At 43.9% G+C, this 143,232-nt stretch overlaps 3 protein-coding genes across 4 annotated transcripts in view; 1 reads left to right on the forward strand and 2 right to left on the reverse strand.

The window, feature by feature from the left end:
* Positions 1–2,486: 2,486 nt before the first annotated feature.
* Positions 2,487–91,875, reverse strand: HECTD4 (HECT domain E3 ubiquitin protein ligase 4). Of its 2 annotated transcripts, none has more exons than XM_054392495.1 (76): positions 91,705–91,875; positions 78,042–78,559; positions 74,921–75,010; positions 74,424–74,554; positions 72,062–72,170; positions 70,666–70,804; positions 69,144–69,314; positions 67,151–67,343; positions 65,313–65,471; positions 65,106–65,219; positions 63,481–63,621; positions 62,872–63,104; positions 62,359–62,504; positions 60,250–60,320; positions 59,466–59,571; positions 58,740–58,860; positions 57,721–57,849; positions 56,474–56,598; positions 55,276–55,429; positions 54,899–54,999; positions 53,002–53,200; positions 51,212–51,331; positions 49,894–49,998; positions 48,999–49,162; positions 47,822–48,055; positions 46,889–47,081; positions 46,607–46,711; positions 46,436–46,524; positions 45,554–45,729; positions 44,954–45,089; positions 44,652–44,793; positions 44,376–44,542; positions 43,372–43,518; positions 42,873–43,057; positions 41,925–42,078; positions 41,352–41,632; positions 40,844–41,033; positions 39,187–39,268; positions 38,326–38,528; positions 38,018–38,153; positions 37,166–37,348; positions 35,414–35,584; positions 34,819–34,988; positions 34,289–34,404; positions 32,656–32,759; positions 32,222–32,383; positions 31,686–31,834; positions 31,363–31,442; positions 31,073–31,236; positions 30,331–30,568; positions 29,187–29,323; positions 28,910–29,036; positions 27,617–27,754; positions 27,346–27,482; positions 27,015–27,175; positions 25,915–26,096; positions 24,101–24,306; positions 23,690–23,820; positions 23,235–23,440; positions 20,855–21,034; positions 19,229–20,532; positions 16,640–16,847; positions 14,951–15,174; positions 14,714–14,865; positions 14,124–14,230; positions 13,130–13,253; positions 11,599–11,789; positions 10,852–10,998; positions 8,988–9,107; positions 8,690–8,845; positions 7,294–7,397; positions 6,698–6,919; positions 5,651–5,817; positions 4,835–5,030; positions 3,845–4,067; positions 2,487–3,112 (listed from the first exon to the last, which is right to left on the reverse strand). In XM_054392495.1, the coding sequence occupies exons 1-76, from the start codon at positions 91,873–91,875 to the stop codon at positions 2,976–2,978; spliced, it is 13,254 nt and encodes a 4,417-aa protein (XP_054248470.1). In that variant the 3' UTR covers positions 2,487–2,975. The 2 variants fall into 2 exon arrangements, with proteins under 2 accessions (XP_054248470.1, XP_054248469.1); XM_054392494.1 differs by having other exon boundaries at positions 49,894–50,030; positions 51,211–51,331.
* Positions 91,876–115,850: 23,975 nt separating this feature from the next.
* Positions 115,851–120,502, reverse strand: RPL6 (ribosomal protein L6). The gene is made up of 7 exons (XM_054392724.1): positions 120,488–120,502; positions 119,515–119,751; positions 119,334–119,432; positions 118,949–119,092; positions 117,760–117,808; positions 117,185–117,369; positions 115,851–116,064 (listed from the first exon to the last, which is right to left on the reverse strand). The coding sequence occupies exons 2-7, from the start codon at positions 119,749–119,751 to the stop codon at positions 115,912–115,914; spliced, it is 867 nt and encodes a 288-aa protein (XP_054248699.1). The 5' UTR covers positions 120,488–120,502; the 3' UTR covers positions 115,851–115,911.
* Positions 120,503–121,386: 884 nt separating this feature from the next.
* PTPN11 (protein tyrosine phosphatase non-receptor type 11) overlaps positions 121,387–143,232 on the forward strand; it is a 29,045-nt gene continuing 7,199 nt past the window's right edge. The window contains exons 1-11 of the mRNA XM_054392922.1: positions 121,387–121,638; positions 126,087–126,217; positions 127,359–127,553; positions 128,716–128,908; positions 130,212–130,328; positions 130,801–130,914; positions 135,748–135,844; positions 136,439–136,518; positions 136,637–136,795; positions 141,457–141,588; positions 142,472–142,626. Coding sequence (XP_054248897.1) covers positions 121,387–121,638; positions 126,087–126,217; positions 127,359–127,553; positions 128,716–128,908; positions 130,212–130,328; positions 130,801–130,914; positions 135,748–135,844; positions 136,439–136,518; positions 136,637–136,795; positions 141,457–141,588; positions 142,472–142,626 — 1,625 coding nt within the window. The remainder of the gene's footprint in view (positions 121,639–126,086; positions 126,218–127,358; positions 127,554–128,715; positions 128,909–130,211; positions 130,329–130,800; positions 130,915–135,747; positions 135,845–136,438; positions 136,519–136,636; positions 136,796–141,456; positions 141,589–142,471; positions 142,627–143,232) is intronic.

Consider the following 143,232-nt stretch of genomic DNA (forward strand, 5'->3'; position numbering starts at 1 on the left):
TCCTTTCCTCCACACTGAACAACCCCAGCTCCATTTTGCTGCTTCTCCCCCGCCCTGCTCTCCAGCCCCTTCACCAGCTTCGTTGCCCTCCTCTGGCCCCGCTCTAGCCTCTTACAGAAAGTAGGATTTGACAGGAGGCCTGCAGCACCGTTTGTAGCAGTTCCAATCCCCTACCCTGATGCAGCTTCACCAGCTGAGGGTTTCTCCCATTGCTTGCAGCCCCCAAATAAGGACACAAAACGCCTGGAGGGGTGTTGAGAATCTGCTTTATACAGGTGTACACTCCATGGCCAAGAGCACTTAACAGGTTAATGCTGTGTACAGACCCGAGATGGACACAGACCGCGCTAGAACGAACACCCAGCTCCAGAGTTTGGCTGTTGTTTAGTTTATAACTTTACATTCTGAATTGAATATATATTAAAAAATAATAATAATAATAATCACAAACCAATCTTTGCTTTGACAAACAAGCCTATTACAGACAATGTCAAATCTCATTTAAAGCACAAGGAAGTAATGATGATTAGAAAAGCTTTAATTAAAAGGCCATTTGAGAGCTGCAGTCCCAACTGCTGCAGCACTTCCTCCCTTCCCGAAAAGAAAAGAAAACAAACCAAAACCACCCCCCACCAACTTGATTCTCTTGCAGGGCTCACACTGTGCTTCAGAAAACCCCCCAGAGGTGATGAAGGTTAGTTAGTGGTGTGACATTGTTCTTTCTGTCTCAGAAGCTTTGTTTTTCACACAGCGAGGTGTAAAAACACAGCATTGACTAAAAGTTTGTTATTTGTACTCATAAATAATTCATTGTAATAAATAGGTATCAAGTAACTTCACAGCACGCTCTTTGGGGCCCACAGGTGGATAGGTTCCCCTCTAAGGTGCTCTCTGGAAGGAGCAGACAGACAGTAGCAGCAGTTTCAGATGGCGTGGCAGCGTTGGCATACCAAGCTCTCCAGCCCCTGCAAGCAGCCCCTTTCCCCCAGCACAAACCCAAAGCCCCGGCCCCTGGCTGGGGAGAGGCCCCAAATGTGGCAGCTCTGCCCTGAGGTCCTGCTGAGGCTCCTCACGCTTCCCCATGGCACTGGCCTGGGAGCGTGCATCCCAGTGGGACTCAGCTCCAAGCTGCTTAGTTTGCCCCTCGCTCCTTGTGAGCTCCAGGTGTGCTGGGGCTAACTGAGTGACATCTCAGCTACATAGATGCTTCTACCAGGAAATGGACAAGATTCAAGAGTAAATATTCTTCCTAGGTGTACCTGCTCCTCTGGACGGGCACTATGGAAGGGGAGGGGGCCACAGCTTTGCTAAGCACAGGGTTTGGAGACTCTGTATGCCAACAACTACCCCTACAACTGTTTCACACACAGCTCCCCATTCGCTCACAGAACAAGACCACACACACTGCTCGAGGCTCTGCTCTGTCTCACACATTCTCTCCCGAGCACCACACGCTCCCCCTTGCCCCTATTCACAATAATGTACAATAAATACAGCTTGCAGTGCCCACCACCACGGACGAGCCCAAGGAGTGGGTGCTGCCTGCTAGAGACTCACGACACTCACCTCCATGGACAGCCACACACCCCCCAACCGCAGCCCCCTCCTGTGCTGGGCACAGCAGAGGGCAGCCAGCACCGCGGTGCAGCTGAGCACTGGCACTTATCTCACACCGAGTCCTGAGCCCAGCAGTGCAGCAGCAGCCACCTCAGTCCCTTCTCTTCTCTTCTCCAGCACCTGGGTCCTTCTCCCCAGTGCCCGGTTTGGAGCCACGAACAAAGCGACGCCGCGGCTCTTCAACGTGCCTGGTGCTGGGCCCAGCTTGTAGACAAGTCAAGGAAGATGCAGATGTTGATGTGGTGTTTTGAAACCACCCCAGGGTGGATTCCACAAGAGTTAAACCTGGAGCATCGCTCGCTCCCTGTAGTCCACTTCTATCTTTCCACAGCAAACAGAAGTGTCACCTTCCGATGTGTAACTTTGTGCCTTCCCCCACCTCAGCCTCTTCTGGGCTGTCACCTTCCCACGTGACAGCTCTTAGATCAAGAGACCATTTTTGAGTACAAAAATGAGGTCCCAGTGTTGAAGCTCACACTGGTTCCTCTGGAAGCTTGCTGGGAAATGGGCTAAGGTCAGGGTTTAAAGCTTGCACTGTGGTATCTGACACCATAGAGAGAGGAGCTGTTTGGTTTCTGTGAGTGTTTTAATGACAACAAGTGGTGGTGTTACTGCTCAAAGTGGACATTTAAGAACCTCTAGGGCAAGAACCTGACTGAATTAAGGCCCTTTCACTGTTCTTTCAAGAATGGATCTTCCTAATCAAGAGTGTCTGGCTGAAAACCCCCAGTCAGCTGTGGCTACTACCCACATGTGCTTGCTTCAAGTCCTAAGACAATGGTGGGAAGGTGAACATGCAGTTTGGCAGCACATTTCCTGCTCCAAAACTCAAGCAAGAGTTAAAAGTTCTGCATGAGCCATGACAGCAGAGGGGCTGCGTGCTGCTCCTGCAACAACTCCCTCCCCAGGCCCCATTCTTTCCTTTTTTTGTTTCTTTGTACTCAAAAATGTGTCAGGGGAGAGCAGCCTCAGCAGCCTCCCCAGCTCCCAACACCCTCGGCTGTTGCAGTGTTTGCCTTGGGTAAATCTCCTCCTAAATTACAAAATTAGAAATGTACATGTTGAAAGGTTCTTCAAAATTAAATTAGACACAAACTGGTCTTTACTAAACTATCCTACAAATATTCCACAAACAAGGCAGCAAAAAGAACCAGTCCACCACGAAGTCTACGAATACAAAATGTGAGTCTTCCAGTAATTATTTGTAACAGGGAATGAAAAGGTCAGAGAATAAATTAACCTCCAGCTGGTCACACAGTGTTACAGGAGGTGTCTGCAGGGGAACTGAAGGGTTTCCAGCATCAGCAGAGTCACAGAATGATCCAGAAGGTCACCTCGAGGCATCCCCAGGCTCCCCCTCAGCCGCTGAGCGGGTCCTCCCGGTAGTGGATGGCGTACCGCAGCTTCTCCAGCATGATGTCCAGCGAGGAGTACTGCGGCAGCTTGATCATGAACATGCAGGTTTCCACGCGGATGTACCGCGAGTCGGGAGAGCCTGCGGGGGAGGAAGCACCACAAAGGGTTGGAACATGCCAGGTGCTCTTCACCTCTTTCTCCAAAAGCATCCTGCCCCCAAGCCTAAGACTAATGAGCATGGAAATGGAATCCCTGCCTCTTGGGTGTTGCTTGAACCTCAAAGGTTGCTGGGCTGCTCCACCAGTCCTCAGCTGGGTACTCGTCTGGTAGTCCCAATTGGTCTACAAGCTCATGAGGCCAGAGTTACACAAAGTCTCTTATTGGTAGAGAGCAAGGTCTGAACTAGTTAAAGCTTATCAATATTTCTTGTCATAGATTAAAACCAAACTCTCTCTCTTCTTCAAGAGTTTAATGTCATTTAAACTAAGCTCGCTCTCCTTCCAGCCATGCCCTGTGACAGGAGAAGGGGCAAAGGGCACAAACTGGAACCTGGAACCCTGGAGATTCCACCTGAACTGGAGGAGAAACTTCTTTGGTGTGAGGGTGCTGGAGCCCTGGAGCAGGCTGCCCAGAGAGGTTGTGGCGCCTCCTTCTCTGGAGAGCTTCCAAACCCCCCTGGCCACTGTGATCCTGGGCAAGCTGCTGTGGGTCACCCAGCTTTAGCAGCGGGGGTTGGACTGGATGCTCCCCAGAAGTCCCTTCCAACCCCCACCACGGTGGGATTTGTATTTCCAGCCATGCTGACCTGCCTCTCTCCTGCACACAGTGGCAGTGGGAGGCAGAGCCAGGCCAGCAGCAGCGCTGAACACACCTGCGGTGCCGTCAGGGGGCGCGATCTTCATGGGGTAGGGTGGGACGTGGGCGGTGTCAGGGCCCCCGTCCTTGCACGGGCAGGTGAAGGGGATCCTCTCCTGGTTGCAGGCAAACTTGATGAACTTGCAGAGCTCCTCCTGCGTGAACATCTCCAGCGCGCTCCAGAAAAACTCGATGTGCTGATCAGTCTCCATCAGGCCCACCTGGTACATGGTGTGTGCCTAGGAGACAAGACAGACAGATGGCCCCTGCTGCTCTGCTCCCTGCCTGCTTCTCCCCACTGACACTTGAACAGCACAGGAGGGCAGGGTAACCACACCATTCTCCAAAGTCTCCCTGCCGTGCCCACTCAGCCATGGCAGAGTGCTGATACAGGTGGGTTTGAATCTTTGGAGCCCAGCAGCTTCTCCAGCAGCCCTGGCTGAGTGTCTCCCCTGCAGTGCAGGTGGTGGACACTGCTCCTGTGTGTGACTGGTGCACCAGGGCAGTTCAGTATCACTGCTGATTAAGGGAAACACAAACTGACACCAACACCCAGGGCTGAGCTTCTGGCAGCTTCTGGCACAGGAGAACACTGCTTTTCAGGACACGATTCTCACAGTAACAAGATGAACGCATTTAGGACCAGAAGATGCCTGTTCCAGACTCATTTTAGATACTCAGAAGCCATTTGCAATTCAAAATACTCAGCTCAAGTGGTAAATGGTGAACAGAGCTCAAGAAAATGGAGACAGATTTACAATGCGATGTTAACGAGCAAATTCATTACTGTTCTCTGAAACAAGCCACACTCCTCTCACTGCCTGAATCTCAAGAAGCTTCCCTGGGGCAAAGGAGGCTGTCCAAGCACAGGCCAGTGGTCCACAAGGACCATCCTGGCTGAACCACGGCAGAAGGTTCTCCCCTAACACCTTCCACACACGAGAGGATCCTCTCCTCCAGGTGTCAGACAGGTGACTTTTGTCAAAGCAGCCACACTTCTTCCCACCTTGAGAAACTCCAGGTTGATGTAAGGAAGCCCACAGGTCCTCAGCTCCATCTCCAGAGGGGTGAGCGTGGTCAGGAGCTGCAGGGGGATGATGGAGCCCAGCCCAGCACGCACAGCAGTCATGCACTCCGGGGTCTGCAGCTCTCGCATCCGCAGGCTGCGGATGGCTGTGGCGTACACGTCCTTGTTCTCCCACCTGCAGGGGCAGGGAGTCAGCATGAGAGAGGGGAGCAGACAGAAGCCCTCCTGCCCCACCCCAGGAGGGTCTGATGGGGACATTCCACCTTTGAACACTCAAGAGTGAGTTTTAAGCATTCCGATTCTGAGGCCTGGAGGAAGGTGTCCCTGCCCATGAGAGGGGCGTTGGAACTGGATGATCTTCAAGATCCCTTCCAGCCCAACCCATCCTGTGATTCTCTGATGCTTCCCAATTTAATTCCACTTCCCTCGACTTCCTCCTCCTCCTCTTCCCTCACACATGCCCAATTCTCACAAGCCTCACAGCTGTGGGTGTTCAGTGAATCCATCAAACAGTTGATGAGCACTGCTCCTCAGCTGTCCATCTTTGCAGAACAAGAAGCAGTGCTGGAGATTCCCTGCTCCTGTCAGCACATGTAAAGCTTTCCCAGATTGTTCCAGCCTTCAGCTGCTTTCAAAAATTAGAATCACAGAATTATTTCAGTTTGAAAAGACCTCTAAGATCTTGAGACCAACCATCAAGAGCATCTCTGGACAGCCTGGTGCTTGGAAAATTACCCCAGAGATGCTTCTTTTCCATGTAAGGCAGCACAACATCCTGCCAAGGCTGTTACTTACCCCACTGGGATGTGCCTGCCTCTGGGACAGAGCTCCACCTCCTCTCCTGTCATGGTCAGGTAAGTGAACTTGCAGCACGGCTTGTTGGGGCAGTCAGGGCTCTCTGTTGCCAGATGCTGAGAAGCAATTTCTGCACACAGGGCTTCCAGTTCTGTCTCATCATTGATCTGTCACAAAAGGCAAGAGCAACATCTGAAGCCCAGCAGGTTGTACTGTGACTCACTTATGGTATCACCACAGCACACAAAGCCCACTTATCCCATCATCTGGAGACACCACAGGCAGCCCAAGCCAGTGATTGCTCTGGTGGGTTATTTTCTGCTTTGGCACTGCCAGGTTCCAGGAAACATTTCAGAAGCTTTAATCCCACAGTGCCCAGCAGCAGAGGAGACCAAGCAGCTTTTCCCAGCTGTCAGCACATAAAATCCTGCACTCAAGATGAGTCACAGGCTGCATTGGGTTGGAAGGGACCCTCAAAGGTCTTCTTGTCCAACCTCCCTGCAGTCAGCAGGGACATCTCCAACTAGATCAGGCTGCCCAGGGCCCCATTAAGTTTGACCTTGAATGCCTCCAGAGATGAGGTCTCAACCACATCTCTGGGCAACCTTTTCCAGTATTCCACTACCCTCATCGTGAAGAGCTTCCTCATAATGTCCAAGCTAAATCTACCCTGCTCTAGTGTCAAACCATTGCCCCTCATCCTATCATCCTATCATCTGTGCAGTCCCTCCCCAGCCTTCCTGTAAGTTCCCCTCAGATACTGAAATGCAACTTTAAGGTCTCCCCAGAGCCTTCTCTTCTCCAGGCTGGACAAACTCTTTCATCCTGTCTTTGTAGGAGAGGTGCTCCAGCCCTCTGATCATCCTCATGGCCCTAAGTGAGTCCAAAACACTTCACATCCTTGCTCACAAAAACCATCTGCTAGCCATAAGGCCAACCACCACCACTTAGTGCAGGCAGTAAAGTTAACTGCTGCTGGAAGGTGCTTGTGGGGGAATCACTGAAAAAAACAGGAGGGGAGGGGGAAAAAAGAAAAAAGTTACTCACATTTTCAAATTTTTTGACATAGTTGTAGGTGAGGATGTCAGCCTCCTGGAGATCCACATCAGGATCCAGGGGCTCTCCTACCAGGGTCTTCCAGAAGGAGGGCAGGAGGTCAAGTGGCAGAGGAACGTCTGCTCGAATGGCAATACCCAAGAGCTGCCCAAAGAAATGGAAGAGCTGCTCCTCGGCGTAGGTTATAGGGCTGGGGGTCAGGATGTACTTCCCCTGGAGGAAACAACACCAGAACTGAGCACACAAAGCTGCATTTAACCTGTGGTGCAAACACTGCAGCTCCACAAGTTCAAAGGCTTGTGAAAATCCTGATCTTAACGTGCTGAATACTCTTTACCTGGCTACAAAAGGATTTGCTCAAGCGTGGCAGGGAGCCTGCAAGTGTTACCCAGTGATATCACATCATGTTATCACTTAATCACAGACTGGTTTGGGTTGGAAGGGACCTGAGGGATCATCTCATGCCAGTAGGCCCCTGGGGGGCTGTTATCTGGAGCATGTCTCTACTGCTAAGTGAATGTGTCCAGCTCCTGGTCAAAAACATGCATTCAGAAAGAGAAAAGCAACCTGGGCTCTTGACACCACACCTTGTTCTTATTGACTGCAGAGCTTGGGCACAGCAGGAGGAGGGAGAGCGAGGAGCTCTGTAACTCCTTGCAGACTTGCCAAAGGAAGTGACGGAAAGATCCACCTGGAAGAGAGAGGGGCAAAAGAGTGAAGTCTCCTCTGTGGCTTGTCCCTACTGCCTTTTAACCCAGAATTTGCTGTTCTCCTTGAAAACAGCTTTCAAGCTTTGTATTACATGCTTGATGTCTCTGACTGAACAGACCTGGGGGTCAGACAAGGGTGGGATAGATGCCAGCTAGGCCATCTGACTGGTCACCTGCAAGTCCACACGTAAATAGCTTAAATCACAAACAAAACATATCCACTGGACTGCTCCCTGCTGAATTCCTAAGTGCTGCTTTGTCTTCCAGCTCGCTATAAGACTGGGTTTTGTCTTTCAACTCTCTGTGTGTTAAGACAGGACAAACATTTCTATCACTTGGCCTGCAGATGGAATTAGTGACTGGATCAGAAGATGAATGGCGCTGTCCTCGCAACAGAGCACTGCCACAGCTAAGAGCAGTGAGGCAATGCAGCAGAAATCATTGCAGATGCTGAGCTGTGGACATAACATTTATCTCTTCAGAGATACTGTCAATAGCTACCACAGACCTTAAAAAGAAAAGAATTCCCCTTGAGAGAAGGCGTCAAGGAGCCCTTTGTTCAGCTAATAGCTGCACACTGACAAGAATTTGACTTCACACAGTCTGATAGATGAAGCTGGCTGGTAAGATGAGAAGTGCATTTAGGGCTTTTCTTCTCTAACTCCATACAGCCCTGAACCTCCAAAAGGCTCTGTTACAATCAGTATACAGAGCACATTAATTTAGATAGCAGAGATCAATTTTCTTCCCTCTCACACAGCTGATATTTGCTTTGCCTTATCAATTATTCAACAGATCTGCAAACCAAGATTGTCTCAGCTCTGGTTTAAATCAAATCAAGTCTCCTCCTGGAGCAGGTGCAACCTATGCAGCATCCAAGGGATCCAGCACCCAAAGAAATTGCTATCCAAAGGGGGCTGGAGAGCATCTTACAAAATGAAACCCCACACATAGAAATCTCCCCTGCTCCAGTTTCAAATCATTGTCCCACATCCTATCACCACAGCCCCTTCTAAACAGTCCCTCCTCAGCTTTCTTGCAGGTCCCCTTCAGATACTGAAGTGCTGCTCTAAGGTCTCCCTGGAGCCCTCTCCTCTCCAGCTGAACTCCAACTCTCTCAGCCTGTCCTTGCAGGAGAGGTGCTCCAGCTCTCTGATCACCAAGTGTTCCTTGAAGTAAGCCACATTCTGGTGCAAACTCTGATTCCACCTGGAGTAAGCTCTCACAATGGTACTTGATGCCACCCACGCTGGTAGCTCTAATCCCAACTTACTGGTTCCATGCACCTCCTCCCCGGTGAAGCGGATGTTGAAGGCATAGGTTGGGTCTCCACCACTGGCCAGTTTGACACAGAGCTGGGAGGAGGGCACACAGGCCAGCTGCCGAGCTGCCTGGCAGAAGTAGGAATTCTCTGAGGAACGAATCTCCCCTGTTTGACAGCAAAAGACAAGAAAGAGGTTCCCACACTCAGTGTATTTCACACTTGTGAGCATCTGAGCTCACTTAGAACAGATCTGACCTGCTGCAATGGGTTAAAAATGGAGATTAAGAAGGATTTTTGGTTCTCCTACCTCCAACGATTTCCAAGGGATCCAGGGTGATTTCTGGGGCTGCATGATCAGCAGTTCTTTGGACAGTGGCATTCAGCACTCTGTTCATTACAGTGACTTTTGTGTCATAGAAGATCAAACCTAAACCATGAAGCAAAATTTCAGTATAGCTCATCTATCCTGCCACAGCTTTGCCTGAACTGTTCTACTGTTGTTCATAAAAGAAATAATTTCATAGAATCACAGAATTGTCAGGGTTGGAAGGGACCTCAAGGATCACCCAGCTCCAACCACCCTGCTGTGGGCAGGGACACCTCACCTCTCATCAGGTTGCTCAGAGCCTGGCTTAAAATCCTCCAGGGATGAGGCTTCTACCACCTCCCTGGGCAACCTGTTCCAGTGTCTCACCACCCTCATGATAAAGAAATTCTTCCTAACATCCAATCTGAATCTACCCACTTCTAGTTTTGCTCCATTCCCCCCAGTCCTGTCACTACATGACATCCTAAGAAGTCCCTCCCCAGCTTTCTTGTAGGCCCCCCTAAGATACTGGAAGGCCACAATAAGGTCTCCTTGCAGCCTTCTCCTCTCCAGACTGAACAGCCCCAACTCTCTCAGTCTGCCTCCATAGGAGAGGTGCTCCAGCCCTCTGATCATCCTTCATTAGGTGGGTCAGACATGGCTAATTCATTTTTTGAAGCCTTTGTTACTGATGTTTACTAGAAGAGATGCTTTGGGCTAGAGCAGCCATGAGCACAACCCTGATGTTATATAAATAGATCCCAGCGACTCCATCAGCATCTCTGTAAATCACAAACACTTTGCCAAGGAGCTTTCAGAAATCTGAGATGTTTTGACAGTCATGTTAAGAGGCAAGAAAACATGAGAAAAAAAAATAGGACTCCCACACTGCACCACAAATACAGGCTCTATAAAAACCAATCTCTGAACATTCCTCACTTCTCTATACTGGGTTTACAGGGCAATACAAAACCCTTCTTAACCATGCTGACACCTCTGGAGAATTCCACATCTTCTTCTTCAGAAGAAAACAGGCTCAGGAAATGTAATGACCTACATCTTGGGCTGGTTTGTTGTCTAATGAAGGTTTGTAAACACTATTTTAAAGGCCAATGCACAGTCAGTATTCTCTTGACCTCTGTAATTCTACAAGTCCAATGATATTGAGGATGCCAACACAGCCTAGGACTTTCACCTGATCTGCAGCTTGCTGACTGACAAGGAGTTTTAATTTATGGATATTCTCAAGATCACAAAGGCATGTTTGAAGGACACCCACAAACAAGAAAAGATGGGCCAACCCCCTCCACATCAAGAAAGGTGCACAGTGTCTATCAATTACTTGCATGAATACACCCCTTCACTTAAAAAACAGTCCAAGAAATACCTCCTACACTGACAAGTGCTCTTGAGTTCCACCTAAACATGAAGAACTTCACTTTGAGGGTGGTGGAGCCCTGGAGCAGGCTGCCCAGAGAGGTTGTGGAGTCTCCTTCCCCAGAGAGATTCCAAACCTTCCTGGACACTGCAAACCTAAGGCAACCTGCTGTGGGTGCCCCTGCTTTAGGCAGGAGAGCTGGACTGATCTCCAGAAGTCCTTTCCAATCCCCACCATGCTGGGATTCTGCAGTGCTGTTTTTGGATGGTCTCTTCAGACTGACCACATGCCAAGCTCACTGGGCTGAGAATGAAGCCAAGGAGCCTTTGTTGGCAGGGTGATGCATTCACTGTCTGGCTCTCCCTCTCCCCTCCACGTCCTCCCTTCTGTCACATGGATACCTGTCACAATCTTCTGCAGAAGATACTCAGACACTCCACCTGGTGCACCCTTGGAGGCCACAGCCACATGTCCCATGAGACTGACCTTTGGCCTCTTGCAGCAGCGCAGCGATGCTGTTCGCGTACATCTCCGTCTGCCGAAGCTCCACCAGGGGCAGGAAGAAGGTCTCCATGGTGGTATTGAGAGACTGGAGCAGCGCAAACCGTAGGCGCAGGCTTTCAACTGGAACATCTGAGGTGGGAAACATCCAGCCAGAGAGAGCAAAGAGATTCACTACCTACTGTGAAGTCCCAGGAGGTTCAGCCCAGGAGCCACACAAGCTTCTTCCAAAGAAGCCGCTCCTGATCTCTGCACATCAACAAAAGGGCTGACGATGCAAGCACAGCCATGACCTGTGACGTTCCTTCCTTGAGTTTCTGGGTGTTTGAGTCCAGTGTCTTTCACCATCACTGAACCTGCGTTATCTGAGGACCCTCCAGAAAGTAACTCAGTGCTGAGAACAGGATTTAAGTGATGGAATTCTGCCTAAATCCAGAAGCAAAATCCCACCTTCCTTCTCCCTGCATGCTGAACTCACCAGGTGTCTTCCTGCCCCATCCTCTCTGAGCAGATCTGCTCAGAAGACAGTTACAGTACATTTCTAACAATGCCACTGTGGTGCACAAACACACCCAAGGAGAGAGAAGACCCAGACTCAATGTTCACCTCAGCCCACAGAGCCTCCAGCCCCTAAGGGAATGTCCCAACTACCTGGGGGACAGCCAGGTCACTCAGGAGCTCTAAACAGCTCTGCCACTGAAGAAGATCTCCATGCAAACTGCCTATACATACTCAACAAGCAGGAAATTCTGGGATCTGCTGCATCAGCTGGATCCAAGTAAACTTCATGGGGATGGAGTCGTGCTGGTGTGATGGCGAGGTGCCGGCAAAGCCTGTTGATGTACTGGACAAGGGCCACGTCCATTTCCAGGGTCCACTTCCGGGAGGCTTTCTGAGCATGTCTGGCATCAGTGCAGGCACACCTGGCATGGAAAGGGCACACTGCATGAAGAGGAGTGTGGCCAGCAGGTTGAGGGAGCTTCTCCTCCATCTTTATTCTGCCCTACTGAGGTCACATCTCAAGTACTGGGTCCAGTTCTGGGCTCTGCAGCCCAAGAGAGACAGGGAACTACTGGAGAGAGTCCAGTGGAGGTTACAAAGATGCTGAAGGCCCTGAAGCATCTCTGTGAGGAGTAACGGCTGACAGACCTAGGGCTGTTGAGCTTGGAGAAGAGCAGCCTGAGAGGGGATCTGCTCAGTGCTCATCAAGAGCTAAACAACCTGTGGGGGCAAGAGGATGGGGCTAGACTCTTGTCAGTGATGCCCAGCGAGAGGACAAGGGGCAGTGGGCACAAACTGGAATCCAGGAGGTTCCATCTAAACAGGAGGAGAAAATTCTTTGGTGTGAGGCTTCTGGAGCCCTGGAGCAGGCTGCCCAGAGAGGTGGTGGAGTTTCCTTCTCTGGAGAGATTCCAAACCTGCCTGGACATTGTGATCCTGGGCAAACTGCTGTGGGTGACCCAGCTTGAGCAGGGGCGGTGGACTGGATGATCTCCAGAGCTCCCTTCCAGCCCTCACCATGGTGGGATTGTGTGATAAGACTAAGATCTACTGAAACATGAGTGCATTACTGCTTACTAAGAGCATGTAACTTACTAAGTGCTTATTAAGAGCATGTTGAGCTCACCAGGTAGCTCATTATACCTCTCTCCCCATTTAAGCAGAGCTGGTTCATTACAACTCCAGTATGAGAACAAGAAGTGATTTATCACCTCCCTTGACTCATTGGTATTAAATACTAAGCAGCTACCTATTAAGCTTGCTTACTACTTTATGCTCTGAAGCAGATACAGAGGAAGGGGATGTGGCAATTAGCTTGGGGCTTGACACAGAGAGATAAGGAGGATTCATTTAAGGGACTTTCTTCCTGCACAATATTAACAAGGGAGGAACTGTTCCCTCCTCTACATGAGCACTGACCCAGTAACAACACTGCCAGCGTAAGCAATTACCCAGTGCACAGAACAGAAAGCTGTTGAGGAAGGAAACCAGAGACAGCCAGATGAATCTCTAAGCTCATCAGGCCAATTTACTGCACAATTTGGAAGCTCTGAAGGACAGCATGGCACATGATTTTGTCAGCTGTTGTGGGCAAGAGTTCAGGAACCTGAGCTTTGACAGCACAGTGACTTCTAAAGCATGTTTGAAGAAAATAACCAACAGTTTTCTCCACAGGCCCTGCACCTATGTGTAGAAGCTTGCATGTTACTAACACTACATGGAGAAGGAACACAATTAACCAGTGAAGATGTGCAACAATTACCTCTCAAAATGCAGATCATACCCACAGGACAGAATAGCTCTCCACACACTACGGATATCCTGCTTGGAGCGGTCCACCACAAATCTGTGAAATCCATCCAGGGTCAAGTACTTCTCCTCAGGAACTGGCAGCAAAGATGGAACCATCACATAGTTAATGACTTACTACAAAGTCTACACATCACAGAGGAAACTGGTTGGTGTATCAGGTGGCTACTTGACAGCTTTCTCTTGGTTGTACCCATCCCACCATGGCTTGTTTTTTGAGTAGTTCTAAACACCATGCTACTCAGCTCCTTCAGCAAATGACACTCATTCTTTCAAGGACACAAATCCCCAGCTGTCCTCTGGAACAGCTCCAAGTATCTAACTGGGTTTGACAGATCCATACTTGGCTGAACACTGAAGTTTCCCTCTTCTGAGCTAACCTGGTGTTTCCTACAGGAGCCCAAGCTCCTATCTATTCTCTCTTCCACCTGACTAGAGAGTGAAACATCAAGCAAGACCCTGGAACTAACCCCTGTGACGGCATGGCTGTGCTCTCTCCTTCAAGGATAGACTAGTTCTGTGGCATCTGAAGCTTCTCTTCCATCCAATTCTCCTCTTGTAACTTAATACTTTTCCTATACAAGTTGAGAAACATGATTTGAAACCACCCAGTTCAACCCCATGATATCCTAATCTTCACTGCACAAGAAAAGCCTTGAATTACACCTTGTAGGAAGTCAGTTCTTCACCCGATGTATTCATGTGGTCTACACACAGCTGCACAAATTGCATGAGCATGGTTTGCTCCCACTTACACTGATGAGTGCAGATTTACAGATCATAAATGAAAGCAGCATTTTAAATCACTATATAACCAAATGAAGTTAGCCTTATCACAAACAAAGACAACCCAAATCTCTCATGGCATCATGCAAGCATGGCAATACAAAAAAAGGTTCTCTTTTCTAGGATGTTATCCTACAGAAAAAATCCCACACAGCTCCTACCTTCCTGTTTCTTTGTGGGAGACTTTTCAGGGTCCTTCTCTTCAGGTTTGCTCTTCTCAGGAGATTTTGGCTTTACAGTAGGTTTCTTCTCACTTAAGGCTGTCCGGCTAAAGGATGAAAATGAATGTTAGCTTGAAAGTTTTCTTTCATCTGTTCCAGAAACCAAAACATGCCTTGAAGGACTTCTGTGATCTCCAAATCATGTTTCCCTCTCCAATCCATATGTGGAAATAGAGAGGGAGGAGGAATATAAATCATAGAATGACTTGAGTTGGAAGGGACCTTAAAGATCATCTAGTTCCAAGTCCCCTGCCATAGGCAGGGCCAACTCCTACCAGTCCCAGGTTGCTCAAAGCCTGATCCAGCCTGGTCTCAAATGCTTTCATGCTTGGAGCCTCCACAACTTCCCCGGGCAATCTGTTCCAGTGCCTCACTGCAAAGAATTTGTCCCTAATACCCAGTCTAAATCTCATCCATCAGTACCTCTAAGTCCTTCTCTGAAGGGCTGCTCTCAGCTACTCACCACTCAGCCTGGATTCCTAAAGAGAAACCAAATGTCTCACAATTGTCAAAAGGCTGAAGACACCAACCTGACACTGTTGAGCATGGACTTCTCCTTTGTAGGTGGTTTGGTAACCGGGCGCTTGGTGCTCACAACTTTCACTGGGTGCTGCTCTTTGCCTGCCTTGTTGTACTTGCTCTTGTCAAACTTTGGCTTGGGCACACCATACTTCCTCAAAATCTTCCAAGACAGAAAGGAAACAATTACCCACTGCTCCCTCCTCAGTCACACAACAAGATGCTGACAAGAGTTTTCAAAGCACTACCTGGGTCAGCTGGTCCTCCAGCACTTTCTTTGGAGGGCGGACGTTTGTAAAGAACACATGGAGAAGGTTTCCAGGAGTCTGAGAATTGATCTGCTCTTTACTAAGGTAAATATCAGCAACCTTAATGGGTTTTGCTGGAGTGAGGCTCAGCATCTGCTCGGAATGGACACAGCTCTTAAATATTTCTGTGAGGACTTCCCGAGCACCTGGGACCAATTTCTCACCTAATAAAACACAAAAGAAGCACAATTATGGTAGAGAATACTGTGGCAACTGCTCAGAATTTGAAATGTACAAACATAGTCTGCATTCAGCTAAAATGTTGTATCACATCACTTGTCTGGAGGGAGGAAACCACTTAGAAAACTTCTACTGGCAAACTTGGCCTTTCTGCACTGTAACACCCCATTTACAACAGAGAAGTCAGAGAACCACAGAATGCTTTAGGTTGAAAGGGACCTTTAAAGGTCATCCAATCCAACTCCTTGCAGTCAGCAAGGACATCTGCAGGTTGCTCAGAGCCCCAGACAACCTGACCTGCAATGGTTCCAGGGATGGGGCATCTACCAGCCCTCTGGGCAACCTGGGACAGGCCCTCATCACCCTCAGCATCAAGTATTTCTTCCTTCTCTCCAGTCTGAATCTCCCTCATTTAGTTCAAACCATCAACCCTTTGTCCTGTCACAACAGGCCCTGTTCAAAAAAGTCTGTTCCCAGCTTTCTGATTGGCCCCTTGAAACACTGAAAGGCCACCAGAAGATCTCCCTGGAGCCTTCTCTTCTCCAGGCTGAACAACCCCAACTCTCTCAGCCTGGCCTCAGAGCAGAGGGCTTCCAGTCTTCCCATCACTTCTGGCCCCACTCCAAGAAGTCCGAGTGTCTCCTGTGCTAAGGACTCCAAAGCTGGCCCCAGCACTGCAGGTGGGGTCTCAGCAGGGCAGAACAGAGCAGAATCCTCTCCCTCCAACTGCTGCTCACCCTGCTGGAGATCAGCCCAGGCCATGTCTGGGGGCTGGGCTGTGAGCACACAGTGCCGGCTCCTGTCCAGCTTTTCACTCACCAACTTGGATGCCTTCTCCTGATTTGGCCACAGGTTGTAATTATTATTTGAATGAAGAAAGCAGATTGTTTATGATGCCAGTATAAAAATGACATTGTGTGGGTTCACACTGACACCTGGCAACTGAAACAGCAATCAGCCCAACTTCCCCCAAGTATTATCCTCCCCTGCTCCCCAGTTCAGGCCCACTCCAGGTCTGTTGGGGGTCTCTGTAGCTTTCACATTGTGAGAGAACATAAGTGACTAAGGTGTTCTACTTGAACAGTTTCTACTCTAAGATTATGGTATGTCTAACAGTGGAACACTGTGAAAGTGGCTGTTTCCTCCAACAAGTCACTAAACTCAGTAATTTTCAGGTTGGTGGGGAGTGTTCTGTGGGTTTGGCTTTTTTTTTTTCTCCTTTTGTTTTGCTGTTTGATTAGCTGTGAGGACAGCTGAGCAATGTTCAGATTGCAAAGAGCTGCTTGCCAACTGATGAGAAGGAGGAAACTTGCTTTGAAATCACACCCTGGCTCGCCCTCAGTTTGTGAGTCACACCAAATTTACATCAGCAAGGAGAATTTGACCCCTCTACGACCCCCAAAAATGCAGAATACAAGTGAGATATTTGCCCATATGAAACCCACATACCTTTTATTGACTTATCATTGAAATAATCTTCTAGTGCTGGGCTCCCCTGTGTGTCAAATAAACTCTGATTTACAGTAGAAACTGTTAAAATCTCTTCAGTTGACATTTCCATCAGTTCATCTTCACCATCCAGACTTGACAACCCAATGAGATCACTACTGTTGAACAGGCTGGCTCGGATTTTCTCTATTTTAGCTCTTGACCTTATCTGTACAAATAAGGAAAGTAGTTAAGAGGAATTCTGACAAGACAAATTAACTTTCAGTACTATGAATTTGGGTCTGAAGCTTTCTCCCCTCCCCATGTGGATAATCAGTGTTGCATCTCTTCTAACACTCTTCTACATTTGGTACCAGGATTCAGGTTCAGCCTAGCAAACACCATGGGATCACAGAATGCATTGGATTGGAGGGACCCTCAGAGGTTATCTTCTCCAAACCCCCTGCAGTCAGAAGGGCCACCCCCAACAAGATCAGGTTGCTTAGGGCCCCAGCAAGTTTGACCTTGATCGTCTCCAGGGATGGGGTCTGAACCACATCCCCGGGCAGCCTGTTCCAGTATTTCACCCTCAGTGTGAAGAGCTTCTTCCTAATGTCCAACCTAAATCTTCCCTGCTCCACTTTCAAACCATTGCCCCTTTTCCTATCACCATAGGCCCTTCTGAGCAGTCCCTCCCCAGCCTTCCTGTAGGTCCCCTTCAGATATTGAAATGCAGCTCTAAGGTGTGCCTAGAGCCTTCTCTTCTCCATGCTGAACAACCCCAACTCTCTTAGACTCTGCCCATCAGAGATGTGGCCAGCCCTCTGATCATCTTCATGGCCTTCTACAGATCTACTCCATCAGGTCCATGCCCTTCCTGTGTTAAGAGCTCCAGAGCTGGACACAGCACTCCAGGTGAGGTCTCACCAGAGCAGAGGGGCAAAATCACCTCTCTCAATTTGCTGGCCACACTTCTTTTAATGAAGCCCAGGATGCCATTGGTCTTTTGGGCTGCTAGTGCCCATTGTTGGCTCATGTCCAGCTTCTCATCCACCAGTAGCCCAAGTCCTTTTCTGCAGGGCCATTCTCATTCTTTCTAAGAACATCTGGCCACCAAAATCACCATGCTGTGAGTTAATCAGGCACAGCTGATCTGAAGCAGCTATTCCATTTCTTGGCCTGGAGACAGCCCTTAGAACCATCAGAACAATCAGTTAAGACTGAGGTAGGAAACCTGTCATTATTTGCTTCAATTCTCCGTTCAGAAGAACAGATCTAAGTTGGCACGGGCCTTGAAGTCTCAGCTCCACAAAGTGGGAACAGGAACAATAATTTCCTTTGATTCCGAGAATAAACCACCATGCATCATTATCAGAGCAGCTACAGACTTGGAGTAGGCTTCACTGTGAATATGCTGACAGCTTTCTGTACACACTTGATGGTTTATTTCAACTCTAGTGTCTTTGTGTCAATTAAGAGCTTAAGAATAGCAACTGAAGATTTTCCATCTGAATAAGCTGATTTTCTTCTATAAGGGAAACTGATACAACCCCAGACTGTGCAGAAATGTCTCCCTGCGTTCACAAGCTATCAGAATTGGCTAAGCTTCCGCAAGCTTCTGATAAATCTGCAGCATGGGGTTAGAGCAGCAACAGAGAGGAAGGGTTCTTGTGCAGAGCTGAGAACCTAGAGGGATCTGGCATCAATGAAAACCACCCACAACGCTTTTAAAAATTAATTTGGAACCAGACATCAACAAAATTCATCATCTCTTCTAAGCTACTTTAGAGAGGAATCTGTGGATGGCTTAAAATATGGGAAAATGTAGTTATTAAAGATAATTGCCTTGTGGGTCAGACCAAAGGGCCACCTATCTCTAAATTTAATCTCCAGCAGTGGCCAGTAGCAAGCCTTTGAAGACAATCAGATGAAAGAGGCAATGAACAGATCTTTTCCCTTACATATTCTCTCAGTCTCCAGAAATTGGCAGTTTAAAGATTTCCCAAGGCTGCAGTGACTGCTGTGCTGTAACAGCTGCCAGTCTGCACACCCTCCATGAACTTAATTCTTCATGAATTCATTTATGCTCCTGACTTCTGCAGCACCTTGTGGAAATGAGATTCTCAACTTGGATCATACAGGAGTACTTTCTTCTGTTTTAATACTGCCACTTGATAATTCCACTACTAAGTCTCCTGTCCTTCCAGACACAGTGAATGCTTCTAAGACTGAATGGTACAGATAAAGTCAACAGAGACTAAAACTTCTGTGCTCCTCAGCAATCCTGTCCAAGCTGAGCTCTCCTAAGTCCCCTCAGTCTTGCTTGTTCACTGACATACATGTATTCTGCACCCATGATCCATGCTGAGATACACCTTGCTACCAGTACCTTCTGTTCAAGTTGTGGCCTCAGCCAAGCAGAAGAATCTTTACAGGAGAAAATAGAGCACACTTTTTCCAACAGCCAGATCATGGTGGCACACACAAAGCACAAGAAGTACAGCACTTCTCCAAGCCAGAGGTTAAAAATCAAGTTATTAGAATCAGATCTCACTGTTTCAGAAAAACCTGACCCAAAAGCACCCTCCTCCTGACTGAAGGCTTTTTTACCTCCACCACAGCAAAACCTTTGATGGGCCGTGAGAGCAGAGGCTGGTTGTCCAGAGACGTGACCGTGTACATGGATCCAACATCAGACACAGAGGCTGTTTCCACGTTGTCAAGCGGCTCCCCCAGGCTGCCCAGGCTGCCAAGGCTTCCAGTACTGCAGTGGGAGAGATCCAAGCTCTCCTGGCTGGAAACAACGTGTGGTTCTAGCAATCCTGGTGGGATGGCCAGCTCCAGCCCAGCTTGAAACTGGTCAACTGAGATGTCACTAACAGTCCGAGATATGCCCTGTGAGCTGCAGAGGGAAGCCTGGCTTGTCGAGGCTGAAGCACTGACACTCATGGCAGGGGTGACGCTGCTGGAGCTGCTGATGTCCAGGCTGTCTGCACTGCTTGAAACAGTTGGCTTTTCCAGTTCCATTCTGCACTCTCCTCCTTCTGCTTTGTCCTTGACTTTTTTGGGATCCTCTTCCTGCAGAGGGATGTAGATCTCATCTTTGAAGACTCCCCCGTGGGCATTGCAAGCCTTTCTGATAGCATTCCTGACTGTGCCCTCCTCCAGGTGAGTTGGTATGCCAGAAATGACCAGCAGGCGGCTGTGAGCTGTGGGACCTACCAGTGCTTGGCAGGCATCTGCCACAGCATCATTTGTCACACCCAACCCTTGAGGATCCTTTTTGGTCAGGTGTCTGAGGATTATAAGCAGAGTCAGTGCTCTATGAAACCACAACATATCCTCAGGCTTGCTTCCTCCTATGCTGAGGATGGCAGCGTCTGCGTCGGCTGCTCTGGATGAGGAGCGTTTGCCTGAAGATGATGTCTTCTCACGCTTCATTTTGACTTTTTTCCTCTTGGACAGCAAGCTTGGACTCTGTGGTGTCTGTCCTGGAGAAGACGAAGAGGAGGATGAAGAGTCACTAAGATTTGGGGCACTTGTTGAAGATATCACATTAGCTGTTACACTCATGTTGATGGGCAAGGTTACTTCAGCTACAGCAAGGCAGACTTCCATCAGAGCATGGAAGTATGTTGAGAACCTTCCTTGGTCAGCCACTCCAACACCAGAACCACCACACGCATTTCCAGACACCCAGTTTTGTGTTTCTTCATCATACAGCTTGTGAAGTTCTGACTGCAATGCCATCAGCATAGCTAGACAGGGGTTGAGCTGAAGGGCAATGGAAGATGACAATCCTGCTGGATTCTTTTTCTGCTCCAGGCTGTGAATTTTGCGAAGCAACTCAGCCAAGAGATGAAATACCAACTCCTTCACACATGCTGCCATGTCAGTCGTCCAGAGAAAGTTCCCTGTGTGGAGAAGGCAAGACATGGGAGTCAGCAGGATGTCACTGTTGGGAAGTTTTTATCACATGAGCTTCAACAGCAACATTTTTAAAAGCACAAGAAAATGTCACTTCCATGTCAGTGTGCCAGCAGTCAGACAGACAGGAAGGCTATGCCAACAAGTGCTTATCAGCAGAAAACGTCTGTAGTTTAAATGCAACGGTTTATAAAAATATAATGGAAGAGCTCAGAAACACTTCTTAGCTGTAATTTTTCTTTTTTCTACACTCTCCACCAGCCTGCACATCATTGGTGTTCACTGTTAAGGAAACACTACCATCCTCACCTAAAAATTCCACTACTTGCAAGAGAACTGAAGCAGGAATAGTATCCAGTTCATCTTCTGATTTTCCATCCCCATCTTCCAACTTCCAAGTCAACAGCTGCTCTGTGAATGCCATTGCCAGGGGGAACTCAAGGGGAAGAGAATGCAAGACCAACACAGCTCCAGGAGGAGGAGACACTCCTAGGTAAAAAAAGATCAAAGCAAGCACTTAGCATGACTCCAGGCATTTGTCAAATCAGAGCAGTAACATCTCTTTTAGGATTATTTTTTTTTTGAGGCTATATTTATGCTAACCGAGAATTGTCTCTGTTTAGTGTTTTGTAATTAACAAATAGGAGTATTTATCAAGAGTAAGCTGATATAATCTGTAATTATCATTGCACAGATAACCTTTAATTTACCTGGCATATAAAATACAACTATTTTTAGCCTGTGTATATCTAAGTCATAGAATCATAGAATGGTAGGGTTTGGAAGGGGCCTCTGGAGATCATCAAGTTCAACTCCCCTAAAAAGCCCCAGGTCTCTCAGGATTTCCTTATCAGACAGATGTTTCAGTTCCTTTCATTATCCTCATAGCCTCCATTGGACATTTTATAGTATATCCCTGCCCCTGTTGAACTGGGGAGCCCACAACTGGGCCCACTACTCCAGACGTGGTTTTACCAGGGCAGAGTAAAGGAGGCGGAGAACTTCCCTTGACCTGCTGGCCACACTCTTAATGCACCCCAGGAGACCATGAGGGCACACTGCTCTGCATGGATAACTTATTGTCCACCGGGACTCCAAGGTCCTTCTCTTTGGAGCTGCTTTCCTGCAGATCAACCCCGTATCCGTACTGGTGCATTGTGCTGTTCCTCTCCATAAACACATGCAGGACTTCTACAAACCCCTTTGTCTGTAGCATGACATGTGTGATCAATACTGAGAAAAATATCAGAGAGGCTGCAGCAAAGTACTTAATGACCTCCAGTGGAAAAGTTTTAAGAGCTTAAAGCATTTAGTCACCTTCACTGCTCTCAGTAAATCATTGTCTTTCCCTTAGACTGGAAGAGCACAAAGCATATTAATGATTGCTCTTGCTTGAGAATGTCCATGTGTTACTACCCTGCACAGATATTGCTCTGTGCACAGATATTACTCTGTGTCAGAGACCTACAATCACCCAGAACAGCAAAAACCCCAATCATGAATCTCCACCTTAAACACAGCCCCTCAAACTGAAACTTGAGCACTGCAGAAATATTCAAAGCCACTGTTTTGTGAACTCCTGGAACACAGACAAAAATCAGGGAAAAAAAACCCCCAAAACAAACAGATGCTAACAGATTTCACAGAACTAAAAATCAGTCAGATGGCTTGCAACACTTGTAAACACAAATTTCTTGGCAAAAAAATAGTATATTGCTGCTATTTCTTAATAGCTTGTACAAAAGTACTGTCATAACTAATGGTAGGACTGGTGACAACATGAGAAAGTCCTGCAGAGGTATTCATGATCACAAAACCATAGAATGATTGAGGTTGGAAATGACCTCTGGTACTCATCAAGTCCAACCCCCAGCCAGAGTAGGGTCACTTAAGGCAGCTTGCACAGGATGGGTTTTGAATGACTCCAGAGATGGAGACTTCACAACCTCTCTGGGCAGCCTGCTCCAGTGCTCTATCATGTTCAAAGTAAAGAAGTTCGTTCTCATGTTGAAAAGGAACTTCTTATGTTTCATGGTCTATGCTCCAGGAGGAAATGGCATCAAATTACACCAGGAGAGGTTTAGGTTAAACATTTGGAAAAACTTCTATACCAAAAGGGTTCTCAAAGAATAGAACAGGCTGCCCAAGGAAGTGGTTCAATTCCCATCCCTGGATGGGGCTGTCTAGATATGGTGCTCAAGGATACGGCCTGAAACTCTGTCAGGGCAGGTTTAAATTCGGTATTAGGAAAAATTTCTTTCCTGAAAGAATGGTCAGGCACTGGAACAGGCTGCCCAGGGAGATGGTGGAGTCACCATCCCTGGAGGTGTTTTAATGTGGACATGGTGCTTTGGAACATGGTTTAATGGCCATTATGGTCTTAGGTTAATGGTGGGACTCTGTCTTAGAGGTCTTTTCCAACCAACAATTCTAGGATTCTATGATACGGTCTAGTAGTGGCCCTGGCAGAGTTAGATAATGGTTGCACTTGATAACCTCAGAGGCCTCTTCCAGCCAGGGTGATTCTGTGATTCTGTCTTCCAGTTTGTGGCTGTTACCCCTTGTCCTGTCACTGGGTACCACTGACAAAAGACCAGCCCCATCCTCCTGACACCAGCCCTTGAAGTATTTCTAAGCATTGTCTCACTTCTGAGAATAGAGTTTAAAAGGTTTGTGATTTATTTTTTACCTAGTTTGATGTGGACCTTGTCTGTAGGGGTGATGACTGAAGGGTATTGGTTGGTTGTTGGGGGAGGTGTCAGGCCTGTGTTGGTCGGAGAGGCATCCCGAGGGTAGCACACAGCTTCTATGAGGTTTAGCTGCCCATTCCTCTTGACTTTATGGCCAAGCCCATAGACCAGCACTCGAGCCCAGGGAGCTTTATAAAGGGATGAACTAAGAACAGAGCATAAACAGTTTGGTTAGATTTCAATTAGTCACCAAAATCCCAACCCAGTCACAGAGAGATGAAATTCTGTGGTATTTATCCCATCACCTGGAAAGTAAATCTTTGAGAAGAGAAAACTGGGGGGAAAACCAAACCAAACCAAACCAAAAAAAAGACAGCTTTCCCACACTCAAGGTTCACAGAAGCTCAGCAGCTCACCTTCAATCTTTGCTGCCCTTGGCCCCTTAGTTACTTACTCTTTGCGGAATCCAGACTGACTTTCTTTACAGGACACTATCACAAACGCAGCCCCAGGAAAATTAACATCCATATTGACTTTGGATTCAGAAATTGGGAATTCTTCAGCAGGAAATTGTTCTGGTGCCGTCTGTAACACAACATTTCACAATGGAAGTCCCCAAGCAGCACCAGCAAACCACCTCCCTCTTCCTTTTTCAAGTGAAATACAGCATTTAGCATGAGGTCACTTTATTTTAACATGCTTGTGTTTTCAGCATACCCACTATGATCTAACCCACCCAGAGAAACAATCCAGTGAGAGGGACAGGGTAATTGAAGTTAGAATCACACTTCAAGGGCTCCTAGGGAACAAAGGCTCCTCAAAAAGAAAACCAACACTGCTCATAAAAGCTTACTGAATATTTTACCTGCAAAAAGGAGCAGATCTGCTTCGTGAGGTCTAGCAGACTCTCCTCTCCTTGATGCAGTGTCCGAGTAATGGCAACAGTCAGCCACTCTCTGATGGCTTGGGAATTGCCCTGGTAGAACAGGTCAGTGGCAGCACAGTTCTGGGAGTGGACACAGTGTTGCAGGGACTGGGCCAGCAGAATAGAACTTGAACTGATGGTTCCATCTGCAATAACAAGTGAGATATGACAAATGTGGAGATGGCTTTGATGTGTTTATGTAGCCTGTGAAACACAGTGGAAAGAGAAGTTTCAAAACACTTGGAAGATGACAAGCCTCTATTCTCACTCTTGAGCAAGTGTAAAGGCCAGCAGTGGAAAGGATCCACCCAAGACCTGCACCCTAGCTGGTTTTAGATGGGATGGTTGCATCCACCTGGGTTGGTTGCAGATGGCATGGCTTTCTAAATGCCAGCTGTGTTCTTGACATCCACAGAGCTGTGGGTTGACAGCTGCCTCTTTGTCCCATGTCTCAAGGCAGCCATACTGCAATTTACTGAGTAAGTACAACAAGGACAAGTGACCAGAAGCACTCTCTCTTCCCCCAGCACTCTAGATGAGGTAAAAGCAGCTTTATCTGTCCTCAAGCTTTCTCCCTTTATGAACAAGAGAGATGCTGGGTGGCCTCGAGTGGGTCACAAGCCCCAGCATCTCATGGCTGTCATTCTGGAGCTCATGGGAGCAGTCAAAGACAAAGTGCAGCACACAAAGGAGCGGGTAGTTGACCAAAATGCCAGTTTGGGAATTGTTTGTATTAGCAGGACTTGGATGAAGCATGTTTTAAAGAGGAAAAAACTAAAGAAAAGCTTGTAAAACTCTTCTCAAAGCCATGCAAAGTCGTGCTGTACTCTGCCAGAGGATCTTGTACAACACAGCATCTGTTAGAGGTAGCGAAATTTCAAGGTAACTGGAGGAGGGACCAGGTCTCTTTCCAAGGGTAGATAATGACTTTCAGTTATTAATGGCTTGTATTTAGCACTTCCTCCTTCCTCCATATGCTCCAGCTAGGTTACACACATTTCTCTGCATGCAGAACAGCTTTGTCACGGTAATTGTCTTTGTTAACACTCACTTGAATTAGGCAAAGATTCTTTTCCATGATTCAGCACATACATTCTCTAACCAGAGCTGTGAGTCCAGTAGGAAAAGGACAAACCACTTTGTGAAACGAAGAAGAGTTGAATTTTGAAAACTGAGACTCAACTGGCATTTAGTTTTACTACCCTGGATTTGAACTAGAAAATGTTCTCAGTTCCTTACAAGTATCCCACATGGAAACTTCCCCCCGCCCCCCACTAACAGAAGACCACCAATGCCTAAGGGACAGGGGCACTGAATGGAGTCTTCAGAGAATCTGAACCCTCCTGGAACAGGCTGCCTGTCAGGTGTGATTGCCCAGGGAGGCAGTCGACTCCCCATCACTGAAGACAGTCATGGTGAGGCTTGAGAGGGCTCTGGGCAAACTGATCTAGTTGAGAACGTCCCTGCTTACTGCAGAGGGGCTTGGACTAGATGACCTTTAGAGGTCTCTTCCAACCCAGACCCTTCTATCATTCTTCAGAACTTTTAATTAGATCATTAGCATGAATTTCTATTTAGTTTCACTAAGGTCAGGAGTCCATCAAGACATTTCTTCAAACCCCATCATTATTAACTAATTAATCAGTAAGTGCCAAATTAATCTGAGGCTGGTTTTCTTGTTGGTGGGTTTTTTTTGATTTTCCTCTTCAGAAAACAATTAGCCAAACAAGAGCTGTGACAAAACCAGTGTTTACCAGGAAGAGGTGGTGCAAGAAGTTGGTTGGAGAGCAACTGGAGGTGCTCCAGGGTGATATCACGGATAGCAGGAATGTGGAAGAGCCGAGTAAACATGTGTGGAGATTTGGGAGCAAAAATATTGAGGAGAGCCATGCGGCAGTAGAGCTTGGCCAGAGATGCTTCACTTCGCAAAAGCTCTCTAGAAAACACAAACATCAAAACAGAAAATTGCTTCACTAAGGCTTAAAATGAGCCACATCCAACAACCTGTGCCTATGATCCTTTTAAATCATTAAGTAGACCCAAATCTTTCTTACTCACTTCAGACAGCACTCAGCCCATTGAATTCTGGTACCGAATTAAGGCACCTGAATTAGAAGGCAGTTCTTCACAAGAGTTCTGGAGCCTTTAGGTATCAACTGACTGATGGCTGAGAGACTTGGGCTGTTTAATCTGGAGAAGACTGAGAAGGGATCTTACTAATGTTTATAAATATCTGAAGGGTCCATCAGGAAGGTGCCAGACTTTTCAGTGGTGTCCTGTGTGATAGGACAAAGGGCAATGGATACAAACTGGAACCCAGGAAATTCTACCTCAGCATGAGGAAAAACTTCTTTACTTTGAGGATGCTGGAGCAGGCTGCCCAGAGAGGTTGTAGAGTCTCCTTCTCTGGAGACTTTCAAGACCCATTTGGGTGTGTTTCTGTGAGACCTGCCCTAGGTGATCCTGCTTTGGCTGAGGGGTTGAACTGAATGATCTTCAGAGGTCCCTTCCAACTCCTACCATTCTATGATTCTATGATGGTACAAGAAGCTTAAACTGCTAGACTAGTATGTAGGTAAATGACTAAGTACATGACTAGGTAAAATCCTTCAAACAAGATAATTGCAACAGATTTCCTTTATTAAAAAACAAAACAAAACAAACCCACTACCAATTAAAACACAAAGACTTAATAAAGCTTTGTCAGTTTTAATTCAACCACAGTGAGATTCAGCAGTTCATTACTGCTCAAAACAAGGCTGCAGTAGGTCACTGCACTATAGGTGCACTACACGATAGGAAATGCTACAGATCAAGACAGATGACACAAATGCTTACCATCTGCATTTCTTACCTGTGAATTTGGATGTTGGTGTTATCCAGGGTAACCAATCCATTGGTTGCAGTTCTCCTATAGCCAGCAGGTGGCCTTTCTAACATGTCAATAGGATACCAGTATCTCACCAGAACTCCTTCACTTCTGAGGTAGGTCTCTACTTGTACCAATTCATTTACCTGGGACACCCAAACCAACACAATCAATAAATACAGTAATAACAATATTTTTCCCCCCTTCAAAATGAGCATCAAATCAGCATTCTAGGCAGTTTCATACACTTAATCATATGTGCTTTCAGAGGTGTGATGGTGAAACATCAAAGCACTCCCCATGTGTGATTACTCACCGAATCAACATCCAGAACAACACCATGAAGACCAAACGTCTTCAACATCCCACGAATAGCAAACTTGGGTAAGGCTGTTCCAACAGCATTACTGGTAACGTTGTTACTGTCAGGAGAACGTGTCACCACTGTGAGACCTGCTTAGAAAGGGACAACACAATGTTTAAGGTACAGCATCTCCCTCAGATGGACAATTTAAGCAGTAGGATCCCAAGTACCAGAGCCCCTTAGCTTTTATTTGCCCCCTCAAGGTACTTGTTGCTGACCTTACCTTTTCGTACTTTATCAATCGTAAATTTGTTTGCTTCATCCTTGATGTCCTCAATAGTAGGGAGGTAGAGGTCTCTTGGGATGCCACCATTTTCCTCATAGAGGAATTCTACAGTTTGCCTTGCTATATCAACCATACCTGGCAGACAGAAGGAATTCAGTTTATAGACAGAAGGTGGTTATTTTCCCCAGCCACTTGAAAGAAGTTCTTATTAACATCACAGGCAATCAAACGATAGCAAGGGGACGGAGCTTCCTAAGAGACAACTGTATGCTTCTCATTAGGGCTCTGAATTACAGTGTCACAGAATGGTAGGGGTTGGAAAGGACCTCTGGAAATCATCCAGTCCAAACCTGCTGTCAAGGCAGGGTCACCTAGAGAAGGTCACACAGGATTGTGTCCACATGGGTTTGGAACGTCTCCAGAGATGGAGACCCTTACCACTGCTCCGGGCAGCCTGCTCCAGTGACCCCTCAGCCTTAAAGAAGTTTAGATGGAACTTCTTATGTTCAAGTTTGTGTCCATTACCCCTTGTCCTGTCCTGAAAAGCGCCTGGTCCCACCCTCCTGACATCCACCCTTGAAGTATTGATCAGCACTGATGAGAACCCCCCTCAGTCTGATCCTTTCCAGAGTCTGATCTTTTCCAGACTAAATGGCCCCAATTCTCTCAGTCTTTCCTCATGACAGAAATGCTCCAGTCCCCTCAGCATCTTTGTAGCCCTTTGCTGTATCTTCTCCAGCAAGTCCCTGTTCTTCTTGGGCCCAGAACTGGACCCAGTACTCCAGATGTGACCTCACCAGGGCAGAGTACAGGGGGAGAAGAACCTCCCTCAACCTGCTGGCCACACTTCTTTTATGCACCTCAGGATGCTTTGCTCTTACTGTGACTTTCCCACAAACAGGTTGTCTCGCCAGAACTGCATTGGTTTACAAATCCTTCCCTTATTAAAGAGTTCCTCAGAAGTTCTGCCATTCATTTAGTCATAGATACAAAATGCATCTAGATAATTTCTATTATTCCAAAGTATTTCTGTGTTCACATCACAACAAATTCTGCCACTATTTCTGAAGCCGTGTTCCCTGTTTAAATAGTCCAACTTCAGTAAAACTGAAGAAGAAAAATCGTGACCTCAAACCAATTCTAGCACTTGACAAAAACAGCAATTGTTTTTTTTTTTCCCCCTTTAAATTTTCCAGGACCAAAGAGAGTGAAATAGAAAAGACAGACAGGTGTGATCTTCACACAGCACATCATATTAAACAAAATGCATGGAAAGAAACACAGCCATACCTAACTGTAAAGCTCCTTTAATCTGGTCCAGCCCAGATTTCCTCTCGGCCTCATTACGGAATCTTCTTCTAATCGTAGGGAAAACTTTGGTTTCCCAGGCTTTAACCAACAGGGCATAGTGATCCTCCTACAAAGACAAAAGCTATTTAGAACACCAAGAAAAAAGAAAATTCAACATCTGTCACTTCCTTAAGGAAGCAGGGAAAACTCTTGTGTGGATTACAAGATCCGCATTTAGACCTTAAGTTACAGCAGGAACAGCTTGTAATTTGCTCACCCTGGGAATATCATCATCGTCATCATCATCGCTCTCATCATCGGCAATGGGAGGGGGATGAGGATCAGGGCCTGATGTGATGAAGTTCTCATAGCTTAGTTCCATTTTATAGTGGCAAGATGTGTCACTGTCATACTCTGCAAAACACAGGCAAGAAATAACGAGATCATGATGCCCTAGAAGGCACAAAAATATTGCAGGAGGTTTTGCAGCTACATTGTACTCCAAGGTCTGGAGTCAATCTGTGGAAGTGTAACCCATTCTGACACAGTGTATCCAAGTGGCTGATCCCATCAGCATCTTCTTGTGTTCAAAGCCCTGGTAATTTCTCATTGCTGCATTCATTCAGAGTAATTTGTGCAATCATACAACGGAAGACTAAAACAGATTTTTATAATTGCCTTGCCTAAAATTAAATCAGCACGTATTTGACAACACTGAGAACCAGAGAGGATAAATATTCTTGAGTAAAGTCCCATAAAGGAAAACTAAGATTGTGACAAGAAGGTCTGTTCTTGAAGACAAACAAAATAATCTTTGCTGTATTGAAGCACATGAAACCATAGAATCATTTTGGTTGGAAAAGCCCTTTAAGACCATCCAGTCCAACCATTCTCTAAATCTACCAAGTCTGGTGCTAAACTATGTCCCTCAGCACCACAAGTCTGTGTCTTTTAAACACCTCCAGGGATACGGATTCGACCACCTCTGTGGAGAGCCTGCTGCAGTGTTTGAGAACCCTTTCAGTGAAGAAGTTCCTTCTAATATGCCTGAAAGAGTGGTCAAGCATCAGAACAGGCTGCCCAGGGAGGTGGCAGAGTCACCATCCCTGGAGATGTTCAAGAAATGTGTGGACATGGCACTTGAGGACATGATTTAAGAGCCATGGTGGCGTTGGGTTGATGGTTGGACTCAGTATTAGGAAGGCTTTTCCACCAGAGCAACTCTGTGTTCTGATTCTATGAATATCCAACCTAAACATTCCCTGGTGCAACCTGAGGCTACTTCCTCTTTCCAAAGCCCTGTACTGCTTTACTTAACCAGCCAGTACTTAAGGACTGAGCCAGGATGCACTTAAAACCTATTGAATTGATTGGGATTTCTCCTGAAAGAGCTTTAAAATAAACATTAATCATCACATTACGTTGTTGAGCCGTAGCAACAGCAGCAATCCTACAAGGAGGTCCATGGGTGCCAGGATCAGAAGCTATGCTGGTGCCAGCGTCGTTATCACTGTCAGAGGCCATGGCAAAAGGCAAGGCTTCAAAGTTGGCGCTGATTTCCTCCGCCAGGTCAATGCAGAGATCAGCAGCGTTCCTGTGAGCCTGTCCCTCAGCATAGGCAAACTGGCGAGACCCGAAGTTAGCCCTGACTTTGGTGTTCTGGAAGAGATGCAGATAAAAGCCCTGAGATGAGTTGTGCATGGGTTTGATCTTTCTCTTTTGACAGGCTGATGACATCTCCAGGCCATTTGGGTTTACCCAGCATCACCTGCTATAAACCAGGATGCAGCAGGGAAAGTATTGAGCTTTGAACTTGACTGTTTCTCTACCTTAAGATATTCGAGATACAGCACACTTCTAGCTGGTATGCTTTGAAGTAAGGTCACTACTGGGAAGGAATACTAACAGAATAGCACAGAGTAATGGCACTTCATCAAGCCAGCAGCATGTTAGTGTCCAGGAAAAGCTCAAAATAATGATGAAACATTCATGTGACAGGGAAGGGAAATGGAATACCTCAAATTAACTTAATAAAGGTCAATGCTATCACTCTGCTTTTTATAGCTAAGTAATATATACTTAGGGCTAATACTTTCTATAGAATGTTTTTAGTATTTCTGAACAAACGTCTATCTAGCAATGTAGTTCTGTTTCAAAACTTGCCTTTTTCTGAATGTGGACAACTGGCCACATTCCACCAGAAACATCTTCTAGATAAGGCCCAAGTCGCTGCCCACAGTAGGTAAAATAAACTCTGCCCTTAGCTGGCTGCCCTGGTGGGGGTGGAGTTCCTTCTGTTCTCTCCCATCCAATTCCTGCTACATCACCTGTACAAAGATAGAAGCATCAAAAGAAAAGCATGGATTGAATCTGTTTTCTCATCTGCTGTTTCCCTTTGATTTAGAGAATTTTCTGGTTGACCAGATAAGCCAGTTAGCTGTGCTCTTACATACCAGGAGAAAGGGTCACATCCAGCCTCACACTCTTCCACTGCAGCAAGCTGGAGCCATTGTAATGCACTGCTCGCCCGTTGCTGAGAAGTAAGACAAGAAGAAGATTAAGAGCACTGAAGAAATGAGGGTTGCAACCAGCTGAAGCCTTGGTAGCTGTGACACTGACAAAAGGCCACTGAACTCTCCTTATTTTGATAGATATTCTAACTCCACCCTTTAACAATTCAATTAAAACATGGTGTCTGCTACAGTGTGCTCACAACACTCCTCCCCAAGGAGCTTAGAGGCAAGACTATGATTTTGGATGTACATCTTCAACATACTTGTGGAAGAGGCAGGTGCCCACTGGGTTTGTCCAAGCACCATCCCTTTTTTCAGCTTCTGTAGCAAATCCAAATGAAACTATAGGTCCAGTGTCATCATCTGTATCTCCATAAGAAACTATTTCAATTTCCCAGTAGAACGATGGTGCCTAGAAATAAAAAATCGTATTTATTTTTATAAAAATAATTACAAAACATATGTAAACAAAAAGAATTGTTTTTCTTTTCCTGCACTATTGAATATTCAGTGATAGAATGAGAGGGAATGCATCTCAACTGGAAGAGGGGAGATTTAGACTGGGTATTAAGAAGAAATTCTTTACAGCGAGAGTGGTGAGACACTGGAACAGGTTGCCCAGGAAGGTTGTGGAGGTGTTCAAAGCCAGGTTGGATGGGGCCTTGAGCAACCTGGTCTAGTGGAAGGTGTCTCTAGCTGGGGGTTGGAAGTAGATATCTTGAAGGTCCCTTCCAAGCCAAACCATTCTGTGGTTCTATAATTCAATGACACAAGCTGTTGTGCAGTTGTGAGTTCTTACCTGTACAGGTACTGGTGATGTGGCATAGATAAAGGTGCCCCGAGGAAGTCCCCCACCGGCACTAGGATCAGCCAAAAAAGTCACAGCAGTGAGATGTGATGAGAACATGCAGGCTCGCACAGGGGGAAACACTCTGGATGGGCTCCATGTGATTTCTTTGGGCTACAAACAGGAACAGAGTATTTTATTCTACCAGTTACAACTGACATCATCTACTGAAATCTAATGACACACTCTTAATGAAGTGCACATTAAAATACAGCACATGCAACCGTAACAACTGCAATCACAACAAATCACATCCCATTACACAAGTTCACACTAAATTACAACATTTAAATAAGAATCCAACCACTTTGGCTCCAACACCACAGGCAGAAGACCTTCTGCAGTCAGTGGCTGGGCAGAAGACTCAGCCCTGTTTCTGTGCTCACCTGTCTCCTGTCTGCTTGGAGAGGAGGAGGGGGAGGTCGAGCACAGTCACGATACAACATTCGTAACCTCTCACACTGCATTTCTACCACGAGAAGCCTCTCCCCTGGAACAACAAACCAAAGCATGTCATGAGGTGTCAGGCAAAACTACTCGAGTTCAACAATGCAACCTTTGTACCAATAAATAAAACTGCAGATGTCATCATTGTTGCCAGAGATCAAACAGACTTACTTAGCTAGTCAATAAAACCAAAGGCAAAATCTAATGGCTACAAACAATTGCTTTCCTCATCTTCGGTTTATATTTGGTTAGCAAAGGCATTGTTATGTTAATTAGCGTAACAAGATAATTTTCGTGAGTTTATGACTAGCAAAAGCAGAAAGTTAAAAGAATTTATGCCTACTGTAAAAAAAAAAACAATCGGTGCACTGGAGATGATACTGAAATCCACTTGGTTCTCACCCTAACCTCTCCTCCAGTGAAAGGCTCTGACATGTTCCTAAAACCTGCCCTTGAACTAGGACTTCTGCTGGGCTTATTACTTATCCTTAGACAAGAGGGAAGGAAAACAAGAGCTCAGTGATAAGCAAAATAAAGCACTGCAATTAATAAAAACAAACAAACCAGGAAAGAGGTCATAAAAAGAAAACACACACAGTTAAGGAATCATTGAAGTTCGAAAAGACCTCTAAGATCGAGTCCAACATTAACCCAGCACTGCCAGGTCACCACTAAACCATGTTCCTCAGCATACATCTACAAGGCCTACAGGGATGGAGACTCCACCACTGCCCTGGGCAGGCTGGGCCAGGGCTTAACCACTCTTCCAGGGAAGAAATTTTTCCTAATATCCAACCTAAACCTCCCCTGGTGCAACTTGAGGTCTCTTCCTCTTGTTCTATTGCTTGCTGGGAGAAGACCTCACCTGGCTCCAACCTCCTTCCAGAGAGTTGTAGAGAGTAATGAGGTCTCCCCTCAGCCTCCTTTTCTCCAGGCTGAATGACCTCAGGTCCCTCAGCTGCTCCTCACCAGCCCTGTTCTCCAGACCCTTCACCAGCTTTGCTGCCCTTCAATAGGCAGGCTCCAGCCCTTCAATATTCTTCTTGGAGTAACTGCCCCAAAACTGAATCCAGTATTTGAGGTGTGGCCTCACCAGTGCTGAGTACAGAGGGATGATCCCTGCCCTAGTCCTCTAGACCTGTTGGCCACACCTCTGCTGACATAAGCCAGGACACTGCTTGCCTTCTTGGCCACCTGGGCACACACTAGCTCATGTTCAGCCATAGAAATGGCAACATCAAGGAATACAGAGCAGGTTACACTGGAAGCAAGAAAAGCAGAGAGGGTTCAGAAGCATGGCAGTAAACAACTAGTCCCAGAAGATGCTTCTTCCGTGATGCATAGACTAATCCTGTTCTGATGTAAAGTTTATTTCTAATGTTTCAAATGAGTTAGTCTAATCATTAGCTACTCTTTAGTTAAGAGCTCTGCAGCTACGACAAGACATGATGTACTGTGCTAGCTACCAGCCTGTATGCAGCTGGAGGACAAAACACTGAAATGGTTTTGAAAGCTCTTTTGTCTCTGAACTGAATACAACAATGGAGATGTAAGAACAATGTGAACACCTACCAGGGCTGCACTCCTGTGCTACCAAATTAAGAACTTCTACAGCGGCTGGACACTGTTGAATGAATTCTTCACAGAAAGAGCTGTCTTCTAACAGCTGAGCCATCACCAGGCATGCTCTTAATGGAAAAAGAACACATTGAAAGCATTACAAAAGCATGTGATGCATTCAAAACTGCCTTTACATGTATTCAATTCAAGTCTGTTTGAAAAGCTGGATCTCTTTCTTTGTCTGGTTGCTTTAGCTGTCCATTAGAACTTCCACAAGGCCAGCTTTCCTCTGCTTCAGAACATCTACATATATGAAGCATTTGCTCAAAGCACTGCCAGGGTTACAGGGGGCATTTTAGTGCTTGTTTTAATTACATTGAGTGTCTGAATGTTGTTAAGGAGGCAAATAAGAGATTCTGCACTGTCCCCTGCTATCATATGTCAATACCCACAGAGGAAGAAAACAGGAACCTACATAACTTTCTTCAACATTTGTCCATGGTATCAAAAGAGACTGGGGTGCTGCAGAACCACAGACTCACCTGGTTCTTATTTCAGCAAGAAGCCGGACCACTGCCATTACTGGAGTTGAGCCATCTCCTGTTGCAGGAAGCGAGGTGTGAATAGATAGACTTCCCTCCTGAGGGAGCAACATGGACTGGACTGCCTGTACTACCTTCTCAGTAATGGACAGTTTATGAAGAGGCAATGCCTGATGGTGGGGGGGCATGGTAAAAAGTTAAATTCAAGTAGTTAGTTTCTAAGAAATGAGGGTATTTTATTACCTGGAGTTAATTCTCATTTTGTATTAGCACAAAACCAGCACTAAACACCAATCAAAAAAAAAAAAACAAACCCAAACCCAAAACCATACCCCCAAACCAGCAACAAACCCCCCAAAACCCAACACAGTATGAAATGGAACATCTTTAACCACCAAAAAGTGAATAACCACATTAATGGAATGATAACTTAAATAGATATTGTTAAGATATGTTTAAAATGAGGCAAACTTTACAGATAATCTTTAATCCAAGATGAAACAGACTTTTTACTTGCTGTAGATTAACTGCCAGTATGCTGTGCCCAAAAAAAAAAAAAAAATTAATTAACATTAGATTCTTAAAATTACCATACCTCAGATCTTGGAACACAGAGCCTAGATAATGGAATAGTTAATGTGTCTGATGCTTGTGAGGTCTTTCTACTGTCTATACTGGTGGGTGGAAATTTGACCGTTGCTATACCTTCTTGTTCATTAATAGATGCCACAACTCCAATGCTTCCTGCTATTCCTTTACCTAAAACCTACAACCAAAGAAGGTCAGCATAAGATTGAAAGCTTTACAAACAGGGAACACTAAATGTTTAACAGCACAGGCCAGCTGGACACACAGAGCTGGGTGTTTTGGGAAAGAGGGTTATCAAAGACCAGAACAGGCTGCCCAGGGAAGTGGTTGAATCATCGTCTTTGGATGTACTTAAAAGCTGTCTAGATATGGTGCTCAAGGATATGGTGCAGTGGTGGCCCTGGCAGAGTTAGATAATGGTTGGACTTGATCTTGAAGGTCTTTTTCCAACCACCATGATTCTGTGATAGCAGTCAGTGGATGTCATATATCTTGACTTCAGTAAAGCTTCTGATACAGTCTCCCATAACATCCTCATAGAAAAGCTCAGGAGATGTGGCATAGATGGCTGGTCTGTGAGATGGATTGCAAACTGGCTCCACAACAGAGTTCAGAGGGTCGTCATCAATGGCACAGAGTCAACTTGGAGGCCTGTGGCAAGTGGTGTCCCCCAGGGATCGGTACTGGGTCCAGTTATGTTCAATATCTTTATCAACAACATGGATGAGGGCATTGAGTGCACCCTCAGCAAGTTTGCTGATGATACAAAACTGAGGGGACTGGCTGACACCCCATCAGGCTGTGCAGCCATCCAACATGACCTGGACAGGCTGGAGAGATGGGTGCAGGCAAACCTCAGGAAGTTTAATAAGGAAAAGTGCAGGGTCCTACATCTGGGGAGAAGTAACAACAGGCACCACTACAGGTTGGGGGCTGCCCTGCTGGAAAGCAGCTCCACAGAGAAAGACCTTGGAGTGCTGGTGGACAGGAAGTTCTCCATGGAACAACACTGTGCCCTTGTGGGCAAGAGAGCCAATGGGATCCTGGGATGTATCAAGAAACGTGTGTCCAGCAGGTCGAGGGAAGTTCTTCTACCTCTCTACTCTGTCCTGGTGAGGCCACACCTGGAATCCTGTGTCCAGTTTTGGGCTCCCCAGTTCAAGAGAGACAGAGACCTGCTGGAGAGAATCCAATGGAGAGCCACGAGGATACTTAGGGGACTTGAGTATCTTCCCTGTGAAGAGAGACTGAGAGCCCTGGGGCTGTTCAGTCTTGAGAAGAGAAGACTGAGAGGGGATCTTATCAATGTCTATAAATATGTGAGGGGTGGGCATCAGGAGGAGGGGGCCAGGCTCTTTTCGGTGGCACACAGTGATAGGACAAGGAACAATGGGTTCAAACTAGAACACAGAAGATTTCACCTCAACATGAGGAGAAACTTCTTTACAGTGAAGGTGACAGAGCCCTGGAACAGGCTGCCCAGGGGGGTTGTGGAGTCTCCTTCTCTAGAGACTTTCAAAACCCACCTGGATGCATTCCTGTATGGACTATCCTAGGTGATCCTGCTTTGGCAGGGGGGTTGGACCTGATGATCTCCTGAGGTCCTTTCCAACCTCTGACACACTGTGAGACTGTAAAGTGTTATTGCAACTACTTCACCCTGCTGCACACTGCCTCATCTGTGTGCCAGTGCAGGCCAAACATCACCAAAAGCACCAATTCTCCTCCAAGACATAAAAAGTGAATGGTGCTGAATTACCTGAACTTCAGAACCTATTTTAATGGTCTCCTTAAAGCCACCCAGAGCACAAAGGGCAGCTACTGCCTGTCGAGCAATTCTCTGAAGTTTGGCCAGTTTCCTTCCACTGCTGCTCCCATTCTCCAAAATGCTCTCTGCATATTTCCCAAGCTGTGGGATGTACATCAGAGCCCGAGACAGAACCTGAAGACAGAAGGAAAAATACCAGAGAATGACTTCAAAGCACGATTCAAACAAAAAAACCAACGCCCCAAGCCTCCAGCCCACACAGTCTCAGAAGAATTATTTTTGTTCTTGAAGAGAATTATATAACTCAGAATCTTCTGAGTCCTGTGAAGTGTGAACACCATCAAAGCTGGCTCCATTCCCTAATAACTTTTAGAATCCCAGAGTTACATAGAGCATCTTAGCTGAAGTCTTCATTCAAGGATTTAGCCTAAGCAAAAGTTGAGGTTCTACATGATTCAGAGGAATGTAAAAGCTGTGCTGTAGTTTCCAGCCAACACTTCAGACCCTCAGAGGTCATGGTGAAGAGAACTGAAGAGCAAGGATAGAATAACAGCCCACAAAGGCAAGATAACTCCCTCAAAGAGCATTATTAATTACTGAATAGATTAACAGGCCAATTACCAAATGGCAACACACTCTCTAACGTTGGATTATTTTTGATTATCTCTTCCACCCTAAGCTATAGGACCTCTACTACGAAGGGCTGCTTCTATGCAGTTACACATCCTGGTTTGAAGTGGTAGAAGTGGTAAATCTGGAGTAACTCGGGAAACTGCTAATAATTAAGCTCTCTTAACTACTCCATACGTGCTTGGTGTACAATATAACCTTCTGTTTCCTTACTTTTTCAGCAGTTGTTGTCCATATCTGAGCTGCATTTGATTCTGGTGCCATCAACAAGCTGTGTAACAAAGCAATCACCTCTGCTGCCATGCTGTTTGCAACATGACCACTAATGAATGGCCTCACAGGATCAGTTCTACATGGAAGAAGAAAGTAATTTTACCCATTAATTTCAAAACAAGAGAAGGAAAAGATGCTCTGTCAGTAACCACCTCCAGGAGGGAAGTTTATGACCTAGATTATTTTCTAGAGTACTACTGGTATGCAGAACTAAAGGATCCAGACTGAGCACAGAACCAGTGACCTACCTGGCAAGCTCAGAATTCCTCTCTCTGCAGATAGATGTTTGTGCAGTCTTCTTTTTGTCCCCAGTGGACAACCCACTGGTAGTTTCTGGATTGACAGTTTCTACGGGTGGCCCAACACTAACTATTAGACCAGACTGTGCCCACTTAGTCGCCTTTCGAAGAGCTGCAGCAGCTTCTTCTGTGATAACTTCACAGCAGCCACTCTGAAAAGAGAAGTGCATTCAGACAAATACTAATGTTAGCTCTACTTGGCCACACTATGTGAGGCATTTAACTCCCCTTCCTCTGCATATGTAAGAGCACTGAGAACACATCAAAACATCCTCCTGGGTGTATTAGTCAGAGTCACAAGACAAAGTCTTTCCGTTGCTTTTTCTCATCTACAGAGGGATCAGAGGTCAATGTGGATTCATTGCCTTTAATATTCCATTCTTAGCTTAACGGTAGAGTTTTAATTCTCTGATCAAAAAGCCACATATGAGCATTTCTGGTGCAAATAAGAACATCCCTGAAAACAGATGTGAAAATTTAATTTAAGTATGTGGCTTAAAATGCCTACCATCACCAGGCATTAAACACTTCAGGAAAGAGAATATAAAAGGGGATTAAACATGATCTACAGTGTTTGGAGGAAACACTGGGTGAAATTCTTTTTCATCATTTACTCCTGGCACTTGCACCCAGAACTGTTTAATGCTAACATCACACACCAAGTTATCTTGCTGAACAGTTCTGTAAATTAAACAAGATGTGGAAAAAAAAAAGGGGGGGGGGCATTTAACATCAGTAAAACCCAAGAATTCTGACTGATGATGGAGCTGCCATGATGTTGAGCAATTCCTTAGTTATTCCTTTGCTTACTTTTGTCATGTCTCGATCCATTTTCACCACTTTCTCCATATTGGCTCCAGTTCCTAGTCGGAATGGACGACCTTCTGAGCTACTATTCGAGTGAAAACAAAACACATTAGCTTGGTTTGCACTGGTGGAAAAAAACAGCTGAACTATACAGTCTGGTTTATGTATTGCATGTGGGTTTATGTTACTTGAAAGCAACCCTTGCAACTGAATTGCTCAACAGCAACAGAAGTATTTGATAGTTAACTACACCCCCAACTGCACCCTTTACAAAAGGATTTTAATACTTTCGGATGCAGTTATTTGTATAGCAATTGAAACCTTTCTCCCCTCAAAAAGAAGCATCATGAACTTGATATTGCTGAACTAAATGGTTCCAAGTTATCCTTTCACCTAAGAACCCTCAGGAGCTGCACCTTTTACTACTATTTTCAGGGCATGGATTCAAAACTGGAATGAAGGAAGATGAAACAAAGAGTACAAAATGCTAGAGGTGATAATGTTGGCTGTTTGACATTCAGAGATGTCAAGATCCAGGTGGGTGCTAGGAATACTAAAGAAGCTGTAATAGCAAATTATTGTCCAGCATATGCATTATTGAAAGCAATGCTTTTGAAGCCATTATGCTTTGATGGTTCTACTTGGTAGTCCTACAGAGTCTCTCATACAATAGCCCTTGCCTCCCTCCTCTTTATCGAGTGAGGATATATCAAGTTACAGCCCTGTATGTAGTACTGAATACAAAATAATGTTAATTTTTTCTGTTGGACTGTCATTTCAGTGGCTGATTTTTCATGTGATTGTTTTCAGACAGGTTAAGATGTTTTTCTGTTCCTCTAGTAGCACCTTACATGGCTTGCAAGAAAGCCAAAACATCACAATTTCATATCCCATTCCTCCTTTTATACATCTGTATCACAGAACTAGAGAATCCTAGAATGGTTTGGGTTGGAAGGGACCTTAAAGATCACCTAGTTCCAATGCCCTGCCATAGGCAGAGATACCTTCCACCAGACCAGGCTGCTCAAAGGCCCTGTCCAACCTAGCCTTGAACACCTCCAGAGTGGGGACATCCAGAACCCTGGGTTACAGTGTCTCACCACCCTTACTGTAAATAATTTCTTCCTAATTTCCAGTCTATACCTCCCCTCTTCCTCCTCAAAGCCACTGCCCCTTGTCCTATCACTGCAAGCCCTTGTAAAAATTCCCTCCCCAGCTCTCCTGTAGCCACCCCCCAGCCCCCCTCAGGTACTGGAAGGCCACTAGAAGGTGTCCACAGAATCTTCTTTTCTCCAGGCCAAACATCCCCAACTCTATATACTCTCCTGTTTCAGCTTTGCTACTCTCATGGCTGTTAAATCATCTTCTACAGAACTGGTAATTCTGACAACAAATTGAGATTCAGATTATTTCTACTGCTGCCCCACACACAGCTAGTACAGTGGCTGTGTCTTTTTATCAAACTACCAGCATCCTAAGCATCAGCCCTATAAACCTAATCTTCAGAAGCATTATCTTATTTCACCAGGAAGATGTTTTGCTTTCCCATTTACTTCTATGTCCAGAATGCATTTTTCCACAGTATTAAAAAAAAGGAAAAAAAACAGAAATGGAACTGGTGAAATGGGTTGCTGATTCCAATCTGGTGAAGTTAGGTTACCTTAGTAATGGCTGAAGGACTTCATGGGATGACTGGTCTTCTCGTTTATGAATGAAAATAGAAAGTTTACCATCCACTGCCTCACTTTCTTCTCCAGGATCTTTATCACCTTTTATGGAATTTTTAGGGCTAGCTTTTGCCAAAGTAGTATCTGGCTCAGAGGCAGTTGGAGAAAGAACTGTCTGGCAGCCTTGAAAGTTAAAAAAAAAACAAAACCACTAAATAAAGAAAAACACACGACCAGGAGTTCAATCAACAAACTTCCTGCCCTTGAAACTAATGCTAGCAGGCTGGAGGTGCATCTGAAACATCACTGACACACAGCTTAGTCTGAGAACAGTTAAATTAAGAGGCAGATGGAAACCCACAGAAATATCTTCTCTCTCAGCACTGACAGATCATATACCTTCTCCTTCCTGAGCTTTCTGTCAACACAAAAGCTCCTTGCAGAAACATGACTTGCTTGGCAATCTCTCAGACTAGCATGACACCAAAGAGATGCTGGTACCTGGTACGACATAATCTGCCAGCTTTGCCAACAGCAGAGAGGCGATCTTGGAGGCTGGGTCACTGGGATCATCCTGCTCACTGTTCAGAGAAGGTACTGAGTAACTCCAGGGAGGCAATTCCACATTCCCACAGTCCTCCACACTCATGAGAGGCAGAGCAGCACGACACAGCTGGAGGATGATAAGAACCAGCTTTGGAGAAGGACGCTGATCCAAGAGCAGCGACAGGAGCTTGGACACACAGGCAGGCTGGCTCAGGATGGCTTTACCTATATGACTCCTGAAAGGAAAAACACACCAGGTAACTGCTGTTCAAAAACAAATTGTTTGATGATACTCCTGAGATTGCACATTTATTTATTTATTTATTACAAGATGCAATTAAAAAAATCCAGTGTCTGACAAAAACCTTACCTGCAACCATTCCTACATAAGCAGGTAGCACTGATCACACACTAAGACCGAGTGTTAGTTTATACGCAAGTTTTAGAATTTCTCTCACCTTCACCCAACAGATTCCCCACCTGCTTTCATACACAGGACTTCATACTTCAGAGACAAAGACCTAGTACCTTGACAGGTCATTAAGAAGACTGAGGACATCCTGAAGTGCATCATTTCCTGCAGCTTGGTTTCCACAGCACTCAGTGGCTCGGGCGAGGTGGTTGGTAAGGAGGCTGGAGACCTGACGAGCCAGACCAGAGTGAACAGCTTCTGTAGAACCACCTTGAGAAGTCAGGCAAGAATACACAGCTGTCAGCAATAAAAAAAAAAAGCATACACATCTACAAATTCCTTACCCATAAGCTGGAAACTAAATTATCACACAGAATGCAGTGGGTTGGGAGTGATCTGTCAAAGATCATCTTATCCAACCCCCCTGCAGCTAGAGGATCTCCAATTAGATAAGGTTGCTCCCACCAAGTTTGACCTTGAATGTCTCCAGGGATGGGGCCTCACCCACAACTCCAGGCAACTTGTTCCAGTATTTCACCACTCTCAGTGCCAAGAACTTTCTCCTAATGTCCAACCTAAATCTACCTTGGTCTTGTTTCAAACCACCTTTTTTATTTTAATCTTTATTTTGCTATAGCAAAACTTCTACATATAATATCTTTAATTAAAAACAAACTCCTGGTACATCATCTGTGTCCCATTAGCCAACTACCACCTGTCTGTGAGTTTTTCTATGTTATGGGTGAATCCTTTCACAGGAGAAATGTGTAAGTGATCACTCAGGGTCTCCAGGCTCTCTGGTTTGGTCTAGATAGAATCAACTAGCAGATCTGAAATTATCTACAGCATGAACACTCCCATGAGGAGGAAAAAGAAAAAGCTAGAATTAAAAGATAATAAAGGAGAAAATAAACTAATCTATGTATCCATTTTTGTGTTCTAAAGAACTCACATGGCTCTGAAGTTATGATGAGTGAAGACCCTATTTTTAATACATACACAACACTTCTCAGGCAATTGGGTGATCCTAAAGCTCATGGAACAATATTCAGCAGTGTTCCTACCTTCTTCCTTCTCCCATTCCACGCATCGATTGGCTAGCACCTGGAATGCAGCCCAAGCCATGGTGGCCACCTTCTGTTTCTTAGTTTGCTTTTCGTTTGAACTGGATTCTGTCTGGCTGCTTAAACTGCAAAGTCGGTCCATGAGTTGTACCAGGCCACTCCGTACCAAACACTTCTCTTCACTCCTGAATAAGGAGAGAAATTCAGATTTTAGTTAAGTAACTTTCCAGTCACTGATAACAGACACAAAGAAAACGTAAAAGTTGCTGTTACTCAGCAAACAAAGACTTCACTTTGCAGAAAGGTGGTTCTGTCTCTCCCTTGTCATCCCCAGATGAAACTCTGTATTCTTAGAAAATTTAATAGGATGTTCTCAGACACTCCTCATCGTGACAAAAAGGAGAATATTTACACTATTTAATACTTCTTCTTAAGGCAAAACCTAGTAAGGACAGCTGTGGGTGCCCTCCTTCCCTTCCTGGAGGAAATACTTTCCTACCTTGTGTATGGTATAGTGCATAAGAGGCCAATGCTATTTGCACAAGCAATGGGGTAGCGAGCACACAAGGAGACCACAGATGTCATAGTCTCTCCAAACGCTTCCTGGACTTGTTCCACCATCCCACCACACGTGAGCTCTTCAATTCTGTTGGTAGAGATATGAAATGGTAGGATTTCTAGGTTAATCAAAACAAAAAAACCTTCCAAATGTAGCTTAAAAAATAAAATATGATTAGCAGCACATCTTCAGAATTATTAAATGAAGATTTCCCTAGTTAAGGCACATCTGGAGTACTGTGCCTGGTTCTGGGCACCCCAGCTCAAGAGAGACAAGGAATTATTGGAGAGCATCCAGAGGAGGCTGCAAAGATATTGAGGGGACTGGAACATCTCTGTGAGGAAAGGCTGAGAGACCTGGGCCTGGTCAGGCTGAAGAAGAGCAGCCTGAGAGGGGATCTGCTCAATGCTCAGCATGAGATAAAGGTAATCAGGAGCATATTGCCCACTGATAGGATGAGGGGCAACAGGCACAAACTATAACTCAGGAGGTTCCACCTGAACAGAAGGAGAATCTTCTTTGCTGTGAGGGGTACCAGAGCCTGAGTGCAGGCTGTCCAGAGAGGCTGTGGAGTCTCCTTCTCTGGAGAGATTCCAAACAATCCTGGACATTGTGATCCTGGGTGGCCTGCTCCAGTATCAGCTACTGGAGTAGCTGTACCACTACTACCCAGTAACATGAATTTAGTATTAAATCAGAACCATAAGATACCCTATAAATGCACCTGTGGACACATCATCCCAGAATGAAAGGAAAGCTCATCTACTGCTAAATAACAGCATTTCTTAGAAGCTTCTGCCTTTCTACCAAAATGGTGGTTGCAAGCTTTGTTCTGCAAACTTGAGCCCTCACAGTCTCTTCTCAAGGTTTTTCTCTGCACAAAGCAATTTCCTATCTTCTACAGAGACCAAAACATTTGATTATTTTCAGAGAAGTCAACAAACCTTGGTCCTCCCTGAAGTACCATGGTCACTGGGCCTACAAGATGTGTCACACCACCAACCCGGACAGCTGCTGTCAGCAACTCTCTCATGTGCACCAGGGCTTGCTTCCTTGTATTCCCTCGCCGCCACCTTGTCTGAGCAGCCAGCAGGAAGCTGCTGCTGGACACCTACGAGATTTTGGTTGGTTTTGTTAATAAGACACAAGCAAGACACCTCCTTTCTTGGTGGAAGTCTGGATTTGAGAATACAGCGATATAGCAGATTGAAATGACATACTGCTTGGTCAGGATTAGTCCCAATGAAGGCAAACAGCTGCCCCAGTAAGACACTGTACGTGGGTTTATCTCTGCTGTCCTCAATGGCCAGCGACTGGAGAAGAGTGAAAGAGCTACTTCTGTGGCTGGTGACGTGGCGGCGCCTATGAGAACACAGAAGAATTACACCTGGCAGCAGGAAGCTGACCACAAAAAAAAAAAAAAAACAACCAAACAGTGCTATGCTTGCTAAGTTTGTGGCTGTTGTAACAGCACAAGCCCCATTACTGTAAAGCAGCTTAGTGGCCTAGCTCCTTTGTGTACCTTTGGCTTGCTCGAGCAAACTCAATGTCTTCGTTGCCAATCATTTCCAGGTCAGATGGTGCTGACATGCTGCGAAGGAAGACAGGCTGGCGGACTGCATGGGAGATCACTTTTGTCTCAGATGCTGATTTACAGGCTGCAGGAGCAGACAATATCAAACAAAGTCACTCCTGGTGTAGGAGGTTGTTTACAAAGTGACTTTACAAGCACTATGGACATTTCAGTGAAAGCTGTAACAGCATGGAGAACACAGTCTAAGCAAGACCTTGCAACTTGGTTCTGAGGACTTGCCTGGTTTCAAGGATTGTTTCAAGTTAGGTTTGTTTCAGTTAGGTTAAGCATTTCCTGCCCGCCACCCCCCCAAATAATTCATGAAATTAAGGTTTAAATACCACACGCTATTACTCAGACCTTAATTTACCATCACTTTGGCAATCAGAAAACAAGGACTCAATTTCATTTACTGTAAGTGAATTTATTTAATGGGAAAAAGGAAAAAAGAAGGGGTTAATGTTAATTTTACTTTCAGTGAAAAAAAGAAAAGGAATGTACTTTATCTTCAGTAAAAAGTAAGTACAATGTTGGTAATAAAAGATATACCTGGAGTCTCTGCAGGGGTACCAGATATACTCCTTGTGATCCCAGACTGTGCTGCAATAGTGACATGTAACAAAAGCTCTGCTCTGTTCATCAAGCTCTTAACCAATGTTTTTGTTTTTGCTAGGGGGTGATAGGTCTTCTGAATCAATGAATTCACCTCCTGGAAAAACTTCTCCCTAAGATTATGAAAGAAAAATGAAAGAAGTGAATTCCATTATATTTTAATGCTTCCTGAAATGAAGTGCTAGTGTGAGAAAGGTTATTTTAAGGAAGACAAACAGATCTGTTCTATGCCAACAAAGCAGACAGCAGGAAAAAGAAAAGAAATAAACAAATGATTTGTTAGTAAGTACTAGAAGCTGTAGGACTAATATTAATAAATTCAGCACAAATTATTTTATTTAATTAGATATTGCTACACATACAGGAAAACTGAGTTAAAATTGAGTTCAAAACATTTGCATACCTGATAGAATCATAGAATTGGTTTTGTTGGAAAAATCCTCTAAGATCATTGGGTCTAACCTTCAACTTAAGACCATGCCCACCAAGCCATGTCCCCAGCTGCCATGTTCACACATTTCCTGAACACCTCCACCTCCCTGGGCAACCTATTCCAGTGCCTGACCATGTTCCTGATTTGTTTTTTCTTCCTATTCTTTAATAGGATTAGACATAAAATGTTTTCCAACCATTCAGTGCCAGCTTTTGTTTGGCATTATGAGGTGTCAGAGGGTACAACAAGATTCAAACACCTTCTTCAATAAGCATTTATCTATACAGGCAACTTCAACCCTGCACAACTACTTTTGACACTCACTGAAATTCCACAGCTGCTTAAAGCTGCCTGTCTTTAAAGCTCCTTGTGTAAACAGCACTAACCTTAACGCCAGGACCACGTTCTCAAGATCACTTCCATCAAAAGAAACTTCCTTCATGGAACACAGAAGTTCCAGTTCCTTCATCTTGCTCTAAACAAAACGAAGGAAAAGGATGAACATGTCTTGAGAGAGCAGCAGAAAGCATGAGCACAAGGGCAGCCACGATGCTTACCTCATTGAAGTGATAATCATAAAAGAAGGGGACATTGTTCTCCAGCTTCCCATGCATGGCATCATCTACCTCATTCTGCCACTTCTGCTCCAGCTCAGCCACACTCTAATCAAGAGATAAAAATATCACTTACTGCAATTGTTCATCTGAAGGATTCGAAAAGATCTTCAAAGAAGAAATTTGAGGACATTTTGCATTTCTGTGTTTCCAAAGTGCTGTTAATACACCTTTATTCTCAAAAAAAAAGTCTGCTCTTTCTTTTTTATGTAATTTTCTTTTTACCTGCAGTTGTCTCTCCATGGCATTTAGCTTCTTAAAGGTCTCTCCCATAATTTTACAAAGTAAATCATATTCTTCAGCATGTTCTTCCTGATACTGGAAATTTATCAGGGACTGGAGAGCATCAACCAAATTCAAATGTTTAATGACACAGGAAACTACCATCTCCTCCATGACTTCTGGCTGGATCACTTCCCTAGGGATACAGGTAAAGCCCAACTGATTAAGTGAGAATAAGGGGAAAAAAACTTTGACAATTCCTATTTACAGTTCACCAGAGGCTGTGTTCACAAACAAGGCTTTACAGAACATGAAATGCAGGCCCTAGCACACGACAAGCCACATCCTCACTGTTGCTTGTTTAGCTCATTCATTTTGGCACCATACATTACACAGAATCATTAAGGGTGGAAAAGACCTCCAAGAGCAAGTCCAATCATTAACCTAACACTGCCAAGGTCACCACCAGACCATGTTCCTAAGTGAAACATCTACACTTTCTCTGAACACCTCTAGGGACAGAGACTCCACCACTTCCCTGGGCAGCCTAGTCCAGGCCTTGACCACTCTTTCAGGCAAGAAGTTTTAACTAGTATCCAAACTACATGTCCTCTGGTACAACTTGAGGCTGTTTGCTCTCATCCTGTCATTTGTTAATTGGCAGAAGAGATCGATCCTCACCTCACTAATCTCTTCTCAGGGAGTTGGAGAGAGCAAGGTGGTCTCCCCTGAGCCTCCTGTTTTCCAGAACAGTACTAAACAACCCCAGTTCCCTTGTTCACTCCTTGTAAGACTTATGCTCTAGACCCTTCATCAGCTTTGTTGTCTCCAGCACACCTAAATGTCCCTCCTGGAGTGAGGGGCTCAAAAGTGAACAATTATTTCAAACAATGTAAGTCACGTTGGAAAAAAAAGAGAGAAACACTGACTACTTACTTTATACTAGGTCTAAACTGAGGCCGAGCACGTCCAGAAATTTCCCTGAGTTTTATCATGATTCCTGGAGGCAGCCTGATCCTAGGCAGATCAAAGTAGTGTCCAACAGGAGGCACTAGAACATCAGAGGGATATGTGAATTCTCTATCTTCATCGATAGTAAGAGGCAGTGGAGAAGGACTTGGTGTAAGGGCTGGAGATATTACACCATTCGCTTCCACCTGCCACTGGCACCTGGAAAAGTAAATAAAAACAGATGAAAAGGACTTATTTCCTCCTCCTCCCCTAACTCTTCTCCCCTTATTCAGAAAAGCACATTTGTCAACAACACATTACAAAGACAGACTGAGGATTAAGTGTGGTCTGTACCAAGCATAGCCAAATCCTCCTCTACTTACTCTGAAGAAAACCCCCAGAATTCTAAAGAATATTCCCTTAGCTTTAGGAAACAAAGAACTGCTGACCAGAGTCTGCAGGGAAAATTATCAAAACATTACCTTAAAATACAGGACTCAAGCACAACTGCAGAGTGTGGCCAACAGGCTGAGGGAGGTTCTCCTCCACCTCTACTCTGCTCTACTGAGGTGACTTCTGGAGTACTGAATCCAGTTCTGGGATTCCCAGTTCAAAAAAGACTGGAAACTACTGGAGTCCAGCAGAGGCTGCAAAGATGATGAGGGGCCTGGAACATCTTGGAGGAGATAAGAGACCTGTGGCTGTTGAGCCTGGAGAAGAGCAGCCTGACAGGGGATCTGATCAATGCTCAGAAAGAGGTAACTGGCTCATTCTGGGCAAAAGGATGGGAGCAGACACTCGCCAGTGGTGCTCAGGGACAGGACAAGGGGGCAAGGAGCACAAACTGGAACCCAGGAGGTTCCACCTGAACAGAAGGAACATGTTTGCTGTGAGTGTGCTGGAGCCCTGGAGCAGGCTGTCCAAAGAGACTGTAGAGTCTCCTTCTCTGGAGAGATTCCAAACCCTCCTGGAGATTGCGATCCTGGGCAAGGTGCTGTGGGAGCCCCTGCTTTAGCAGTGGGGTTGGACTGGATGATTTCCAGAGGTCCCTTCTGACCCCCACCATGTTAGGATTCCATGAACTACAAAAGTCACCTTCCCTCCAAAAAACCACCAAAACCAACAAGCCACCACAGGGGAACTCAGATTAATTTTTATTTACCTTTGTAAGAGTTTAGATCTCAAGAGTTCCTGACAGGTTTCTTCATCTTTGGTAATTTCAGGTCCGTTGTATAATATTCGCAGCATAGAACAAGCTAACACAGAAAGGCCAAGTGCCAGGTCAACTAAGAAAGGCAAGCCTCCTGATACATCCTCTGAAGACTCCTGTAGTAGGAATAGTGATAAGTTGCACTGATCAATCAACCATGAAGCCCTTCCCTAATACATTTCAAGATAGGAGATTTTATATTTTTATATATAATCTTGGACATCTATCTCTGGTTTTTATATCTATCAGGCCTATGTTTCTTACCCAGATGTACACTTGAAAGAAATGCTTAACAAAAGCAATGTATAAGATCAACTCAAGACTAGAAACAAAGGATTCAAATGTTCTTTTCCTGAACCAAAACAGAAAAGGTAAATTTATTTCTGGTTCAGACATCCTTTGGCCTGTAGATATGTCTTCTCACAGGCTACTCCTAACTTTTAGTGGAGCGATCTGAGTTTGGTTTTGTTTGATCCCAGTGGACCTCCCCTCTCTGTGTAGGCTGGAATTCATTATTCCCTCACTGAATCTCCAATGTTCAGGTTGCTACCCACGTCTCCAAAGCAATTCTGCTCTACAAGGACCTATTTGGCAATAACTTCTTCATAAAACCCTATGCATAGAACAGGCCATGCCACAGGGTGCCTCTAGCTAAGGAAGACAAATACCTACAGCTTAGGTCCTTTACGCTGTAAAAAGATGATTCGTCTTACTGCTAAAATAAGTAAGCTGCTCCTGTTTCATATTCCACCTTGGAAGGACATTTCTATTTGATCTCAAGTGTGTCACAGACAGAAAGAGAAACTGAAGCTGAACCTGTCCCATGGACTCTGTCCCGTTTGAGTACCTGTGCTCGAACAGTGCAAGCAAAGCCCCACATAGCTTTGTCTGGAGTGTTGTGCTCACGGCCACTCCGCATTTCAAAGGAGAAGGTGACTGTATCTCCTTCCACCTTCACATTTTGATGGGAAGGAGGGGAGGAGGGAAAAAAAAAAAAAAAAAGAAGAAGATACATTTAAGAATTGAAGCAAACAAAACAGGTTTTTCATAAAAGAGGCTTATTTAATGGATTAATGCTTTTAATGACAGTTATGTAACCATGATTTTTATCTCCAATTATATACTCTGATTTCAGATTCTTCCCTTTTAGTAAGGATATCATTTGGTGGACAATCTGAATTGAATTTTGTTGCTGGCTTATTATAGCAAAACCCAAAAGCCACCACAGCTGTAGAATCAAAACTCAACTTTATCAGTCTGTGTTATTTGGCCTTGATTTTCATTAAAACACTTTCATTACTTGTCTGCAAGAAACCATGCAACAATCAACAGTTCTCTTCCTGAAAGAAGACAGACAAGCTCTTCAAGGAGAAGAATGTCAGCACATTAACAGAAGAGTTTGCTGAAAGATTTATACAGAAAAGATAAAAAGCTATAAAGAGCAATATAAAAATCTATGTCTGGAAAATAAATTAAGCTCCATTAAACGTGAACAACAGAGTGCTTGTTGGATGTTGCTTTCCAGTTTATTCTTGGGTTTGCTTCTGAAATTATCTTTTGTTATGCATATAAGCCCCATTTTAGTGTGGACAATGTAGCAGCACAAAGATGTAAGAAAAAAAAATTAATCATATTGCATACAGTCTGCAGAATTCTTGAAACACTGAAGTTTCAAGAAGTCTGAGGGATTTTTCTGTCTTAGTTTTATTACCAAAAGCATCCAATGTAATTTTAACACCCAACACAAGTGGTTGGTAAGTTGCTGCATTTACTGCTTGGTAAACTTGTGGGTTATTGCTAATAAAAAACGCAACAGTGCCCGCAGACCTTAAGAAAATATGCACAGCCTCAGCCTGTGCAAGAATTTCTGCTAGGAAGATATGAGAACAGCAGTGCCATTAGACTCCAGGACTGAAACACACTGATAATGAATTTCAGTAAGACATAACAAAACAAGATAAGCTCGAAGAGAAGCATCACACATAACAGTTATACCCCCAAAGACATCGCAGCCCACTTATAAGTGACCTCGTCATGGAAAACCATACACTTAAAAGCTTGGACTTTGTTGCTCTAAGGGTTAAAAATGGACTTGAGATGGTTTTTCATGGACCTTCCAAAGGGGATTTTGCTATGGGAAATATTGGTGGATTATAATACTGTACCTTTACTAAGTCTTTCGGCCAACCAGTTCCTAAGACACTACGGCTGCCATATCCCAGTGTATTGCCTCCATACTCAGCAACCTTCCTACTGTTTGTGTTAGGACCAGCATAGATCACCAACTTCAAAACATAAAATACACTGTTAGACTGTAAGAGAAAAACAAGAAAATCTAATAATAATAATAATACTTAGCACTCACACAGCGCTTTTGTTCTCAAAGCGCTTTATCAACATTAACAAATCCTCACAGCAGGCCTGTGAGGTGAGCAGGCAAGTATTATTATCCCCATTTTACAGATGGGGAAACTGAGGCAGAGAGGAAATTGAGTGACTTGCCCTCAAGGTCACACAGCAAGTCAGCAACAAACATGGGAGCAGCAACTGGGAGAAATCCTAACTTGCAGTCCTCAGGCTGAGCTAACAGGAACATCCTAGAACTAGTACATACTAGAACATCAGTGAGAGTGGTGAGACGCTGGAAGACATTACCCAGGGAAGTTGTGGATACCTCAGGCTGGATGGGGCCTTAAGCAACCTGATCTAGTGGAAGGTGTCCCTGCCCATGGCAGAGGGTTGGAACTAGATGAGCTTTAAGGTCCCTTCCAACCCAAACCATTCTATCAACCTATAAATTCTGCCTCTCTACTAAGAAATAGATTGATTCTGGTCCCATCAAAGTTCCTATTTTGTCAGTGACTTCTATGGAAGCATGAAAGCTCAAAGTTTACTGGTTAAAATCCCCCAGAAATGGGTGACATTAATATTAAAAGACATTTATAAATAATTACTTATTCTTCTTGCTCTCTGTCGAGGAATATATGGCAACAATTAGTAAGCAGCACAAGTAGCTCTCTGATTACACAAGTAGTAAGTGCTATTAGTTGTGGGTTTGATACTGAAAATACTTGATGTAAATGCATGCAAACAATTCATTTATCTTGGTTCTGGGTTTTTTTGGGGTTTGGTTGGTTGGTTTTTGGGGTGGGGGGAAGTAACCTTTCCAGTTCTGCACAGTTTCAACTGTGCTGATCTACAGAGTACGCAGATAGATTAAAATTGAGACATAGGGCCTGAACAACAGGAAAAAATGAGAAGGAAGTGAAACTATGACAGCTTGAGCCATCATGAAATGAACTACAGAGAAAATTGGCAGAGTTGGTATGAATTTTTGAGGGGGGGGGAAACCCAAACCCACCCCTCCAAAACTCCACTATTCTGCAACTTACTTTCTTATTTCATTATTGCCACTACTTCTGATATCTTTTGAGGAGACTTCCTGGTAACAGAGTCTAACTCTTTAACAAAAGATCCTCAAAACTGTCAGGTTTTAGACCCTGAAATGATCACTGGATATTATGTTCTGAAACAACATACATGAAGAATGAAGCACGTGTTCTTTTTGGATTGCTTCTTCAAGAATAATAGACATTAAAGGTGAGCCATTTATCTTCATCTTCCTGTCTTTTCATGTCTACAACTCTCTATCATTTTCTATCGCTATTTTCTATCATTTAGCTAAGTTTAGTCTTAAGATGAAACCCCAGAATACTTTTGAGGTTATTCACACTCGTGCCACACAAGAAATAATCTCTCTGCATCTCTGTACTTCATAGCCCTGAAGTGGGCAGACTGTGTCTCAGTGAGCTCCTAGCAATAAAACTCTCCTGTTTTAATCTAACCACTGGAAATCAGGTGTCATGAAAGACAAGGGGCAGGAAAGATAAAAATGGGAAATGCTGCTGACAGAAATATATACAAAGCAAGAACTTCTGAATTGGTCCTTGCTTACCTTATCATAATCATATTGTGAAGAACATCTGTTGTCAAATCTAAGATACAAACAGCGGGCTCCTGGAATATGGACAGTTTCTTTAAATTTATAGTTATCCCTGACAGGATGAACTGTTTCTACAGTCTTCCCAGCAGCCCAGGGAGCAGGGATCTTCAAACCCGTAAGGAAGCCTGGCTCTTCTTTCTCTTCCAGCATTCTGAAATTAGAGTGAAAATTGAGTCCCAAGTTCAACACAGATTTCTACAATATAATCAGACAACAGACTCAGGGTTGTTATACAGTGACACACAGTGTTTATAGAATCCTTTAGGCTGGAAACAACCTTTAAGACCATCAAGTCCAACTGCTAGCCCAGCACTGCCAGGTCTCCACTAATCCACGTATCTCACTCAGCACCACAGCTGTTCAATCCCTCCAGGGATGGGGACACCACCACTGGGCAGGCTGGGCCAGGCCTTGATAGCACTTTTGGGGAAGAAAATTGTTCCTCACATCCAACCTAAACCTTCCTGGTATGACTTCAGGCCAATTCCCTTTGTCTTCTCACTTGTTCCTTGGCAGAAGAGACCAACCCCCACCTGTGTCCAACCTCCTTTCAGAGAGTTGTAGAGAGCCAGAAGGTCTCCCCTCAGCCTCCTCTTCTCCAGGCTGAACAACTCCAGTTCCATCAGCTGCTCCTCATAAGACCTGTGCTCCAGACCCTACACCAGCTTTGTTGCCCTTCTCCGCACCTGCTGCAGCAGCTCAATGTCCTTCTTCTAGTAAGGTGCCCTCCTCATTGACTCATGCTCATTTTAGGCATAATTGGATTGAGGGAACAAGCAGAACTTCAACAGCACAAACCCTGTACACTAGAATTCACCATGCTCATCTCTAACCTGTGAAACCTGAACTTCTTCCAGTGCTTTCCAATTTCCAAATTACCATAAACAAGCTAAGTAGCACCATAAAGTAGTAAATGGCACCATGTGTGGATGATTTGGAGCATTAAAAAACAAAAACAAACAAAAAAAACCCCAAACCCCTCTTCCCTCAGGGAAGAACATCCAAACCTGATTATACTGTCCAAAAACTACATGCCAAATATTTCACTGAAGCTTATACTTGGAGAAGGAGGATTGAAAATGAATTCTGCTGAGTTTTCACACCCTATATTGTACACCACCACAAGTTGTTTAATACTACAGAATCTGCAACTGCAAACAGCTATGGTAAGCAGGTTTTGTTCAATTTAGCTGGGTAGTTGTTTCTAAGCAGAGGCTGTAGAAGTCTGAGCTGAGAGACAGGATTTAAATGCAGGATTTAAAATCATCCTATTTCCTGGTGCAAATTAAACCATTTAATATCTTTCCAATGGTTTTAATACTGTATCTCATGCTGCCAGAGCAATTTACATTTTCTCATCATGGTCTTCCTTAGCCTAATTTATTGCAAGAGCAACATTTAGAATTAACTCCTAATGCTTGAAGCAAGGGAAAAACCAAAACAAATCATACCCTGTGCAAATAACACGAAGATATTAATCATTTAATTCTATATGCAAAAAAAATATGCTAGAACTAATTGCCTTTTGTAAAGACTTATATATCTCTAAGACACTCTTAAAAACCATTACAGCTTTGCCTAAAAAATCCCCAACCAAACAACCAACAACCAAACCAAAACCCACAGCAATAGTCAAATGAGATGCTCCATCCCTAGAATCACTCCAGGTCAGGTTGTTTGGGGTGCTGAGCAAGCTGATCTAGTTGCAGATACCTCTCCCCACTGCAGAAGGGTTGGACTAGATGAGCTTTAAGGTCCCTTCTTCCAACATAAAGCATTCTATGATTCTCTGAAGACTACAGCTGAGATATTTTATCCCATGGAAAGACCCAAACTTAAAGAAAATCACCTCTCATCAGGTAAGAGCTTCCCTTTCTGTTCTGATGCACCACTGGGGGAACTGTTCAGCTCTGAGAAAACTGGAGACTGAGTTTTAAGCAGCAGTGCAGTCTGTAGCACAAAATGCAGGTTAGAAACATGTGAACAGCAAATCATTTAGGATCTTGTTATTGAAATATATTAATAACAACACTGTATGTCATTATTGACACTAACTCATTACTTAATAGTTCTTATACCAAGTCAAATTTAATATTCGTCTTTTGTGGCTGTTGAGTAATTCTTAAACTACGATCAGCAGAAAGCTGACTGAGATCCACAGCATTTTAGACCTTGCATGCCACGTATTTTTTCCTTAGTGTACAACTGCTGACACAAAGAGCATACCTGGCTTGTGTAAAGAACCAGCTGCACAAGCTGAGGCATCAAGGCATCAGCCATGGTTAGAGTTTGCAAATTTGGGTGCATCAGAGATGTCAGTAGGACAGGAAGCAGGTGACCAAGCATAGTAGCCTTCGTTATCTGCTCCAGGCCTTTTAATCTGCAAGGACAGTCAAGGTTTGCACAGCAACAACTAGTTTCTCAGAGTATCACACTACTATTTTTAGCCATCTGTTTAACTGTGTAACAGGCTATGTGAGCATTTGCCTTATATCAAGCTTTTATATTACATTAAACAAAATCACCCCCCCAACTTAGTTTTTTGAAAACATCACAATTTCTCCCAAGTGTTGGTGCCCTAGTCTTTGCTGTCAATTCTTACTAAACAATGCCAGAGCAGGAGACAGTAAACCAAGAGTTTAATAATTACTTAGGAAATTATAAGCTCCCATGGGTGGGGGATGAAAATCCACATCAAATGTAAAAGTGTTTGCTCAGTGTGTGTATCAGGCCCCTAGCAGGCACAGCTCAAAGTACTTGAAAAGAATCTGCATCTGCAAAAACATATTTGAGCATGAAACCCATCTGAAAAGCTCTCCAAGGAATTGCGTATTGTCAATAAACAGAACTAATCTTGCAGGCACAGGAAAGAAGAGAAACTGAAACACACCAGAGAGAAGGAGGTGTTTGTTTAACGAGAGAAAAGGGTCACAGCTTTTGTTTACATCCCATTCCTAACATATTTTTAAGTGGAGAGGAAGTAAGGAAGGGCAAGGTGGTGCTGTCTAATGAAACATGCAGGATATGGTAACAACATCCAAATGTGTCATGGATAAAATATCTAGTCCAGCTCCTAGAGACTTAACAGTCAGGAATTTAAAAATCTTGCCCTAGCTCCCAGGAATATTCCCAGCTGACTGACTACAGTTTGGTTCCACTTACCCTGCTGACAAATACTACTGGAATGGAGTTAAATCTGAGTTAGAGGTTTCTATAGATTATCAAGCTGGTACTACCGACACAGAGAGCCTAATTCTGAATTCTGAAAAGAGAAGTGCTAAGCAAATGCTGTAGCAAGCAACAGTCCCTACCCATTCAAAGCTCAAACATGAAGTGACATAGAAGGAGTAATTTGAGCTGTGCTTGTCCAACAAACCCCCAAACTCAGCAGTTCTCCATTTTCAGGTGAGCATATTCATCTTACCTCTGCTCTCGATCAGAAATGTCACTGTTTATTAGTGCTGTAGTGACTTGTTGCAGCATCTCTAAGACTTCATCACACCCTGTCAGAATTTGTGTAGCAAGAGACAAAATGCTGGTCTTGAGCTCCTAGGCACAAAAAGAGTTAGAGGATATTGAAATTCTTAGAGACTCCCAAAAAAGGATGAGAGAACAAAACAATGGATTTACAAATTAAAATAATGATAATGTGACCTGGCGGGCCTGCAGCTGTAGATTCATCCAAGACTTAAATTTGATTAATGCTAAGCCTCAAAGTGCTGGGAGAAACTAGGTGCATATTTTACAGGATGCACATCCAGTTTCTAGAGGGAAGGAATCCCCCAAGTCCAGCACAGGAGAGAGAGCTGTTAGCCAGCCAAGGTACAGCATTGGTGACAAAATGTCCTAGCAGATATGAGGATCACTGTAGAGAGAGAAACTGAACAATGAGAACATGGGTGAATAGTGAGACAAGAAAAATACTACAATATTTAGCATTTACTCAATGAGCCTAAACAAATAACTTCCAACTGCAGCACATTACAAGCACACAAAGTCTGAAAGAGCAGCAGACTAAACCAGCTTAACAAACAATAGCAGAAATTCAAAAGTCAATACCATTAGAGAAGAATTGTTACTGTTACAACTGCTGTGACAAGACAGCCTGCATGCTGGGACAAATCTGGCTTCTACAAGTTCATTTAAGACTGTCCTATCCCCAAACCCTGTCCTCTTAACAGTTCCCTTGCCACAAATATCATTCAAGTTATTTCAGACAACAGATTTAAGTGGTTCTACATAAGATTTAGGAGTTAAAACTGCAAAAATGCAGGAGCCATTTTCCTTTAAGTAGGAAAACCCTTTCCTATTTATATCTAAAAAATATTTTTTCAAAGACCACCCAAGTGATTTGGAGATGAGAAATCCTATGCATGAATTTTCTTACTAGCATATATTAACTAAAATAGATTTTAAACCTCTTATACATAGACTCAGGAAGGGAAGCGTCTGCTCTCACTGATAATATAGAACCCAAGCTTGAATACTGAACACAGAACAACTGCAGACTTCACCTGGAGAACAGGAAAAATATATCTGCCTACAGTAACTTAGCAATATCAAGAGAAAAAGAACCAAGAAAATATGTAAGTGGAATGCATTGTAGAAACAAGAGGTGTCACAGGAACACTGACTGTAGAGAGCCATACTAGAATAAAACTTGGTGTTTACCTGTACCTTCAATGTCTCTCCCTGTAAGGAGCTGTCACTGTCATCATTTTCATCAGGTTTAATCAAAATAGTGTTACTGAGGAGGTGGTTCTGCACAGCCATCAGATACCGCAAACAGGAAGATGCAGCCTTTAACATAAATAAGCACACTTTACATCATCTAAACCCTGCAATCAACCTTGAGTCAGGTTAATTCCTGGACTTTGAAATATAAAAGAGGAAAAAAAAAAGTTGAGGGAAAGGACAAGCAAAGCAAAAACTTAATTACTGTTCAAGGAAAATTTTCTTTGTTGATTCAAGACAAGCTTGTGAGTACATAGAATTTAAGAGGAGAAACTGGCTGCAAAAACACTGAACTTTGTGGAATAACTTGCAAAACAAAGGAGCAGAACCATTTCATTCACATATGCAACATAATGGAACATTGAAATACTGCAACATTACTCTTTCAAGATGTTGCTGCCACAGAACTAAATTTAATTCACATTCCTGAAGGTGTTGCTTCTATACTGCTACTCCTTTCCCACCCTCCTGCAGCATAGGCTATTGACTGCCTGTCCCCTCCCCAGCATCACCTGCCTTGCCATCAGCCAGAGCAGGGAGCTGATCCTGTTGGAAACATCTATACATGCTTTTACCATTAAATAATCCAACTTTCACTCAATTTCATCTGCAAATGATAATCCTTTCTGCTTATGTATCATTATATACAACCACATAAAGAGTTTATCTTGGTTTTAAGCTTTGAAGATTTTGATACAAAAACCGTCTTTAAATTGTAACAGCTGCCAGAGCAATTGGAAAATATATCCACATATAAACCTGTTCTAGCATTGACTTTGCTGTGAGAAATTGTTTCTTCCTTCCCTGCACAGCATAAACAAAAGACATTCCTTTCTTCTCTTTGTTAAGATGCACAACTACAAAGTTTCACCTCTATATACTCAGCAAAGACAGATATAAGGAGGGAAAAGAGCCAAAAGCAAAAATATACTTTCATCAAAATACATTTTACTTACAGGCACAGTTGAAAGAAGCCTTTGAAAATCATCTTTAGATACAGTTTGGCACTTGGTGATTAAGACACAAGATTCTCGGACAACAATCTTGAGAATGTAGTGCAACAGCTCATCATTTAGTCTTCAAAAAAATGCAAGAATGGTGTAAAATGTTAATAGTCTAATTAGGGTGCAATTTGCAGAGCTCATCTCAACAGTCTCTGCAAGCTGCATAACAAATTACTTGAAACCAAAACAAAATAGAGATTTGAACAAGCCTGAAATGTCTAACAACAATCAGTGAAGCATTAGGAGTGATTTCCTGCACTGCGCTGATACAAATCTATGACTCCTTAAAAAAAAAAAAAAAAAAAAAAAAAAAAAGAGACTCCTCCCAACATGGACAGTGGACTGACAGTTTTCCTGCTGAAAAGTCACCTAACACAGCAACAGAGAGAGGAATGTCATTATAAATTATGGCCCAAATTTACCAGATGCATGGTAAAGAACAAGGAAACCAAACCTGTCTACAGAAGCCTCCAAAGTTTCCCCTAAGATGTCAAACCTCTCTCTCCCTTGCCCTAAGGAATCTCTACCCACTACAGATACAAAGACAGAACTGCAAGTCCCATTGCCAGGGAGATAAGCAATTTCAGCAGAATTCTTACCCAAGTTTATTACCTAAAGCAAATCACAGAAACAGACGTTGTAAGTGGGGAGGAGGGGAAGCATATTGGTGCATTTTACCTATAGTGATCATCATCTTCACTTCCAAATCTGTTGTTCTGAAGCTGTTCAGCTAAATTAGTCAGGATAACGTCGCGAAGTTGAGAGAGACCACTATTTCTCTCTCCTAAAATGGAATGCAAAAACTTTTGCAAAGCAGCATTTTACAGAATTTGTTTATTTGTATTTCCTCAGATATCTTGCTTAATTGTTGGCTACTTCTCAGGAATGACTGCATTTACAGTGTAACCCAGCTCCCTACTGATGCTACAGGCTCTTAAAACTTACTCTGCACATAGCACTGGTTTCAATTCCAAAGACTCTGGATGCAAAAACAGGTTCTGATGAAGTAACAAATTACTGTGCATCAACTGCTTCTAAGCCCAGACTCCCATTTCAGGCTGAATGCAAGCAGATTATTACTTCCATCGAGGAGTACAATTACCTCTGGTTTTACTCTGTAATTGCCATGGGTAACACTAACTAGGTGCTCTAAAATACAACCTGGCCAAGAAACATTACTAAGTGACAAAAGAGAACTTAAATCCTTTTGAGCTTCAAACAGCTGCCTGATTGAAGCAGATTTTCCTTTTTCACACCTAACATACACCTCACCACCCAGCAATTCAGAAAGCAGCTTTGCATCTGAAGCATTCCTTAATTTCCTAGAATGGGATGGATTTAAATTGGACTAGTACTTAATATTCTGAACTGTTCTCCCTCCAGAAGCTGTAAAGTATTTCCACTTCTTGTTTTCAATTAGAAAAAAAACCCACACTCTCATGTGTCAGTAAGACATTCTCACCTTCAGTTAAGACCAATTTCAATAAATTATTGATTTCTGCTTCCCCAGGATACAGGATATTTAAACCAGAGCTTTAAAGAAAAAAAAAAAAGTATGTATTACTGCTTGAAGCAAACAAGAATTTCAATGGACATATGAAAAATGGCATCACAGAATTTCAGCTTAATATTTGAGTAACAGAATGACTATACAACAGCTTCTAACTCAGAAAGGCATCCTCCATATTTTAACATTTCTATTAGTCAGAAAATAAGCTGCTGCTTTCTCCAAAAATCTCCTGTAATTAACTATATGTTATTAAGTCCCAAAGCTTCTTCAAGAGCTATTTGCTTCCCTAAGAGAAACTCCACATTAACCACTTGTATATGTGACAGCACAATCATTTGTTCAAGAAACAGAGATGTCACCCAAAACTGGATGATGGCTTTAAGAACAACTCAGCTCTGGTGATAGGATGAGAGCTGTGGCTTATCTGTGATAACCAACAATGGAAAATACAAGAGGCAGTAAACAAGAAGTCACTACTATTGCAGGTTTATACTTATTAAAGGACGGCTCCTTAGAGAACTCTTAGCTTAAGCTATGCAGAAGATTCTAGAACTAGCATTTGGGAAACAACATAATTATGCACAAAAACTCCTTGTGGAGGTATTTTCTCCTTCTAACTTGTGATGAACTCTGTCTCTTCCACATGAATTACCACATCAAGATAGAAGATGACAATGACTTAAAAGGAGTACTTCATGACTGTCTGAAATGTGGAACTTATTACGCAGACTTTTTCTTCTTTTCTCTTTCCCTTTCCTTTTAAACACCACACTCACAGAAAAGAAAACTGGTGTGTTTTTCAGCTTCACACTGAGAGCAGAGATTACTGAAGCTTCCCTCCCACTGCCTCATGCTGACCACCTTGTAATACAGACATCAGGATTTATCATACATTGCAAGCTAAGTTTGAGGTTTCTGTTGGTATCAGAACCTCTCAATAAGAAAACAGGAGGAAGGAGATATTACCTAATCCTCTGGGTTTTACAAGTCATTGGAAGATACAGGGTTAATTATACATGGGGAAACTGCAGCAGCTGTCTATGCAGTTGACAGGATACATTTTCCCTGTCAAAAAGCAAGACCTGAAGATTTCAGATAAGGATACCAAAGACTTGCTATTTTTCTTCCCTCACAGAGCTGCATAAAGCCACTGAAATTCTGAAGGTCGTGATTCTCACACAAAAAAATTGCAGGTTGATCATCAGAGGATTTTGCTCTTAACCTTTGGAGCACTTCCCACTTGAAAGCAGATTATAACTGTACTGAGGACATTTGAGACAGCATTCCTTGTCCTTGAGATTTGCATTATCTGGTTTTCGTGACACACAGTCACACTTTTTGCTCCTTTTCCTGTACTTACTCTTTCTGCTATTTTGACAAGCCAAAGACAGGACATTATACAGCATCAGGTTCAAGAGATGCAGTAGCTAATATGATGTGGAGCTAAAGCAACCATCATTTAAGTGTCTGGTGACCTGGTGTACCAACCCAGAGACATAATGCCCACTCTTCTACTAAAATAGATTCCTGTTTTCTAAACATAAACCTGGCTTTCTCAAGACAGTCTCACTGCCCTGTTTTTCCCTTCAGTCTTATGGCAATCTTCAAGTATTATTCATTCTGCTTCCTCTTTATACTCCTTTTATTGAGGTGGATTTCAGTATTGTCATTGTTACAGCTGACAACACCAGCTTTGCCTATTCAAGACCACCAATAAATTAGACAAACTAAATATGGAAGCCATTTGAGCCATCACTAACACACAGAAAACTTTGCTTTAGTTTAGCAACTGTATTATAATAAACAATAAAAAAAACACCCTAAGGCAAGAAAATAACAAATAACAAATGAAAAGAAGTAATTACTACCTGTTATATCACTGTCATGATGACAAACACATTGTATTTCCCTTCTTCCACAGCTACAAATTATCATAATTTGATCACAGTATGTTGCCTAAATTTTATTAGGTTAAACTGCTGAATAGAATTTGAATATTCCTCTGTTGTAACATTTTCAAATAACCAAGGTCAAGTTTAATTTGACAAACCAGATATTTACCTAATAGCTAGACAAACCTCCTTCTGAATTTCAGAGCAAATCTGATCCCTTGGTGCCATCAGCAATTGCCAAAGTAACAGGCCAGACCTTCTAACAATATCCCTGTTTCTTTCCGTTTGTGGGCTGAAGAAAAATTTAAAAACCACCTAAGAAAAAATTCAACAAAACAGTATTAAAAACTGCAACGTCACTCACAGTAATTCTTCTGCAGTCAGCTTTTCAAATTATTCATCTGCATCACTAGAATGGGTTAGAAACTGACTTTGGATCAAAAAAAAAAAAAAGAGGGGTAAAAAAAGAAACAAAAAGGAAGTAACCTCTCTGGATCTTTTTCATCTGCAAAAGGGGCAATCCCACTTAAATTAGGGCTCTTAAATGGGTGTATCAGGTACTCCAAAGCCACTACTAAAGCAATCTCAATCAAAACCTTAGTAAAATCAAGTGGCTGCCTGTATTCTAAACCAGCTTTTGGGTTTGTGTTTATTGTGAAGCAGATTTGAGATGCCCTCTTACCTGAAAGACAACAAGGATGCAGCGTATTATACAAGTGTCCCCATTCACCATGGCTTTCTCCATAATATCACAGATACTACTGAGGTGATGTGCTTCAATTGGATGTTGCTTGCCCAGGAAGTTTGTTATGGGAAGATTGTTGCTGGCTGCAAGGAGGTTGAGTTGGTGGATACACATGGCACCAACATGGTGCAGTAATTGGTTAATCACCTCATTTGTAGTTGTTGCGTCCCCTGGAAGGAGGAAAGCAGTTCAAATGCTGTCTGTAAACAGACTATAGAATCAACATTTCCTTCTAGATTGCAAGGTATCATCATCATCATCATCACCTCTAACTCCAAGACACCCACACCCACATGACAAACAGAATTATCCACTTCTTTAACGTGCTAAAGGTAACAAGAACCTGCAAACTTCCAAGCATTTTGCTTTTCCCTTTTTCCTTTCTTAAAGCAAAGATAAACTAAGAGCTAGATTTATAAAGAACCTTTCAGGAATAAACTCAGCTTTTAACATGTTTCAGAAGGTAGTTTCTGTGTATTTATTCTCGGATAACCCTAGGTTTCACTTCCACTTTGTACAAAGTGCTGACTCTTAGCTTTGCCTCACCTTTGGGCTCTGTAATGATGTGACTCACTCCCAGTCTCTGACAGACACAGTGGAATGCCTGGTTCCCAGGGTTGCACCACTGATCAATATAATCATTGGAGCACGTCCAGATCATGTTATTCATAGTATCATAACAGGCACCTAAAAAAGGAGCAGTATTTTGCACATCAGACTTTAGCCTAGTTATCTAACAAACATGGTAATGGTAAAGAATTTTTATAGCAGGTAGAAATCCAAATTACTTGCTTTAAAGGTTCTCTCATGTGACAGAAATTTAGTAACAAGGCATTGGAATGAAAAACATTAGCAGGAAAGTTCTTAAACAAAGGAATGAAGCAAAGGCACATCTCTTTTGATGTCTCATGCAAACGAACAACAGCATCTGGTTTAGGTAAATACCCCAGTGCTTGTTATTTACAAGTACGTAACATCTTGTCCCTCCACAACATGCTGCCACAGGGCAAAGAAAGAGTTGGATCTAGCCTCAGATCCCAGTAACTTTGAGAAAAAGCAGAGAGGGAAAAGCTTCACATTTATTTTCCTTCAGCTATTGAAAATCAAGCACCTTAGAATTTGTTTTAAAGGTCTTGTGGTAAAAATGTAACAGCTTTAATTAAATTAACAGTTTGCACAGTGCAACTGTTAAATAGTTTGAAGCTTAGAGACTCATCTCCTGAAAGGTTTAAAGCCTACAAGCCCAAACAGGTCCAAAAAGTAAAAGTAAAAGGATTAGTGGGTTGTAGACATGACTAAGCAGAGTGGTGCGTTGCACTTTGCTGAACAGACAGTGTGACCTTCACTTCTGCTCTGCCCTGCTGAAGCCACGTTTTGTCCTGTTCTGGGCTTTCCAGATCAAGAGAGACAGGGAACTACGGGAGAGAGGCCAGCAGTGGCTACAAAAGATGCTGAGAGACCTAGAGCATCTGTGTGAGGAGGAAGAAAGGCTGAGAGACCTGGGGCTGTTTAGCCTGGAGAAGAGCAGCCTGAGAGGAGATCTTCTCAATGCTCAGCAAGAGCTAACCGTTGGGGGGGTGCAAAAAGAAAGGGCCAGACTCTTTCAGGTGGTGTTGAGTGACAGCACAAAGGGCAAGGGCACAAACCAGAACCCAGGAGGTTCCACCTAAACAGAAGGACTCTTTATGATAGAGGAAGATACCATGCTTTAGAAGTTCAAAAATAAACTATTTGTCCATGTTTTGAATGACTGAGGCAAATTAAATCTCCAGTACCAGTAACCAACAGCTTAACACTCATGTCCACACATCCCAGCACTTAAAATATAATTCAAAACTATTTATCTCAAGATTTTTAAGAAATACATTTTCTTAAACACTCAGAACTTTGTAGCACCTTACAACGTAAACAAGGTATAAAACCCAGACCCCTTTCAAGATTCTTTTCTGCTATGGAAAACCCTTTTCTTGAGCTTGTGTGCAGCTGAAACCACAAAAGCAAGACACAATTGTTAAATTTACAACATTTCTACACAGGCAAACAAATATTTATCCACTGTGAAACTCAGCAACTGAAGAGTTGCTTACTGCAAAATAAAATCCAGGTAGGTTATTTAGAATCCAAGGGTTGGATATGCCTAGTTCTGAAACATTCCCAGATCTACTTCTTACCAAGTCCTGGAACTAGAGCACCACGTCCAAGAGAACTTCCTGCAGCATCAATAAGATCTGCTCTGCTCGTGAACTGCCCATCCGAAATATTGAACACCAAGCTGGAAGCAAGAACTACAGAGAAAAAAAGTCTCCAATAAATTTCAGAGAAGTTTCTTGTATTTCAGAAAACCAAGGATTTCCAAATCCAAAGCGTCTCTGCCTTACTTTTTAAAGATGACAAAGCACTTGTTCCCCCAAAGAGGGAGCGAGTTGCAGAACTGCCTGATCCACCTGGGGGTGGAACCAACATCACCAGGTATGTCCCACAGGTGTAGATTGGAGTCTTCCTTAACATTTTCAGTGGCAGCCCACAGCTGGTGTTTGCTGCTGGAATATTAAACAGAAAAGTAGAACATAACCACATATTTCTTGATAATGTTAAGAACTCATAAGAGGGTAATCAGAAGGCTGGAGCACCTCTTCTATGGAGACAGACTGAGAGAGTTGGGGCAATTCAGTCTGGAGGGGAGAAGGCTGCAAGGAGACCTTATTGTGGCCTTCCAGTATCTTAAGGGGGCCTACAAGAAAGCTGGGGAGGGACTTTTTAGGATGCTAGGTAGTGGTAGGACTGTCGGGGATGGAGCAAAACTAGAAGTAAGGAGATTCAGATTGGATGTTAGGAAGAAGTTTTTCACCATGAGGGTGGTGAGACACTGGCACAAGTTGCCGAAGAAGGTGGTAGAAGCCTCATCCCTGGAGGTGTTTAAGGCCAGGCTGGATGTGGCTCTGAGCAACCTGATCTAGTGTGACTTGTCCCTGCCCATGGCAGGGGAGTTGGAACTAGATGACCTTTGAGGTCCCTTCTGACCCTGACAAATCTATGATTCTGTAATGACAGGCAGCAAACAAGGCAGGTTTCTGTATAAATATAAATGAATATTTCAAATAAATCAACATGGAAATTAATTTAAGCAACATTTTGCAGCATTCAGAAGTTGCATAGAGGGGTAGCCTCAATCCCACAAATACAGCATCAAATCCCCTGAAGGATACAAAGAGTTTCACAAGTTAACTACAAAGAACAACTTAAAAATTAATTAGGAATTAAAAAAAACCAAACCAAAACAAAACAATCTTTACTTTTCACCCCAGGAAAATTAGAACTCTAGAATTTAAGCATAAAGAAAACTGTTTTAAGAATTGTATGGTCAAATTACTGAAAGCAGCATCTTAGAGCCAAATAATCTTCTAACATAAAGAGATCATTTGAGATTCACTACGCATTTACTATTTTAGGTTCTCCTGCTCCACATGAAACGTATACAGTCATGATGATCTAGCTCCTGACACAGCTGATCAACACTTCTGAGCAGTGACTAAAGAATTACCCAAGAATAACTACTTCTTCTTCTGTAGCACTCTAGTCTTTAACTGGCAAAACACAGCCTTGAAAATAGCTCTTTGAGCTACGTCTCTGCCAATTTCCCTCTAAGCAGAGCTACTTCCTGTATAGTTTTATGGAAATACCTTTAAATGTTTGAAAGGTATGAAGGAAGATGAGAAGTAACTCAGCATAATCTGAATAAAATCTTATCTTAAACCAATTCTTACAAAGCTCCAGATTATCCTGAAAGCCATCAATGCTCTTCATTCAGGATTCCCTAATTAACCAGGGTAGTTTCAGCAAGCCCATAAAAGAACCCAAACAAGGGGCAAATTACCTGAAAAAACCCCACATTTTCCCCCAGTTTATAATACTTAACATACTTGTGAAATAACAGTTTCACTTTCTAAAATGCAGTCCATTTTTACACAGCAATTAGAAGCCAGTTCTTCCAAACATCACCCCAACTACAAAGTAACTTTGTAATTTCAGCATTAAGCAAATACTGTATATAAATATTGCAAACACTTCTGAGGTAAAAAAAAAAAAACCAAAACAAAACCAATGTTTTTTTCCTTTTTACATGTCCTAAAAGGAGAGTAATTCCTAGAACTGAGATTACATGTGTTGAAAAACAAACCATGAATAATTACTGAGAGTCAGTAAAAGCTCTTCTGACCTGCTTGGTCCTCTTTCAGTGTATTGGAGATGGTAGAGCCAGTGAGAGCAGCCAGGGTTGCTGATGGGGAGGCTCTGTACCTAGACAGCCTGCTCAGAAGCATCTCATTTATACTCTTGGCAGATTCCCCCTCTTTTCTCATTAATATAATGCGTTCCTGTAGAGGATTTGCCATGCATATGCCATTTTCTACCTGTTAAAATGAAAAAAAAAAAAAAAAGATATACTTTTAGATACTGAAAGCTGTAGGAGACAGATCACCATAACAAAATTGAAAAATTCAATATATCTGGTAAAGTTATGAACTCTAACTTAAACCCTGCTGGTAGAATTTCTAACAAAGGAGCATCAGAAAAGCTAGATAGATGAGCATTTATTTTCTTTGTGGCTTTGTCACAACCAGCCCTGGTGACACCACATCTCAAATACTGGGTTCAGTTTGGGGGACCTCACTATAAGAAGGACATTGAGGGGCTGGGAGTGGGTGCAGAGAAGAGCAATGAAGCTGGTGAAGGTTCAGGAGAACAGATCTGGTGAGGAGAAGCTGAGGGAACTGGGGTTGTTCAGTCTAGAGGCCAAGGGGACATCTAGCTCTCCACAAGTCCCTGAAAGGAGGTTGGATGCAGGTGGGGGTAAGTCTCTTCTCCCAAGGAACAAGTAATAGGATGAGAAGAAACAGCTTCAAGTTGTGCCAGGGAAGGTTTACGCTGGACAATAGAACTAACTTCTTCCTTGAAAGGGTTCTCAAACACTGGCCCAGGCTGCCCAGGGAAGTGGTTGAATCCCCATCCCTGGAGGGGTTTAAAAGATGCAGAGAAGTGGTGTTGAAGGACATGGTTTAGCACCAGACTTGGTAGAGAATGATCTTAAAGGCCTTTTCCAACCAAAACAATTCTATGATTTTATGTGGTTCAATACAGCATCTTCTATTTTATCTGTCCTCAAAGACTGAGCTGCTTGTCACAATCTTAATGTTAATTGATGGAACTGTGCCTAAGAATATTTAGCCTCTCGGTAGTATTAATGATGTTTCACTGGCAAGTTTTGTGAAAAGAGGCCTTTAAATCATTTACCAGCCAAAAAGTGCAAACAAATATTTTCTTGGATGACAGTCTTTAGAAAACGTGTTATTAAAGAGCACATTTTCATGAAGATCTGATTTACAGTGTTAGGTATTTTTCTCTAAGTTGCACTTCTACATCCTACCCCTCACAGCTCCATCACCCCACTGAACACAGCTGCTGTACAGCAGCTGCTGAGCAGCTCCACAGATGCTGCATCTGAAATTCTCCAGCAAAGCTAAATCCTCCTAAGATTTCAGCTATCAAGGCTAGAGGCCTACGAATTGCTGTAAGCTCTGCTATGTGAATGAATAAAATTACAGACAAAGATGCTTCATGGTCCAATTAGAATGCAAACATACTGAAATGCAGACATATATATGTATATAGATACCCACATGTGCATATATATGCAAAAATCATGGAAGAAAAGGGAGTTCAAGCCACTGATACATTTCTCTAGACATTTTGACACTTCTTCTGGCTTCTACACTAAAGCCAGTGACTGGAACACAACACAAACCCCATTTTAGGCTATAAATGCAGTGCAGACAAAACAACTGTATTTGTAAACTGTGGGACCTGAACAGCTTTTAACACAACAAAGCAGCTCCACGGTAAACAACGCTTTAAATCCTAATACACTGAATTACTGCCTCAGCATTAAACTTAATTGCTAATTACAATAAAACATGGTTTATGCTAGAAGACAATTCATACTGCTGGAGTATGATAGTCGTGTGTCCTCTGGAGATAGAGTTCAGCAACAGACCTTCTGTTCAGTGAGAAGTTATTTCACAAGCACAATTAGAAGCAGCTATTCAGTTTACACAGATCAATATCCAATCCTAATACGTTCATTTGAAAATGCTGAGATTTAAATAAGTCACATTACCAACCCCAGAGACATAGAAAACACAGAATTTGCTTACTATAAGTTCAAAAACATCCATAAAGACAGAGTGGCCTTTTGGTGTTTTCTCATTGAGACTTGCAGGAGACCAAATCCAGTAGAAGTATGTACCATCTGAAGAAAGATGCACGGTAGTCATAGTACTGCCCACTGGGAAGTGGTTTACTGGCATTGGGACTATCTGACATACCTAGGAGAAAAAGAGAATATCTTAACAGCTCTTATTTTGAAGGCTGTTCTTATGATTATTAATGGTGCACTTAAAAATAAAGATCAGTTGCTGGAGCAGGTCCAGAGAAGGGCAACAAAGCTGAACAGGTCTGGTAAGGAGTTGCTGAGGGACCTGGGGTTGTTCAGCCTGCAGAAGAGGAGGCTGAGGGGAGATCTCATTGCTCTCTACAACTCCCTTAAAGGAGATGGGGGGGGGGGTGTCAGTCTCTTCTCCCTAGTTTCAGGAGATAGAAAGAGAGGAAACGGCCTGATATTGTGCCAGGGGAGGGTTAGGCTGGATATTAGGAAAAATTTCTTCACTGCAAGAGTGGTCAGGCATTGGAACAGGCTGCCCAGGGAGATGGTAGAGTCCCCATCCCTGGGGGTGTTCAAGAAACATGTGGACATGGCACTTTGGGACATGGTTTAAGGTCCATGGTGGTGCTGGGTTCATGGTTGGACTGAATGATCTCAGAGTTTCCAGCCAAAACTGTTTTGATTCTGTGATCAAGTGCAGTTAGCACACAAGAAGCTTATTACTGCACTATTAAGACAGTACTATTATATTTATTTGTTATGAAGAGTTATTCTAGAACCTTGGATGGATCTACTGCTTACAAACCAACTTTTACATCTAAACAGTTGACATACTTAAAAACGAAAGGCTCATCTCCTCTCTAACAGCTGAGAGCATAGCCACAGTACCATAAGGAAAATATACATGCTAAAGAGTTATCTACTTTCTGCAGTTTTTCTGAAACATTACTTGAAACTCTGGATGAAAAGGGGAATCCAAATACTTTCAGTTTCAGGAAGGACACTGGACACAAATGTGTGCATCTATCCATGGCAGGAAAAAACCTGAAGTAAAAACTTTTTACAAAGGATGGCAGTTGTTTATCTACAAAACACAATTGGAGCAGAACCAATACCTGAGTTTTGTTAGGGTAAGAGGAGCATGAGCTGTTGAGGAAGATTGTATTTTCACTTTAAATCCATTTTACTGCTGTTAGGCTGTTTTTTTGTGACCATACTATGGTCTAGCTCTTAGAAAACTGTCATAATATAGTAGAGTTGAAGTCTGTACATACATATACATGTATATACAGACATAGATGCCTGTAAACATACACACAGACACTAACAAAGGGATACAGAGCACTACCTACAACAGAACTCACAAGCAATGCCTTCAGTGGGGGTTATAATAAGACAGTTTCAGTCAGTAAAAAGAAGAAACTTCAAAGACAAAACTAATTAAAACCAGAAATGATTGTGAGTCATTAAGAATGTTTCTTTACTCTAACCCTGCACTGAACTGCTCCTTTTACCTGAAGGGTATGTTGATCCACAACCTGGAAAAGGGAGTGAGGTTTATTATCAAAGGAGACAGGCCGATGAAGAAGTTTGTTGTTGCCAAAAGCCACCCAGCCAGCCTCCAGCTCCTCGTTGCGGCAGTACACAAAACCTCTGGGGGGGGAGGGAAAAAAAAAAAGGAGGATATTAAAACTCCTGACAACCCTGGGCTTTTGTTTTTCCAAGAACAACTCACAACCACACTCCTGGATGTTGACTGAACTCAAATTCAAGGCAGCGATTTCTACTGTAAAAAAAGACTTAAAAGGATGTGAAGCCGCCTGACTTCCGGGGAAGAAAGAAGCATGAAGGCAGGCACAGTGAGTCACACCTGCACTACTCATTTCTTTAATGAATGACTTAATTAGAATACTGACAATACTGACAAATGCAGCAGTTGTACAACTAGAAATAAAATGGCCTCAAAAAATCAGTCTGTAGGATAGCCCTCTCAGCAAAGAGGAAACCAACTTATTAGGTATTAAAATGAAACCTAAAATACCAGCTCTTCTGCTAGTGCACCTCTTTGCAAGACGTTGGACTGAATGGTCTCCAGAGGTCCCTTTTCAACCTCTATTATTCTACAATTCTAGAGAAAATATAGTCAAGAATTTCAGATGAGAAAACTAAAACATTAAAATAGCGTGTAAGGAAAATGCAAAATATACCATCCCAGAGTGCAGTTAAGAGTGGGACCAGCAGGTTGAAGCAAGTTCTCCTCACCCTCTACTCTGCCCCAGTGAAGCCACTGCTAGACTACTGGATCCAGTTCCAGACTCTCCAGTTCAAGAGAGACAGGGAACTACTCGAGAGGTCCGAAGACACTGAGGGGCCTGAAGCATCTGTGAGGAGGAAAGGCTGAGGGACCTGGGGCTGTTTAGCCTGGAGAAGAGCAGCCCAAGAGGGGATCTTCTCAATGCTCATAAAGAGCTGAAGGGTAGGGGGAAAAAGGATGGGGCCAGACTCTTGTCAGTGTTGCCCAGTGATGGGAAGAGGGCCATTGGGCACAAACTGGAACCCAGGAGGTTCCATCTGAACATGAGGAGAAACTTCTCTGGTGTAACGGTGCTGGAGCCCTGGAGTAGGCTGCCCAGAGAGGTTGTGGAGTTGCCATCTCTGGGAAGATTCCAAACCTGCTTGGACTTTGTGATCATGGGCAACCTGCTGTGGGTGACCCAGCTTGAGCAGGGCGCTTGGACTGGATGACCTCCAGAGGTCCTTTCCAACCCCTAACATGCTAGAATTCCATGTGATTCTGTGAATAATTTCTAGTCTTGTTGCACCTAGCATCTGAGAGAGGTTTAGCAAAACAGTAACTTTTATTTTTTCTAAACAGATCAGCAGAACAGCTAATACTCAGCTGTCACTTACCTCAAAGTACCATGTAATCCAGATCCTAATTTGCTTATTCCTCTGCCCACTGAATTTGTTGTGTAAAGATAGAGCCCATCTGCTGCAAGACAGCGCCCTAAGTCTGCATCTGAATGGGGAAGAAAGAACAGAGCAGAGACCTCTGTAACAAACCACACTGGAAATTCTCTGCGCTCATTATGCTGCTGCAGTAGCTACCACAGCAACTGAAACCCAACAGATGCTCCTGACAGGTCACTAGCAATGAGTTAGAAGCTTTTTTTTAAAGCAGTGAATTTATTATTTGGTATTCTAACAGCTACAGTAACACTGCCAGAGTCCATTTGTTTTAGAGTTGTTTCTCTACCTTGCTTTCTAGCCTCAAGGAGGTGCCCAGTTTATGCCTCACTTACTCACACGAACCCTAGGGCTATTAAATCTCCATCTGCAGCCAAATAAACTTAACAAGAAGTAGGTGCTAGTCACTCAGCTTCTCTTTTTAGATAATAAATGACATTAGCACTGGTTGTTTTTTTTTTTTTTTTCATTTTTCAAGTGTATATCATCCAATTCTGAATATTTTTTTTCCCTGGGTTGCGTTCTGATTTCACTGGTAAAGATCTGGTTTTGGGGTATTATTGCCCAACCTGCTGTAGAAAACACCAGGAAGTTTGAACTGGCTTTTTCTGCACACTATTCAAAGCTATAAATACAGCAGGAACTAGACTAGCAGAGCCAACCATGCTTAGGAACACAGGACTATTCAACCAAACTCATTTCAAGTGGAAAATTCCTTTACTTAAATATAAACCAACGTGAGTATTTGCTCTTAAATGCCTTCAGAATGATGCAGAGGAGCAGAAGACCATTTCCTTCTGCTCATGCAACAGGTAGTGCTGCTGAGAAATCACAACTGGCAGCAGGATAAAACACAAGCAAGACTTATGACTGTGGAAGTCCTTCTGCTCAGGATCTCTGCTGTAATATTCTGCTTGTGAGGAAGGATTAATCTAATACTGAGCCTTAATTTAATTTCTGGTACGACTCTGTGTTTCTCTTAAAGCTTTTGCACCTCTGAACACTGTGAGTTTAAAATAAAACACATTTCAAACCTATCTGTCACTTAGAAAGTAGGAATTATTAAAACATCAAGATGGGACACACAAGGCAAAGCACTGTACTAATATGTCAATAATAAGTCAATAAATCAGTCCAGTCAACCTATTTAACTTCACAGAATCTGAAGAGTCAGCTAGCGAAAGGGAAAAAACATAATCTAGTCAGTCTCATAGCAGGAAAAACCTCTTCAAAGTATAGATGTCCTCAACAAATTTGCAGATGAAAACTCAGATCTGTAAATTCCTATGGCTTGCATTAAACTTAATGAGATGTCATCAAAGCTTGAACTAATATTTCTAAAGCAATGTGAACTTAATAGTGCAAAAGTAGTTAGCAAAGAGAGCAGGGGAAAACGAGAATAAATTCAAGGAAAGAAGAAAAATAAAGAACATACAAAATAGATCGGTCAGAAACAAAAGTAGAATAGGGAAAGAAAAAAAAAAGCAAGCAATGAACTTCTAAAAATAAATGTGCTCTGCCAGTGCTAGGTAGATTCTGAACACAGTGATACTGCACAGGACAAACAAACTGTGCTTACTGAAAGACTAACGAGTGGATAATATCCAAACTCAGTTCGACCTCTCTGCACAGCTCCCACTGAAGTCAGGGAAGGTCACTGTATGTACTGCCCCTGACTGTGTCCTACAAATTGATTACTAGATAATTTAAAATAGCACCTGATCTCCAGCAAGAGAAATGTTACATTTTCTGAACCCCATTATCCTGCAATTTAAAAAATGATACTCCATACTAACATTAACTAACACACCAGACTTAAGATTTAGCCTCTTCATTTTAATACAAAATGGCATTGTTTTTTTCCTATCTGATCCACAAATCAACTTCAAAACAAGCAAACAAATAATTGACATTTCTAGTTAGGTTAACTTCATGAGAATAGGTGTGACAAACCCAATGTACACAAGTCAGTGTTCCTGTAAGTTAGATCCATCTTTTCAAAGCTTCAGTTCTGAATGTACAGACTATGACAACCAAGTGCCCACACAGTTGCTGCCCTCCCCCTTTCACTAGATTATCAGGCTTCAAGACACTCCTGTGTTGTCCAGTTCTCTCTCCCAATGGTCCTTCTAAACCCCTCAGCTTTGGTTATTTGATATGTACTGTACTTGCTTTTATACTGCTTCCAGCAGAAAAGGAGAAAGCCTTCCCCACTCTACAGCTTTACATTAATTTTTAAACAATTAGCACCACTAAAAGCATCTCGGACTCCTCTGCTACTATTGATGGTCATGAAGTAATTCACCTTTACTTTCACTGCTGGACCCGGTATTGGCATCAGGAGCAGGTAACATGTCTTCAAAGCCCCAAGACACTATGTGCTTTCCTCCCAGCAAACAGGAGGGTGATCCAGGTCCTCCCTCCAAAAGCAGTAACCTTCAAGCAGAAAATAAAGGAAGATGCTTAGAAAACAGTGACAGCAAACCCCAGGTAAATCAAAAGCGGAGATGAAGAGGTATTGTAATTAATTATTCTCTGTCAGAGTTTGTAAGCTACTTAAAGGAATCATCGATATTTAATTAAAAAATTAAAGACTTAACACCCCCCAAAACAATTAGCAGATCCTTTTACATTGGACTTTCTAATGTCTTCCTTCTGCAGCTGGCTACATTTCGATCATTCTTAGAGCTTCCAATAACTCTAAAGCCTTTTAGTCACATGTAAAGACATTTATCTGTGTCTGCACTTGCACGTTTGCAGAGCTGATGTCCAAGTGCCACAATAGGACAAGTCACCACCAACCTGTACAAGACGTCAGCCACAGGCAGGGACCCCAGATCAGTCTGTTTCTGTAACAGATGCACTGTATGAACAAAGGTTTTCAGCGACCCTCTAAAAGGATAAAAAAAACATGAATTAAAGATGTCTATTGAACCAAGACTGAATGCACACAGACAACAGCAGCAAAGTTGAAAATAATATCCAGCAGCAGAAAGAGAGACTATCCAAGATATGCCACCAAGCTTCTTTTCTGATTTGCATTTCTTTTCTGGATGATTTTCATTCTTTTGTGGAGGATGTGAAAAGAGGAAGAGAGGGTAACATAAAGGAGGAGTGCTGGCGAACTGCCGGCCTAGATCATGCTGGTTTTCTGGACATGGCTGAAGCACCATGTGGGCAGGATGATCAGCAACCATGGGCTGTGTCACAGTGTGTACAGTGAAGGCAGGCTAAGCAACCCTATGCCTTCAGTCTTGCAGTTCTTACAGACAACTCCTTTCAATATTTCCTGAAGCTGATTAATCATATTTTAAAAGTCTTCAAATACAATCTGCAGATCTTGCTGGGGCTGAGCCAAAGTATTAGCAAGAGCTGCTACAGACATAGCTAGAAATGGCTTTCTACACTAAAACAGAAAAGACCAAGCTAATTAATTTAGAGACTGATTACTTCTGCTTCCAAACACAAATCTGGAAGCTTTTTCATTTCTAAAGCAATGCATTTAAATGTATATAAGGACTAGACAGTTCTGAAACCAAAATTAAACTGACATTGAAGTTGTTCTAATCTTGCCTAAAAAGAAGTGTACTGCTTTAAAATTTTCCTGTGGCATTCACAAACATTTGGTGTTTGTAACTCCAACTGTAATTCTTGTTCATTCATAAACTGAATACTTTATTTGGAAAGGCTCTGTAATCTGTGTCTTGATATAGAGGTAAATGCTGGGTTTTGTAGAAATTAAGAGATAAAGAGGTCTTTAAAAAATACATCTTCGTTTCTGTTTTAAAGGTCAGAGAATTACAAGGCAGTCATTTTCTGAATGATGTGGTGGCTTTATTTCCAGGCATAATAGGCTGGCTAAATACAAGAGCCTTGACTACATCTCAGTAGTCAGTAAGGAATTGATTCCTTCAGAAGCATGACTGATCAATTGAAGAGATCTTCTCCATGCCACTGCTGAATACAGCTTTTTGCTTTCTGTCACACATGGGCAATCTCATCTCCTTAACCTTCTTCCTCCTCCTCACCTCAACCTCTGTTTTCTTCTCCCCTACACTATCATTTTCAGCTGCATGCTTTTGCTGGCAAATCTCAGCTTGGAGAAAATTGACACCAAATACTTCAAAGCACCTCCATTAATTATTTAAAGCAGTATTTGCCCTGCTGTTTTATTCTTAGCAATATGAAGCACACAAGATTGCAACTAGGAATCTCAATAGTAGTCTGATTTCAAAGGCTTTTTCTCCATAATGGTACCCAGCACACAAATTACGTATTTAAAGGCAAAATGCAAGGCTTTCAGAGGTTGAAAAAAAAAGGGTACAGGAGGATATTACAACCCTGGAAATGCTGCAAGACAGATCTGCAAAGAAAATACAAGATCAACTTTCATTTGGGAAGCTGTACTTGAAATTTAGCTCTTTTGCAAACTCAATGCAAAAGAACATCCCACACTCCCTGAAAATTGACATCTGGGAAAAAAATAAAATTAAAATTTAAGGTGGGGGGGAAATCAATGAGCTGGTGTTTATCAAATCCAATTTATCTGAGCTGTGTTCAAGTATGTTGTCTTTTAGATAAGGCAGTTGTCACACTGCAGAAGAGTTTGCCACATCCAGTAGATTTCTCACTCACTTCATTAGAACAAGTACACTAGAAATAAAGTGGTTTTCATTTGGATAAGGCTTTTTCTGAAGCAAATCATGACATCTGAAAACTTCCAACATCTTAAATCAGCATTCAACTTGACAGACAAGGCTGCAATCTGAGAAATGTGAGCGCCAAGATTTTCAGAAGGCTAGTTGTGACTTCAGACTCACATTCACATGGCTTCAGAGAAGCTGATTTGTACGCTCCTCCCCCTCTCCCCAAGCCCCATCCCCTAAAAAACTTAGTTCTTATTAACAGCAATTATGGCCACCTCATCCCCAGTCACCTAATGCTGTGCTAAAGCCATGTGGGGCACAGGACAGTTGAACCTGCGCAGGGTGAACTCTTCACTGGCAACAAAAATGCAGAAATCACTTCAGATTTTTCACAGGCCACATGGAATCTGAAAGAAATTGCCCTGACATTTTGCAGTGATGCATTCTACAGCCAAATGATGGTGTATAATCTAAAAGATTAAAGGGGCAGCACAAAGGGAAAAGCAAGACAATTTTCCTCTGTGCTAAAAACATTGGGAACCATTCCTAGAACAGATCCCTGCAGTAGAAGCAGCAATTGCACAAGGGGCACTGCATAGAATCTCAGAAGCTTTTCCCAACCAGCATAACTGTAAGATCATTGAGTCCCACTGTCAACCCAACACCACCACGCCCATTAAATCATGTCCCAAAATGTGATGGCCACACATTTCTTGAACACCTCCAGGGATGGTGACTCCACCACCTCCTTGGGCAGCCTGTTCCAAGGCTTGACCCTCCCCTTTCAGTGAAGAAATTTTTCCTAATCTCCAACCTAGCCTTCCCCTAGCACAATTTCAGACCAATCCCCACCTCATACCAATCTCCTTTCAGGTAGTTGTAGAGAGGATCCTACCTAGATCCTTCTAGTTTTATATAGGCAAACCACACACACACAAAAAAGATAAATGCTTGGCTTACCAGTTTCACCCTTTCCAAACCAATACTTAATGATTAGAAAGAAAAAGGCTAAGTAAACCAACAATTAGCATCAACAATGTGGTCACATCATTTTGGATTCTTATCATAGAATCATAGAATCACAGAATCAAGAAGGCTGGAAGAGACCTCAAAGATCATCGAGTCCAACCTGTCACCCTAAACCTCATGACTATCTAAACCATGGCACCAAGTGCCACGTCCAATCCCCTCTTGAACACCTCCAGGGATAGTGACTCCACCACCTTCCTGGGCAGCCCATTCCAAGCACAAATGTCATTTCAGAGTAGCTTCCTTACCTTGCACAAGCCAAGGCAACTAGTGCTGCAGCAGCATTTTCTTTTTGCTTGTATGGAATCTGTTGGCCTGAAGCAGAAGTGTCTTCCAGCCAGGAGCACAGCAAAGACTCGATCCCATTAAGACAGTCAGCTGGTTCCTTAGTCAAACTCAAAGGCTGACAGTCTCGAAGGCAATTCAATAGCACCTCAGCAGTTATGTTACAGAGAGAAGGGTCTGTTCTACTTTGAGACTGGATGAGAGGAAAGACCAAGAGAAGCCCCATTCGGGAAGTAAAGGGCGCCTGCTCAGGCTGCTGTAACAAGCCCTGACGCTTGAGCAAGGCCAGTGCTTCCTCATCCCCCGAGCTCTCCCGGTCATGCTGCTCCTCCAAGGCTAGCTGGCGCTGGGCGTTCCAGAGTCCCCGCAGAGCGTTCAGTCTGTACTCCAGCAGCCGAGCGTAGGCATTGCTCTGGTTCCCACACACCGACCGCAAGCGCTCGGCCAGCTCCGTCGGGTTCTTCGTCTCAAACGACAGGATCTGAAAGGAGGGCAAAGGTTGGTATTTATTGAGGGGGTCTTTGTCTCAAGGGGCTGGCAATGATGAGACTTTTAGAATGGCTTGAGTTGGAAGGGCCTTTAAAAGATCATCTAGCTCCAACCCTTCTGCCATAGGCAGGGACATCTTCCACCAGACCAGTTTGCTCAAGGCCTCCTTCAGCCTGGTCTTAAACGCTTCCAGGGATGGGGTATCCACAGCTTCTCTGAGCAACACTTTTCAGTGTCTCACCACCCTCATAGTAAAGACCTTCTTCCTAATGTCCAATCAATGTCTACTCTGCTCTAGTCTCAAGCCATTACCCCTAACCCTGTCACCTCATGGCCTTATAAAAAGTCCATCTCCAGCTTTCCTGTAGGCCCCCTTCAGGGGCCCCCTCCAGGCTGAACAGACTCAACTCCCTCAGCCTGCCCTTGCAGGAGATGTGCTCCAGCCCTCTGGTCATCTTTGTGGCCTCCTCTGTACCATCTATTGTGCTGGGGACTCCAGATCTGGACACAGAACTCCCAGTGGGGTCTCCCAAGAACAGAGTAGAGGGACAGAATCACCTCCCTTGACCTGCTGGCCACACTGTTTTTGATGCAGCCCTGGGTACGGTTGGCATAAATAAAATCACATCACTGTAGTATGATCTCTAGATCAGCTGTCTTCCACTACAGAGTGTGGGATCTATTTTGTTTTCTTTTCTGGGCATGAATAAAGCTACACTGGAGACCAAAGAGTGTGCAAGTGCTACAGAGCCTGTTACTGTTGCACCAGCATTGTCATTGAAGCCTGGGGTTGGCAAGTGCTGACACAGGTTTTTAAACTCTCAGTTGAGATGCTGAAATAACAAAAATATAGATTGTAAAGAAAACCACATATAGAATCATAGAATCATTTTGATGGGAATGACCTTTAAGATCATTGAATCCAACCATTCTCTAACTCTACCAAGTCTGGTGCTAAACCATGTCCTCCAGTACTGCATCTCTGCCTCTTATAAACACCTCCAGGAATGGGGATTCCACCACAGCCCTGCACAGCCTGGTCCAGTCTTCAAGAACCCTTGCAGAGAAGTAGTTTTTTTTTTTCCTAATGTCCAAACTAAACCTCCCCTTGTACAACTTGAGGCCATTTCTTCTCATCCTTCTGCTTGTTCCTTGGGAGAAGAGATGGACCCCCATCTTTCAAGGAGTTGTAGAGAGCCAGAAGCTCTCCCCTCAGTCTCTTCTTCTCCAGCCTGAACAACCCAGTTCCCTCAGCTGGTCTTCACAAAACCTATTCTCCAGACCCTTCACCAACATTACTGCCCTTCTCTGGACTCACTCCAGTACCAAAATGTCCTTCTTGGAGTGAGGGCCCCAAAACTGAATATAGTATTAGTATCTCTGAAAATAAAGATTTGCCTCCCCTGGAGGACTTTTGGTTGGTTGGTTAGTTGGTTGTAGGTTTTTTTGGTTGTTACGTGGGTTTTTTTGTTTGGTTGGGGGTTTTTTGTTTGGTTGGGTTTTTTGGTAACCAAGGCAATTTCACCAAGAACTTCAAAGGGACTGAGGGGGTGGAAGGTCCCAGGAGCTGAATTTAGCACCTTTCAATGGAAACTAATACGTCAACAGTGTTTTGCAGTAAGAATGTGTATGTTCTAGTTTTAGAGCTTCTCAAATAAACAAACAAACCAGCTCTCAAAAACAAACCAAGAGTTTTGTTATGCATTCTCCTTCCCCTGTTCTCCCCCCTGCCTTCCCTTTATCACATTGCACTTAGCTACACCTTTCTCAAAATATTTCCAGTTTAAAAACTTGAAGTCTCATCATCATTGTTCCAGACAGAAGAAAGAGGTTTTTTTGGCACTTCTAAGTGAAACTGGAGACAAAGATGCAACAGCAGAAAATAAGTAAACCGTGACAGAAGGAAACATATTTATGGGTTAGTACCCAGCCCAGTACTTAAAGGAACTCACAATCTGAAGGAAATTACAAAGTTTTCTCCCAGCAGCATACATCAACAGTTGAGATCACATCACTTAAGTTAAGGCAACCTCAAGTGTTCTGGTTTTGATGGGAGAGAATCCCAGGCCAGCCATGAGCTGCAGGCCATAAGTTTGGAGACAGCCAGGGCAGCTGACCTGAGCTGGCTATAGGTGTACCCCAGACCATAAACACCATGCTCAGTATAAAGAGGGAAGTTTGATGAGGAGCCTTCTGCTTTGGCTCCTCCTGATGCTGCTCCTCTTCCTTCTGCAGGTCTTGAGGACTGCTGTCCTGTTCAGTGTGACTGCTGTGCCTTTGCTGGGCTGAGTATAACTTTATATTGGCATTGGTACCAGTTCGGCTCTTTCATTAAATCTGTTTCCATTTCAGCCTGTGGTCTCCTCTCCTCTTCCCAATTCCCCTTCTCTGCTGGGCAAAGGTCATCGAGCGATGGAGCAAATGCTAGAGCTTAGCCCCAGACACAGGCTAAATGGAGCCAGACAGCAAAGAGCCAGCCATTTTCTGGTACTTTAGATCCACTGTCCAAAGAGCTTCTGCTCACATGCCACACTGGTTCATCTCCTCCACCCCCAAACACACACTATTTGGTCCCTCTTTCCACTCTAAAGCTGCTCTCCATTTAATTAAAAAACAAATAAAGGAAGGAAGGAGAAGATGAGCAATTAGGAGATGCAGTGAGTGATTTCCTACAGTGTTGGTTGGGTTCTTTTCAAGTGCAGGCAGTGGGAATACAGAATACTAAATCGATGTTTCTATCTCATTGCAGAATTTTGAGCAGCTTGATAAAACGCTTCAGGACAACTCACATCTGCCATTCCCACAAACACCCTTCCTGGAGTCAATGAAACTGCTTTTCAGTAGAACACTTATGGTTAGAGTCGTGAAAAGTTCACTTTAAAGTAATTCACATCATAATTAAACTTGAATAGATGTTAGTACTGAGCTTCTTAAAACTAATGAACCTATTTTAATGAATTTCCTCAATGAGATTAAGAATATTAGGCCCTTAACCACACATTATACATTTAAAATAACTCTCTCGTATTTTTGAGACAATAGAAGACACAAATTAGGAACTTTAATTGTTTCCTGTTAGAGATGCAATCACTCTGTACAGCAGTTTGCTTTCTTGAAGTAAACTGAGTGATGGATCATCAACTAAGTGACACCAAACAGCAGAAATGAAGGGAAAAGAAATGTTTTCATCTTGAGAGTTACAACACTGAGGAAAATAGAGCTATGGTCTCTGGCTAGGCTAATAACAAAGACACCACAAAAGACAAGTTGTACTATGCTTAGTCAGCTTTTCCATTCAGATGATACTTACATGGCAGAGAGGAGCTGGCTAAAGCCTTTTCCCCTTCCCCTAAACACAGTGGAATCCCCCAGCCCATGCCAGGTTGTATTTCAGTTGCACTCACCTAAAATATAACCATACTACTATGTTATCTCAAGCTTTGTACCACCTCATGTGAACTTGGAAGCAAATCTGTACCAAAGAAGCATAGAAACCTGATCTGTCTGGAAAGGTTAGGAGTGTCCTGCTTTAAGCTTTTCATAAAAGAAATAGGCACTAATTTGGGTTAATGATATGTGAAGGAGAGACTCCACTTGAAGGATTGTGTCCAGGTCCCCAGCCTCCAACACAAGAAGGACATAAAATTGTTAGAGCAGGTCCTGAGGAGGCCAGGAAGATGATCAGACAGCTGGAGCATGTCCCCTGTGAGGACAGGCTGAGAGACATGGGGCTGTTCAGCCTGTAGAAGGGAAGGCTCCAAGGGAGACCTCAAAGCAGCCTTCCAGTATTTGAAGGGGGCTACAGGAGAGCTGGGGAGGGACTTTTGACAAAGGCATGGAGTGACAGGATGAGGGGTGATGGCTTTCAAATGGAAGAAGCTGGATTTATATTGGACATTAGGAAGAGATTCTTCCCATGAGGGTGGTGAGGCACTAGAACAGGTTGCCTAGTGAAGTTTGGTGGCTCCAACTCTGGAAGTGTTCAAAGCCAGGCTGGATGGGGCCATGAGTAACCTGATCTAATAGCAGGTGCCCTTGCCCATGGCATGGAGGTTGGAATGAAGTGATCTTTAAGATTCCTTCCAACTCAAACCACTGTACGAGTCTGTGACAGTTCCAAAATTGGACTTAACAGAGATTTGAAAAACAATTCACAACATCTAGCTTTCATACACAGCTTACGGAACCAGTGAAGAAACTTGACTATTCAGCATCATTTGAAGGTTGATGCAGGCATTTGCACTTCCAGAAAAATAACAGGGTAGTGGGAGAAAGGCATAAGGTCATACTGGAGACTTCAGAAAATGTTGCCTAAGTCGATTTTCCTCAAAAGAGACTTTACTGACTAGAGGTAAGTATGCAGAGCTACCTCCAAAAAGGAACTTCAAGACCAAATTTTCACAATGACTGCCCATGCCAAACACTTGGGAGCTTCCAGGGTTCAGACATGCTCCCAGAATTCAGCTTACCACCACGGAAGCATTCTGGTACTCACTGGTTAGCAAAACACAACTCTTTCTAACCCAACACCAATGACAGAGCTTCATCAGCTCCATGCTATCTATGCTGCTTTGTGAAGCCTAAAGACTTCACAAATGAATTGCAGCCCTTGCCAAGGTTTCTTCAGCATGCTGGTTATGGTTTTCTCATATCCTCAGGCAACACTTGTTATCCTAAAGCTATGTGAAGTCAAAGCAAGTTAAAATAAAACGCAAGAAAAAAAAACAAACCACCACATTTACTCACAAATTCTGAAACAGGAAATACAAGGACCAAGTGTTTATAAAAGGCACAGGTGAGGAAAGGAAATAGAAAATCTGTGCTAAAATGATTTACACTAAGGCTGAACCACAAAGGTCTTCCCTATCATTTACCCTGCACATGCCTGTCAGAGGCTGTCATTCTGAACACCTTTTGCCCAAGGCTGTACCTAGTAAAGAGGGTTTTCTTCAGGCTACAAAACCTGGTGCACTCTGCCAAATCTCCCTTTTTAAATCCTCCAGCAAAATTTAATCCTTCACCTCTAAATTAGTTTATTTTCTTCCTATCCAGAGGACGTGCCTGTTCTCTTTGTTAAAATAAGGACAGATTCATTTCCCTGCACACATGTCTGTTACTCAGGCTGTCTTCTCCAATACCTCACTGAACAACTATTCAGCAAGAAAGAGGTAAAAATCTCTTTTCCTCCTTCCCCCTTGATGCCTCAGTATTTAGACTCTGAATTCAGGACTGATTTCCAGCATCCTTTTGTTGGTATTTGGGCCTCTTGTTTCAACATTTACAACACCTGGGGAGATCTCAGAAGCAGAGAGCCAAAAGCCAGCACACCATCAGCAGTCAGCTGAACCAGTCAATAAACCTCTCACTTCACAGCTCCTCAACAGACCTGTTTGCCAGACCCTTCACCAGCGTTAGTTACCTTTCTCTAGACATGCTCTAGCATCTCAACACCCTTCTCGTTGTGAAGGTCCCAAAACTGAACCCAGTATTCAAGGTGCATGTTCATCAATGCTGAGTACAAGGCATTACACACTTTCCAACTTTGTCTATTTCTAGTTGAGTTTTGAAGACCACCTCTGCAAAGTTTTTATTTTTAAAGTCCTACCCTTAACAGCCTGAAGTTACATTGAATGAAATACTGTGTTAGTAAAAAGTTCAATTGTCACTATTTTAATTTTGCAGTATTTTGTCCTTAAATCTTATTCCCTTCAATTACTTCAATGGCTGATCCAAAGTTCCAGTTTTTGCTTTGTTTCATCCTACTACACCACCATAACCAGATACTTCTTCCTAATAAACAGTATTTTCCCAATACTGCTCCAGAAAGCAGTCAGTGTGGCATTCACTATAACAAAGACTGATAGTAAATACTGGATATACTACAATTAGGACACAGTCATCTACAGGAGGAATTTTAGCCTGAGGTTCTAGGACCACATTAAGTAAATTTAAAAGTGAGCTGCTGCTAAAAGGCACCTTTCTCCTCTGACTAAAATTCCTGCCTCATCTTCTCCCTGGCAGTAGTGGCTACGAGGCCATTTTTGTTTGGTTGTCATTTTTTAAGCTAAATTTTTTGGTTTAGACCAGTTCCCTGGTGTGGAACAGCAGGTAGAATGGAAAAGAAAATGCATGGCTAGTGGCAGAGGTGAGAAGAGACTATTTGCAGTCACTCTCCCAACTTAAACAACCATTTTGGGATGAATATGATGGTTTCATTGATCAGTTTTAATTCTACTACATGGGGAATTGATGAGCAATGAAGCTGTTCAAAGGTGTATTTTTCCCTAATGTTATATATTGCAAATGAAAGCCTCTAAATTTCCAGAACAGCATTTAATTCTTTCTCGACATAATTAAATTGGCTGAACTCCACACATAAGGATAAGAGCTTCTTGAAGGTGGTGGTACATTTACCAGTATCAATTAGACTTGTAATACCCCCCTGAGTATTAAACAAGTACTATTCCCACTTCAAAGGGGGAACAAACCGTACATAAAAGCAAAACCAACCTCAGAATAATAAGGTATTTCAAGAAGAGGCATGAAAAACCATAACCAAATTACTTTCAACACCACCTTAGAGCTCAAAAGCTAGATTTAGATTGGACAGTAAGAAGTTCTTTACTCTGAGGGCAAAAGAATACTGGAACAGGTTGGCCAGGGAGGTGGTAGAGGCCCCATCCCTGAGACATTCAAGGTCAGGCTTGATGGGGCTCTGAGCAACCTGATCCAGTTGGGGATGGCCCTACTTACTGCAGAGAGGTTGGACTAGATGACTTTTAAAGGCCCCTTCACACCCAAACCATTCTATGTAGCACACAGTTGATGTATATGGAGCACTGCTTATTTACTTGGCTATTTTGTCTCTGGAAATACAAATAAAATCATACAAAAAAGACTGAATCACAGTATTTATGGATCATTGTAAAGGAGCAATACAGAAGCAACAGTTTTAAAGGTACCCTGGAAACTGAAATACACATCAGAACGTAAACTGGACCCATAAATACCATATACACACTCCTAGTCTTCCACTTTCTATTGCTCTGGTGGATAACAACATTTCTGTTTACAGCACTTTCTGCAGGCCCACAGCAGGAAGCTGTCTTAGTGCTTACACCACCTTGATTTCTTTTAAAACATTTTCCTAACCCCCCTACAAAGCTTTTTTTTTTTGATACATCTGTGTGTTTGCAAAATAGATACCTGCAAACATCATCATCCTGATGGTTTGGGTATTGATGCTGAGCAGCTGCTGCATGCTTCGAGTGCTGCAGTTGAAAACTACAACTTTCATGATTGTTCTGATTTTTTCTGCTCTAAGAAATCTTAATGGTATCACCTTATTCAAAACCTCTACTGATTCAGAATCCTGTATAGAGCAGCACAGCTTTTTAACAGCTCAGCTAAAAGCATGAATTGTTTTCCCTTGTGAAAACATTAGAAACCTAATTACCCGCTCAGAAACGAGCACCAAGAAATCTCTATCTCTTACTGCACACACAATATTGTACCAAACGATTTATTTTGATAATTGTACAAGTTTACCAAATAACCTTGGTATCTGAGATGAACTGCAGAGTACAGGCAAGCTGTAAACACACACAAAGAAATGCATTGTTACTTTATTTGTTTATGAAAAGAGTTCTTTGGCTCTCATTTAAGGAGGAGATAAAAAAACCTCTGTGAAAGGTAAAGAAAAATCTTTGTCATTTAAGTATCTGAGAGTGCAGACCAGCTGCAACTGGTAAGAAGAACTGTATTTGGGAAACAGAATCCTTTAGGCTAGAAAAGACCTTTAAGGTCATTGAGTCCAGTCATTAACCCTACACTACCATGTCCACCACCTAACCATGTCCCTTAGCAACACATCTGGGGGCTCCACCACTGACCTGGGCAGCCTGGTCCAGTACTTGACAACCCTTTTGAGGAAGAAATCGTTCCTCCTGTCCAACCTAAATCTCCCCTGGTTCACCTTGAGGCAGTTTCCTTTTGCCCTATTGCTTGTTCCTTGGGAGAAGAGAGCAACGCCCACTTGGCTCAAACTTCCTTCCAGAGCCATGGAGAGACAGATCTCCTGTCTGCCTCCTTTTCTCCAAGCTGAACAGCTCTGGTTCCCTCACAAGAGTTGTGCTCTAGACCCTTCAGCCGCTTCACTGCCCTTCTCTGGACCTGCTCCAGCCCCTCAATGTCTTTCTCAGAGTAAGTGCCCAAAACTGAAACCCACTATTCAAGACGTGGCCTCACCAGTGCCAAGTACAAGGGGACAATAGCGTCTCTAGTGCTGCTGGACATGTATTTGCAAAATCATCCTTTAGAAGAAGCTTTCTAGTATTTCTATCCAAGGATAAATAAAAGGTGGCTTGGAAAATAAAAAAACCACAAGGCAGGATAGTGCATACCATAAAACTGAATAAATTCAAACAGGTCCTTCTATGACAACTGATGATATCAGCAACTCCAATGGAGATTAAATGGGACAACATTGGCGGTTTACACAATTATCTAATCAAAGTGAGCTTAAAAGCAAAGCGATGAAGATTTCAAAGTCCTCCCAACAAGGCAATGTCTGAAAGAATGCTATCAGCTGCTGTGCAAAAACATCAGCCAAGGCTCACATTTGTGAGGTTACTTTCCTGTACTGACTCAATTTCAAGAACTAGCTCATCTGGTGCTACTTTGAAGGCTACAAACTCTCAAAAAATATTTGAAGTGGGACGGGATGCAAAAGGCAGGACTAGGGGACTTAAAAGCCTGACATACATGCCTGGATCAGCAGGTGCCAAGCTAGAGGTTGTAACCCCAAGAGAGGTCATCCACTTAGTAACAAGTCAATTAATTGTTTACGCTGGCATTAGGGATTTTTATCTTGACAGAGGTGAAGCTTGAAGATGGATGTAAGGTCACAACCAGGAAGATTTGGGAAGCACTGACCTAGATAATTACAGAGAACTACTCCGTCCTTCAGCAATGAGGGAAAAGTGACAAAATGTTTCTTCTAGTCCATGAGGAAAATGGGTGAAAGCCTCAAGTTTAGCAGATGCCTTCAAGTCTAAATAATTTCAACAGAAAACACAAGTTAGGCACATGATTGGCACAGGTTGTTACAAGAGCATTGAACTCCAGTTGTTCACTGGTCTGGGCAAGTCCAGACTCTGCTGAAGGGGAAACGAAGGGACACCACCTTTATTATTAGTAGTAGTAGTACCATCATCATTATTATTATTATTTACACTTACTTGATTAAAAAACATACCTGCAGTGCAAACTGACAGCTGCCCAGTGGCACCTCATACTCTATTCTCCAATAACAGAGTGTGACAAGAGTCAAAACATCAGATGAGGACACCTATATACATGGTCCAGACAGCTACTGAGGTAGGAGCTATAAATCTAGCTTCATGTTAAAAATATATCAAGGGAAACAAAAAATAAAAATCAGGTCTTTAGAACTTTTCCAGGCTATGCAGGAGAGCAGCAAGAACAGATATCTAAAGGACTGTTAGGTTGTTATGTAAAACAGAGAGTGCTTCCAGTTACATGGAGTGACACACAAGGTTGCTCCACTTTATAGTGTGACTACATATTGAAGACTTGTCTTTCTTCCTACTTATTTCCTTGTGACAAAGAACATAACTGAGCCCATCACTAGTTAGTTGAAAAACTGCTGATACTGCAGATTTAAAACTAATGAAAACACCAACCATAAACCTGAAGATCAGCCAAAAGGCCTCCTCAAACAGAAAGACTGCAAAGGTGACATGTGTCAACCAAACTAAACTGTCTACGAACAAGTGCACACTTTTGGCCATCAGATGGCCATGTGGCAGTTGATATGAACAACCACTGCTCAGCAATGTCCTTCTTATGAAGTTACCAAGGGTTAACACAACAATTTATATTGCCTGAACTCTACTAAGTCTCAGCATGTTGACTCTGGCATACTGGCAGATTAAAACTACATGCTTGAAGAGATCTCTGCCTACAGACATACCTCCTGCCTCGCTCCCAGGGGTTATTGTCTTTGTGAAAGATGTTTGACTGAGAGGATTCTGGAAGCGCTGCAGTTTCCATTGTAGCACATTAAAGAGCAGCTCATCTTCCATTAACTGCCCCTCCTGTGCAGGCATTGACATCCAGGGCAGAGATTGGACAAAGTGTCATGGCAACAGCTTCAGTTGTTTGTCATGTAAGGTTGTCTCCAAGAAGCTGAAGACTTTGCACTTTGAAAGTCATTTCTGTCTATGAAAACCTTTAAAGTAAGGGTGCAAAGGCTGGCATAATGGCTAACTAGAAGATTGTATTAGGAAGCTCATACCAGGAGAAGCTTTTATATGCACACAGTTATAAAATTCTCTCAAATGAAAGAAAAAAAAAGTGTCCTCTTTCTTTTTTGGGAATACATTTGCTTTGTAAATATGCTGATGGACAGTCTAAGAAGTTGCCATACATCATCTACATCACGTAAAGAAGAAACACAAAACAAAACCCCCATATTCTGTAAACCTAAAGATACTCCTAGAACAAGTTATCTTCACATGAAAGAGAAGGATAACAGTTTCATAACATACCAGCAAGTAAAAAAAAAAAAAAAACACACACATATATAAACATATTGAAATAAAAGTTGCATAATAGTCAAAAAAACAAAGTAATAAATTTTCATAAGCCCTTCTCAACATAATACCAGCACTCTAACATTTTTTCCTGGTTTTCTTTCTATAAATAGGGAAAAAACCTTTGAACAGAAGGACAAAGAAAACACGTCCAAATATATTATTCACCAATAAGTTCTTACAAGGGATATTTAAGCAGGACAGGCCCCTCCCCAAAACTACACATTTAAGTTTAATATTTTTTAATTAAGCATGTCACATCAGAAAATCAGTCAGGGTTCTGAGCACCACTGATGAAGCACAAGAAGTGGATTAAAGAAGTTTACTTATCAAAGCAGCAGCTGCACCATCTCCTACCCTTGCCCAGTAATACATCCCAAGAGATTTCTATTTGGACCAGTTTCACATGTATTTATTACTTTGCAAGTGGGAGTAGAAACAGTGCAAATGAGCTGTTCAGTATGTTACTCGATTGCGTGGCCACACTTCAACAAGATGCATGCACCTATTTCCACAAAATGGCTCCTCCAAGCCATTCCAGTTTACTAAGGTAGCCCTTTACTTAAAAAAAAAAAAAAAGGCAGAAAAAAGTTCTGAGCTAAATAATTTACATTTGCACCACCTAAAGTTTTATTCTTAACTTTCCCCTCTTGCTACCAAAAGCTATAAAGCATTTCACAAACAAGATCTGAAAAATAAATCACGTGTGGCCATCAATTGTTTTAGTTGAAATAAATAAAAAGCTTTAATATTCTGTAACTTAAGACTACAGATCAGAATATGTACCATAGCAAAAAGTTGCCTTTATTTATTTATTTTAAAGTTTCACACTGCAGACATGCACAACAGGAAAAAAAAAAATCTCTGGAACAGGAAAAAAAATATGCGAATCTGTGGCACTGGATTGCTGAAAGATTCAGTATGGAAATGTCATGAAGGACAAGACACAGTAACACTCATTCCATCCCATCTCCCCCAAACAAGTACAGTTTCATAGATATTCCTAAAAAAATTCTCCAGAGCTGAAGTGTTTGTCAGGTGAAGCTGTGTCAAGTTTCATGATGGGATATACTTCTGGCCTAGCTTGCAAGATCTTAAAAATGAGGTTTGGTTTAGGTTTTGCTTTGTTTTTTATTATATCCTCCTTTGTTATGATATGATACAAATAATGTTATGGGGGCATGTATTCTTCTAAGGCAGTTATTGGGCTCAATGCTGTTTCTAGAACTATGCAATGGTATGGAAATATTTTCTTAAATACAAACTGGATTGAACGCCAGAGTGGACTCTGATGACAACAGATAATCATCCTATGTTTATACACATAGGTATAAGTCATCCACCTCAAAAGTCTCTCTTTTCTTATTCATGTGCTATTTGCCAACATCCATTTCATGTGAGCAGCAAAGGTTCTCACCCCAACCCCCAGTGTCACATCACAGAAAAAAAACCCTGCACATTCAGCAAAAAAACAAAAAAACAAAAAACCCAAACAACTTTCCTTAGATAAGGCTGTGGGAAGTTTTTATAAACACCACGAAGACTTCACATCACAAGGTGAACAATGACGTTGTCATAAGTGCCAGTCTGGCTCCTTGGGTTCTTAGCAACACCCGAGTCAGCAACCAAAGCCTCGCTAAAGGGTTTTGCGGCCTAAACGCTTGTGACCTAACACGGCAGAGAGATAAAGCTCCTGCTGAACCATCCCCTCTCAGCTCACACCACTCAGCTCCTCTGACAAAGACCCTGTGTCATTGCAAGCCACACTGCTGGAGAAGAGGGCGGGGTGAAAAAAGAGAAGGGAGGCACAGAGGGGGAAAAAAAATGCAGTCTACAAAATAGATGCAACCTACAATCCGTGACATTCAGTCCTTCACCGTCTCCTCCTCAGCTAAAACAGCTCTGCCATCCGCCTGCAGCCAAAATCACCACCAGTTCTGAGCAGGTAAAAAGCTGGAAGGAAAATCTCAGCTGCCCCCCCTGGCTCTTCAACAATGATCACTGTCAATAGCCTAAACAAACCACCTAGACACCACAAGCATCTTATTATAACGCTGATTAATTACAGACCATCTAAAAGTAACAGCACAAAGATACAAAGCCATAAATAAACGAGCCTAAGGCCACACTGAAATACAGGCGCGTGGTTCGCATTTCCTACCCCCACTGGTTCAAAACAAGGAGGTAGCACCAATATTTCACCCTCCATCTTCATTAGCGCCTCGCCACCCTCCTGCCCAGCTCCACTTTCATCACGATTTGAAACAAATTAGATTGACTGAAAATAAGCAGACTGCCTCCATACTCCAGACCCCAAATCCTTCACCCTGCATCTGCAGCCACCATTCTCCATCCTCCCCTAGTCATTCTCCCTGCTTCCCCCCATAACATCCTCCTCGCCTCAGGCCCCCACTGTCACTGTCTTCCCTGCCCTGAGGGCATCCTCCTCTTCCTCGCCCCCCTCCCCTCAACCCTCCCCTCACCCCTCCCCTCAGCTCGGGGGGCCGCGGGCCCTCCTCACCTCCAGCTCCGTGTCTCCAGGTTCGGCCACCCCAATGATCTCGCTGGGCAGCTCGGCCAGGTCGGTGACCCGGATTAGCCCGTCGTGCAGGAAGATGGTCTCTTCCTTCACCGACAGCCACTGGGCCGAGTCGGTGGCCGCCGCCGCCGAGGCACCCGCTGGGGACCCCATGGTGCGGAGGGCGGGGGGACTCCGCAGGGCTGAGGCGAGGCGGGTCCCGCTACCCCCCCATGGCGGGGGCAGGGTGGGGGCAGGGGGGTCCCCAGCGGTCTGGGTGCCGGACAGCCGGAGAGCTGTGGGGAGCAGCGAGGAGCGGCGCGTTGCCACCGCGGCGCCAGCGGAGCGGGGACCTCCGGGAGCCGCCGTGCCCGCTCGCAGCCACCACGTCCCGCTCCCTCCTCACACACACAGGTGACAGCGCGACGCCATGTTGGGGGCTGAGGCGGAACCGGCATGCACCGCGCGGGGAACAATACAGCCTGCCCCCTCCCGGCCCCGTGGGGCTCCGCCCCGCGCCGCGCCCCTCCTGCGCCGGGCCCGCCCCCCGGCGCCCCCCGGTGCCTCCTCCCGGGCTCGGCAGACGTCCCCCGGTACCCCGCCCCGCAAGGGCGGCTCCCCATGCGCCGCGCCCGCGCAGTGAGGGGCGGTCGTGCAGCGCCTCGTACCGTGCTGAGGGGAGATCGCCGCAGCCCATTCCTCTCCGGGGCTTTTCCCCTCAGCCCCTCGGTCCTGCTTTCCATGGGGCTGTCCCCATCTGCGCCTCGGCCCGCACCGAGGATAGATGCCCTCAGCGCCTCAACCGCGCTCCCACCCAGGACTGCTCCCCCTCAGGGTCTCGTCCCCTCACGCAATGGCTGCTCCTCGCAGCTCCTCAGTTCCCTTAACCCAAAGGGCCCTCGCTGCTGCCTCAGTGCCTTACTCCGAGGGTGAAGCCGCCCTCCTCAGGTACCCTCCAGCCTCACCTTCCTGGCTAGTCAGGGCCTCTCTGAAAGTGTCCTTTTCCCTCTGGGACTGGTACCTCGGGTGCCTCAACTTCCACACAGGGTATTTTCTTCCCTCTTGGCACTTTTGGTCACCTCTATTTTGCCTGCTCCTCTCCTTCTTCCAGAATTATGTCTCCTTTTTTGCTTGCCCTTCCATGTCTCCATCTTCTCCATCACCTCCTGGAAGGAATTCTGTCTCCTCTCAGGGATCCCTTTCCCAAAGTACTTGTGAACAAGCAGGTATGTCCCTTCGACCCCCTACCTCCAAGTTTATCTGTGTCGTTATGAGGATGCCAGAAGCAAAAGGTTCACAATACCATGGTATGTGTGAGGAAAAAAAGGGATTTCAGAGAAAAATCGACCCTTCTCTCTGAGCGTCTCTTTGGGGCACCATTGTGTAACGTTCCCCGTTTCCCACCAGTCTAATTTCACACATTTGCTTCAGGCCTTCAGCCAAGCAGGTTCAGAGGGGCACAAAGTGCCACAGGCAGCTGTACTCAATGGTTCAGCAGAGCAGGTGCTTGTGAGACAAGGCACGTTGATGAGAAAGACTTGATGATAAATGTTAAATGTTTTTGGTGTGTAATTACTGTGGGGATTCCCATTGCAAGTGGCTGCTTTTCATGAAACAGTGACTCTACAGAAGAGAGCAGAGTTGGAGCGCTGCAGATTTATTTACCTGTTATATCACGTTAAATTATTTAATATATTAGTGCATGCTAAAAAATGGGTGGTGGCATGGGAGGAAAAGTGTATTCAGAGCTGCAGCAAAATTAGCTCAACTCACAGTGCTTTATGTCCTATTAAATCTGGTTGGGAAGAAGCATTGTTTCTCATGTGATGGGCCACCACTCAGCTTACTACCCACACAAAGCATCTTCATATCACTGCTTGAGCAGCATGAGCATGCACAGAATTTAGTAATTTGTCTTTGAGGCCAGTTCAAGTGAGTTTTATAGGAGATGAACTCCCTCTCTGCTCTTGTGAGGACTCTCGTGGAGTACTGCATCCAGTTCTGGTGCCCCCAACACGAGAAGGACATGGAACTATTACAGCAGGTCCAGAGGAGGCCACAAAGATGATCAGAGTGCTGGAGCACCTTCCCTGTGGGGACAGGCTTGGAGAGTTGAGGTTGCATAGCCTGGAGAAGTGAAGGCTCCAGGGAAGCTGCCTATCAGCCTTCCAATACCTGAAGGGGGGCTATAAGAAAGCTAGGGAGGGACTTTTTACAAGCTGGAAGAGGGGAGCTTTAGAATGGGAAGAAATTCTTTACAATGTGGGTGGTGAGACACTGGAACAAGTTGCACAGGGAGGCTGTGGATGCCCCTTCTCTGGAGGCATTCAAGGCCAGGTTGGCTGGGGCCTTGAGCAAGCTGGTCTAGTGAAAGATGTCCCTGCCCATGGCAGGCAGGGTTGGAACAAGATAATCTTGAAGGTCCCTTCCAACCCAAACCAGTCTACCATTCTGTGATTCCATGAACTCACAGATCTGTGTGGTAGCTTGGTGCACTATATTTGGTAGAATACCACTGCCTTTCATGCTCTGGGTAGCAGAAGACTCTCCAGGATGGCTTTATTACCAAAATAGTTATTATTTGCCTCTGTGTGAGTGTCATTTTTGAACAGGGAGAGCGTGGAGAGTTTTATCAAGGGTTTTTGTAAGGAAGAGACCGTCCAGGGACATCTGTTATTTTTGGTCAGGGCATGCCACAGACACAACGGCTGCAGAATGACATATCCATAGATATGAAATCCACCCTGCTCCTCCTGTGGGAGCCCTGCTAGTCCTGAGAAAGAGAAAGAATGCTGCGATTTGAAGATTTTTTTTTTTTTTTATGGCAGGTGGGACGTGGCAGCTGAGTTCTGGCAGTTGAGATAAGCTGTGCTCACAAGGTCTCCTTGGAGGGATGGGAAAGCTGCTAAGGTTAGATTAGTCACAATATTTCACTGCAAGATAGTGCCTGGTGTTACTGTTTTGTTAGCAGAGTAGGAGTTTTGCATTGTTTTCATTCATTCAGGAGACAGGAATAGAGGAAGAGAAACCTGAAGTGTGTATACATTTTAGTGGGAATAATACTGAAAAAAATTCTGCCTTTAGATTTTGTAATACTAGCAGGGTGCTCCTTGAATATCTTCCCCCAAATCCATACATATAGCAGAGCTGTGAGTAAAATAGAGTGTGCACTTCACAAACAGCACTCACACCAGGAAGGCTTGTCAGCAGAAAAGATCTGCAGTGTCTTCTGGAGGTGGCAAGGTTTTAGATATATCTCTTGTCCTCCCAAGGACTGTTTCATAGGCTGGGTAACCCCCAGGTTTAAGATTTTTTGTCTCCAGTTCTCACATGCTCTTTCTAAGGCCTTCTGGGCTGCTTCATCCCAGAGGAATACGGTTGCCACGGTACCTCCTGGATGGAGAAGCAGGGGTTGATATAGCTGTTGATTCTATCTGCTAATTGCTTTGAAATCCAAACCAAGGTCTTGCAGCTGAATCAGGAGCTGACTCAGAGCTGGAAGATGGGTGAATGTAACTCTGGGCACACTCATAGCAGGCTGGGTACTGAAGGAGGTGCCTGGTTGGATTGCACACAGGCCAGGGGCTGCACTTTGTCATTTGGCTGGGTGTTGGTGAAGGATTTCTCACAGCAAGGATCCTGACACATGTGATTTTGTGCAGGGAGTAACCTGAGCTGCCCTTGGGTGGAACACAGGCCACTTAAATGTGAACCGGAGATTGTGCAGATGGGTTAAAAATCCCTTTCAGCCCTATTTGTGTGAAGATATCCCAAACTGCACAGGGGATGTTTGCCATTTGATAGTTATTTTCCTATTTCAAGTTCTTCTGAGCTGTATTGATTTGACAATTTGAAGTTTAAAATCAGTTATTGACTTAATCTCATTCCATAACACTGAGAAATGTGTCCTGTCCTTCCTCAGTGCTGGTAAATAAAATAATTATTGGTCAATATAAGATTTAGTGAACTATTTTAGGTTCAGTATTCTAGGTATACATCAGGAATCAACAGAATGTTTTACAATCTACACGCTTCCATAGCACAGAATGCTGACTTGTCTTTCTACATGAGATTTTCTGTATTAGGGCCTTGTGGTGAATTCAGCAAATGTAATGCAGTTTGTCTGGCATTGACTGCAGAAGATGTTGTATGATAGAATGAAAAAAAATTATTATTAATTTTTTTTTGTTGCACATATCACCAGGAAACGTCAGCCACTGTAGCATCCTGAGATGTAACTACAGTAAATACAAAGAATGTTTGTACTACATTGTGGGAGATGGTCTCACTTAAAAACCAGACTTGAATAACTTTGTGACACAAATCATCATACTGAAGAACTAAACCCCTTAACTTGCAAACAGGCTTGTGCAGAAAATCAACCTTTTACTTGCTTTCTGAGCAGCTGGGATAGCTGTCTGGAGCTGCTCTGGCTGTGGTTGTGTCTGCCTCTGGTGGCCAGTTTTTGGATGATTTTTTTTCATGTGCAGGTTCTGCAGCAGAATGTGCCCTTGTGCTTCTCTGTGCATTCCAGGTACTGAGAGTTAGCAGGAGATGCTGGTGGTGTGCAGGCAGAAACTCAGTCCTGAGAGCTGAAAATGGAAATTCACTATTCTGGCTCTGAATTACCTGTTATGTGATGGAATGTAAAGGAATGTTGTCTCTCCTTCCAGTTTAATTTTGTATTATCAGCCATAACATATGGCAGAAAGTGTTTTCATCTCCCTATTAATTTAGAAATGGCAGTTTCAGTTTTAATGACCATTGTGGCACTAAAAAAGAAGAAACAGTTGCTGGTTTTACATGGTCTGCAATAACCAGATTGCCAAACCCCAACTCCCAGCTCCTCTGCCTAGCAGATGTTATTTAGAGAGCCTGAATGCCATTATTAATAAGGCCACTTTGCAAGGAAAACTGGCACTTCTTGGCAGACTAGCTGTGATTAAAAAGTAGAATTTCTTCCTTTTTCTCCAAATAAAACTGAGAAAGGACTGAAAAAAAATCAGTATTTGACAGAGGAGGAAAACCAAACTAGACTGAAATAAAATATCTTCAAACTTCAGAAATGCATTGTAGTTGCAAAGGAAAACTCTTCACATCTTCCTCATTTTGATATATTAGCACTAATCTCTGAAGAAGGCTCTGGCTGAGAGTGAGGTAGGCTTGAGGAAGGGAGAATAAATTAAAAGAGATTTTCATTAACATGAATAAGGACAATTTTATTATAGGAAACACGAGTATGAATCACTTGCCTCGAAAACATTGCCTTAGTGAAATTGGATAGGAAACAAATGTAAATTATAGAGTCAGAATAATAATGCTGGAGTGTTCTCTTAGAGGCAATCTAAGCCACACTGTCACCCAAGCTGTAACTACACTACTTGGGACACGAATGCAGAGTGACGGAGGCCCCACCTGCATCTCTCCCACTTGAATTGTCATTGCACTTAGGGAGTTCCCTCATCACAGAATCATAGAATACTTTGAGCTGGAAGTGACATCTGAAGGTCATCTAGTTACTGTGTTAAGCCTTTCCATGTTTTTCAGCTGTGTGGGCACAGAGAAGTTTATTTCCTTCCTCTTATGCATAGTCTTTTGGCAGTGACCACAGTTCTTCTCCAACATCTCCACACTAAATAATTCCCACGCTTTCAAATATTTTCTGTAGGCCATATACTCTGGAAGTCTGATCAATCTTCTGCTTTTTGGTATTTCTTCCAGTTTGTCTACATCTCTTGAATTGCTGGACCTTGAGATGAAGCCTTACCAATGTGGAGTTGGTTGGAGATGCTGGTCTTGGAGATGAAGCCTTACCAATGTGGAGTGGTTTGGAGCTGCTGTCCCTGGAGATGGTAAGGACCAATATGGAATGGTTTGGACAGATCCCTGTGTTTCCTGTGCAAGAAGTGTCTCAGCATCATCTTTGCTTTCTCTGCAGCTGTATGATATTGTTGATTCACAGTGGGCTTGTAAATGAACTAACAACTTACTCTTAAATTCTGTTGGTGGTATTTCACATACAGAAACAAAGCCAGCTGGCATTTAGCATTACTCTCTGTAATCTCATGTCTCATTTTCTTATTCAAGAATTGAATGCAAGTAGCCTTTTATGGAGGGAAGTGTTGAAACAGTGCCCATCCATGAGGAAGACTGGTTGGGAGCTGAGCAGATTCCTTAGTGTTTGTCCTGAATTTCTGATGTCTCAGAAGACTTATTAATATCCAAAAATAGGGAGGTTTTAAATGCAGCTCTTCAGTACTGGTTTAAAATTCAGACTCCCTCAAAACTGGTGCAGTAAAACAAGAGGAAAAAAATGGAAACAAGTTCTGCTCAATAGTGTAAAAACCTAAATGTGACAAGAGTTATTTAACTCATACATATTATTGCAAGGACCACTTTATAAAGAGTTTCACAGGGTTTGCAATGTTAAATTGACAAAATCCCTAACAGACTGGCTGAGGGTTTTCAAATTAGTTTTCAAGGACGAAATACAAAAATGGTAGATTTTGGATCAATGTCTGCTACAAGATGGTTTTCTTCCTCTTGTTAAAGAGGAGGACTGCTTGGCAAGGCCAGTGTGGTGCTGACAGTGGTCAGCAGAGAACTGGAGATGATATTTGGATACAAATCCACAATATATCCTCATTCAGAACTATCAGTAGCTTCATGTCTACCCCAGATTATACAGAAGGTTTTGTTTAAAACTTTTGGAAAGAAAAGGTGTTACAAGCTGGTTTTCTGTTGGATTGTCAACAAATGTTTTGCATTTCTGTATTTGCATTTCAATAATTTTCTCTAATTTCCCAAATAAACCGGCTGCTGGTCCTGCAAATCTCCATGTTTGAGAACAAGAAAGAATTCCAGTTACTGGCACAGAACATACAGACTTTTGTTTTTCTTTCTAGGAGCATTGATTCAAAGATGTCCTTTGTTCCAAGGCAAACATATAAAATGTCCATTTGATCAGGGGGGACATGACTATTTTTTGTTAAAAGATCTCAGCTTTAATGTTAGTAAACCCCAGTTTAAGTCCCACATGGAGTCACAGCCCTATATTGTAATTTTTAAGTCTGATAGTTAAAAAAAACTGGGAACAGGTGAATTGAACATAAGGAATGATAAGGAAAAATATCTTTGGTGTGAGGGTGCCGGAGGTGAGCAGGCTGCCCAGAGAGGTTGTGGAGTCTCTCTGGAGAGATTCCAGACCCATTTGGACATTGTGATCCCGGGCAAGCTGCTGTGGGTAACCCTGCTTTAGTAGTGGGGATGGACTGGATGACCTCCAAAGGTCCTCTCTGACCCACACCAGTCTCTGTGAAACACGGTAAAGCCCTCTCATCTTTAAATCTATTTCCCTCCTTTCACTTACATGATATGGACACTTCACGTTTGTATTTTGAAGGGAATTACAACATAAAGCCATCCTCAGTGCATCACACAGAAAATGGGATGGAGTTAACCCCTGGGTCACTGCTGTCCCAGTGCAGGGGCCCCATTGATGACCAGGCAAACAGGAGGTGACTCCCTGTCCAGCACTGCTGCAGGAGCTGGGTGTGGTGATCTGCTGGGGTTTGTCTCCGATTCATTTGCCTCCCTGAGTCGTTCATTCAGTGCTGACTGAAGCATGTTGTCAAACCTGCCAGCAGCCTTTCCTGGGGGAGGACAGAGACATTCACATCCCCAAAGCCTGATGGAAGTGTCAAGTGAGGTGAGAGCTGCAGTGCCAGGCAGGGAAGCAACGTACCTTGGGCTTCCAGGTGCTGAGGGAGGGGAGAAGCTCCCTGTGACTGGGTCACCAACACTCTGCCTTGGGCAAGGTGCCGCTGGTTAACTAGCCAGCTGGTCAACTAGCTGGTCAGCTTCACTGGGTGGGTGAATCTGGAATACTGTGTCCAGTTTTGGGTTCCCCAGTACAAGAAGGACAGGATCAATTCTGATTAATACTTCAAGGGTGGATGTCAGGAGGATGGCACCAGGCTTTTTTCAGTGGTGCCCAGTGACAGGACAAAGAGTAACAGGCACAAACTGGAACAGAAGAAGTTCCATCTAAACATGAGGAGGAGATTCTTAACTTTAAGGGTGACGTTGCCCTGGAACAGGCTGCCCAGAGAGGTGGTGGAGTCTCCATCTCCACAGACATTCCAAACCTGCCTGTACATGTTCCTGTGTGACCTTCTCTAGTTGGACCCTGCCTTGGCAGTGGGGTTGGACTGGATGATCTCCAAAGGTCCCTTCCAACCCCTACCATTCTATGATTCTGTGGTGGGGAGGCCAGGTTCTTTTTATTTCATGTTGAACTAGAGGTGCCATGAACAAAAATCTGTATTTTATAAGACATATCCCTTGAGAAGGGAATTCTCTCCCCTCAACAGGATGGTCCTACTCAGATGTTGTCTCAGAGCTGAGTGAGAACTGGGCAGAGTTTGTCAAAATTTATGAAAAATGTTGACTTTCCATTAGACTAAAAAGCTGGAATTTTGACATTTGCAATAACATTATGATAGAATTATTATGCTTGGGAAAGACCTTTAGGATCATTCACCCCAACCATTCTCTAACTATGCCAAATCTGGTGCTAAACCATGGCCCTCAGCACTGCATGTCTGTGTCTTTTAAACACCCCCAGGGATGGTGATTCAACCACCTCCCTGGGGAGCCAGGTTCAGTGTTTTAATTGTCTTGAAATGTTAAATTCACTTATTTGCATTTTCTTTTTATGCCAATTTTACTTTCTATAATGTAAGACTTTTATTTAATCCATCTGTTATGTCACTTTATTTGATATGATTTCATCATTTTTTGATGCTGAACAGAATTAATGCTGAAACAAAAAATGTAAAAATCCATGATAACATTGCACTTTATTTTTCTCAAAATGTGGTTTTGTTAAATATGACTCACTCACAGGATCAGCTGATTTCAGTTATGGGCAAATTTTCTGCCAGCTGTACATCATTTTAAGATCTTTCATAGCATTCAAACTGGCTTAAGGGTTTATTAATTTTAGTACCTATATTCTAGTACATTTTTTACATTCTTTTTGCATCCTAGTCATCCCATTAAAACCACCAGAACGTAGGAGAAGCTTCCCAGCACACTGGTTTCCTTCTACTCTTAATGTTGGGATGGATGGTCTGCACTGGCACAAAGCCATGAACATGGGGAAGATTCTATCAATGTGCAGAGGCATCCACCCAGTCTGAATTTCCCTAATTCTGACAGACACTCAGACACCAGACAGCTCTGTCACTTTTTTTTTCTTTTTCTTTTTCTTTTTTTTTTTTTTAACTTTCTTTTCACAGAATCCTTGAATCCCAGCGTAGTGGCGGTTGGAAGGGACCTCTGGAGATCATCCAGTCCAACCCACTGCTAAACCAGGGGCACCCACAGCAGCTTGCCCAGTATCACAAAGGCCAGGTGGGTTTGGAGTCTTTCCAGAGAAAGGCACCCCACAACCTCTCTGGGCAGGACTGCTCCAGGACTCCAGCACCCTCACAGCAAAGAAGCTTCTTTTCATGTTCAGTAGAAATATTTGTTTCCCATGAGCTGTAAAGGTCAGGTCAGGAAACATGGGAATTAACCACTATGGCTACTCCGTAATATACATCTCTTACATAAATATCCCATCATGTCTGTTTGTCTCATGTCTAAATATTTGCATCAAGCTTCAGCATTTTTCTGCCACAGTAATCACCAGCCTACCCTAACCAGAGTTCAGACTGTTCCAGTTCAGGAGCTGCTCCTCACAAATACAGATGCTTTTCCTCTGTGACAAAGCAGAACTAATCAAAACACTGAAATGAGTGCATCTTGGCTTTTTCATCTCTTGTTGATAAAAGTCTTGATTTGTTACTGAAAACACTTGAGGAGTGAAATAAATTCTAGGTTTGGAGGGCTTTTTAGAGTAGCAGAAAGCCAGACTATCAAGGAAAATTTATCAATACTGGCCTAGTTTAATTGCATTCATTTATCTCAGTTCAAATTCATCATAGGGGAAGGTTGGGAATATTTTGACATTGAGAGTTTAAAATACATGTAATAAATACAGTAAAGTGAAATGTATGAGTAGGTAAGTGGGTGGAAAGCCTAGATTACTGTGACTGGCAAGAACTTCTCCATGCTACTTCTTTTTTTCTTGTAGTCTCTAATTCTGTAGCAGCTGTAAGTTTCATTCTGGAGCAAATTCTCACTGTGATGTTTTACAGACTCAGAAATACTTAAAAGCCAAACATGAAGCTGCATTTGGAACTGATTACTGGCCTGGGAAAATCTTGAGGAGTGCGAGCAGGCTTCTTGAAAACACTGTCCATGAAGAATGCTGTAAAGGACTTGGTGTGTTCAGTCTTGGGAAGAGAAGGTGGTGAAGGGTAGACAAACCGGTGTGTGAAAGGCTGAAGCCCAGAGAGAAGCAGCTGTTGACAGGACAAAAATCATGGGCTTAAACTGCAACTGGAGAGGAATACAGGGCAGACATCAGGAGACATTTCTCATTTGATGTGGGGTGTTCAGCATGAGCCTCGATTGCCTTCTGAGGGTGCAGGATCTCTGCTGATGGAGGGCTTCAGTAGGCAGGTATCTCATGGGCCTGATGGGGACTTAGCTAATCTCAGGGTGCAGGGTTGGGTGGTTTTTGTAGCCCTTTTGCTGTTTTCTATATTCTGTTCATAGAATCATTCAAGTTGGAAAAAACCTCTAAGATCAAGTCCAACGTTCTACCTGACACCTCCATGACCACTAGACCATGTCCCAGAGTGCCACATTTTCTTGTGTTTTTGAACACTTCAGGGATGGTGACTCCAACCACCTTCACTGGGCAGCCTGTTCCAATGGCAGTGAGAGAGCAGAAGGACCTGTAGGAAGGAAAATGACCCAAAGCAAGCAGGCTTAGAATGTGACGCATTAGGCTGTCCACAGGGAGAAGTAGTGAAGGAGGGGATGACGGATGAATTACTCAAAGATGGCAAAAAGTAGAATTTTGCCAGCTTGCCTCCATCAGCCCTGTTTTGTAGGTGTCATCCAGAATGAAAGGCCTGAGGCAGCTGTTCAATACAAAAGGCAGGAGCTGGGTCTTTATATATAAAGCTTTGGACCAAGGTGTGTCAGTCCTGACAATCTATTCAGCTGTCCATGCTGAGCTGGCAATATTGGGAATGAACCCACAATTCATTCCATGTTATTCACCCCCAAATGGCTTGCCTTTCCTAAGCACACCCCTGAGTAAGGATAACTTGTGAGGCTGTTACAAAGGAGATAACAATGACTAGAGTCTGCAACAACAGGACACCAAAGAAGGGAGTCAAAGCAGGATTTTAAATGAGAATTTTAAATGAGGTGGCTTTTGAACTTTTTCTGTCCGTTACCTTTCACTTGAAATTCAGAAATCAGTTGCAAGCTCCTGTGAAGTCTTCATTAGCAGGTTTGCACAGGCTTTGCAGCACTAACTACCTTTTTTCCTAAGAAAAGGAAGCCAGGTCAGTGAATCCCTGGCCTGAGAACATGCTCTAGCCTGCACTGATTTTCTCTTCAGTGGTAACAGGCTTACAAAACAAATTTATAACTGAAAGCCACTAATTGAGGTCTGAAACCACACAGCACAAATTGGAATGGCTTCTCCTCTGGGGAGAAGGATTTTGCTCTCTGTGTGGTGGTGTTTTGCATCTCTAAGTGCCCACATCTCCAAAGGTGCTTTGCCCATAGTGCCTGCCTTCCTTTCTTTCTTGTAGTGTTTCCCCTGTTCTTTTTGATATCTCTTTCCCATAATTTCCAGCCAATAATCTACTTTTAAAGGATGAGTAAGGACTATTATACAATAAAGTCACAGTACATGAACAGCTTGCTGAGGGAGATGAACAGAAAAGGATGTAGATGCCTACTGTGGTTTTGTTGTGAAGGGATGGTGCTGGTGTCCGTGAGAGGTGCAATCTTCCCATGCTCACTCTGACTCACCTGTTTTTCACTCTGTTCCTTACAGCCAGATAGCATAAACCAGCAAAAGCCAAAGAATTCCTTATTCTAAAAACTTCATTTGGACTGGCCCTCAGGATGGTTGGAAATCTTCTTATGCTGCTACAGGTAGGAGGACACTTTCTTCCTTTGTAATACTGTGGAGTTGAATGTCAAGTGCTAATGAAATCCTGGTCTTGACAGGTAAAAGTCTTGCCTGGAATTGTTTTATAAACCCTTGGCTTTCTGCTTTAAAACAGTGGTGTTTCTTTAAAAAGAACAACTTCACAAATATTCTACAGATAAACCAGAAAGAACAGTTAGTTGTCCTTCAACTGAAATAACCCCAGGAGCAATCACTCAGCAGCAGAACTGAGAGCACTGCTATCTGTCAGTCATCCAAAGCCAACTTACTCTTTGGAGGACCCACCAGCATCAGAACCTTCATTAGGTTATAGGTTCACACACAGACAGCACCAGCCTAACCTTTCACATGCCAGTGGCCATATGATGTGGTGGGCTCATTCCTCCCTTCTTCCAGATTGTTGTCATGTGGGTATCAGTTGTACATTCCCCTCACTACAAGAAGGACATTGAGGTGGTGGAGCAGGTCCAGAGAAGGGCAGCAAAGCTGGTGACGGGTCTGGGCCACAAGTTTTGTGAGGAGCAGCTGAGGGAACTGGAATGGTTTAGCCTGGAGAGAAAGAGAACTGAAGGGAGACTTTCTGGCTCTCTTCAACTCTCTGAAAGGAGATTGGAGCTAGGTGGGGGTTGGTCTCCTCCCAAGGAACAAGTGATAGCACAAGAGAAGATGGCTTCAAGTTGTGCCAGGAGACGTTTAGGCTGGACATGAGAAACAATTTCTTCCCCAAAAGGGTAGTTGAGGTCTGGCCTAGGCTGCCCAGGGCAGTGATGGAGTCCCCATCCCTGGAGGGCTTGAAAAGCTGAGGTGCTGAGGGCCATGGTTTAGTGGTGACCTGGAAGTGCTGGGTTAACAGTTGGACTTGGTGATCTTCAAGCTCTTTTTTATAAAAGTCAAACACAGAACAAAAAGCTATTTCTCTGCAGGCTTGGTGTGGTGGCCAATGAAATGACAAGAAAAGTTACAGCTGAGGGTGACAGGATGGGAAGAATGATAGAAATTCTAATGAGTGTTCTTCTAAATCCCCAGGAGGCAGCTGCACCGACTGGCTCATGCTGGGACACCCTTCTCAGGTTCTTGTGAAATCAGCTGTTACCTCAAGTAAGCCACAGACACATCATTTTTGATGTTATTTGTGTCAATTTCATTTGTTTGATTCAAGCTGTTAGCCAGTCTGGAGATTAATGGGTTGTTAGAAGCCAGTTACATGATGATGCCAGACATTGCCTTGATAAAATCCTGTTTATTTACAAACCCTGACAAAGTTTTCTTTCCTGGACTGATGAATTGAGTAAACCACAGATTTTTGTGCACAGTGCTTTGACCCAAGCCAGTATTTTGACAAAAAGAACCCCCAGCTCTCTCTAAGTTTTCTCTTGCATCAGCAGTCTCAGAGTGCCATTTTCTTTTTTCTCCCTGTGTCCCATGTGTTTGGGTTTGTTTTTCACTCACACAAACACAAAGCTCCAGATTTCAAATGCCCTTTTTGCTCGTTCTTTGTCAGTCCAGAGGGAAGCCATGCAGACAATGTGTGATATATGGAAGCTTTGCCATGTGCCTGTCATTTGAGTAATAGTTGCTGTGGTTTCAGTTCTCTGATTCTAAAGGGGCATTTGTTTAGTTTTTGTGCTTGTTTTAAGGAACAGTTATGATTACCCACCAATTTCTGACATTCCATGAAGCTGATTCTCATTTCAGGAGGCTCACACTAGTAATTTCAATACTGATTTTACCTAAATCTCTCCAGTGAAGCATTTTAAGAGTGCATCAATCTTTTTGTTTCCTTGTTCTGAAAAATAACCTTCCTCTCTTGTATATCAATGTGGTGGTTTGAAACTGTCTTTTTAATTTTTCCTTGCAAAGTTCAGAACAGAGAAAGTGAAAGAATGTAAATAAGTCACTACTGGGAGAGGCCAAACCTGTCCGAGGGGTGGTTTCTGCTGAAGGAGAAAATACCCAAACAGTTTTGCCTAACAGATTCTTTTCTCTGATAACAGGAACTCTATCACCTTCTTCCTTTCGCAACAAATCTGATTGGGCAGGTCCAGCTCGATTCACTGAACCTCTACTATTCACCAACCAGGTTGCTTGTGCTAAATGTTTCTCCCAGTTTTTCAAGGATCCACCCCCCATGGCTTTGAGAGTGGTTTTCAGCAAACCGTTGTAGCGTTCGATCTTCCCTGCAGCTGGTGCATAGTAGGGAATGTGGAATATCCACTCGATGCCGTGCTCTTTGGCCCAGTTTTTTACAAGATTGTTCTTGAAATGAGTTCCTTTGTCCGACTCAATCCTCTATGGAGTTCCGTGTCTCCACAGGATTTGTCTTTCCAGACCAAGAATGGTGTTACGTGCAGTTGCATGAGGAACTGGATAAGTTTCCAGCCATCCAGTGCTTGCCTCTACCATAGTCAGCACATACTGCTTACCAGATGGAGAACGAGGTAGAGTGATGTAGTCAATCTGCCAGGCTTCACCATACTTGTACTTGGACCATCGGTCACCGTACCACAAGGGCTTGATCCGCTTTGCCTGCTTAATAGCAGCACAAATGTCACAGTCATGGATGACTTGTGTGATAGCATCCATGGAAATGTCAATGGATCTGTCACGAGCCCATCGGTAGGTTGCATCTCTGCCTTGATGTCCTGACGAGTCATGGGCCCACCGAGCTAAGAACAGCTCACCTCGGTGTTTCCAGTCAAGATCAGGATCAGGATCAGAGTTTGTGTCCACCTGGGAAACTCTTGCAGCTAGATCTGCCTGATGGTTGTGTTGTTGTTCCTCTGTAGCTTTGCTCTTAGGAATGTGAGCATCGATGTGTCTCACTTTCACTGGGATTCTCTCAATGCGAGCAGCAATGTCTTGCCACAGATCTGCAGCCCAGATTGGCTTTCCTTTCCTCTGCCAGCCATTCTTCTTCCAGTCTTTCAGCCAACCCCACAAGGCATTGGCTACCATCCACGAGTCGGTGTAGAGATAAAGCTTTGGCCATCTCTCACGTTCAGCTACGTTAAGAGCTAGCTGGACAGCTTTTACCTCTGCGAATTGACTGGATTCTCCTTCTCCATCTCTCGCTTCTGCAACTCTGCGCGTTGGACTCCACACTGCAGATTTCCACCTTCGCTTGTTCCCAACAAGACGACAGGAACCGTCTGTGAACAAAGCATATCTCTTTTCATCATCAGACAGATCACTGTAAGGAGGAGCTTCCTCAGCACGAGCTACTCTCTCCTCTGGAGGTTTAGCACAGCTTGTGCCTTCTGGCCAGTTTGTGATCACCTCCACCAAACCAGGCCTTTTGAGATTTCCCATTCGAGCTCTCTGTGTTATCAGAGCCATCCACTTAGACCAGGTAGCATCTGTTGCATGATGTGGTGAAGAACCTTTGCCCTTGAACATCCAATTCAGAACTGGCAATCTAGGAGCTAGAAGAAGTTGTGACTCAGTTCCAATCACTTCAGAAGCAGCTTTCACTCCTTCATAAGCAGCTAAAATCTCTTTCTCTGTTGGAGTGTAGTTTGCCTCTCAGCCTCTGTAGCCACGACCCCAGAAACCAAGAGGACGTCCTCGTGTCTCCCCTGGAGCTCTTTGCCATAAGCACCAGGTTGGACCATTGTCACTCGCGGCCGTGTACAGAATGTTCTTAATGTCTGGACCAGTTCGGACAGGTCCCAGACCCATCGCTTGGACTACCTCTCGCTTGATCTGGTCAAAGGCTGCTTGTTGCTCAGGACCCCATTGGAAACTGTTTCTCTTTCGAGTCACATCATAGAGAGGTTTCACAATCTGACTGTATCCAGGAATGTGCAGTCTCCAAAATCCCACTATGCCTAAGAAACGCAGAGTTTCTTTCTTGTTGATGGGATTTGCCATGGTGGAGACTCTGTTTATCACATCCATTGGGATGTGACGGCGACCATCTTGCCACCGCACTCCCAGAAACTGGATTTCTCTGGCAGGTCCTTTCACCTTGTCTCGCTTGATAGCGAAACCAGCTTGCAAGAGAATGTCAATGATTTTGTTACCTTTCTCGAAGACTTCTTCAGCAGTCTCACCCCAGACGATGATGTCATCGATGAACTGAATGTGTTCTGGAGCTCCACCTTTCTCCAAAGCATCATGGATCACTGCATGGCAGATGGTTGAACTGTGAATCCACCCCTGGGGCAAACGATTGAATGTGTACTGAATGCCTCTCCAGGTGAAAGCAAACTGAGGCCTGCATTCCTCTGCTATGGGAATAGAGAAGAAAGCATTAGCAATGTCTATGGTAGCATACCATTTGGCCTGCTTGGATTCCAGCTCATATTGGAGTTCCATCATGTCTGGTACAGCTGCACTCATGGGTGGAGTTACTTCATTCAAGGCACGGAAATCAACTGTCAGACGCCACTCTCCATTCTGCTTTCGCACAGGCCAGATTGGACTGTTGAAAGGTGAATGAGTTTTGCTGATGACCTTCTGACTCTCCAACTGACGAATCAAGTTTTGAATGGGCACCAATGAGTCACGGTTGGTTCTGTATTGTCTGTGATGCACAGTTTGAGAAGCAACCGGCAGCTTTACATCCTCTATCTCATGTTGTCCCACAACTGCAGATTCATCTGAAAGCTCAGGTCTAATAGACAACTTCAATTTTCCTCCATCAATTTCTACAGTTGCTATTCCAAAAGCCCATTTGTAACCCTTAGGGTCTTTAAAACGCCCTTCTCTCAGAAAGTCAATTCCCAAAATACAAGGTGCATTAGGACCTGTTACAATAGTATGTTTCTTCCACTGCTTCCCAGTTAAACTTATATCAACCTCTATCTTAAACAATTCTTGAGAATCAAGGACACAAACTTGCTGCCTAGGACTGTTTTTGTACATTTTATCTTAGTATTTTATATCCTTGTGTCCTCAGGGACTTGCTGAAGAGGGTACAGCAAAGGGCTACAATGATGCTGAGGGGACTGGACCATCTCTCTTGTGAGGAAAGGCTGAGAGAATTTGGGATTTAAGTCTGGAAAAGAGAAGACTTGGGGGGGTGTCTCATCAATTCTGATCAATACTTTAAGGGTGGGTGTCAGGAGGATGGCACCAGGCTTTTTTCAGTGGTGCCCAGTGACGGGACAAGGGATAATGGGCACAAACTGGAACATAAGAAGTTCCATCTAAACACAAGAAGGAAGTTCTTAACTTTAAGGGTGACATAGCCCTGGAGCAGGCTGCCCAGAGAGGTGGTGGAGTCTCCATCTCCACAGACATTCCAAACCTGCCTGTACATGTTCCTGTGTGACCTTCTGTAAGTGACCCTCCCTTGGCAGTGGGGTTGGACTGGGTGATCTTCAAGGTCCCTTCCAATCCCTACCAATCTGTGATTCTGTGAAAATGGGCATTTGGAACACCAGGATACCATGGTCTGATGGATGGTGATACCTGAAAGCCTTAATTTTAAAAGCAAGTGCATTGTAAGTGTGTCTGCAAAGTGAGTGGAAACCCTCTAGGTCAAGCAGGACTGAGAACAGAGATGAAGTAGAGGAAGATGTAATTGGCTCTGCTTTAGTCTCCTGTTTTCTTCATGAGGTTTAAAGCCTTTCTTAATGCTGCTTGGTGTGGTTCTCTGCATCCCACTGACTCACTCCAATGGATTGAATTTTGTTTTTGTGGGCAGTTTCTTGGTGTTATAATGGCAGTTTTTACCCCTGCTGGGTATCATGAGGCCAATAGATGTGAGGTAGAAGAAGTTGTTTATTATTAACATTAAAAAAATTCCACAGGCAAAGTGCTGGTAACTGCTAATTGGGCAAAATGCAGAAAGCCAGAGTGTCACCAGAGACAAAATCTTTTAGTTGTGCAAATAAAATTACATTACAACTGATAAAGAGGAATATGAAAACTTTACTCCTCATGCTGCCTGTCTTCAGCACCACACAGTGTTTTTATTGTACTAAATGTTGGGGTGTCCCTCAGAAGCCTGTGCTGGGATTGATGCTGTTTAATATCTTCATTAATGATATAGTAGCATCATGTGCAAGTTTGCAGATAACACCAAGCTGAGTGGTGCAGCTGATGTGCCTAAGGATGGGATCCATCCAGAGGGACCAGGACAAGATGGAGTAGGGGCCTGTGTAAACCTCGTGAGGTTCAACAAGGCCAAAGGCAAGGTCCTTGCACCTGGATCAGGGAAACCCTTGGTATCAACACAGACTGGGATGAAGGGCTGGAGAGCAGCCTGTGGAGAAGGACTTGGGGGTGCTGGTGGGTGAAAAGCTGGGTATGAGCTGGCACTGTGCACTCACAGAGCCAACCCTGTCCTGGCCTGATCCCCCGCAGCATGGGCAGCAGGTTGAGTGAGGGGATTCTGTCCCTCTGCTCTACTGAAACCCCACTTGCAGTGCTGGGGTTAGCTTTGGAGTCCTCAGCACACCAGAGGCCACAGCAATGATTCAAGGAGGGCTGGAACCTCTTTGCTGTGAGGCCAGGCTGAGAGAGTTGGGGTTGTTCAGCCTGGAGAAGAGAAGGCTCCAGAGAGACCTTCTGGTGGCCTTTCAGTGCTTCAAGGCACCAATCAGGAAGCTGGGGACAGACTTTTGAGCGGGGCCTGTTACAACAGGTCAAGGGGTGATGGTTTAAACTAAAAGAAGGAAAATGAGACTGGAGAGACGGAAGAAATATTTGACATTGAGGGTGGTGAAAACCTGTCCCAGGTTGCCCAGAGAAGTGGGAGATGCCCCATTCCTGGAACCATTGCAGATCAGGTTGGTCTGAGCTCTGAGCAACCTGCTCTAGTTGCAAATGATCCTGCTGAGTGCAGGGGGTTGGACTGGATGAGCTCTAAGAGTCCCTTCCAACCCAAACCATTACACAAGTCTATGATATAGTAAGAGAGAATCAGAATAATGAATCAAGCTCCTTCAAGCACAGATTTTTATTCTTTTAGGTACTTCAGAGCAGAGTCATAAATTGTACATCTGCAGAAGTTTAAAGTGCTTCTTGAGACCCTGAGTAAGAAAGCACTGCTGCTGTTCTGCAGGTATTAGGAACACTGAGCTCACAGAAATTGAGTTAATTCCTCAGGTTCACACAGAAAATCAATAGAGCTAAGTAAAAAAACAAAAAAACAAAACCAAACCAAAACAACAACAACAACAACACAAAACAAACAAACAAAAAACCCCAACAAAACAGAAAAGGAATGTCTTTAATCTGAAGGAATATTTTGACTACAGTGCTTCTTCTCTCCTTGTCATTATTACTACCTATAAATACTGACATCTGGTATGGTGTGAACCATGGTCAGGTCACAGAATTTGCTGGCTGTGTGTGCAATCTATCATGTAAAGCCATTTCCACTGTGAAAGATCAACACTGAATCAATGAGGAAAAAAAAACACAAACAACCCCCCCCCCCCAAAACCCCAAACCAGAATAAACGAGTCAAAAAAAGCAGTCAGCTGACAAAAATGGGTTTTGGCTCTTCATCTGCCAGAAGGTTCAACTCTGGCTTCATCTAAAAAAACACCCCAAAACAACAAACAATGAAAAAGCAACCAAACAAGAAATACCATGGGTGGTCATTGGCAAGCATGTCAGATTCCACATGTCACCATCACAGACCAACCCTTCCGTGTGACTCAGTGCCAATGCTGGCCACAGCCAGTAGGACTGGCTCTGCTCAATTAGTGGTTTCCTGAACAATAAGAAAAAAAAATAGTGAGAATTATTATGAGGTCCTTATAAAAATATGTATTTAATTGCTCTAATTGCTTAAACAATGAGCTGTCAAGTGCTTAGTGCAGACTGTAATGCAGAGGAACAGGATAAATCAAATTAACAGGTAAATAGTTCCTCTTTTCTTGCATCCTTACATTCCCACACAAGTCACTGGGAACTTCAGATGCTGTCTCTGAAGCAGAAGAGGAGCAGGAGCTCCTAATGCTGTTCCCATATGATTATGTGGAAATGATTTAGGATGAGAGGAAGTGGCCTCAAGGTGCACCAGGGGAAGTTTAGGTTGGACATTAGAAGAAACTTCTTCACTGAAATGAATACAGGCTCCTCAAGGAGGTGGTTAAATCCCCATCCCTGGAGGGGCTTGAAAGATGCAGAGAAGTGGTGTTGGACATGGTTTAGCACCAGATTTGGTAGAGTTAGAGAATGGTTTGACTATAGAGTCCTATCTTAAAGGTCTTTTCCAACCAAAACCATTCCATGATTTCAGAGGCAGGTAAAAAGATAACAGCACACTGCATCTTATCACCAATTCCCCCAGAAAGCTGACAGCCCTCTCCTGCCTCTCCCAAAGATCCTGTATTGTAATTACACATCACTTTATTAGGCAGCTGAAGCAAAGAGAACATTTGATGCTAATGAAGCGCTGCTGTGGTTGAGCCTGCCACTATTTTTGGAGCTGCTCATCTCCAGCACTTTTGATTGGGTGGCTGAGGCTTTGGATGTCTCTGGCTTCTTCTGTGGGGGCTGCTGGGTGCAAAGCGGTGACTCAGCGAGCCAGGGCTGCAGAACTGTTTACAGGCTCCCAATGAAAAAAAGCTGCAGGACAGCCAGAATGCAGACAAAAGCTCTTTATGTGCTGGAAGTCTTTTCCAGGTAGTGAACAGCATTATCTAGATTGAAACCCCCTCCTGAATACTCACTTTGTTTCTGGGTTGGCCCATCTGTACAGTCCTTCTCTGGCCTCTTTTCCATCCCCCCACCCCAGAGCATTTCAGATAAATGCCAGATTTCACAGAACTCAGGAAAATATTTGAGAGGTTAGGAGAGAGATGGATCACAGCTGTCCACCTTGTGCTACAAAAGAGGAGGAATTTGCCTCTCCATTTTCTGCAGCAGAGCTTGAGTAGCTGCTTGGTGCTATGAAGACATGATTTGGTATTGAAACCTGACTTGACAACTAGTGCCTCCAGAACTATAGAATGGTTTGAGTTGGAAGGGGCTGTAAAGATCATTTAGTTCCAACCACTCTGCTATGGGCAGGGAGACCTTCCACTAGACCAGGTTGCTCAAAGCCCTATACACACCCTCCCTGGGCAACCTGTTCCAGAGCCTCACCACCCTCACTAGAGAATTTCTTCCTAAAGAAGAGCAGGACTGGTCCCATGACCTTTTGTGCCAACAGCTGCATTCATCTGGTCCTACCATGACTCAATTCAGGGAACTAAACTACCATGAAAATACTCCTTCCTTCCTCCCTTTCTCTCCATACCTTGCAGGGTTCTGTTATTAATCTCCAGCCAGCCAGGTGACAGGGCTGGGGCAAGGGAGGTGATGGTAGCACATGAGATCTTTCCTTCATATATGGCTTATTAAGACAATTGAACTCTATTACCACATCACTTCCTGCCAGCACACTGGGAGACAGAGCCTCCCCTTTCAGTAAACAAGGTGAATGGTTGCAGGTATCACCTTGTGTCTTCTGCTGCACCACCGAGTGCCAGAAAAATCAGCAATTACAGAACATGCCACAGAATCCCTATGTGGTAGGGCTTGGAAGGGACCTCTGGAGATCATCCAGTATCTGTGACACTATGTGCTGCTACAAACTGTTTCAGCTAAATGTCTGCTTATTGGTTTTGGGCTTTTCCCATTTTGGTGTCCCACGGAAGTGTTCAAGACCAGGTTGGTCAGGGTCTTGAGCAACCTGGTCCAGTGGGAGATATCCCTGCATATTGCAGGGGGGTGGGAACTAGATGAGCTTTAAAGTCCTTTCCAACCCAAACCATTCCATGACTCCATGGTTAAGTGTTCCCACACCCAGTTTTTACTTTTGTGAGCTTTGTAAACATATTATACAAACAGTGTCAGTAAACTTATTAGCAGCAGTGAGATGTGTGCAACATCTCTTTCAGAGCTGATTTGTGCAAACATATCAGTTCTACCACAGCAGTATACCTCAGATGTTAAGAAACGTCTGACTATACCCATCACCCACCAAACCACATACAGCAGAAGTAACAACTCCTCACAGATGTTCTGATGACACTGAAAAAGGAGGAACATCTTCCAGGAACACCGCAGGTTCAGAGTCTAGCTGATGCCAGGCCTGCACCCAGCCGGTTCTACACTGGACACAGCTTGCTCATGGGCTCCCTCTGCTGAAGCACACTCAGATTTAACATGTTAATTAGCAAGAGCAAGATGGTGGAAGAGCAACCAGGGCTACATAATTCCATGCTCCAGCATCAGCTAGAGGTGACCATGCTCCATGAGAGAATCCACCAAAGTATTCTGAATCCACTAGATATTCTGCAGGAGTTTGAGTTTTTCATTGCCTCTGGAGCATCTGAGGCCCAGTTCCTTCTTCCCAGTGAAAGTGGCTTGTATGTGACATGGTTTGCACCGCAGTGAGGGTTTCTCACTCCCTTTTCTAGTCCCTTTTCATGAGGCTTGTATGAATTTGATGAAATCTCTGCTTCTCAAGTTTGACCCCCTTGGCTTCTTTCAGCTAAGAATTAATGGTTAGACAGATGGTGCAGTTACGTAAGCCTTGTTTCCTGCCCAACTCTGGCTAAGAAAGAGCTGGAGTGTGCCAGGTTTGTTAATATGGACATCCTCAGCTTTTGTAAGAGCAGAGCTATTGCTACCCAAGTCTTCCAGATTATCTGCTAACTGACCTCACCAAAGAAAGAAAACAGACGGGACTCTCAACTTGCTTTCTGCCAGTTTCTGAGACAGGAAAAAACATTGAGAATCTGGAAATCTCCCAGGATCAGAAAATATTTGCCTTGCACAGAAACAGCTTCTCCTTAACTCGTTTCTGAGCCTACAGAATTTAGAATCACATTTTTGCTTTCTGATCCAAGCAGGTGGGTTTCTTCCTGACTAAAAGTGTTACATTCCACATGGATAAACAAAAAACAGGGGAAAAGTACAAGATTCGGGAAGGGACTGATGCTCCCAAGTTCTGTTGTTTCCAGGGATGATGTTAGCCTGAAAAACTCTGAACTTCCTTCAAAATGGAAAGTGTAGTTCCTGAAACCATCTACAAAGTTGCTCTTTGCTCAGTTTTATGTGGTGATCCATGCATCAAAGTTCATCATCAGGAAAACCATCTCAAAGCTAATGAGATGTTTTAAAATGCTAATGAGGTGCCTAACAGGGAGTTGTTGCCGAGACTTGCTTCCTCACAAAAGGTACCTGAAGCATTGGTTTCAGCACAGCAAGGGGGCAAATTGCCAGCATCACGCCGGACGTTTAGAATTATAGAATCATTCTGGTTGGAAAAGACCTTTAAGAATCCACCATTACCTAACTTTACCAAGTCTCAGGCTAAACCATGTCTCTCAGCACATCTTTTGCCTCTTTTAATCCCCTGCAGGAATGAGGATTCAAACACCTTCCCCTGAAGAGCCTGTTCCTGTGGTTGAGAATCCTTTCAGTGAACAAGTATCTCCTAATATCCAAGCTAAAGCTTCTCTGGTGCCAATTGAGGCTGTTTCCTCTTCCTATCATTTATTCTCCTTGGCAGAAGAGACCAACTCCCACCTGGCTCCAGCCTCTTTTGAGGGAGCTGTAGAGAGCCAAAAGTTGTTGAGAACCCCTCAGCCTCCTTTTCTCCAGGCTGAACAACCCCACTGCTCCTCATCAGACCTGTTCTCCAGGCCCTTCACCAGCTCTGTTGCCTTTCTCTGGACCCACTCGAGCACCTCAATGCCCTTTGTGTAGTGAAGGCAATTACTCTGGATGTGTCCTATAAGCAGTGAATCCAGAACACACATCCTCTTTTACCAAAAGAGAAACTTGTTTGTTTTTTCTCCTCCCAACTCAATCCTGGTTAAGAAAGCTCAAATTCAAGTGCTCATTTGTTTCTGGTTATAAAAAAAAACAAAGCCAAAACCTAAACAATCCCCGAACGGCCCAACCAAATGAAGCCTTCACCCCAAAACCTTGTCCACTCAAAATTCCAGTCATCTACATGCAATGCCTCAGAATTTCATGCCACCAGCAGGTCCCCTATCAAAGAACAGTTTGGGTTGGAAAAGGGACCTTTAGAGATTGTCTCATCCAACCCTAGCCTTTAAGTAACACACAAGGTTTGTTCAACACATTCCCTTACGTACTGTAATGAAAACACCAGGAATCCTTGCTTTTTGCCCTTCAGATTTAATGTGGTGCTTTCAGAAGAGTTAGAACACCAATTTGTGAGGGTAAACTCCATTTGAGAGACTGAATGTAGAACGCAGGTAGCCACGGAGCTGAGGCACCTTCTTGATTTGTGCCAGGACCTGTGAATCCACAGTCTTCTGGTCTGCCTTGCGCTGCTCTGTTATCTCGTATTTCTAGAAAGTACAAAGAATGGTATTAAAATCCTCCAGTGACTTCAGACACTTCTGTGGAGAGAAGAAAATTCAGGGCAAGCCCCAGCTTCTGTCATTTTCAAGAAAGCTTTTCTCCATTTAGTCTAAATACAGGAAAGGTGGCAGGAGACCAGAGGTGGCAGAACAGAAGCCACTGTTTGGCTTTTGTCACAGGTATTCCAGCCAGCAGCATGCTGTTTGCAGTAGCAAAACAGTAAAGGTCTCTTCATCAGAGGAAAAAAAAAAAAGTAAGTGGAATAATCCCAAAGTCCCAGCATGGTGGGAGTAGGAAGAGACCTTTGGAGATCATCCAGTTCAACTCCACTGCTCAAGCACAGGCACCCACAGCAGCTTGCCCAGGATCACAATGGCCAGGAGGGTTTGAAACCCTTCCAAAGGAGACTCTACCACCTCTCTTGGCAGCCTGCTCCAGGGCTCCAGCACCCTCACAGCAAAGAAGTTTCTCGTCCTGTTCAGATATAATCTCCTGGGTTCCAGTTTGTGCCCACTGCCCCTTGTCCTGTCACTGCACACCACTGAGAAGAGTCTGGCCTCATCTTCTTGCCCCCCACAGGTCCTTTTGCTCCATTGCTGAGCAATGAAAAGATCCGCACTCAGGCTGCTCTTCTGCAGGCCAGACACTCCCAGGTCTCTCCTCACAGAGATTCTCCAGTCACCCCAGCATCTTTATAGCCTCTGCTGGATGCTGTCCAGTAGTTCCCTGTCTCTCTTGAACTAGGGAACCTAGAACTGGACCAAATACTCAAGATGTGGCCTCAGTAAGGCAGAGCAGAGAGGACAGAGAACCTCCCTTGACCTATTGGTCACACTCCATGCACCCCAGGAGACCATTTGCCTTCTGGGCTACGAGTGCATGTTTTTGGCTCACTGTGAACTTCTTGTGCACCAGGTTCTACTAAGGTAGCAGTAAAGAATCCCCCAATTCAAATGGTGTTCATCACAATGCTGCTGAATTAATTCAGTTCAATGGCATCCCCTCACAGGATTGAACTGTCCATTTGTTCACTCCTCTCCAGTCTGGCTTTTTTTTTTTTTGAAGCACCATGGACACTCACACAGGTTGAGCAGTCCTGCTCCTTACCTCTTTCTCCGTGTCAAAGATCTCGCCTTCCTGGTGCTTGGGCTTACGCAACCTCTTCTTCTTGAAGTAGGTGTCAGTGAGATGCTTGGGAATTTTCACTCCTGAGATATCAACCTTTGTGGATGTGGCAATAACAAATTTCTGATGGGCCCTACGCAGAGGGACACGATTGATAACCAAGGGTCCTAAAGGCAGAAGAGGGAATGAAGTCAGCTCTCTTGGCAACAAGCACTGCTTTTGAGTTGAGTTTTTGTAGTCTGTCAGATGACCTGTTCCTTCAGAGATGCTGACAGCCAAAATCCAAACAATCCATAATGCCCTGCCCACAGCCTCTAGAAAAGCTAAAACGTGCTTCTGGATCTCTTCCAGGGACTTAGATACTGAAGCTTAATTATATCCCTTTCGTGGTTCCACATAGTTACAGGACACACATTGCACCAAACCATCCATGTGCATACCTGCAGCACTACTGACCCCCAAGACAAACTCCAACTTAAAACACACCCCCAAACCCCCCATGTCTACAAAATCCACCAAAACAACAAAAGCATCATGCTTCTGTACAAGTATTTTACCTGTAACAAGCAAAAGGCCAGTTTCAAGCTGCTTCAAGAAGACAACACGCTGAAAAGAGAAGAGATGTGACATTAGTCATCACAGAATGCTTTGGGTTGGAATGGACCTTTAACATCATCTAGTTTCAACCCCTATGGGCAGGGACACCTTCCACCAGACCAGGTTGCTCAAGGCCTCATCCAATCTGGCCTTGAATGCTTTTAGGGAGGGGTCACCCACAACCTCCCTGGACAACCTCTTCCAGTGTCTCCCCACCCTCACTGTCAAGAATTTCTTCCTAATCTCCAGTCTAAATCTCTTCTCTTTCAGCTCAAAGCCATTACCCCTTGTCCTATTGCTACAAGCCCTTGTAAAAAGTGCCAGCACTCTGCAATACTGTACTGAACCAGGACGGTGCCCACCCTTAACCTGTGTTGCTGATGTAAGCATCAACCAAGCACCCAGGAACGGGCACCACTGTATGACTTGACAAGTAGCCACCACACAAGCCAAGCTGCGGAGACTTCACCAGAGTACAGCTTTGACAGTTACCTCATCTACACCAAACCTCTGTGGGCTTCACCATTTGAGGCTGAGCAAAGCCTCTGCCTGTTTTGCAGATGGGGGAAAGCTTTCATGTCACCAAAACTCTTTGTAGGAGATAATGGCAGGAACTGGATAAAACCCAGAAGGGCACCACAACCTATCACATGAACAGAGCCAAACCTCAGCTGCATTTTATTCTTTCTGGTCAACATGACATTGAATAATTCAAGCAAATAACAGATGTCAGTTAAGATATGTCAGTAAACACCATTAAGATGAACACATCTAAATATGAAAATAGTAATTCTGATAATTCAATTAAGAATGAAAATGTCCTTCTTCCTGTGCAAAAGCTACTCTAAGGTGAAGTTCTGTCCTCACTGCAACACCAACAGGCAACAGCTCTGACATTTTGCAGTGCAAGGCTCTATTTTGTCCAAGCAACTGGCCTGGCTTGTTCAACCTCCAACTTTGTGTAGAAAATTAAAGGACAAGAGAAAAGCTCCTACACAGGATCCACAGAAAAGGAGATCTGTGGATTCACATCTCCTGGGTGAGCAGAGTCCTGCAAAATCAGCACATAAATTTGTGCTTATCTGCTGTGTTGTGATCATTCCAGCATAGAAAGGCTATAAAGCCACCTGAAAAGTCCCCAACTATTACCTTGCCTCTGTGACGACCAGTCAGAAGGATCAGAACAGTCCCTGGAGTAATAGAGGCCCGCAGCCTCCTCTTGTGCTGGCAAAAGGGCTTTTTGCCGTGACTCAAAAGCTTGCGAGGAACGTCTTCAGTGGGGTAGTACCTGGGCTAGAAAGACAGAAGCAAATGTTGAACCGCCCTGAGTTCCGAAGCAATACAGAGAGCACAGGAAAACCCACTGCCACCCACTAACCATCCCCTAATGACAAGCACCAGGTCCATATCTCAAGGAGACAGCTGCCAGCAGACCAGTGAAGCACAGGGTAGACTGCAGCTGCTACATCACACCAGGTAAGAGGTGTATCAATGGGTCCAAAATCAAACCTAATAGCCTTAGACCTTCTCTTACCATCTTGCGGATTTTAACCACTCGACTGCCTCCATTCTTGTCTCCACCCACTGGCTTGGTGATGGTAGCCCGTGGCTTCTCCTTCTTCTTCTTTTCTATCTGTATGCAATAAAAAGTGATGTTTCAAATGAAAGCCTCCACAAGCAACATAAGTATTTAAACAGAGTACTTATCACCCTACCTTTGTTTCTGGAGCAGTGTACTTGCGCTTGTAGAGAGCTTTCCTGACATACATGGCTGACCGGGAATATCTCCCAATGCCACGGGCCAGGACAGGGTTACGGCTGCAATGATACTTCTTCACTTTCTTCTTCTTCTCGCCTGCTCCCTTCTGGCTTGCTTTCTGCTCACCTGGCTTCTTCTCAGCCGGCTTCTTCTTAGCCGGTGCCTTCTCCATTGTCTTCTTCTCACCTGCCATCTGCAGAGCCAAACAAAACAGGAATTGTAACTTAACTACAAGACATGGAGGAGCCTCCAAGTTGCAGAAACAACTGGAATTTGACTTCTTACGCCCTTCTAATACTCTTCAGTCACCTCTTTGATTGTTGCTTATGGAGACACTGTAGAGCCAGAAGGCATTTAGTTTGCTGCACACCCACCTCTTTCACGCTACTTCCACGCTAACTCCTCAAGTACAAGCTCACGGAACGCATTCAAATCCTCATCCAAAAACCAAAGCACTCGCCGAGGCCGCAGTCCACCCCTCCGACCCCGTGGGAAAGCACAGCCGCCCGGTGCTCCAGCCGCGCTGGAGTTGCCGGGCCCTGACATATCGCGGGGCTATGCCGGCCATGGCCGGGTTACCACCGCTCAGCCCTGCAGGGGTCCCCAGTCCGGCTCAAGACGCGTTCTGCTCCCGCCCCCCTGCTGGCCGCCAGCGCGCCCCTGTAATCTCTGACTTGCTCCGGGAGGCTCCGACCCCATCAGTCACGGCCCAGCGCGGCCTCCGCCACCAGCCGCGGCCTGGCCTGTTCGGTGATGGCTGCACTTCTCGCTCCATCCCCTACGCCCAGATCGGTCTTCGGCCCTCACTACCGCCTCCCTAAGGGTTCCGGGCCAGGCTCATGAGTCCAGTGCAGCCATCCCAGGGCAGATGGCAGCGGATGACGCTTGCCGTATCCGAGCCCTGCACATCGCCGATCCGCCATTCTTACCTTCCGGTGAAGGAAAGGGACTTACATCCGGGTACTGGTGGCCTAAAGAGAGCTCCGCGTATGACGCCATCACGCCGGCCGCAAGGCACGCTGGGATTTGTAGTCCAGGAGGCGCCAGTGCACGCCCTATCAGTCCCAGGTCACCCGGGGTAAGGGACAGAGCACCAGGCACCTGTGGCCCACCTCCGCGGGGGCTTTGCCATGATTGGCGGCCCCGGCAGCGGGCCTCACGATCCTATCCCTTTCTCCAACCCGGGGCACAGCCGAGGTAAGACTCCGTACTCGGCTTTGCGAGATGAGGCTCCGCTATTTCCATAGCCGGTATTACCGGGGACCGCTCCTAGAGTGTGTCCCTGCGTTCCCCACCCTGACAAACCACCTCCCCCATGCTCCCGGTTGCGGCGGGGGTGGGGCAGCGTCGCAGCCGGATGACGCTCGGGTGGGTGACGCAGGGCGGGCCGCGCCGCGCTCCGTGCGCCTCTGGGGCCTGAGGCTGCTGTTGTTCACGCTCCCTTCAGGGCGCCCATAGGCCGCGGCCCGTGCGGGGGGACCCCTCCATGTGAGAGGCGGCCGTCGAGGGGGGCGGCCGGGCGCACCGCCACCCACCAGCGCCACGGGGGAAAATGACATCGCGGAGGTGAGACGGGAGCGAACGGCGCCGAGCTCGGCGGGGGACTATTGCGGGGGGGCCGGGCAGGGGGCCGCCTGTCTCCAAGGCGTGCAGGGCCCGGGCTCCTTAGCACCCGCTCTTGGCGGGGCCGCTGAACTCGGCCTTCTCTCTGCGGCCGCGCTAGACGGGCAGGGCCTCCCGTGCCCCACGGCTGTGGCGCAAGGGTAGCCCCCACCTCGCTGCCTGCAGCCTCGTCCCTACCCCACTCTCCTCCCGTTCCTGGGGCGGGATGTGCTCCCTTTTGGCGCTGTGGGGCTGCGACTGCCGCCTCGGCTTGACTCGGGGCCTGGCTCACTCTGTTGGTATCGCCTCTCCTTCCTCGGCGAGCAGACCCTCGCCCAACCGGTGCAGCACGGCGGGGGGGTTCCCTCCGCGGGGTCGTTGCGGGGGTCTGGATGGTTTTAGGTTCCAGCGACCACGTTCAGTGTCCAGAGCTGCCCCAGTAACACTGGCTTCGGGGAGAGTCTCCCCGCGCCCGCATGTGCGTTTGATCTGGAGTTGAGGGGTGAATTTTATCCCCGTGCCAGCCCACTCAGTCCAGAATCCGAGGTCGGGGAAGGCCGTGTTGTTGTCGGTGGTCCAGCACTGGTGACCTTACTGAAACCAAACCATGAGGCAACTCCGAAATGAGCGTTTGTAAGCTGACCTGTCCTGGGCTCTCCTTTTATTAGTAGCATCGTTCTAATTACAAAACCTTGTGGTGTTGCAAAATCAGGATGATCAACAGTTGAATCTCTTCTTCGTAGTAGTTTCTCATTGTCCTTTTAACGTTATTTTGATGTTTGTCTTATGATTCCATTTTCTGGCTGAGAGGATAAGGTAAATGACAGTTTTAAGAGGAATTACTGCCCTAAAAAGGAAAAAAAGATGGTTATATTTTTAACTAACATACCTATTCTAAACTCTGATACATCTCTAAGTAATATCTCTTAAAGCATAACTTCTTCATTTCATGTTCTGCTTAGGATGGTGACACTTAGTTGGGTTGGTTTTGAGTCTGTGGCCATTTACAGCTGGATTTGGATTTGTGGCTCTCCTGAAAGGTGTGGAGGATCTCTAGTGTATGTTGGAGTTTCTGAATATCCCTGCTCACACACTGTACAGAAGTTACCTTTTGGAAACACTTGTGAACTTCCTCGCTGTCAGGAGTAAATCCTTTTATTCTGCTCAGAACTTTAAATTGTAACTTGTGTGGGAGACTGAGAAAAGATGAGAAATATAAACTGATGAGCCTATAAATAGAAATAATTAGACTACCAATCACTGCCTTCCTGAGTGCTATGGTTGTGACAGCTGAGACTCAGAACTGATTTAATTTCTCCTGCTCTTGAAAAGGTGATTAGAAAAGCTCAATAGCAGCATGGAAAAATGTATTGATTACTTCTTTTCTCTCTTCAGTTTGGTAAGAGAGAAATATGCTGGCAGTGGATGACTTAGAAAACACAGTTTTAGCTGATCTGTTATGCTCAATGCTGTCAAAGAGAGGATTTTAGCAAGGCCATATTTCTTCACCTGTGTTTTTCATCAAAAGGTTTCTTGCTTAGCTGGTATCTCCTGAATTTTGCAAGAGTCTCCCCCCTCCACTTCACTGGTTACTTTTTTGCCAACATTATCATCTTGCTGTAAACTGAGAAGGGACTTGGAGTAATCTGCTGATGAACCCCTAAATCAGAAGTTCTGTGAGGAATATGCCCTGCATAGTGAGGACATCCAGCTTAATTAGAGTGTGGGTTGAGGTGTGCGTGTGTAGCTTTCCTGACTGTATTTATTGGCTGTAATGCCCTTTGCTTGGGACAGACTCTGCACCTGCTCCCAGAAGAGGTTGGAGAAGGAAAGCAGGAAAAGGTCTAAACCACATTCCATCCCTATAAAAGGAAGTGCAGGAGAAAGTCCTTTCCAAGGGTTGTGTTACCGGTGGCTGTGTCTGCATCCCCTTGGCTGGTTTTGGAAGGGATGAACCCACCACGGTTCAGAAGCACGCATGTGATGGCAGCACTTCAAATGAAGCCACCTCCATCACCGGGCCGGAACCGCTGAGCAGAGATCACTAACACCCCCATTTTTCTATTTGGGGTGCCTGACAAATGCATCTTCCTACTCAAAGCCAAAAATACAAAGATGAGGGAGCAGGAGAACCAGTTATCAGTAGAATGAAAGTTACATAAAGTGCAACAAACTCTCCTAGGTCTTCCAGATGTGGCTTTGCTTTTTGCTTTTGCTACAGTTACTTTTCGCCATCCTCAGCAGGAGAGTGGATATGTGGGGGGAGGTTTTTGTTTTAAACAACCTTTCATCTTTTTAACCTCTAAGCACAAGTTATTTGTGATCCCTTCTGTTCATTAAATTATAATTTTTCTGTTGTTTTACTCTGTGTAACAACCCATGTACAGTTATTTGAGATGTAATAGGGCTTGGGTTAAGATCCAGAAAATACTATGTTAATTACAGCTTATGGAATATCACTACTTAGTAAATCTGTAGGACTGACTCAAATAATTTCTCCTTTATATGTTTAATACATTTTTTAATATAAACTCAAAGCTTGCCAAAGTGTCCCTTGAATCCTCTGCATGTTTTAAAAGCTTATAAACTGTTCAGGGTGTCTTTTTGTCCTTGTGGTGGTTTTTTTATGTTTGTTTGTTTGTTTCTGTTTTCTCCTAAATAAAGTAAAATATTAGGGCTGGGAGTGTGGTAGATATGGTGTCAGCTTCTGCAGACCAACCTGTCATGTTCTAAAACATTATTTAAGTTTCAGTTCATCCCAGGTACTAATGTTTGTGCACTTCCTTCTAACTGCATCAAACCAGAATTATCTTGACCTTTGAGTAGTCATTAGATAAATGTAGCATTATTTATTAATTCATTCCCATTTGCTGTAATAAGTTGAAAGTATTTTTAACATATATTTTTCATGACCTGTGCTGCAGAGGTTTGATTTTTGTTGTTGTTCAGTTAAAGCTGTCATAGCATACACTAGATGTTCTTGGTGCAAGCAGAATATGCTTAAGTAGAATGACAACAAAAATGAGATTACCAAGAAGAGTCCTGTATTTCTGAAATGGAATTGGTACATGAGTACTCCCAATACCCATTTGAATGTCTTGCTAAATTTTGGGAATTCTAGAATCTTGAAAACTCTGTAGAATGTTTCTGTGAGAATCTGAGCCTGAAGAGAACTGGCTGGGTAAGACCTTGGTAGGAGCATCTCTATGAAGACCAAAGGCTCAGATACCTGGAGCTGTTTAGCTTGGAGAAGAGCAGCCTGAGAGGAGTTCTCAGTGCTCAGCAAGAGCTGTAGGACCTGTGGGGGGCAAGAGGATGGGGCCAGACTGTTTTCAGTGGTGCCCAGGGACAGGACAAGGGTCAGAGGTCAGAAATAAAACCAGAAAGTGCCACCTCAACAGGAGGAGAAACTTAGGTGTGAGGGTGCTGGAGCCCTGGAGCAGGCTGCCCAGAGAGGTTGTGGAGTCTCCTTCTCTGGAGAGATTCCAAACCCTCCTGGCCATTGTCATCCTGGGCATGCTGCTGTGGGTGCCTCTGCTTGAGCAGGGGAGCTGGACTGGATGATCTCTAGAGGTCCCTTCCACACCATTCTGTGTGAGTCTGTGAACTTTTCAGTACAGAAAAAATTGCTGAAACAATTGAAGTAATAACCCTAAATTTAGCCATGCACTTGCATATTTTGCTGTTCTAGCAATTTAGCATGAAATGCTGACTGTGTCAGGAACGATCTGAAATGTGATTCAATTTTGGTTTAGATATAGCACTCATACCTGTAATGAGATTGATTACAGGGTCTTTTGCCTTCATATTTTGCTTTGCTTTGGAGAAGCTGAGAACCTGGTGTACAAAGAGGAGCAGCCTGTGTTCTTTCCACAGATCTGGATGTGCAGTTTCACTTGTACCCTGCATAGTGTCCGTTTTATGGCAGCCCTGAAAAACAAAGACAATCTTTTAATTGCCGAATACAAGCCTGACAAAGCCACTAAACCAGTTCTTAGTTGCTCTGTTCACATCTCTGTCCCTGGCTGTTGGGGGTTTTTGAAGTTTACTGTCTAAAATCATGCCTCATTACAAACTTCTTTCATCCAGAACACACAGATATAGTTTAGTACTGCAACAGTGCAACAAAAATCCTCCATTATCGATAAGAGAAAACGCAGATGTGGAGCTGGGTGGCTAAGAATATGCCTCTCAGTGCCATAGGTGGGGACACTGAGCCTTTTAGCTGCAGCCCATATACAGCTCTCCTTTGGCAGGGCACCCTTTGGAAGGGTGTTTGTGGGTGGTGGATATCAATATGAGATTCCATCGTGGTTGTATTTAAGTGGGATCTTCTCAGACCAGGGAAATTGCCACGGTAGCTGGGAGCCAGAGCAGTGCTGTTGAATCTGGCAATACCTAGCGCCACATCTCTTGAGGAAGGTGGAAGAAGAGTGGGCAACTGAATAGGTTGCCCACGAGTGAGGTTCTTTCTTGATCTCTATCCGCTGGTGGTCAGCCTGTGTGCCCTCAAGCATGAGGTTTTGTTAATTTTTTTAATCTTTAAAATATTGTCAAGTGTTGGTTTGTTTTTAAGTGTCTTTTCTAATTGTCTTTGGGTTGTTTTGTGTGTTGTGTCTTCCTGGAGGAAGGAAAATGTGTGACTTGTAGTCTGTGTTTACCTTTGATATAATTCTAATCCAAGCAGTTGAGTATGTACTTAAAAGACATCTCTTGCCAATACATAGGACTGCAATACAATAGGAAATTAATAATTTATGCTTTTTACTGAGATATTCTTATTAATTTAGGATGAAAAATCAGTGCTTTCTGATCTGGAAGCTCTTAGATTGTTCTGTTTAGTCTTATCATGTAAGTTAATTTTTCAAACCACAAGATCTTCTGTTTATTTATTAACACTCTTTGTTGTTTTTTTTTTTTTTAACTTCTTATAGATGGTTTCATCCAAATATTACTGGAGTGGAAGCAGAAAACCTGCTGTTAACAAGAGGAGTAGATGGCAGCTTTTTGGCACGGCCCAGCAAAAGTAACCCAGGAGACTTCACCCTCTCTGTTAGGTAAGTTTAAATGGCTCTGTCTTTGCCCCCAGCCTGGTGAGAGTCTTTGATGCTGTGCTGTGAGGAAGGTGTTGTAAGTGAACTACTTACAAGAGTTGAAAGAATGCACAGATCACTTTGTAGTCTTTTGTTCACTTTTTTGTCTTCTTTCTCTGCTGTTTTCCCCAAAGAGGTTCTCAAATACTTTTATGCCACTTGGGGAAACTATAGTTTGGAGCAGAGTGAATTCTGATTCTGTAGAGACACAGAAACGTTAAGGGGAAGCAGAAGTAAGTTCATAACAGCATTACTTTTAGCCCTTTAAAGAAACTTATCTGATAATCATCTGAAAGCAGCAGAGATGATAGGATTTACTGATAAGGCACGTGCAAGGAAATGCTCTCCAGACTCTCTTCTTACAGGAAAAGTCAGCAAGTTTTTAAGGGCAACTGCAGTGCTATTTCAGCTTCCAAAATAGGCCTTTTGTAACACTTGTCCCCTGGCACTCTGCAGTGGTAGGGATGGGGAAAGGATGGTGAGAGGAAATAGTTGAAGGAAAAAGGAAAAGTGGGATTGGTGATAAGAATAGTGCTGCTTGGATTGAGCAGGAGGAGAGACTCTTGGAGAGCTGTTCCTCATTAATACCAGAGACTGGGAGCAAATGACTTGTATCAGGTAAAGGCAGCTGTTTACTGAAGGAGACATCTTAGGAGTTAAGTGTGAAATTCTGGGGAAAGAAGCAAATAAGCTCTGATGGGTGTCTTGAGAATGCTGAATTCTTTTCACCCCTCCACTCTTGGTGCTTTGTGTGCAATTCTTTGAGGTCTGAGGGATTGCTCTTGGAGATTGTGAGGCCACAGAGCTTGTAATGGCTTCAGGGATCCCTTCAGTACAGAATTAATGTTTGGGTTTTTTTTTCCCTATTCTTTTGACTGTTGGACAGCCATTTCCCCTTCTTGCAAGCCACTGAGATGTGGCTGTAGCACACCTCAGAGGAGCACTAGCTTAGCTCTTCTGCAGTATTTCAGTTGGGAGGTGATGCAAATGATGTATGGATTTCTCCAGCTTGGATAACAGAACACTAAATAGAGCAGTGATTGATTAGAAATCAGCTGACTTATGTGGGTTTTGGTTTTTTTCCCCCCTTTGTTTCAAATATTAGACGAACTGGAGCTGTCACCCACATCAAGATCCAGAACACAGGAGACTACTATGACCTCTATGGAGGGGAGAAGTTTGCTACGTTGGCTGAATTAGTCCAGTATTATATGGAACATCATGGGCAGCTCAAGGAAAAGAATGGAGATGTCATAGAGCTGAAATACCCACTGAACTGTGCTGATCCTACATCTGAAAGGTTAGAGAGATGGTGGTGAAAACCTCAGTATCCATGACTTCTTAATTAAATGCATGTTTATCCCTGTTAACACAACAGGCAGCTTCCAGTTGAGGAAAGGGTGGCCACTGTTTAGTTCTGGAAGTGGTCCCACTGATTTCAGTGAGGTTACTTGCAGAGTAGACTAAACATGACTGAAGCTAAAGCAGTCTAAGCTTCTCCACCTGTTTATTACAGCAGGAAGAATGCTGACAAACAATACTAAAAAGAGAGCAGAATTCCCTGTATTTTTACTGGGAGAATTTATTATAGAAGTTCTCCCAAAGCTTCCTGAAGCTGTTACCACCACAAGGAATTCACAAGTATGTTTCTGGGAATAGCTTTTGTATGATATTTCCAGTAGTGGGAAGGAAATGAATGGCTTACAAATTCTCACATTGCTCAAACTCCTGTTTTGAGAAAAGTGGCTAATAAGGAGAATCTCAGACTTTAGACTTGACATATTTGAAGTGTTTTCAAGTCAGGAGCAAACTTCTGAGGCCAGAAGGTATCAGTTTATTTCTAGAAGTGGAAAAAAAAAAAAAACAAGGAAAAATACTAAAGCAAGTTCTCTCACTGTTCAGAATGGCTTGTATTTAACATAGTAGGAAGGATTATTGCCCCTTAAGCCATATTTCTTGAGGAAGTGAGGCTGATGTGATTATTCTGCCCACTTCCCAGTAAGGGGAGGCAAGGTAAGGTCTCAAAGATGGTGAGTTCCTGCAGCTCTATCAGGAAAGTCCATCATGTGAAGTAAATAAAGGAAGAAATGCCTGGACTGAAGAAAAGATTGCAGTGTAATCTCGTGTTTGCTGGACACCAGGGAATCCATTCGGATTGTTGTAAAAGATCCAAATCAAAGCTTCATTTGAAGCTCGCATGAAATGCAAATTTCCCTGCTTGTGGAAGTGCTTGCTTTGAAGTGGGTCTGTAATCAGCCGTGTGGCTGCACACGTACACTTCCAAGGCTTCATTTCATTATTTATTTGTATAAGCTGAGGCTTTCTGCGGACCTGGCCACTGCTGCTCAGTCTATAATTTAGTAGAAACGTTTTACTTTTATGATAAATATTTATGACAAGCAGATTCAGCCATGGCTGGAATGACAAGTAGGGTACCTGTCTATATCTTACTTTATTTAAAGGTGGTTTCATGGGCATCTCTCTGGAAGGGAAGCTGAAAAACTATTAACAGAAAAAGGAAAACATGGAAGCTTTCTTGTGCGTGAGAGTCAAAGCCACCCTGGGGACTTTGTTCTTTCTGTCCGGACAGGAGATGATAAAGGAGAGAGTAATGATGGGAAATCTAAAGTGACACATGTCATGATTCACTGCCAGGTATGATGAAGCACAAGCTTCTTTAACAGAGCTACTTCCATGGGGTTTATTCTTCCAGGAAGGGCCATCTTACATTTCCCTACAGAGCTGTCTACATCTCCCTTTCCCCATGGTCTTGTATGTGCTGTAGGTCATCTTTTTGATCACACTGACTAATTTGGTAGCAACAAAATTCTATTAGTGTGTTGTTTTTTGGGTTGGTGGTTTGTTTTTTTGGTGGCTGCTTGCCTGACTGAATCACATCATATTATACTGTGCTGTCAAGTACCTTCTAATAGATTTGCTTCTGATTGCATCAGAAGTCTCTCTGAAATCCTCTGCTGATGGAGCCTTTCATGTTCATGAATCTTCTTAAGTGAGTTGCAGTCTTCTGGATAAATTACATAAAAATAGGGGTAATTGGACAAATAAAGATCTCTCTGGCTAGATCTATTTCTCTTGTCAGTTTATAATGTTGCAGTTGATGGATGATCAACATTCTGTGGAAGTTTCTAGTGTTGAATCCGAGGAACACTTACATCTAAAGCTTCAATTAATATAGGGTAGTTCTACTCGAGTATTATTAAATTACGTCCTTTGAGATCTTTGATATAAAAGATCTTTTGATATTTTTATATGTGCCTGTGCCTTCCTCTTTAAAAGTAAAAAATGACAGATTTTGTCATTTTCTTCTGGTATCCTAAAAGCCATTGCAACAATTTATTGTTTAAAAAAACAAAGTAACAGGTTTGGAGGTAGAAACGACCTACCAAGACTGTCAAACTAAACTACCAGAGTATTCTAAAAAAACCTGTTTGATTTACACTTAATTACTAGTAGCATTGATGACATTAAGGAAGATACCTCAGCACTGCTTCCTTAAGATGGGAGGGTGCCACTCAGTAACAGCCTTTCAGGACCCAACGATGCTCTTGTAGGAATTTAATTTGGAAATCAGTTCATATCCTGGATTTCTAATCCTGAAGATCAGGTCACTTGCTTGAGCTGGCTGAACCTCAGCTCAGAAGGAATCAGCTGTTTTGAAAAGGCAGATAAAATGATTTGGGGTTAGCTGGCAAAAAGTGCAATGTCCGTGGTGTGTATGTGTGTTCCTTTTTATTAAGGCTCTACCATCTCTCAGCAGAAGGATTTTACTGAGGTTGGACCAGATGAGGTCCCTTCCAGCCTGACATTCTGTGATACTAGATGCTTCTTTATTTGGTTTTAAAGAGAAGTTCTCCTATGCTGCATAGCCTAAAGATGACATTAGGGTGGACCTCATCCTGTGAAGTGCCTTTATTTTGATCAACCTCTGTCTTTCAAGGATCTAAAGTATGATGTCGGTGGAGGGGAGAAATTTGACTCTCTGACAGATCTTGTGGAGCATTACAAGAAGAACCCCATGGTAGAAACATTGGGCACAGTATTGCAGCTCAAGCAGGTGAGTGAATGAAGAAGACAACACTAAACTTTGTTAAACTTCTTGTTGCACTGCAGCCTTTTCCTTCTGTTCCCTGAAACATTTGTTTTGTTTCCTTTCCTAATGCAAAAATGAGGAATTAAACTTTGTGAAAAAGGATGACAAAAGTTGGTCATTTAAACAGGAACAACTTGTATGCCTAGGAAGGGTAGACTCTTGTCTCTGATGCAGGACTTCTCTTGGTTTCATCGTAGCCCATAGGAATTGCAGGACTAGTGCAGAAATGAGACAACTTACTCTACTGAAGAACAACTGTGAGACTTCTCTACCCTCACTGGCCTTCAATGCATGAATGACAACATTTTGAAGTCCAAATAGCTGCCTGGATCCTAAAATTGCCTGTATAAAATATACTTAGTGCAGGGGATATGTGTTTTCTCTCTTGTCACAGCTCTCTTCTGTTTTACCTGTTTCATGTTTGTGTCTCTTTCAGCCTCTGAACACCACCCGGATTAATGCTGCAGAGATTGAAAGCAGGGTTCGAGAGCTAAGCAAGCTGGCAGAGACTACAGATAAAGTCAAGCAGGGCTTCTGGGAAGAATTTGAGGTACATTCCAAGTGTTATGGTGCTAAATATGAACCCCTAAAAAGTTAGGTTTATTGCTGCCTTCCTGATATTTTCTCTTCTTTCCCTCAATCACTGCAGATCCCTCTTCTTGCTCCCATCTCCTGTATCTGGTAGAGCATGTTCTATCCATCCTTGCTAGTAAAATGATTGAAATATTTGCCTTTTTTCTGATTCTGAGACCTAATTATGTTCTTCAGGACTGTTCATTCACTACCTAACACAATCCCTCCTTCAATATCCTCCCCATCATGAGGGAGCTTCACCTGCAGCTGTCTGGCCCACCAGGGCAGGTTCATTCCTGTGTCCCTTTTCTTCATGGGGGAAAGAAGAGGTCTGTAGCTGGATTAATGTTTCTGGAGGTGCTGGATTAATGTTTCTGGAGGTGCTGGATTAATGTTTCTGGAGGTGCTGGATTAATGTTTCTGGAGGTGCTGGATTAATGTTTCTGGAGGTGCTGGATTAATGTTTCTGGAGGTAAAGGATTAATTCCCAGCCTATGTTACTCTTGCTGACCAGAGTTTTCAGTACAGCAGTGGTGTCGTGAAGTTGGGCTATGTCACATGTGCAAATGAATTGCACCATGGTTTCTGTGCATGTCTTAGTGCAGGGGATGTTTCATTTTGTACTCTGGTGTGTTTGGGAGGTTGGGTGCCATTGCTTTAAGCAAGCTTTAGAGGGATTTTTCAGTCAATATAAGTTCCTGCCCTTGAGCTTGTGGCTTTTTGCTAGCCAATTCTGAAGGATCTTAAAACTGTTATGAAGTGGTAGCAAGCTGTGTGATGAAGCAGCATTGATTATGTGTATTCCTTGGACTCCTGGAGAATTTTTGTTGTTTGTTTCTTTGGGTGTTTCACTATGCCTGCAGCTAGAATTCCATTTTGCTCCCAGAAAGTCACATTGCCTTTCCCATGTCTTATCTGTGCACCTCTTGTGTGCATAACTTAGCTGTGCTGGCCCAGCTCTCCTCTTCTTTGAAGTCCTCATGTTTTCAGGGAGCTGCTTGGAGAAAATACAGCTGGAACTGGTGATTTCTCATGTAGGGCAAATGAAGTATGAGCATTAACTAACACATTCCAAACTCCTTGAGTCCAGCCTGGGTCCTAACCCTTGTTTGACAATTGGAGTCACTTAACAGCTGCATGCACATGATGGCCACAACCAAAAGCATAAAAAGATCCTAAATATACTGGGCTGGTTTATACCACACACAGGTTAAAAAAAAGAAACAACAGTGAAGTCTGGAACTCCACCAGCAGATGGCAACAGGGAACTGGAAAGTCCTGGTCTTTGACAGAGAGGCTGCTTTGGGCTGTGTAATGCTCTTCTGAGAAACTTCATGAATAGTGATGGATTTGCAAAGCAACTGTTCTTGAAGAAACTCTTTGTTTTAATCAGACCCATGTCTGCCTTGAGGTTATTGTCAGGAGGAGAAAAACAAGACTTGCCAAAGGGGTGACACTTGACTAGGAATGTGGATGGGATATAAGAAGGTGAGCTCAGGGTAGTGAGGAAATCAATAAAATGAAGATCAAGCTTTTTCTTCTCTCTTCCCCTGTGCTTGGTATGAGGGGACAGTCCTTGACTCAGGACTGCCAGATGGTCAGAACCCCACCTGGAGAGCAGAGCAAGCCAACAGAGGCTACTCTGGTCAGTACTGAGGACTTAGGACTTTGTTTTACACTAACAATGGAGTGGTGGATCCCTGGGGAACAGTTCACACCTATTGCTTGTGACTTCTGGTGGTAAACCAGTGTTTGAATGTAGGTTGTGTCTGTGATCACCCTGGAGTTTAGCCTGAGCATGTATTTGCTAGTTGGCCGAGTAGAAAGTGTCTTTTGGCTTCCCTGGAGACTCTGAGCATACCTTACTCTTACTCAGAAAAAAGCACACCCTGCTATCTTCTCTTATGGGACTAGAATTAATGTTTGTTTGTTTTTTAGTTCAGGGAAGCACTTTCCTGTGGTGTGTTTAGGAATGGATGGTTGATTTGTCAGAATATAACAGAACTGTGATGGGGAGACACTGGTCCAGGATGCTCAGAGAGGTGGTAGATGCCCCATCCCTAAAACCATTCCAGGTCAGATTGTTTGGGGCTCTGAGCAACCTGCTCTAATTGCAGATGTCCCTGCTGAATGGGGGAGGTTGGACTAGATGAGCTTCAAAGGTCCCTTCCAACCCAAATGGGTCTGTGATTCTATGATTCTATTACTTGACACTTTTGACACTTCTGACCTCTGGTCTTTGTTGAATAAATCAGTCTTGTAATGGATTTACCAAAAGGTGCTTAGAAGCAAAGAGTTTTCCTGTCTTATGGCTTTCCTAAGGAAGTCTTACAGAATAAGTAAAGTATAAAATGGAAGATTTTACCTGTGAGACAGTCCACTTCTTTCTCCTTCACTGTTGTTAGTGGGGTCAGCTCTACACCTTACTTGTGCCCACTCAGGTTTTGGAAATGAAGCAATTTCCAAGCAGGTTTAGTGTCAGGCCTTTTGACTCAGCTCAAGTGAGCTCTTAGCTGTCAGCTGTAGTGGCAGTGGGGAGGGGGGCAAACTGCAGGTTGTCCATGGATCTCCTCCTGTGCTGTTTATGATTTGGCAGGCCAGATGGTGGTTATAAATTACTTGTCTTCAGGCATAGTTAAGAATGTACCTCTTGTCCTGTCAGCTGCTAGACAGAAATGTTGACAGTCCTTGTAATGTTTTTGCTGCTGAAAAATGGCACTTTGGTGAGCTTAGTGCCTGGAGGGGTAGTGAAATTGAGGACAGCGTTTCAGATTTATTGTTGCATTGTGTACATCTCGTAATGGGCTTGTTAGAAGGAGCTGCTGCTCATGGATCTCTCCTCAGGGATGCTCAAAGCAGTAATAATTAACTGTATGAAGTGAAGATGCTGGAAGCTCTGGTTTCTACACACTTACTTGTTTCGTTCTTAAACCTTCTAGCAAAGTTTAGCTTTTGGTTCTTGTGCTTGGTGTTTTATTTGACCAAGACTCCAAAGTGTTAATGTTACAGGAAGGTGCTCTGTGCTAGGGGCACTTGAAAGCTCTCACAGAGCAAGAGGTGAGCTTGCTGCAAAGTGCTTTTACCCACCCCTAGCAGCAAGCAGTGCTTTATGGAGATGTGCTTTCTGTCTCTGCTTCGCTTGAAGCCTCACAGCTTTCCTGTATTGCTTCTGTCCTTTGGCTTCCCTGTCTTTAGATGAGCCTAATTGTCCAAGGTCACTAAGTGAGGTGGTAACAATTACAGGGACTGAAATAGAAGAGAGCAAATGTGCCTGCCATGCCCAAGCCTTAAAGTGAGAATAGTCTCTGCAGGAGTATTAAGGGTGGGAATAACAAGGGGAGCTACTTCTACAGCCTGAGTCTTCCTTTCAGTCAAGCCAGTCCTGATCTTAGAGGTCTTTTCCAACTGAAACAATTCTATGATTCTGAGCTTTTGGGGATTAACACTTGGAACAAACACAGCAAGATTTTGGTCCCTCCAGCTTCACTGCAAGCAGGCAGATTTGCAGTGAGGCAGCATGGCTGTGAAGTGTGGAATTGCTGTTGTCCCTGTTTGTTAATTGTGAGCTGGGCACTGAGAAACTAGCTCCATGCCAGCAGCAGAAATCCCCTTGCAGATTTGTTGTTTTTGCACTGGGATGGTTTATGGATAAACCCTGTTTATCGTTACCTAATGCTCTCCCCCATCCTCCAAAGAGGTAGTATGTTTGGAAAGTCTGCACAAAATTTTGTGCTGGTTTAGTGAAAAAGCCTTGAGCTGGCAGGAGAGAATAATTAATGCACTTAAAAAGTGCTACCTGGTTGTGGTGGTGGCTTTTTCCCTGTCTCATCCATACCTTTGAAATACTGTAGCATTCCCATGTGGATTTTTGGGAAATAGACAAGAATATCTCCCTAATATTCTACTTCTAACTGCTGCAGGACTTTTCAGTGTGTTTGGTATTTAAATACAGCTGCTTGTGTTGATGTGCTTTGGGGTTTTTGTGTGCTCCTTCCTCCTTTTCAGCTGTCTAGAGTTGGTCTGGCTACAGCTTGCAAGGACCTGCTCTGGTGGCATTGCTGTACCACACCTTTGTCACCTCAGGGACTTGTTTTGGGGGTTTGCAGCAGTGTTACTACAGAATCTCTGTAGCTGAGGAGAGGAAGAGGGGGATGATAAGGCTTGGAGAACTGCAGTAGAGCTCAGGCTCTGGATCACATCGTGGTTTGCAGGTTGGCACTGTTCGGAACACATTATCTTTAGTACTCAAGCTAATGCCAGTTCAGTGGAAATATTTTAACTCCTTACCTGCCAGAGTTAGCAAAAAGGAGAAAAGCAATAGTGCTGCTGATTTCTGTGCTTGGTGAGAAACTCCTAGTGATAAGTGTTTGTTTGGACCCGCTCTGTAGAACGCTGCTCGTGTCAGGTGGTTTATTTCATGTGGCCAGGTTTGCTCAGCCCTGATGTTGTTGCAGTTGTTTGTAACCAGCTGCAGTTAAAAGCTTGAAGAGACCCACTTGAGTCTGCTTGGCCAGAACAATATCATGAGGACTTGGTGATTATGGTTTGGTTTGAAGAAGCTTGAATTCATAAATGTTTATAATTATTAGGTGGAAAATAGGCTGCCTTGTCACTCAGTGCTCCTGTATCTTACATCCCTTGGAAGCAAGGCTGCACTAAATCCCAATGGACAAATCCACTACCTCCCTCTCTTTCTCTGACTCTGTTATACTCAAATGTCATCCATTTTGTGAGGAAGGATCACTGGAATGATGGTGAAACAGTCCAGGCTGCTCTTATTAAACCACTTCTCTGTCCTGTTTTCATTTAGACTTTACAGCAGCAAGAGTGCAAACTTCTCTATAGTCGTAAAGAAGGTCAACGCCAGGAAAACAAAAACAAAAATAGATACAAAAACATTTTACCCTGTAAGTACTGATCTCTTTCATTAGAGTGTAAGCCTGGGCTTAATTTTCCTAGCTCATAAATACAGGGTTAATTAAGCACCACTGTGCTTTTCCTTCTCTGGAAAGATCGTTTGCCCTCTTACTTTAAATCATTTTTAGCCCACACCATTTCCAATTTGGGTTCCAACATTTGCCCTTTGTAGATACTGATAGTTTGAGTCTCAATATTGGTTTTATCTTCAGCTTTCATTGAAAAGCATCACATCCTTTAACTCTTACTCAGCAAAATTAAATGCTTAAAGAGGATTAATTTGTGGTTTTAAACTGTATGGTGCCAATCAAACAGCTGTTTGCCCTGACTTAGTGCTTGGCTGTCAGGAGTTACCAGGGAGAATAAACACTTAATTTGATCCAACTTGTTATGAGTTGGCCACTTGTTTTGAAAAATAACAAAAGAGGAAGGGTTAAGTATTCTAGCCACTAATTTACTGAGATGAGTAACTTCATTTCTTGCTGCTACCAGAAGCTATTTACCTGTCTGTGGGGTGTTTACAAGTAGCTGTGTGTGCACAACTGTAGGATGCAAGTGTTTAACATTCATCTATAATTTTCCAGTTGATCACACCAGAGTTGTTCTACATGATGGTGATCCAAATGAACCTGTTTCAGACTATATCAATGCTAATATTATTATGGTAAGTACACTCCTAGCTCCAGGAACCTTGCTGGCACAGCCTGTGCCTTCCTTTCAGCACGCTCACCTAAATTTAAGTTACTCTTGTAACCTCTTTGCTCAATTCTTCTTTCCCCCAGCCTGAGTTTGAAACCAAGTGCAACAACTCAAAGCCAAAAAAAAGCTACATTGCTACTCAAGGTTGTCTACAGAATACAGTGAATGATTTTTGGAGGATGGTGTTCCAGGAAAATTCTCGAGTTATTGTTATGACGACAAAAGAAGTTGAAAGAGGAAAGGTAAAAACAGGCTCTCAACTGGCTTTAGGAGAAGTTGTGGTGTTTGGATGCAAATAAGGACTAACTGGACCTGCTTATCTTGATCTATATGCTGGAATCTGGTGTGCCACCAGTCTTTGAAGACCTGGAAGGTGCTGAGTGTCCTTTTTGATTAGTGCCTGTGGGAACTTGAGGGTACATTCATATCATCAGTACTCCCTTTTTAAAGGAGCTACCTGATTAAATTTTAGCTGCTGAATGTGAATCTATGTATCACTGGAATGGAAGATGTAACCCAACAGGCATTCTGAGTACCTGATGGGGTAAACTTCCTGTTCCTCTAACAAAAGTATTGCCATTTATTTTAATTTACCTAGCCTGGATAAGCTTGATTTAAAAAGCAGAACTGTGGGATTTCATTATTACAAGAATGAGTGTAGATGAAATTGCTTCTTAGTAAAAACCTACAATGAGATGTGAAAGTTGTTGTCCCAGATTCATCTTATTCAAGGCACATTTGCTAGACTACTCAAATGCTCTTCTCTCTTCTGATTTACTTTCTGTGCCTGAATTTATGACATTTTTATTGTGTTGCTGAGCTGGGTGAAACTGTACCTGGGTGGGAGTACCCCAGCCAGCTGTGATTTCACACTTTTATCCCCAAATCATGTTCTTTGCCTCTGACTACCCTGTTCTGGAGAAACACCTCTGCCTCTTCAGCTTTGGCAATCTGCAAACCTCTTGTGAACTGCTCTGAAAGAGGAAGTTTTCCAGCAGTGGTGTACCCCAAGAACCTCCATTTTTCCCTTCAAAGTAGAGACCTTGTTTTATTCACTGTCCTCTGGCACATCTGAGGCTATTTCATTGTTTCTGGGTTCTAATGACGTAGGACAGGAAGGAATAGGAAACAGTTGAATACTAACATTCTGGCAACAGTCACATACTGCTTCCTGTGCATTGGACACTTTTACCTTTGGAATGTCTTACTTCTTTTTTTTTTTTTTTTTCTGTTTGGCAAACACTTTCTGTACTTTCTTTATTTAAGTTTCTCTGCTTTTATCCACCTTTTTCACTCTCCTGATGATCTCTTTCCAAATGAAAGCTGCTATCTTGTCGATGAGTGTCACTCTGGAAAGGAATGGAAATGATGGTGTAGCTGATCTGTGGGTGATTGATAATTGTGGACTTCCTTACCACTGCCACAAAAAAAAAAGAGGCTTTGCTGCTATTTGTCTTCAGTATATATAGACAGATTTTATGGACATGTCTTCTTAATCTGGGTATCAAAGCTGCTGGTGGTGCTGTTTGTAGAAGCCATTAGACTCTGACCTTGGAATTTTTTAGGCTTTATTTCACCTCTTCTACAAAGACAGGATGAGAGAGTTGGGGTTGTTCAGCCTGGAGAAGAGAAGGCTGCAGGGGGACCTTAGTGCAGCCTTCCAGTATTTGAAAGGGACCTCCAGGAGAGCTGGAGAGGGATTTTCTTACAAAGGCACAGTGACAGGATGAGGGGTGATGGCCTCAAACTGGAAGAAGCTCAACTGAGATTAAACTTTCAGGAAGAAATTCTTCCCTATGAGGCTGGTGAGGCACTGAAACTGGCCACCCAGAGAAGCTGTGGAGGCCTGGAACTGTTCAAAGGCAGGCTGGATTTGAGCAGCCTGGTCTGGTAGGAGGTGTCGCTGCTCATGGCAGGGGGTTGGAACTAGATGATCTTTAAGGTCCCTTCCAACCCAACTGATTCTGAGTCATCACCCTTGTGAAGTGGCATGATTTGTGTTTCTCCCTGAGAATGCACAGAAGGATGAAGAAGCTACCCCTTTCTAGTGACCTTCCCATAGATCTTTCTCTTGGAAGAAAACAAATAATGGAATTGTTTTGGAACAGCTGACTTGAATACTTTTTGTGGGATAACCTACTGAGTGGCCTGTGTTCCTCTGCAGGTTCTCCATGAGCTTTTCCACATTTTGCAACACCTGTTTTCTGTGCTATATAAAAAAAATTAACTTAATTGGTGCTGCATCCATTGATTTTTTTTTTTTAATGTTAACTTTCTTTCTTTCTTTTTTTTTTTTCCCTCTCTTGATGCCTGTTTCACTCTTCAAAGATTACAAATAATAGTCCTGATAGGAAAGCTTTTTTTAATCTCAGGCCAAGATGCTTTGAGATCTGCAGGAAGGAGAGGAACCTCTGCAGCAGAGATGACTTTAAGAGCACATTGCTTGAGGAAATGAGGAACTCTGAAACATCTCTGATCTGCAGAGAGTTCTGAACATGCTTTAGTATGTGCTGCAGGAACAGCAAGTACTTAAAAATTAAACCAGTGTTTTGGAGACAGTCCAGTGAGCTGGCAATACCTGCACCCCCTCTGTCAAACTAAAGCTTGGTTTAACCTTCTATGTTTCTGGTCAGACTGCTATCCCAGCTGCTCTTGTCTTCAGAGATTGGTTTTGAGGCTGCAAATTATGTTGGCATATAGAATCACAAAGGTTGGAAAGCACCTTTAAGATCATCAAGTCCAACCTTCTACCCAACACCTCCACAACCATGTCCCAGAGTGCCACATCTACTTTTTTTTTTTTTTTTAATGCCTTCTGGGACAGTGACTCTTATCACCTCCCTGGACAGCCTGTTCCAATGCCTGACCATTCTTGCAGCAAAGAAATATTTCCTAATCTCCAACCTAACCTTCCCTGGTGCAGCTTAAAGCCATTACCAATAGGAAGAACCTCTTCTGTCATTAATTACTTGGGAGAAGAGGCCAACATTGGTCTCACTTCAACCTCCTTTCAGGTAGCTGTAGAGAGCAAAAAGGTCTCCCCTCAGCCTCCTCTTCTTCAGGCTAAGCAACCCCAGCTCCACAGCCTTCCCTCATAGGACATGCTCTCCAAACCCCTCACCAGCTTCATTGCCCTTCTCTGTACCCACTCCAGCATCTCAATATTTTTCTTCTACTGCAGTGCACCAAGGATCAACATCTTTTTAGTTTGTACCCTTCTGGAGAAGACAGGGAAAGAAGGACCAGAATAACAAAAAAAAAAAAACCCTTGCTGTTGAAGGAGGCTGGAAAGCTTGTGCTCAGTCTTCTCTTACTGCACTTGTGTTGGCAGAAGGAACTTTCTTGTTGCCATGTCTTGTCATAAATAGAGTAGTAACTGCAAGTAGGAGCTGTTCTCCATAGTTCTGGGTGCTTGGTCTGTGTTTGCTGTTGCTGGAGCTGTATCTGGACACACACTAGAATTTCTCCTCTGATACTCTGGGGGCTCGTGCTGCACTTGTGGGCCAGCAGGAGTCACTCAGTCCTGAACTGTCACAGGGAACAAATTGAAGTAGTGATAGGTGAGTCCATTCTTCAGTGGATGGAATCTATCCCTGGCCCCAGATGAGAGAAAAGCAGCACACCAAAAGCTCTTAGCTTCAGAAGAGACAGACGCAGGAGCCTTCAGTCCCCTGTCACAGGCAGCAATTCTTTGTTGCTTTGGTGATTGAATTAGAGAGCTAGGTTAGCCCTTGCTGCTCTGAGTGATGAAAAGCAAGTATCCAAGCTTCATGGCTACTAAAAATGGCTCAGACCTTTGACTTGTATTTCTTTTGCAGTCTGTTGGGTTTTGATGGATGAATAGCTACAGCTTTCCACTGGAAATTCTCAGTGTTTGAAACCCATAGCTGGGTGGAGATAAAAGTAACAGTATTTTAATCTCTGGGTTTTGAAGCTATTGAGGCAAACCAGGTACTAAGATGATGATGAAAGCTGCTAAAAGGAGATTTTGCCTGTACCTCTTTGTCTGAAATCATCTGGTGGTTGTTATGGGGAAGAGAATTGTCCACTACCTGTGGACAGTAAGTTATCCATGGGACAGCCATGTACCCTTGTGGCCCAAGAGTACTAGAGGTATCCTGGGGTGCATGAAGAAGAGTGTAGCCAGCAGAGTGAGGGAAGTTCTCCTGGCCCTCTACCGTGCCCTGTTGAGACCATGTCTGGAGTACTGTGTCCAGTTCTGGACTCCCCAGTTCAAGAGAGATTGAGAACTACTGTAGAGAGTCCATTGAAGGGCTATGAGAGTGATGAAGAGACTGGAACATCTCTCTGATGAGGAAAGACCAAGACACCTGCAGCTGCTTAGTCTGGAGAAGAGCAGCCTGAGAGGGATCTTCTCAATGCTTAGCAAGAGCAAAAGGGCCCATGGCGGGCAAGAGGCTGGGACCAGACTCTTTGCAGTGCCCAGTGACAGGAGAAGGGCCAGTGGGCACAAAGTGGAACCCAGGAGATTCCACCTGAACATGAGGAGAACCTTCTTTGGTGTGAGGGTGCTGGAGCCCTGGAGCAGGCTGCCCAGAGAGGTTGTGGAGTCTCTTCTTCTGGAGAGTTTCCAAACCCACCTGGACATAGTGGTCCTGATCAAGCTGCTGTGGGTGTCCTTGCTTTAGCAAGGGGCTTGATTGGGTGATCTCCAGAGATCCCTCCCAAGCCCCATCATGCTGGGATTCTGTCATTCTATGGGGAGAAACCTCCCCCTAAAATACTCTTCACCTTGTACCAGCTGTCCAGTTGGTGCTAATACTTGTCTTCTGTGTATACAGAAATTAAAGCTTCAGAAATGTGTTTGTTAACCAGGTTAGGGAGCAGCCTTTCTTCTTACTGATTGCCTTTTTTTTTTTTTTTTTCCCCCTCAATCTTGCAGAGTAAGTGTGTCAAATACTGGCCTGATGAATATTCCCTCAAGGAGTATGGAGTTATGCGTGTCAGGAACGTCAAGGAGAGCGCAGCACACGATTACACGCTAAGGGAGCTTAAGCTTTCTAAAGTTGGGCAAGTAAGTGCTCTGTCTTTTTCATTTAGGTTGCAGCTCACACACACACACACAAATTCCCCAAACAGATATAGCCTGTTTCTTTGGAATCAATAAAAGCACTAAGAGATTAATAGATTGAGCCCTGTCTCTTTCTTTGAAGCTCCAGGTTTACTTCCATACGTCTTTCTCTTTGTCCTTGGGATAATTGAAGATTCTTATACCTAAGCACTTTTTGGCAGAAGATGCATGGCTGCAGAGCTGTGAGGAGATCTGGGAAGATGCTTTTAAGTAATCACACTTCAATCTAGCGAGGCATTTGTTCCCTTTCATGGAGCGGGTTGCACTAGAAGAAAATGTTTGTGTCTGGGTCCAGTAGGTAGAAAGAACACTGAAGGGAAGGAATAGAAAAGCTGAGGAAGGAAGTGGTCAACTGGTGTGGAAATAGCACTTCCTTAAGGAACAGTTCAGATCAGGGTGCAAAAAGGTGGTGTGCAAGAAGGAAATGAGTAGGATATATTAGATTGGTGTGTCCAGGGGATGGAACTGAGTGGGAAGAAGTGTGTGAGGTTAAGTGCCAGTAGGTATAAAGGGTGAGGGTGACAGATGACAGTCTCTTGTTGTTGCTGGTCACCCTCAGACAGAACTTTTCCATGGCTTCTAAGGGTGAGGGTGGAAATGTTGGACGCAACTGCATGAGAAAGAGGGAGCTGAGTGTGATTGACTTGTCAGGCCAGGAAGAGTCCTGGCTTGTTTCAACCATGAAGAGAGTTGTGTTATTGTGGATAACGAGCAGCATGTTGGATTTGCCACCTTCTGACCTTGACTCAGCTTTACCACGTAAATGCTTTTAGATGGATTTTGATCTGCAGGATTTTGTTTTCACTTGTTGGCATCTTCCTTGCAGGGGAACACAGAGAGAACAGTCTGGCAATATCACTTCAGAACTTGGCCTGATCATGGGGTCCCAAGTGACCCTGGTGGTGTATTAGACTTTCTAGAGGAGGTTCACCACAAGCAGGAGAGCATTTCTGATGCAGGACCAGTTGTGGTCCATTGCAGGTATGGTGAAACACTGTGCCTCTCCTGCTGCTTCTCTCTGCACCTGTGGAGTGCTGTTGGATCCCTTTTGGTTTTTGGTGGGGGGAACTGAAACCTTTAAAAAAAGACAGCTTTCCCTGAGAGCTGCTCAGCCTTTCATCTGTCAAAGTGTTTGTGCTTTCTGTTTCACAAAATGATATTCTAGAGAGGTGTCAAGTAGTCACCTTTCAGTCTGTGTGAAGCATTTCTGATGTGGTATGAGAAGGTGGTGTCAGTATTGACTAGATACATGGAACCATAAAACTGCTGAGCTTGGAAGAGCTCTTTGAGATCGTCTAGTCCAGCTGCTCTCTAAAAGCTCACCACTACAGCTAAGCCACTACCATTAAACCATGTCCCTCAGCAGCCCATCCATACATCTTTTAAGCACCTTCAGGAATGGTGACTCCACCACCTCCCTGGGCAGCCTGTTCCAATGCCTCACAACCCTTGCTGTGAAGAACTTTTTCCTAATATCCAACCTGAACCTCTCTTGGCACAACTTGAGGCTGTTTTCTCTTGTCCTATCATTTGCTGCATGTGAGAAGAGACCAACCCTCACCTTGCTGCAACCTTCTTTTGGGTGCA

This window comes from Indicator indicator, chromosome 26, assembly GCF_027791375.1.
Source record: "Indicator indicator isolate 239-I01 chromosome 26, UM_Iind_1.1, whole genome shotgun sequence".
Taxonomy (NCBI): Eukaryota; Metazoa; Chordata; class Aves; order Piciformes; family Indicatoridae; genus Indicator; species Indicator indicator.

Excerpts from the sequence above, each read along its gene's own strand:
- RPL6 (XM_054392724.1), bottom strand. The coding sequence starts at position 119,751 with ATGGCAGGTGAGAAGAAGACAATGGAGAAGGCACCGGCTAAGAAGAAG. Across the intron at positions 119,093-119,333 it reads TGGTTAAAATCCGCAAGATG|CCCAGGTACTACCCCACTGA; the intron begins GTAAGAGAAGGT and ends CTGTCTTTCTAG. Across the intron at positions 116,065-117,184 it reads TCTTTGACACGGAGAAAGAG|AAATACGAGATAACAGAGCA; the intron begins GTAAGGAGCAGG and ends TGTACTTTCTAG.
- HECTD4 (XM_054392494.1), bottom strand. The coding sequence starts at position 91,875 with ATGGGGTCCCCAGCGGGTGCCTCGGCGGCGGCGGCCACCGACTCGGCC. Across the intron at positions 41,034-41,351 it reads GGCAGATTATGTCGTACCAG|GCTGCCAGACAGTTCTTTCT; the intron begins GTACCAGCATCT and ends TTAACTTTCAAG. Across the intron at positions 16,848-19,228 it reads AAGGTTTTGCTGTGGTGGAG|ATAAGGTCAAGAGCTAAAAT; the intron begins GTAAAAAAGCCT and ends TTATTTGTACAG.